Source organism: Apodemus sylvaticus, chromosome 23 (genome assembly GCF_947179515.1).
Source record: "Apodemus sylvaticus chromosome 23, mApoSyl1.1, whole genome shotgun sequence".
Lineage (NCBI taxonomy): Eukaryota > Metazoa > Chordata > Mammalia > Rodentia > Muridae > Apodemus > Apodemus sylvaticus.
In genome coordinates, this window is record NC_067494.1 from 14,045,664 (window position 1) to 14,179,238 (window position 133,575).

General features: G+C 43.7%; 3 protein-coding genes and 5 pseudogenes across 3 annotated transcripts; 3 read left to right on the plus strand and 5 right to left on the minus strand.

Moving 5' to 3' along the window:
* Positions 1-3,658: 3,658 nt before the first annotated feature.
* Positions 3,659-11,665, minus strand: LOC127673842 (histocompatibility antigen 60b-like). Its single transcript, XM_052169607.1, has 5 exons — positions 11,375-11,665; positions 8,505-8,708; positions 7,980-8,237; positions 7,114-7,310; positions 3,659-5,657 (listed from the first exon to the last, which is right to left on the minus strand). Exons 1-4 carry the CDS (start codon positions 11,448-11,450, stop codon positions 7,126-7,128), a joined length of 723 nt encoding a protein of 240 aa, XP_052025567.1. The 5' UTR covers positions 11,451-11,665; the 3' UTR covers positions 3,659-5,657; positions 7,114-7,125.
* A 20-nt stretch (positions 11,666-11,685) lies between these two features.
* On the plus strand, positions 11,686-13,028 carry LOC127673488 (spastin-like; annotated as a pseudogene).
* A 57-nt stretch (positions 13,029-13,085) lies between these two features.
* On the minus strand, positions 13,086-14,862 carry LOC127673489 (nascent polypeptide-associated complex subunit alpha-like; annotated as a pseudogene).
* Positions 14,863-22,365: 7,503 nt separating this feature from the next.
* Positions 22,366-24,542, minus strand: LOC127673490 (retinoic acid early-inducible protein 1-beta-like). Its single transcript, XM_052169182.1, has 4 exons — positions 24,323-24,542; positions 23,975-24,244; positions 23,270-23,434; positions 22,366-22,690 (listed from the first exon to the last, which is right to left on the minus strand). Exons 1-4 carry the CDS (start codon positions 24,540-24,542, stop codon positions 22,545-22,547), a joined length of 801 nt encoding a protein of 266 aa, XP_052025142.1. The 3' UTR covers positions 22,366-22,544.
* A 39,585-nt stretch (positions 24,543-64,127) lies between these two features.
* LOC127673849 (TSC22 domain family protein 1-like) lies at positions 64,128-64,565 on the minus strand (annotated as a pseudogene).
* A 4,283-nt stretch (positions 64,566-68,848) lies between these two features.
* Positions 68,849-73,632, minus strand: LOC127673492 (histocompatibility antigen 60b-like). The gene is made up of 4 exons (XM_052169184.1): positions 73,506-73,632; positions 70,210-70,470; positions 69,676-69,942; positions 68,849-69,012 (listed from the first exon to the last, which is right to left on the minus strand). Exons 1-4 carry the CDS (start codon positions 73,630-73,632, stop codon positions 68,849-68,851), a joined length of 819 nt encoding a protein of 272 aa, XP_052025144.1.
* Positions 73,633-87,883: 14,251 nt separating this feature from the next.
* Positions 87,884-93,596, plus strand: LOC127673493 (sorting nexin-6-like; annotated as a pseudogene).
* A 588-nt stretch (positions 93,597-94,184) lies between these two features.
* Positions 94,185-111,892, plus strand: LOC127673860 (low-density lipoprotein receptor-related protein 11-like; annotated as a pseudogene).
* Positions 111,893-133,575: the final 21,683 nt, after the last annotated feature.

Consider the following 133,575-nt stretch of genomic DNA (forward strand, 5'->3'; position numbering starts at 1 on the left):
AGACTTTTGACCTAAAATGAGCATAATCTGGGTACAGTACTGTTGAGGGGCTAGAGATAATGTGTATGGCCCTTATAGAGGCTAGAGGGCCCTGGACAATTAGGGAGGTCAGAGGGAGGTTCTGGCTGCTGGAGCGCCTCAGAAGGGGCCTGAGCACTTTCTTACCTTAAAGGCTTACAAAGTATACAAAGTACTAAAAGTTTACAATGTACACAAAGCTTACAAAAGGAATCCACTCCAGGGAAAGCCACTTGAATGGCAAAATAGCCAACAACTTCAATGTCTTCCTTCAAAGGGTAAGAGACACCGGATTCTGAAGACAAATGTGAATGACCATGTTCAGGCTGACACAGTGACCCCAGATTTAGCTTACCCACACTCTTATGTGGTACTACTCTGTTTATGAACTTTTTGTAAGGAAGAAACAAGGAAAGTCATGAATCAATTATCTTTCGAATAAATCTGTAGAGACACCAGGGAGATGTATTATGTCAATTTTGACGAGTCTCAACTGGAAGCCAGGTGGTATCTGATAAAATTTTTAGCTTTGGGGTTGGTGGAATTTTGAGGGTCTCTTCATGCATCTTAAGAACATATCTAATAGTAACAAAAATGTTAGATCACAAGAGGACATAGGCAATAAACAGTTCCTAAGGGAACTAAAGACAGTCTAAGGAAGTATGTCTGGGGACCTGTGTCATTCCAGCATCTCATATTACTGAGGATTGCTCAGTAAATTAGCTTTTGTGGGTGCATGTCTTTCTAGGAACTCAGGTTCACACAGGCAGGGTTTTTCTGTCTTTATGCATCCTGGCCCAGGTCGTTGCCTGTGTCTTTGATTTTATATAACTGTTCTCCACCTATAGATAGGTGTGATGTGGTATCTTTACATGATAATGTCCCTCAAATGATTTAGCAAATTGGCTGATAAGTAAGCAAGAGAATAGGTGAGCTTAATTCAAAAGTCTTTTAATTCATAAGCTACAAGCAAATATAACACACTTGATTGTTTTCAATTTGTGAGAAGGAAAGGAAAAATCAGCATTATACAACCACTATGCCACCAGGTCTTGAACCTATGTGTGAAAAAGCACAGTAAGCGATGACAACGGAACACTTGATCATATTGTGAATCTAAGCCAGATTTGTAAATTGGGACAAAACATGGGGAGGTTTGCTGTGTTCAGGGTTTTAATCCTCTAGGAAACCTAAATTACAGCAGCAACTTAATAAAGAAAGGAAGGAGTCCTCACCCCACCCCCACCCCCCAAAAAATCCTAATGTCAGGAAGCATTTCTGATGAATAGAATAGAACTTGTTGATAGGAAAGGTTTGTAGGATAAAGTAATTTCACCCTAACGGATTACTAAAGGACTGTAAAGAAGCAAAAGGTTCTGTCGGTTTGTGGCTATTAATTGAAACTGTATGGTTTAAAAAGTAAAACTTATTTAATTACATGTATGGTTTGTCAGGATTATTGCTTGTAATTACTTCTGAGTTTCTCCAGCATTCACTTCATAACAATGGAGTCTTGTCACAGTGAAGATGGATTTAGAATCTGTTTTGTCCATATTTATTCATTACAAGTGTCTAATCTGTTCATGTTGTGACACAAAGTGATCTCCTAACTCATGCTTGCAGACTATACAATCCAGTACTGCAAAATATATTTGCAAAACTGCCTCAAAATACTTTTTGGAAGTTTCTGTATTTGATTTGGCCACATTCACAGGTGTCTTGCAGTGTGACTGTGAAGGTTATGCAACAGACTAAAACCACTATTTCTTCTTCAAGACTGGTGTGTCTGAATTTCTGAGTTTTCAATAACTACAACTAAAGGCCTAAAGCAATGAGGAACAAGGGCTGGGCTGAAATCCAGGGTTTCCCCCTTCACCTCCAGGTTGGTTGTCTCAGCAGAGAGGACAGTGGCATAGCTCTAAAAGGACAGGACAGCTTCAGAGAGGATATGAAGACCCCAGCGATCCAGTTTTGGTTCATTTCACAGAGAAATAACCTTGTCCAGAATAGAATCAGTAAAGGAAAACTAAAGACAAGGATTCCCTGAAACCCTCCTACACCCCTGAAAGTAATTGCTAAGGAGATATAACTGCCAACAACACAAGGAAGCTGGTGCCATCTACATAGTCTTAAAAACCCACCCCAAAAATATAGGTACAGATAATATAAACTTAAAACCTACCAGCTGCAACCAGGATTCTTGTCAGGACCTGGTTCAACAGGGAGAACTGATGCACCTAACTCCCTCCACATTCTAATTAATTTCATCCGTGACCCTGACTGATTCCCAATTCTAAATCTACCAACCCTTCTGATGTCTATACAGCAGACTTTTCCTCCATATCCACCCCTCCCTAGATGCAGAGACCCTTGTGTGTCAGTAATGATTGAGACAGATGCTCAAGGCTGTCACTGAATACTAGGAGAAGTACAGCTCACACTCTGACTCCACAGTTGCAGGATATTCTCCAGTTATTACACCCAGGTCTTAAATTTCTCCTAAATTTCTTCCATAAGATGCAAGGCCATGGGAGATGTCTCAGCTCCTGTCAGGTCTTACTCATCCCTCCAACTGCAGTCATGATAAGGCCAGTCACTGTGGGATCTTCTGAGGGAAGAGCTCTTCACCTGCAAAGTTTTTACGGGTTCCTGGGAGTGTTGGGGAAATATTTACTCATTCTTTCAGGGACAATTCATCATTCTTGCTCACAACGTATTTCTGTATTTAAATCTGTGGTGACTCTGACTGCTCTCACTTACTCTTGCAGAATTACTTATATGCTCTAGATTAGAAGCCACTAAGATGGAGATAGCATTGTCATAGGGCTTTCTATCACTACCATCCACACCAACACCGATCTGTTGACACCAAGGAACACTTGACCTCTCAGTGATATTAAGTCTGACCTCCAACCTCATGCAACAACTCCCCTTCCCCTCTCCAAAATGAAGCCCAATCCCTTCCTATGTTTTATGGACTTATGACCCTATGAGCTCAGCATCCCCACACAGGGCTCTCAATATTCATTCTCAGCAACAGAGCCCTCCCAAGAGGAAAGCATCTGCATCATTTATCCACGACATGATCTGACCATCTCTCAGGGCAGCAATACAAACACAAAGAGTCCCTCCCTTGTGAATAAAATCAAAATATTCTCCTTTAATAACCAGAGTCTAATGCTTAGAGTCTAAATCATTTCCTCCTGATACCTCACACAATTAGAAGGCGAATCCTAACCAACCCAAGAACCAAAGGTCAATGGTTGAATGATGGTTGTTTGAAATTTATTGTCTAAGAAGACATGCCTTGTTACCTTCTTATCTATTCAAATACAAACAGAAAAATGGCCCAAAAGACAAGGCCAGGAAATATCTCATAACCAGTATTTTAAAAACCCCATTTCCTCTCAGGAACATCACCTCTGGAGAAGTCACTAGCTGTGTTTTGCTACGCAGTGTGTATCTTTTGTGTGTGTGTGCATACACATGTGTGTATATACATATACTCATACTATGGAGACTACCTTTGGGTTTCACTCCTCAGGACACCAAGTACACTGTGTTTTGAGTCAATCTATACTGAAACTCTCCAGCTCAATTACTTTGGCTGATGAAGAAGCCCCAGAGATTCACTTCTCTCTCTGCCCTGCACTGCATTGCAAGCTTGTGCCCCCACAGTGTGCATGGGTTCTGAGGAGGGAACTCAGGTCCTCAAGCTTGTGAGGGGCAAGCACTATGGCTGAGTTGGCTCCTTGTACCTTGTTCCTCACTGAAATGTCCATATCCTTTTCGGCCACTGAATGTAACATTTCTATGCCCAGGCCAGGCCCCTTGTAGTTCCCAGAAAATCAGAGCCATCAAGTCTAAGCCTGTTAGCATCATCTGTGGTGCTGTGGGTCCCTAGAGGCAACACTCAGGATTTACCTTTTCTTAGTCTGTTACTCATGTTTCTTACCAAGCTACCAATTGTCTTAGTTTCCTTTCACACACAATAATTCATAGTATACTATAATAATATAGTTATCATATATATAAATGATGTGTGATCTGAGGTTTGCTCACTTTTCCTGCTTTATGACTTAATTTTCCTAACCCACTCTCCCTGAGAGCCTGATGGAAGGCTCCCCTGTTCCTAACACCTTTGTCAGATCTCACCCTGAACAGTGTGAGGTTACACTGTGGGGTGCGGCAGGCGTTGGGTCAGCACAGCAAGCTTAGATTCTGTTGACCAGAGATCCTGGGGTCCTGCACCTCACCTCTGCAGCTCACTCGGTCCTAAACCGAGGTGAGGGTTTGGTAGGGATGCTGAATTTTCTTTCTATCATTAGACATTGTATTTGTTTGAACAAAAATGGTGTATTTCCAATTTCTTTGCCAATGGCCTGTTTATTCGCTGGATGGTTATAATACTGTGAGCGAAATCCTGAGTGAGTGAGCTATGCCAGAAAAAGAGGTGCTCACAAGTATGTCTTCATTTACCAGCTCCATCCAATTCACTGCTGTAATTGCCACATTGTCCTGATTACCTCTGACAACTGGCCAACACCTTGCCATGTTACTCCAGTCTTAAATACTAGATAAACTCTCAGATCACACATTGTACACCACACAGTTATCTTATGTACTTAAATTGCAAAATGGCATTAAAGAGTGAATGAGTTGCCATTAGAGTTCACGGAGACCAGACTGGAGGTGGAGACAGAGGATCCTAGTCCCACAGACAGGTTCCATGCAGGTGGTTAGAGAGCTGCTAAGGAAGGCAGTGGAGAGCTGCAGGGCTGCAGGGCTGCACCAGGCCTCAGGACTGAGTGAACTGCAGAGGAGAGGTGCAGGACCCCAGGATCCAGCAGGTGAGGTGCAGACCCACATTAGCATGGAGCAGCAGATGAACTGTCAGCCAGTGATTCAAACAGGAGGCATTAGCAGTGTGGATGGAGCTGAAGCCTGAAGATTTTCAGTTTTCTGCGAGCAGGCTCCTGACCACACAAATAGCCAGATGGCAAGTTTGTAGGGGCCATAACCATGGCAGGGGACTTCACCTCTTTAGTGGTCCAAGTGGGGATGAGATAAATCCTCAGACCTGCTTCTCTGAGATGATCTGAGATGCACATGTGTTCACTGCTTTCAACATACTTTGATAAATGAATAGGTGACATATTTTTACCTTTAGGATTAAGTTAATTACCAGACGTTGCATCATAGATGGTCCTGGGCCAGCACGTGTCTGTGGGAAAAGTGAAGTGTCATGTCACCCAGCCTCTGCTTTACACTCAGAAGGCAGTCAACTTCTCCTTGTGAGGTGAAGTCACCCATGACAAGGCCCTGTTTTGTACAGTGATGAATAATTCAGAGCTTGGCCCGGCTTAGTCTCCACAACACTACCACCTAAGGATAAGAAAGAAAATGGCACAAACAGCCTAGTGCACTCTGATGCCCTGGGGTGTGAGGCTCTGACACCCATCAGTCTCATGGGTTCCCACCAGCCTGGTCTGAAGTCAACAGAGTAGATTTCAGAGATGCCACCAGAAATACGTTTCCTTCCTTCCCTGAAGATGCACATGTGTCCAAGAATCACCCAACACAGCTTTTGATGAGGACTGCAGATCAGACTACAGAGGAAGAGGAGCAGCAGGGAGCACCTGTGATACAAAGAGGTTTGGATTACAGTGTGCTCCTCAGCACCCAGCTGCACACCCCACGCTACGTCCGTTCTCAGACACTCCCCCACATCACAGACCATGGACCTCAGCTGCCCAATCCTTTCCTCTTTCGTTTTTCTTTCTAGAGTTTTTTTTTTTTTACCATGACAAGCTCAGGTAAGATGTGGCTTCAGACGACTCTAGAGCTATAAGTCTAACACAACAAAAGCTGTGAATTAAAAATGAAACCAAAAAACCAGGAAACATGAAAATATCAGCAAAGACAAAAGGCCAGCAAAATATAACTGTGTTTCTGTCTTTGCTGGCCTTTTAGCTCTTGTTTTCTTTGTTTTGTTTTGTTTTGTTTTGTTTTAAAAGACAACTTTTCTTTTTATCCTCCAACCTGTCCCTAAGATTTGAATGTAATCGACAACAGGCTTGGATTCCTCTGGTAATCCTCCTGCTACAGCTTTCCACATACTGGAATTGTAGGTCTGCAAAAGTAAAGTAAATAGGTTGATTTAAAACCGTCTATGCAATAATAATTCTTAAAAATAATTATATTGACTTAAATATCGGATATATCACCTGACATTAGATGTATCAACCTGTGCTCATAGGGAAAACTTTAGAATATAGTAAACTTTGGCAATCTTTATCACAGATCTGTATTTTGACTCTAGACTCTGTAGGGCATAAGCTATCAATGACAACAGTGGGCTCCCAGGTCACTTTACCTGCATAGACACAGGTGACTCCAACTTCAGATACAGATGTCATAGTTCCACATGCTCTGAATAGTGACTACGCAGAGTGACCAAGTTAAATGAATGAATTTTGTTGTTTTCTTTGATCTTTGGACAACATGAGACTATGTAGCCCAGGCTGACCTTGAATTTGATAATCCTTCTGCATCAGCCTCCTGAGTGCTGGGATTGGAGGACTATCCCACAATGCCAACTCCTTGAATAATCTGCTCATTCTGATCATTTTGTCCTGAGGGCTGTCCTAAGCCAGTAGCTACTCATGAACAGATTTGACCTTAGGTATAAGAAGTTTTACACTGGATCATGCCATCGGCAAAATGCAAACAAGACTTTAATCACGGCCTGGGGGAAGGTTTTGTTGGTTATGAGGAGGGAACACCTCATTTCAGGCTTTTTTTTTTTTTTGTATGGTATTTGGATCCTTGGTCCTTGGATTCTCTGTCCTCTCATGAATGCTTTCCTGTTCCATCCTTCCTCTGACTACAGAGGTGTGCAGACTCTGCCTGCCTCCTGTGCCCAACAATACTCATATCCCTGTAGAGTGGGGACTCAATACTAAGAAAGGGTACCTTTCAGTGGACAAATAGACGATAGCCACTGTGATGGACAGGCTTGGAGACTTTTGGGACCAGTCGCCTTGCCCAACGAATATGACCAAGAAAAGACTGAGAGCTCAGCCTGCTCCTTACCTTTCTTTGTCTTCAGCTCTTGATACTGAATGCAAAAGTGAGTGTGATGAATGGGGATGGTACTGCTATACATAGAATCACTATGCGGGTGATACTCAGACCCTGGGAGTCAGATGTGTGTTGGTTGTTATTTGTTGAAGGTTGTTTCTGGGTGGTATATGTAGGCTGGGTGGTATTCAGCACCTTTATTGTTGATCCTTTAAAAAAATATCAGAAAAAATATGGATATAGCTAAAAACAAAAACAAAAACAAAAAAAAGACCTCCATCATCAACTCTTTCTCTCTGAGCAGCCCAAGGAATTCCTGTGGATAACTTTGTTCCCAAACCCTAGATAGATGACTAGGATGTGTGTGTAAGATGTTCTTACAGAGTTTATTTTACTCCCAAAGAAAGCACACGTCTACTGAACTATTAAAAAATATGCCGTATTTACTGTGGTTAGAACTGTATGGAAGTTGGCATCATTGGAGGTGTCTAATTGTGCCACGGAAAGGTAATGAAGCCTTCAAAGTGAGGTTGGAGTTGGTGGGAGGACAGCTCTACCTGAGGATGAGAAGGCTGGAAGTGTACAGTGATGCACACAGACTTGGGGGTCATTAGCAGGCCATGCAGTCTGCGCTAGTGGTTAATAGGGAATGAGAAAGACTGGGAGGTTAGATGAGAAAGAGAAATCCTCGTGGTCATCACTGGATCCACAGACAGGAAGGCCACCAATGAATCACTCATTCAGTCTATCAAATTTTCCATTATGCACACATGTTCACATCCATACATGGAAGTCATCAGCCTTTTCAAGAGAACTGCCATACCTTCCCCCCCCCCCCCCACCCGTGGATGTTTCCTTGTGGTAACTTAACGACTGACCTGGCATTTCTCTGGAGTATGTCATAAGGCAGTGACTGAAATCTGCCCCGGAGAGTGTCCTGAGACTCTGGACTAGTTCCCTGTCATTCTCCCAATGCCTCATGGTCCTGATGGCATCAGCATGACTCACAGTCCAGGTCATGTTTGTAGGATAAAAGTAGAAGGAGTGCTGTCCATCAGTGCTGAAGGCCCAGAGCCCATCAATGAAATCTCCTTGATTATATTGAGATTTTATTTTGACATGCAAAGTGTGATTACCTGCAAATGACGCACAGCAACATCATCTTCCACCCTTTATAGAGCCATCACCTCCTCAATGGTCCCGTCTTTCTCTGCACACTTACAGATCTATGTGCTTTCCTCCCTGACTCACGGTTTTTTACACATTGGGTACCATGAACTTCAAGGCTGGGTCACTCTTCAACTCTTTTATGCAGATACATCCACAACCCCATTCTGTCATGTGCTCTGTACTCCCTCTTTCTTACTTTTACTCTCTGTCTTTACACACCGTCTCACACTTACCCTTGGACTTAAATAGCCCTGACTCCAGGTTTGTCATCTCATCAAAAATGTCCTTCAGGCTTTGGGGCAAATCAGCACACACCTCGGGGGCATTTCCCTCCTCTTTTCCATCCTCAAAATGAAGGAGAGGCTTTCCGTTCACTGAGCACTGTCCAGGTGAGCTTCGATACTTGACAATGAAGTTGCAACTTAGAGAGTCTGTACCTGTGAGAGAAGCATGCAGGTGAGGTCCAGTGGGAGCAGGGGTCCAGAGGAGTCATGGGTCTCTAGCTCTCAGAATCCCTCTGACAGGAAAAGGGTTAGGAAGAGAAGCCTCTAAATCAACAGGTCCATCACCTTCTGGATCCTTAATTCTGCACCATCTTTAACTGTCTTAGGTTGATAGGACTCCTCAGATGCACATATGTCACCATGGAGATTTACCTTACAAGTACTTATAGTGACTAATATCAAGTACTGTAGTATAAAAGATGTCAGGCAGCATCCATGTTCCTAGGGATGAAAATCTAGCTGAACACACAGAGGAAAAGGAGGCATCATGGAGCATTCAACATGGACCTGGTGTTTGGAAAGACCCTGGAGTAATGCTGCAGCCTGGCATGGAAAGAGAGCTGCCAGCTGTGAGCTTGGCACTCATCCCTGTTCCCACTGGGCCCCTTCACACAACACTGTTGGCATCAGATCTCAGGTTCTCCCACACTAAACCACACACCTAATCTGAAAGGACTTAAAAGGGGGAGTATAGGGGTTAGGGGAGTGTGGCTAGGCGGCATGGGGGAAGGTGTCCAGGCGGCATGGGGGAAGGTGTCCAGGCGGGCCCTTGCCTGGGCACCTCTGCCCCTGAGGGACCACACACACAAAGACATGGTATAGAATAGAGTTTATTGGGAGTTAGTGAGAGAGAGAGAGAGAGAGAGAGAGAGAGAGAGAGAGAGAGAGAGAGAATAGAGAGAGAGAGAATAGAGAGAGAGAGTGGAGGCTGACCATGACCACATGGAGGGGGGAAGAGCCCCAGGGGTAGAGAGGTGAGAGAGTGCTGGAGAGCAGAGAGCAAAGAGAGAGAGGAGGAGCAAGTAGCCCCTCTTATAGTGGGTCAGATCTCTGGGGCGGGGCATACCTGGCTATTGCCAGGTAGGTGTGGGGTGGAGCTTAGACAAAACCCCAACACTTCATAGTTATAAAAATTTGAGTTAATGACCTTCACAGTACATATTGAAAGGATTAAAATGGAATTAATGTTTTATTTTAATTAGGAAGCCCAATTTGCTAAAAGTAGCAGTATCATTCGCATTAGATTTTAATTTTTTTCATACACTATGATTGCCCTTATAATGAAAAGAAAATCAGAATCATTTGGAGAAAAATTGCTCTATATAAAATGAGGGGCACAAAGGATTTTTAATAACCTACTGGATTTAGAAACATTTTGAGTTTAGAAAGGAAGCGGTGGGGGACATTCAAACACTAATAAAAGTTCTTAGTGTGAGTGTTTAAATACTTCTGCAGTTTTCCAATCCGTTTATAACAGCTTTGATTTCATAAAAGAAAATCTTGAGCACAAAAGCAGCAAAGTTCAGAATCTTTTATGTATCCCTAAGTATTAAATTATCAATTTATTATTAATTACATTTGAAGAACATTGCAAGTTTAAAAATGTTAAGTATAGAAATGTCTGATTCTTTAAACTTCCACAAATACCCAACATCCAAAAATAAGATGTAAATAAACCTCTGCTATTCAGGCAATCAATTCTCCGTGCTCCTAGATAGTACTGGAACTCTTACACCACTTCTCTGTTTCCTGATTGATATAATGATGGGCTTTAAAAAAAAATCAAACTATTCATGTAAAATAATAAACTTGCTATGACAGAAAACAATGATCATGATGACATCAAATGTCTCAGAAGGAAGCATTTACACTCAGACCTCCAGCGTTTAGTAAGGGAAACATTGTTACAGAGTCTCAGGAAAGTGCGCAGTAGTGCTGCTTAGACAGGCTCTCTAAGATGCTTGGGACTCATCAAGTAGGCTAGACATTCTTGCCAGAGGCCAGGGCTGCTGCTGCATCACACTGCCTAGTCCTGACCATGAAAGCACCAAGCACACAGCACCAAGCCCAGCTCTTTCACAGGAGGAGGACCTGGGGTCAAGTCAGTTCTCAGGGCTGTGAGCAGGTCCTTTATAACCTCAGCTTTCTCATCATGCTTTGGACACGCGGGGCTTTCGGTGGTCAGCAAACTGCCAGAATTCTCTGGGGAGAATGCACTGAAGCTGAACCTGGTGTCCCACACCTGTAATCCCAGCCCTTGGTAGCAAAGGAGAGCAGGGATTGGTTCAGATGCTATAGGGTGGGCAATGGACTGAAGCCTTGCCTTAAAAGAACCCACAAAAAGAAGGAAAAGAAAAAGGGGGCAGGGAATGGGAAGGTGGGTGGTGTGGCTGTGCTGTCCCTGGATCTGCAGAAGTTCCACAAATGGTGAACAGGAAAGTGGGAAAGAGCACAGCCTGTGTCAGGTGCAGACCTTTCTCCTGGAGGAGAGCACTGGCACTGTGCCCAGCATATGCAGTCCTGGAGACTGGGATTTAAACTTCCTCAGGACCCCAGTGGTGCTGAGGGCATCACCAAGAACTCCCTTCTGCCTGCTGTGATCTTCATCCCTGTAGCCCCTCCCCCGCCCTACCGCCATAACTTTTTGCATAACTTCTTCTATCCACTGCAGCCTGGGTGGGGTAGAGCCAGGCAGAACCAGGGTTAAGGGGAGGAGAAGCCCAAAAGTTTCCTGGTAGCCCAGGACTGCAAGAATTCCCTGACTTAGCCAGTCCTTGTTCAGTGCCCCAACCCCCTCCATGTAAACCCTAGGAACTCACCAGTTGACAGCTCGGTCCCCAAAGAATTCAGCAGAAGAAGGATAAGATAACACGTGGTGGTTGCTGTCTTTGCCATGATCCTTCCTGAGACCCAGCAGTGTGGCCAGAGCTGTGGAGAAAATGAGAATTCCTCAGTACCACCCCAGGGAGGAGAAAGAATCGGGCGGCAAGCAGCCTGTGCAGGTGCCAGGCTCCAGGGCTCCGCGGGAGCGCGAGCAACTCCGTGGCCCCGGGCTCCCCTTGATCGCCTTCTGTGGGCCGTGAGCGGGAGCGTGAGAGGATTGCCCAGCCAGAGACTGTAGGAGCTGTGAATGAGTTTTCCGGCCTTCAAAGGAAGAAGTAAAGTTCAGGCGGAGCAAGCTCCCGGCCCACAAGACCACGCCCCCTCCGAGGTCCTGCCTAGCAAGCGGAACTCACCTGCTGTTCACCGGCTTTGCCCTGCTGTGCTGCTGTGCTGCTGTGCTGCTGTGCTGCAGGCCAGCCATCTGCCGCCCTCTTCCTGTGGCTCTCACGGAGCTTCTCCAGCACACTCTTGGCCACTGAGAGGAGCTGCTAGACCTGGCCTGCATCAGCCTCGCCCTCACTCCCAGCACCAAGAGTTTCCCCGTCTTCCACAAGCAGTGCTTCCAGAACATCTCTATGGCACTACTCATCAAAGAGGAAAGAAAAGACAGAAGGAACAAGCTGTGGAGTGGTATAAGAAAGGAACCGAAGAACTAGGAAAAGGAAATGCGGATATAGTTACTGCCAAGGCGAACAGTGTAAAAGAGCTAGACGCCTTTAAGTCAAAATGATAGCTAATTTAGTTATATCCAAGGACCGTTTACAACTTCTAAAGAAGCTGCAACCAGTTTTGCCATTTTCGAAGTCCAAAACGACATCTATAATGAGAGTACTAACCTGACTTGCTGCAATGGACAAGTCCAGTCAGATAGTGGAGCAGCTCTGAAGAGGAAAGACCCTTTAACACATGCTAGTAATGCATTGTCTTGATCAAAAACCTGCCTGAAAAGTGGATCCACAGGGTTTTCTGGTGCCCACAGGGCGCCTGGTTGCAGTCTTTATCCATGGTTTCTGGAGCAGGACCAGGACCTGGACCTGCAGCTCCCACACATAAGAGTACTCCAAAACCAAACAGATCCAACACACCTTCTACACCCTGAAGTGCATTTCAGGAAAAGAAAGACTTGAAAAATTTTATGAATGTGATCAGCAATCTTGCTAACCTCCTAATGAATGAATTCGTTGACAATCGAACAGCTGTAAAATTTGATGCTCTAGCTGGTCCTCAGGAACTGGCAAAACAAGTGCTGCAAGAGATTGTGATTCTTCCTCCTCTGTCCTTCCTTCTCTGCAGGCTGAGTTGTTCACAGGGCTCAGAAACCCATGTTAAGGCTTGGTACTCTTCTGCCCTCCAGGAAGTGGAAAACAGTGCTGCCTAAAGCAGTAGCTGCAGAATCTAATGCGACCTTTTTCAATATAAGTGCTGCAAGTTTAACTTCAAAATATGTGGGAGAAGGAGAGAAATGGGTGAGAGCTCTTTTTGCTGTGGCTGGAGAACTTCAACCATCTATAATTTTTAGAGATGAAGTTGATATTCTTGTGTGAAAGAAGAGAAGGGGAGCAGGACACTAGTAGACAACTAAAAACGGAATTTTTTTCTATCCAACAAGAAGTCACAACTTTATTAGTGATAAAAACAGTACACATTTTAAACCAAGCTGTAGTTCCACTTTTCAAAAACCAAAAAGGGCGCAAAACTGGGGGAGGATGTCCTTGACAATTCTATGTCGATGACTTCCACACCAGTTTCATCACCCTTTCCTTCTTCACTCTCCTCTTGGACACTTGGAGTCTGAGTGTTTTCGTGAATGTTTGAAACAGCTTCCCCTCGAACTTTGAAATTCTCAGCAGGGCTAACTGTGCTTGCTGAGACAAATCTTCAGTCTTGGCTTCCTGACACACTGTGTAGATATCTGAAGCTGGGCTCTTGACCTAGGTGGACACAGCCTTCCTCCTCTTCTCCTCCTCTGCTTGGCTTTACCAGCAGGTTCTTCGTGGATTTCAGCTACAGCTGCCAGCTGGGCTGGTCCTGTGGCTGTCTGGGTGGAATCCTGTTCCTCAAGCTCTGGCACTGACTCTTCACTGTCAGACTCTGTCCTGACCCTGTCTCAGCCTGAGGCTGTGGCCACTCCTGCTCTGTCTGTAGCAGGGACAGTTACAGTGGCTTCACCGGGCTTTTTGTGCAGAGAACATGGTGGGCACTGTTAGATTAGAGCACAGCAAAAGCAGATTCTGGTTCATCACTGATAATAATCATCACGTATATATTAATGTGTACATTGTGTCCAGATGAAAGTATTGCAGAGACAGTGGGCTGCAGAAGACGCACAGAGCCCTCTGTTGTCTGTCTCCGAGCCTTTGCCTTGCAGCAGTCTATTTTCTGTTTCTTGTCCCTTAGCACCCTATGGTTGCAGCACCAAGGGTTGTGAGTTCTTTCCTACTTTCTTACCAACTCCAGAGTGCCAAACCGAAATCTTCCCATTTGCAGTAAGAGAGCTGTACTGAGCCTTTTGTCCACCTAGATATACAAACATTAAACACTTAATGTGTTCTTTTCACATTTTGTTTTTGTTACATTTTGAATGTAATAAAATGCACATTTTATTGCCTTGCAATAAAATAATTTAGAAAGCAACTTAATAGCAACAGCAAGAAAAAAATCTGGCACAACTGAGGTTGCAAAGTCTGAGTCTCTCTGTCTGTGTAACATCTGCATCAGTCCTCGTGAGCCCTGCAGTATATTTTTCTAATATGCCAGAAATACACGGTAGACTTAACTTACCCCATCTGGAATTCATTTTTGTTGAAGTTATTCTAATATTTTAGAGAGTGAGTTTTAACTTACAAGTTGAGTCACCAGGGTGAGGGAAGGGACATATTAGGAGGTAAGACATTTCTAATTTGAAGTTCATTGTGTGCTTTGAACCTAAGTAATTTTTCTTTAACAAATGTGGGTACCCTTACCTTTGGGTAAGAATTTAGCTGCACCGCTTTCATATAAGAGAGGACGATAGCATCCTCACTATGTATGTATTAGGATGGGCTTCAGCTCAGTGTTTACATAGAAGAACCTTTAAAACCATGGCTAATTTATGACTCTTTCAGGACAGGTATTAGGTGGTTAACACATTTTTTAAATGTCTAAAAGATACAAAATGAAGTTAACCTAAAATTCAGAGTCAAAGGTATGACTGCGTGACAGTCCATCACTGTAGAGAAGCACCTTTATTCATCAGGTTGGTGGTTCAGCTACTGTCACAGAGAGTTTTCTGTGATGCTGTGTGACCCAGGTATATTGTAGGCCATTCTGTTACTGTCTTTTCATGTGGGTTTCTAAGCAGGCCTGGAACTCAATGGGCAGACTATAACTCCCTTAAACTGACCTTCAGGCCTGTGTCTCCTGTGTGCTGGGGGTGCAGGTTCATACCTCACCAGCAGGTTTGTTCTTGTTCAGATAGAAGTTGCTTGGGTTTTCCAAATTAACATTAGATTCTGTGTTGAGCTCTGTTTACTGTTGAAGGTAATGTTTAAATAATAAGGATTGGTAGTTCTCCATGTTCATATGACGGAGTCCCTGTAAGCTCGGTGAAATGTTTTTGGAATTGCTTAAGCATACTATCATATCATCTGCAAATAGTCATAATTTGACTTCTTCCTTTCCAATTTTTATGCCTTTGACCTCCTTTTGTTCTCTAATTGCTCTGGATAGAAATTCAAGTACTTTATTGAATACTTAGGGAGCGAGTGGGCAGCTCTGTCTAGCCCCTGATCTTAGTAGAATTGCTTCAAGTTTCTCTCCATTTAGTTTAGTGTTGGCCACAAGTTTACTGTGTAAACTTATCATGTTTAGGAATGTGCCTTGAGTTCCTATTCTTCCCAAGACTTTAAACAAAAGGAGTGTTGTATTTTGTCAAAGATTTTTTTCAGCTTCTAATGAGATGATCATGTTGTTTTCTTTCTTTGAGTTGGTTTATATAGTGTATTATGTAGATAATTTTTCATACATTGAATCATCCCTGCATTCCTGGAATGGGGCCTGATTCATTGTGATAAATTATCATTTTGATATGTTCTTCGACTCAATTTGCAAAAATCTTATTGAGTATTTTTTCATCAATATTTATAAATGAAATTGGTGTGAAGTTCTCTTCCTTTGTTGGGTCTTTTTGTGTTTTAGATATCAATGAAACTGTGACTTCAAAGAATGAATTAGATAGTGTTACTTTTGGTTGTATTTTGTGGAATAGTTTGAGAAGTGTTGGTATTAGGTCTTCTTTAAAAGTCTGATAGAATTCTGCACTAAAGCCATCTGGCTCTGGACTTTTTTGGTTAGGAGAATTCTAATGAATGCTTCTATTTCCTTAGGTTTCAACTTTGGTACGTGATATCTGTCTAGAAAATCATCCATTAGATGTAGATTTTCCTGTTTTGTTGAGTATAAGCTTTTCTAGTAGGATCTGATGATATTTTCAATTTCCTCAGGTTCTGTTGTTAAATCTCCCTTTTCATTTCTGCGTTTGTTAATGTGAATACTGTCTCTGTGCCCTGTACTTAGTTTGGCTGAGGACTTATGTACTTCTGATTTTTCTCAAAGAACCAGCTCCTGGTTGTGTTAATTTGTCGTTCATCTCTTTGTTCTCTTTGTTGCTACTTGGTTGATTTCAGCCCTGAGTTTGATTATCTCCTGCAGTCTATCCCTCTTGGGTGTATTTGCTTCTTTTTGTTCAAGAGCTTTCAGATGTGCTGTTAAGCTGCTAGTGTAGGATCTCTCCAATTATTCTATGAAGGCACCCAGAGCTATGAGATTTCCATAAGTTTGGGTATGTTATACTTTAATTTTGGTTGTATTCTAACTTCTTTCTTCATCTCTTCCATGACCAAGTTATTGAGCAGGGAGTTGATCAGCTTTCATGAGTATGTGGGCTTTAGTCCATGGTGATCTAATAGAATGCATGGGATTAATTCAATATTCATCTGTCTGTTTGAAACTTGTTTTGTGTGTATATGGTCACTTTTGGAGAAGGAAGCATGAGGTGTGAGAAAAAAGTATATTCTTTGGTTTGGGGGTGAAATGTTCAGTATATATCTGTTAAATCTATTTGACTCATAACTTCTTTTCACTATGTCTCTGTTTAGTTTCTGTTTCCATGATCTGCCCATGGTGAGAATGGGTTATCTTCTTCTGTGATTTCTTTATTGTTTTTATTTTCCCTTTTAGATCCTAGATGGTTTTGTTCAATTCCTTCACCTATTTGATTGTGTTTTCCATTATTTCCTTAAGGGATTTTGTGTTTCCTCTTTAAGGGCTTCTACCTGTTTACCTGTGCTCTCCTGTATCTCTTTAAGGGAGTTACTTATGTCCTTCTTAAAGTCCTCTATCATCATAATGAGATGTGACTTTAAATCAGAGTCCTGCTTTCAGGTGTGTTAGGGTATCCAGGATTTGCTGTGGTCAGAGAACTGAGGCCTGATGTTGCCAAGTGGCACTGGTTTCTATTGCTTATCTTCTTGAGCTTGCCCCTCATCCTGTGGTTATCATTGGTGTTAACTGGCCTGGCTGTCTCTGACTGGAGCCTGTCCCTCCTATGAGCCTGGTTAGGATGGGGTTCCTTGGGTCAGGCTGTCTCGGGTCTGGGAGGCTCTGGAGCACCTGATGTTGAACCTGACTGTGGCAGACCTCCTGGGAGTCAACCTGACTCAGGTGTGGGTGTGGTGAGGGTGCTGGAACACAGGGTCTGTTTCCAGGCACATACAGACCAGAAGGATGATGTGCATCCAGCAAAGCAGGAGGTCCTGCATCCTCTGTGCCAGGAGTGGGGAGTGGTTAGGACAGGTATGGGATGGGGGAGGGGTACACACCTGCTAGTCTGATGGTGTCAGAACTTCTGGGGACCAAGATGTCTCTGGGGGTGGGTGGGGGCAGGGGTAGGGCTTGAGCACATGATCTGCTCCTGGGCACAGTTGTGAAGAGGAACGGAAGTGTGTCTCTAGCAAGGTCTTTACATTGATGTAGCTATTCACATGACTGGTTCAGTTTTTAGGCCAAGACTTGATTCATGAAATAGATAAATGCTTAAAGAGTATTTTCTCAGGCAGTGGTGCTGCCAGCCTTTACTCCCATCAATAGGGGAGCAGAGGCAGGCAAATATCTGCATTTAAGGCCAGTGTGGTCTACACCGGTTCTAGGAACACCAGGGTGCCAATATAAAACATGTCTAAAATAAAATCAGCAAAACCCGAAAAGATAATAGAAAATATTTTCTGTGCACGGAAAAGGACATCTCAGAGCTTAATGCTCTTTCCAGAGAGGGTGCCCCACCATCAGAACTGTGTATTTTTCTGTTCTGTGAAGAAAAGAAAAGAAAAGAAAAGAAAAGAAAAGAAAAGAAAAGAAAAGAAAAGAAAAGAAAAGAAAAACCAATTACCTCTGACTGACAGACAGAAGTGCACAGAAACTGAAAGGATGACTCACCTTTCCCCTGGTGGGTTATGAGAAGAAAGCCTGTTGTCACTATTGTCATCTCTTCCCTCACAGGATCTGTCACTTACAAACGTTCAGAGTGCTTCACATCTGCCTGTGGGTTGTGCTGTGTAGCTACTCTCTTGGGCCTCTGGTTGAGACACACACTTGGTAATGAGGAGGAACATACAGACAACCAGTTAGACCAACATCATTTGTTAAAGATGCTTTCTGTTTTCCATTTTTTAATTTTGGACTCTTTATCAAAGATCATGTATGCACAATTGTGTTGTTTTTCTGAGTGTTCAGTTCTATTCTAACGATCAATGTGTCTGTCTCTGGACCAGTACCATGCAGTTTTCATCACTATTGTTCTGTAGTAAAGCTTGAAGTCACAGATGGTGATTCCCCCTGAAGTTCTTTTATTGTTAAGAATTGTTTTCACTATTCTGGGTGTTTTGTCTTTCCAGATGAATTTGAGAATTGTTCTTTCCATCTCTATGAGGAATTGTAGTGGGGTTTCTATGGGGATTGCATTGAATCTATAGATTACCTTTGGTAGGATGGCCACTTTTACTATGTTAATTCTGCCAATCCATGAACATGGGAAATCCCCGCATTTTCTGAGATCTTCGATTTCTTTCTTGAGGAACTTGAAGTTATTGTCCTATGGGTCTTTCGCTTGTTTGGTTAGAGTTAACCCAACATATTTTATATTATTTGTGACAACTGTGAAGGGGCTGTTTCCCTAACTTCTTTCTCAGCCTGTTTATCATTTGTCTAAAGGAAGGCTGCTGATTATTTGAGTTAATTTTATGTCCAGCCACTTTGCTGAAGTTGTTTATCAGCTGGAGAAGTTCTCTGGTAGAATTTTTGGGCTCACTTATGTATACTATCAAATCACCTGCAAACAGTGATACCATTACTTTTTCTTTGTCAATTTGTATCCACTTGATCTCTTTTTGTTGTCTTATTGTTCTAACTAACACTTGAAGTACTATATTGAATAGATATGGAGAGAGTGCTTATCCTTGTCTTGTCTCCAATTTCAGTGGGATTGTTTCAAATATGTCTCCATTTAATTTGATATTGGCTGTTGGTTTGCAGTAAATTGCTTTTATTATGTTTAGGTATGGGCCTTGAACTCCTGATCTCTCCAATACTTTTAACACAAAGGGGTATTGTATTTTGCCAACTGCTTTTTCTGCATCTAAGGAGATGACCACGTGACTTTTTTCTTTTAGTTTGTTTGTATAATGGATTATGTTAATGAATATTCATATATGAAAGAAACCTTGCATTCCTGGGATGAAGTCAACTTGAGCGTGGTGAATGATGGATGGTTTTGATGTGTTCTTAGATTCAGTTGGCAAGAATTTTATTGATTGGGCTAGAGAGATGGCTCAGCAGTTAAGAGCACTGACTGCTTTTCCAGAGCTCCTGAGTTCAAATCCCAGCAACCACATGATGGCTCACAACCATCTGTAGTGGGATCTGATGCCATCTTCAGGGGTGTCTGAAGACACCTACAGTGCACTTATATATAATAACTAAATCTTTTAAAAAAGAATTTTATTGATTATTTTTGCATCGATATTCATAAGCAATATTGGTCTGACGTTCTCTTTTTCTGGTGGGTCCTGTCTCTTTTAGGTATCAGGACCTATTAATTGTGGCTTCATAGAATGAGTTGGGTAGTGTTCCTTCTTTTTCTGTTTTATAGAACAGTTTGAGGAAACTTGGTATCAGGTCTTCAGCCTGTTTGCCCTTTGCTCCCCTCTTCCCTTTTGTCTGCACTTTCTTGTCTGATGCTTTCTCCTTTCCAGCTGCCTTTGTAGGCTCCTCATCCCCCTGAGCAGGGCAGGCTTGTGGGACAGCCTTGCAGAGCTGCACTTGGGCTCCTCCTTCTCCACTCCATAGTGCTCACCTTACTCTTGGGCATCATGGAGGCTCCGCTTGGGGTGGGCGAGCTGTGCATCCAGCCACCTGATCTGTTACTGAGCCGCACTGCCTAGCCTCCACCACGTGAACTGCTGCGACCTGTCTTCTTCTGGCTTTCATACTCTGTTGAGCAGTGTGGTATGACTTTGATAGGTCTAGCTTGTTTGTTACTTGAACCTATTCCCTGGGAGCTTTTAATATTCTTTCCTTGTCCTGTGCATTTAGTATTTGATTATTATTTAACAAGAGGATTTTCTTTTCTTGTCTAATTTATTTAGTGTTCTAGAGACTTCTTATACCTTTGTGGCGATCTCTTTCTTTAGGTTGGGGAAGTTTTCTTCTATGATTTTGTTGAAGGCATCTTCATGTCCTTTGACCTGGGAATCTTCCTTCTCCTCTATCCTGATTATTCTTGGGCGTGGTCTTTTCATTGTGTCCTGAATTTCCTGGATGCTTTGGGTTAGGAGTTGTTATGTTTTAATGTTCTTTGACAGTTGTGTCAATCTCTTCTATAGTGTCTTCTACACTGAGATTCTCTCTTTTATCTCTTGTATTCTGTTGGTGATACTTACATCTGTAATTACTGACCTCTTTCCTAGGTTTTCCATTTCCAGGTTTGCCTCCATTTGTGTCTTCTTTAATGTTTCTACTTCCACTTTTAGGTCTTGGATCACTTTATTCAATTCCTTCACCTGTTTACCGGTGTTTACCTGTATTTCTTTCAGTAAATCATTGATATCCCCCATAAAGGACTCTATTGTCTTCATGAGATATGATTTTAGGACAGATTCCTGATTTTCAGGTATGTTGTATTCAGGGCTTGCAGTGGTGGGAGAACTGGGTTCTAATGATGACCAAGGATTTTAGATTCTGTTGCTTATGGTCCTGCACTTGCCTTTCACCATCTGGATATCCCTGGTATTTGTTGGACTGTGTGACTTTCTGGTTATCTGCCTCTTTTGAACCTGGGTTGCTTCAGATCTCCTTGTAGGCCTGAAATATTGGCTGTAGAGGCCACCTGTGGGGCCTGCCAACTGAGGCTCTTCATCTGGGCAGAAAGGCTGCGGATCTGTTGCCCTAACTGTAGTAGATCTCCTGGGAGGCCTTCAGACTGTTGGGTCTACAGTGCAGCAGTCAAGCTGTTGTCCAGTTGCTCTGAGTGCAGCTGATCCTAAACTGCTCTGAGTGCATTGGATCCTAAACTGCTTTCAATGCAGCAGGTCCTGTAGGATGGGTCAGGATATGGTGTCTTCGCAGGAGCAGACCTTCTAGGAGTCTGCCCCAGCAGAAAGTACTGGGCAGAAGGAGCAGAAGGGACAGAAAGGAAGTGGTTTTCAGGAGGGCTAGAGTTTTAGTGGGTGATGGGTCTCAAGTCCAGCGGGCTCCCAACAGAAATCTGGGACTCTGTGTGAGGAGTGGGGGGAATTCTTGCCAACTGCTGTGAGTGCAGCGGTTCCTCTAGGATGGGTCAGGATTTGGAGCCTTCACTGGAGGAGACCAGCTAAGAGTCTCCTATTGGCACATCTTCAGAGAAGCGTTGAGACCCTAGAGCTTGGAAGGAGCCTCTAGAAGGAGCGAACATGAAAATGCCTGCACCCAGCAGCTCACAACAGGCCACAATTCCTGGGAGCCAAGGCTGGTCAGTGCATCCATCATGAGAATAGTAGGAGGCTGGATGGCAAAGCCACAGTGCTCACAAAACAGTCAAGAGGCAGCTATCAAATCTTCTGACTGAGGGGACTACAGAAAGCCCACTACAAAGAGCTGCCCAGGTCAGGGCATCCTCATGATGCAGCACACAGCCTGGCCAGAGTGCAGCAGATAGGAAGCCAACCATACAAACACCACAGAGCCCAGGAAACGTTTTTGATTCTGAAACATTCAACTTTATTGTTAAATTTGCTGTAGGACTTGCCATGGGTTTAATAATATTAGGACATATTCTCTTATTAAGAGATGTGTTACAAGGTTGGAGAGATGGCTCAGTAGTAAAGAGCACTTGCTGTTCTTGGGAAGGTCCTGGGTTCAGCACCTAATACTGGAACCATCTGCAACTCCAGTTCCACAGGATCCGATTCCCTCCTCTGGCTTCTGCAAGCACCAGGTACACATGTCACATACCTACAGGAAAATTACTCATACCCATTAAGAATAGGAATTAGTAGATCTTTTAACAATGTATTTGCACATTAATTACACACATAATTGGTTTCACTCTAGTTTGGTCCTATCAACCTTTCAATCACCTCTCATGTCGCCTGCCGACTCCTGTCAGGGCGCTACTTTCCCCCAGTGACTCACTCTCTAGTTTCACGGGAACATTCATTAAATTAAAAATCCTAGCTGACCAAATGAGGTAATTTGGACTTATTTCTAGGAGTGTGTTCAAGGGATGATTTCCAAGAACACTCACTCCTTACTAGTGACCACACTGATGAATACAACCAGCATTGGTACCATTAACTGTAAAACTTTCTCAGTGACTGAGGAAACTCATGAGGCCCTTTGGCTCCATGAAGGGATGATTGACAGGCCTGCTCTTAGTGCAGGGACCATGCAAGTTCTCAAAGCTGCTGAGAGGTCAAAGGCACAGCAGTGAGTCCGTGGCTGAAATCAGCGTTCTCCAACATCCATGCTTCCCTATGCCGTGAGGTATTGAATGCATCTTGGATGGGGTGATATGGATGTTTGGTCCAGTAAATGCTTTTACCTGCACGCCTTGGGCTCTTCCTCCTTGGACAACATCTTGGTGGTCTGGTTGGGAACCTCTCCTCTTGTCTCCTTTGGCCCATCATTCCTCTGTGGTTTGTGGCAGTCGATGCAACAGACCCTGAGCAGCTGAAGATTTCTGTCTGGGAAGGGTTTGAAGTGAGAGCCTGTGATTCTGAAAGTGATTAGCCCTTGATCCCAGCAGAGAAGTCTGAAAGTCACTTCTTAGCTTGTGCCCTGACATGTCATGACTCCTGACTAACAAAGGTGATTTAGAGCTCCAGGTCCCCAAAGTCCTCTGAGACAGACCCATATCTAGAGTTGACAGCCATTATTGCATGTAGCACAGAGGGTAGTAAGAGAGAGTTAATGAGTAGTCCTAATTGGCTGTGTGAAAGAACCTTTGCAATTATTCTGGGGATGAATATAGGCTCAGTGTCCCTGCATGGGTCATGATAGGAGTATGTGCAAGAAAGGATCTCACAAGCTTGTTTCAGTCCATTCTCATGGTCTGGGCAGAAGATAGTTTATTGAACTGTTTAGAGCAGACTCTCAACAGATCCGATTTAGTTGCTAGAAAGATGCTCAGTGGGTAACTGGCACTTGCTATGCTAACATGGGGAGCAGAATTCCCATCCCTAGTACCCAGTGGGACACCTATTGCCAGTCCTCTGTAGAACAACCCTACCAAGGACCAAAAGAAACCTCAGTCTGCTCCTTACCTCCTTGGGTACAACATTTCCTCCTGACACATAGGTAAATGCAGATAATAAAGAATATGATGAGTCCCACAGTGATAAATACTTCCTTATAAGGAACGTGCCCTGTAGGTGGAAGCTGGGTGGGTGATGTAACCTGGGTGATATCAGGGGACCTTGGTGTTGACCCTTTAAAAAAAAGATAGGAATGTTTCAGGTAAATTTTAAAACACATCATCTCCCCCAGGCAGCCATGAGGGACTCAAATATAAGAATTATTTTACAAAGTACTGAGTAGAGAGAGAAGTGGGAGTTGTATTTATGATGTCTTGACATAGCTTATTTCATTACAAAGAAAAGTTAATGTCTATCAAGCCATCACCAAATTTGACAAATGTACTCTGGATATCACTTTCTGGATGTTGGGAAATTAGTGATTTTTAATTGTGTCAGAGTAAGATAACAAATCCTTTAGGAGTGATGGTGGAGCTGGTGGGAGGACAGCTCTACCTAAGGATGAGAAGGCTGGAAGTGTACAGTGATGCACACAGGCTTGGGGCTCATTAGCAGGCCATGTAGAGCCTGGACCACTGGGTTATAGGGAATGAGAGGGAAGGAGGAGTCCCTGTGATCATCACTGTCTTTCCAGATAGGAACACTACCCAGGTATGACTCACTCAGGCTACCAAATTAGATGAACTGCCTTCTGATAATTGAGGTAATACCTACTTGGCTTTTCCTTGTGCTGCTTGAAGAATTCATTGAGTTTCTGACTGCCTTCTGCTATGGAGAAATTCAGATGTTTCATTAAATCCTTATCACCTTTCCATTTATTCATGATATCCCCTGACACAGCATTAGTCGGTCTCCAGCTCATAGTCACAGTGTCCAGGGTGAAGAAGTACTTTTCATTAATGTTGAATAGCCAGCAGGCACTAAGGATTTGTCCATAGCTGTGCTGAGAAAGCATGGTGGCCTGTAAAGTGGGGTAACCTGCAAGTCACAGACAAAACCATTATTCTTCACCTCCCATCTATCCATCACCTCCTCCAAGGTCAAGTCCTTCTCTACATATACCCTGTGCCTGCAAGGTTGGGCCAGTCCTCAGCTCCTTCATACAAATACACTCACCATCACATTCCCATATGCTCTCTCCCCTTCCTCTATTGTCAGTGTCTCTGCCTCTGAACTCTATCCCACACTCACCAAGACTCTTCTCCACCTTGTTCCTTAACTCCTGGCACAAATTGTCCAGATGTTCTGTCAAACATGACCGCACTTCAGTGGCATTTGCCATCTTCCCCAGGTTATCTAAAGGTGTGGCCTTGTTTTTGTTATCAAACTTAAGGAAAGGTATTTCATCCACTGAACACTGTGCTACACACCAGAGATGTTCTTCTGTCTTGATGATCAAGTTGCAACTAAGAGAGTATGTATCTGTGAGAGAAGTATGCAGGTAAGTTCCACAGTGTGAGCAGAAAGCCATAGGACTCCTGTTTCCGTGACGCCAAGTATTCTTCTGAAGGGCATATGTCAGAGAAGCAGATTGTAGTTAAGAGCCCCGCAGCTCTTCACCCTCTTTTCGATGTAATCATTGACTGTCTCAGCTTAGGAGGACCCCTCAGATGCATACCATGATACCCCGAGAACTTATTTCAAAAGTACTTTTAGTGACTTTCATCAAGTAATGTAGTATAAAATATATCAGACAGCATCCATGTTCCTGGGATGGAAATCTAGATGAACACACAAGGGAAAGGGAGGCATCATAGGACACATGGAGCATTCAACATGGACCTGGTGTTCAGGAAAAACCCTGGAGTAATGCTGCAGCCTGGCACGGAAAGGGAGCTGCCAGCTGTGAGCTTGCCACTCATCCCTGTTCCCACTGGGCCCCTTCACACAACACTGTTGGCCTCAGATCTCAGGTTCTCTCACGTTAAACCACACTCAAGGAGAGACCTCTGCCTGTCTGTGATCTGCTTGAAGTCCCAGTCTCTCTCCCCTTCTTCAGGACCTGGTTTCCCAGCACACTTAATGCCCTAGGTTTTCCCAGACTTTCACTAACAGCTGAAGAGGACATAGTACCCTAGAGGTATCCTGTTAAGCAGCCTGCACAAGGAAGCAGGCCAGATCCAGTGAACTTGTACACATTTACTGCCACACCAATCCCAGTAGATTCTGTGTGACACATTCCACAGACTGAGGCATTAAACTTCAAGGAGGAGGTCTCCTGGGAAAGGTTGTGGAACTCTCTAGCTAGAGGATAATTCTGAGACTTAGTTCTCACCTATAAGTGATTCTGTCACAATCAGGAAGATTTATGTTATCTGTGATTGATCCTCTAAATCTGTTACATGGGAAACATTATACCTGATTGATTTTGCATTTCCTTGTGCCAAATGGTTATGACAATTGTGCCTGCTTCACTGGATACATCATTTGAAATGGTAATACCAACTCCTCCTGTATAAGAACCCTCACTACAGAGCTCCTAAATACATTCAGATTCAAACCTCTGTGTTTGTTTCTGTTTGTCATCCACCAAACCTGTGCAGGTCCTGAGAACCAAAACCCTGATTTTCCCTTGGTCGTGATATGCACCCCCACCCCGGGTCAGACCATGGCGTTCACTGTCCTGTGTTTGTGTGAGCAGTGACATCCAAGATTAAATAATATTTTATAAAAGGAACATTTAACAAGTTTGAAATATGATGACACTAAAAAAGCACAAAAGGAGTGCTAAAAATTAATAAAAACAACTTCTTTCCCTTTCCTTCCCCAAAATTCTGCTTTGAGGTAAACTGGCACAGACTTGGTGGCTGCTTTCCTGGTCCCTTCAACCAGCTTCCTCCTCCCCCCCTCTCTGCCTCTGCCTCCTGTTTCCTTCCAATCTCTGTGGATTCCCCTGCTCTGATTTCCCTATCCTAACATTCCTGAGGCTTGACCTTTTCCTGGAGAGGCTGGGATTCCTACTCACTAAGTAGATGTCACCAGAAGACTGGGTGAAGGTGAACCTGAGCTCTCTGCAGCCCAAGAACTAGCCTTGTGATTGTGAACTGAAGGCAACAACCTTGGATCAGGATGAAAAAACACAATTGTTACCTGTAAGAAAAATCCACTTAGAAGTTTGATTTTGGGAAACTGTGTTGCTTAATGAGAAACAGAGAATGATGCAGGATATTTAATGAAGCCTGACTTCAAATTTGGGCCAATAAAAAATTAATCATGCAGGTCTGGACAGGAGGTCTTGATCTCTAAGATTAAGAATTGACAAATGGGACCTCATAAAATTACAAAGTTTCTGTAAGGCAAAAGACACTGTCAAAGGGACAAAATGGCAACCAACAAATTGGGAAAAGATCTTCACCAACCCTTCATCCGACAGAGGGCTAATATCCAATATATACAAAGAACTCAAGAAGTTAGACCCCAGAGAACCAAACAACCCTATTAAAATGGGGTACAGAGCTAAACAAAGAATTTTCACCTGAAGAACTTCAGATTGCTGAGAAGCACCTTATCTACACAATGGAGTACTATTCAGCCATTAGAAACAATGAATTCGAGAACTCGGCTTCCTGCCAGTCAGGAGAGACTCACCTCCATCTTGATTCTGGGCTCCAGAGATCGGTCAGACTGAGGTACACAAACATAATCCTAGGCCCAACACCGCAGGGGTCTGAGCCTGACGGGCGTTGGCCTGCACCCAGGCCCTGGGCTGTTCGAGTGGCCATCGGGGCGCCAACCCAGCCAGGAGTTTTTTTTGCCCTGGCTGGCGCACGTGCCGCCATTTTGCCTACAGGACCCAGAGTGCTCGGGAGGGCAGAGACTGCTAACAAGCGTAGCCTGAGGCTAACAAAACGGGGGTCTAGGCCCCAAAAGGCACAGGACTGACCCCAAGAACTGGGTGGCTTGGTGGGCCATCTGTGTGTCAACCCGCCCAGGAGGTTATTAGCACAACAGACTCTCCCGGTGCTTTCGGGGAGCGCGGACGCGCATGCCCGCCATCCAGGTCACCTGGCAGACCCAATTAACAGTCATAGCCCTAGGGGAACTTTGCTCGGACCTTGGCCTCCCAGGCTTTTGCCTGGACTCAGGGCCCGGTCGACAAGGCTAACCTAGTGTGCGCCAGCCCGGTTGGGGAAATCTGCTGCCCAGCGGAGTGAGCGGAACACAGGGGAGGTCACAGCAACATACACCTTCGGAGCTCCCTGGGGGTGCACACGGGTTCCATCTGGCCCACAGACACAATCTGGGGCAAGGCCTCAGGCAGAAGCCCTCAGGTCAACTCTCTCTGCTTCAGATCAGCCTGGGTGGCCGCACCACATCTCCAGGTCCCTCAAGAGGCTAGTGGGGGCTTCCGGGCGGCGAGCTGGGAGAAGTCGGTGTGCTCCAATAAATCCTGCGGGCCCCAGCAGGAGCCTTCAGGTGCCTGCTTCGGGATCTGAACAGCCTGGACAACAGCACCCTGTCTACAGGCAGTGCAGAGTGTAAGCTGTGCACCAGAGGCCAACGGGGAAGGGGCAGCTTGCACTGGTGAGTCCAGCACTGACAAGACCAAGTAACACCAGTGAGAGCTAGATGGCAAAAGGCAAACGCAAGAACGTCACTAACAGAAATCAAGGCAATATGGCAACATCTGAACCCAATTCTCCTCTACCAGCAAGTCCTGGATACCCCATCACACCAGTAAAACAAGATTTGGATTTAAAATCACTGGTCATGATGCTGGTACAGGAACACATGAAGGACATTCAGGAGAAAATGGATCAAAAGTTAGAAGCCCTTGCAAGGGAAACACAAAAATCATTGAAAGAAATCCAGGAGAATACAAAAGCCAACAAGGAGGAAATGCAAAAAACACTTAAAGAAATACAGGAGAACTTTGGTCAACAGGCTGAGGTCATGAAAGACGAAACACAAAAATCTCTTAAAGAAATACAGGAGAACTTTGGTCAACAGGCTGAGGTCATGAAAGAAAAAACACAAAAATCTCTTAAAGAATTACAGGAAAGCACAAACAAGCAAGTGAAGGAGCTAAGCAAAACCATCCAGGATCTAAAATCAGAAGTAGAAACAACTAAGAAAACTCAAAAGGAGACAACTTTGGAGATAGAAGGCCTTGGGAAGAAATCAGGGGACAGAGATGCAAATATCAACAACAGAATACAAGAGATAGAAGAAAGAATCTCAGATGCTGAAGATTCCATAGAAACCATGGACTCAACAGTTAAAGAAAATGCAAAATGCAAAAAGCTTGTAACCCAAAATATCCAGGAAATCCAGGACACAATGAGAAGACCAAACCTAAGGATTATAGGCATAGATGAGAGTGAAGATTTACAACTTAAAGGGCCAGCAAATATCTTCAATAAAATTATGGAAGAAAACTTCCCTAACCTAAAGAGAGAGATGCCCATGAATATACAAGAAGCCTACAGAACTCCAAACAGACTGGACCAGAACAGAAATACTTCCCGTCACATAATAATCAAAACACCAAATGTTCTAAACAAAGAAAGAATATTAAAGGCAGTAAGAGAAAAAGGCCAAGTAACATATAAAGGAAGACCTATCAGAATCACAGCAGACTTTTCACCTGAGACTATGAAGGCTAGAAGGTCCTGGGCAGATCTCATGCAGACTCTAAGAGAACACAAATGCCAACCAAAACTACTATATCCAGCAAAACTCTCAATCACCATAGATGGAGAAACTAAGATATTTCACGACAAAACCAAGTTCACCCAATATCTATCCACAAACCCAGCCCTAAAAAGGATAATAGGAGGACAACACCAATACAAGGAGGGAAACTTCACCCTGAAAAAAGCAAGATAGTAACCTTTCATCAAACCCAAAAGAAGTTAAGCAATCAAATTTAAAAAATAACGTCAAAAATGATAGGAAGTAACAATCACTATTCCTTAATATCTCTTAACATCAATGGACTCAATGCCCCAATAAAAAGACACAGACTAACTGACTGGATACGTAAACAGGACCCTACATTTTGCTGCTTACAGGAAACACACCTCAGGGTCAAAGACAAACACTACCTTAGAGTAAAAGGCTGGAAGACAATTTTACAAGCAAATGGTCTCAGGAAACAAGCTGGAGTAGCCATTTTAATATCAGATAAAATTGACTTTCAACCCAAAGTCATCAAAAGAGACTCTGAGGGACACTTCTTGCTGGTCAAAGGAAAAATACAACAAGAAGAACTCTCAATCCTGAACATCTATGCTCCAAATGCAAGGGCACCCTCTTTCATAAAAGAAACTTTATTAAAACTCAAAGCACACATTGCACCTAACACAATAATTGTGGGTGACTTCAACACTGCACTTTCCTCAATGGACCGATCAGGAAAACAGAAACTAAACAAGGACACAATGAAACTAATTGAAGCTATGGACCAATTAGATTTAACAGATATATATAGAACATTCTATCCTAAAACAAAAGAATATACCTTTTTTCAGCACCTCATGGTACCTTCTCCAAAATCGACCATATAATTGGTCACAAGACAGACCTCAACAAATACAAGAAGATAGAACTAATCCCATGCCTCCTATCTGATCACTATGGAATAAAAGTGGTCTTCAATAGGAACAGAAACAACAGAAAACCCACATACACGTGGAAATTGAACAATACTCTACTCAATGATACCTTGGTCAAGGAAGAAATAAAGAAAGAAATTAAAGACTTTTTAGAACACAATGAAAATGAAAACACAACATACCCAAATCTATGGGACACAATGAAAGCAGTGCTAAGAGGAAAACTCATAGCCCTGAGTGCCTCCAAAAAGAAAATGGAGAGAGCATGCCTTACCAACTTAATGACACACCTGAAAGCCCTAGAACAAAAAGAAGCTATTTCACCCAGGAGGAGTAGAAGGCAGGAAATCATCAAACTCAGGGCCGAAATCAATCAAGTAGAAACAAAGAGAACCACACAAAAAATCAACAAAACCAGGAGCTGGTTCTTTGAGAAAATCAACAAGATAGATAAACCCTTAGCCAGACTGACCAAAGGGCACAGAGAAAGTATCCAAATTAACAAACTTAGAAATGAAAAGGGAGACATAACAACGGAAACTGAGGAAATCCAAAAAATCATCAGATCCTACTACAAGAACCTGTACTCAACACAACTGGGGAATCTGGAGGAAATGGACAATTTCCTTGACAGATACCAAATACCAAAATTAAATCAGGACCAACTAGACCATCTGAACAGTCCCATAAAGCCTAAAGAAATAGAAGGAGTCATAGAAAGTCTTCCAACCAAAAAAAGCACAGGACCAGATGGTTTCAGTGCAGAATTCTACCAGACCTTCAAAGAAGAGTTAACACCAATACTCTTCAAACTATTCCACAAAATAGAAACAGAAGGAACACTACCCAATTCCTTCTACGAAGCCACAATTACGCTGATACCAAAGCCACACAAAGATCCAACAAAGAAAGAGAACTTCAGACCAATTTCCCTTATGAACATCGATGCAAAAATACTCAATAAAATTCTTGCCAACCGAATCCAAGAACACATCAAAACGATCATCCACCATGATCAAGTAGGCTTTATCCCGGGAATGCAGGGTTGGTTCAATATACGGAAATCCATCAATACAATCCACTACATAAACAAACTCAAAGAACAAAACCACATGGTCATTTCATTGGATGCTGAAAAAGCATTTGACAAAATTCAGCATCCTTTCATGCTTAAAGTCTTGGAGAGAACAGGAATTCAAGGCCCATACCTAAACATAGTAAAAGCAATATACAGCAAACCGGTAGCCAGCATCAAACTAAATGGAGAGAAACTTGAAGCAATCCCACTGAAATCAGGGACCAGACAAGGCTGCCCCCTTTCTCCTTATCTTTTCAATATTGTACTTGAGGTACTAGCTCGGGCAATTCGACAACATAAGGAGGTCAAAGGGATACAAATTGGAAAGGAGGAAGTCAAACTATCATTATTTGCAGACGACATGATAGTCTACCTAAGTGACCCAAAAAACTCCACTAGAGAGCTCCTACAGCTGATAAACAACTTCAGCAAAGTGGCAGGTTATAAAATCAACTCAAGCAAATCAGTGGCCTTCCTATACTCAAAGGATAAGCAGGCTGAGAAAGAAATTAGGGAAATGACCCCCTTCACAATAGCCACAAACAGTATAAAGTATCTTGGGGTGACTCTTACCAAACATGCGAAAGATCTGTATGACAAGAACTTCAAGACTCTGAAGAAGGAAATGGAAGAAGACCTCAAAAAATGGGAAAACCTCCCATGCTCATGGATCGGTAGAATCAATATAGTTAAAATGTCCATTTTGCCTAAAGCACTATACAGATTCAATGCAATACCCATCAAAATCCCAACTCAATTCTTCACAGAGTTAGAAAGAGCAATTATCAAATTCATCTGGAACAACAAAAAACCCAGGATAGCTGAAACTATTCTCAGCAACAAAAGAAAATCTGGGGGAATCAGTATCCCTGACCTCAAGCAATACTACAGAGCAATAGTGTTAAAAACTGCATGGTATTGGTACAGTGACAGGCAGGAGGATCAATGGAACAGGATTGAAGATCCAGAAATGAACCCACACACCTATGGCCACTTGATCCTCGACAAAGAGGCTGAAAACATCCAATGGAAAAAAGATAGCCTTTTCAACAAATGGTGCTGGTTCAACTGGAGGTCAGCATGCAGAAGAATGCGAATTGATCCATCCTTGTCTCCTTGTACTAAGCTCAAATCCAAATGGATCAAGGACCTCCACATAAAGCCAGACACTCTGAAGCTAATAGAAAAGAAACTGGGGAAGACCCTTGAGGACATCGGTACAGGGAGAAAGTTTCTGAACAGAACACCAATAGCGTATGCTCTAAGAGCAAGAATTGACAAATGGGACCTCATAAGGTTACAGAGTTTCTGTAAGGCAAAGGACACCATCAAGAGGACAGATTGGCAACCAACAAATTGGGAAAAGATCTTCACCAATCCTACATCAGATAGAGGGCTAATATCCAATATATATAAAGAACTCAAGAAGTTAGACTCCAGAAAACCGAACAACCCTATTAAAAAAATGGGGTACAGAGTTAAACAAAGAATTCTCACCTGAAGAACTTCGGATGGCGGAGAAGCATCTTAAAAAATGCTCAACTTCATTAGTCATTGGGGAAATGCAAATCAAAACAACTCTAAGATTTCATCTTACACCAGTCAGAATGGCTAAGATTAAAAATTCAGGAGACAGCAGGTGTTGGAGAGGGTGCGGAGAAAGAGGAACACTCCTCCACTGCTGGTGGGGTTGCAAATTGGTACAACCACTCTGGAAAGCAGTCTGGCGGTTCCTCCGAAAACTGGGCACCTCACTTCCAGAAGATCCTGCTATACCACTCCTGGGCATATACCCAGAGGATTCCCCACCATGTAATAAGGATACATGCTCTACTATGTTCATAGCAGCCCTATTTATAATTGCCAGATGCTGGAAAGAACCCAGGTATCCCTCAACAGAAGAGTGGATACAAAAAATGTGGTATATCTACACAATGGAGTACTATTCAGCCATTAGAAACAATGAATTCATGAAATTCAGGCAAATGGATGGAGCTAGAGAACATCATACTAAGTGAGGTAACCCAGACTCAAAAGGTGAATCATGGTATGCACTCACTAATAAGTGGTTATTAACCTAGAAAACTGGAATACCCAAAACATAATCCACACATCAAATGAGATACAAGAAGAAAGCAGGAGTGGTCCCTGGTTCTGGAAAGACTCAGTGAAACAGTATTTGGCAAAACCAGAACGGGGAACTGGGAAGGGGTGGGAGGGAGGACGGGGGAAGAGAAGGGGGCTTAAGGGACTTTCGGGGAGTGGGGGGGGCTAGAAAAGGGGAAATCATTTGAAATGTAAATAAATTATATCGAATAAAAAAAAAAGAAACAATGAATTCATGAAATTCTTAGGCAAATGGATGGAGCTAGAGAACATCATACTAAGTGAGGTAACCCAGACTCAAAAGGTGAATCATAGTATGCACTCACTAATAAGTGTATATTAACCTAGAAAACTGGAATACCCAAAACTTAATCCACACATCAAATGAGGTACAAGAAGAAAGGAGGAGTGGCCCCTTGTTCTGGAAAGACTCAGTGAAGCAGTATTCAGCAAAACCAGAACGGGGAAGTGGGAAGGGGTGGGTGGGAGGACAGGGGGAGAGGAGGGGGCTTACGGGACTTTCGAGGAGTGGGGGCTAGAAAAGGGGAAATCATTTGAAATGAAAATAAAACAATATATCGAATAAAAAAAAAAAGAAATGTTCAACACCATTAGGGAAATGCAAATCAAAACAACCCTGAGATTTCACCACACACCAGTCAGAATGGCTAAGATTAAAAATTCAGGAGACAGCAGGAGTTGGCAAAGATGTGGAGAAAGAGGAACACTCCTCCACTGCTGGTGGGATTGCAAGCTGGTACAACCACTCTGGAAATCAGTTTGGCGGTTCCTCAGAAACCTGGGCATGACACTTCTGGAGGGTCCTACTATACCACTCCTGGGCATAAACCCAGAGGATTCCCCAGCATGTAATAAGGACACATGGCTCCACTATGTTCATAGCAGCCCTATTTATAATAGCCAGAAGCTGGAAAGATCCCAGATGTCCCTCAAAGCAGGAATTTTTTGATACAGAAAATGTGGTATATATATACACAATGGAGTACTATTCAGCCATTAAAAACAATGAATTCATGAAATTCTTAGACAAATGCATGGAGTTGGAGACCATCATCCTAAGTGAGGTAACCCAGTCTCAAAAGAACACTCATAGTATGCACTCACTGATAAGTGGATATTAGCCATAGAAGCTGGGAATACCGAAGACACAATCCACAAATCAAATGATGCCCAAGAAGAAGGAAGGAGTGGCCCCTGGTCCTGGAAAGGCTCAGTGCAGCAGTGGAGGGCAATACCAGGACAGGGAAGTGGGAAGGGGTAGATGGGGAAACAAAGGAGGGAAGAGGGCTTATGGGACTTGCAGGGAGGGGTGAAATCAAGGAAAGGAGAAATCGCTTAAATGTAAATAAAGAATATATCGAGTAAAAAAAGAAAGAAAGAAAAGAAAAAGTTGGCACAGACACCTGGTGACCAAGAAGCCATACATGTTTTAATCGCTTGGATCTACCACCATATAAGAGCTATGAACAACTAAAGGAAAAACTTCTTTTTGCAATAGAAGACACAGAGGGATTTGGACAAGAATGACTGCAACTTGTCCTGGAGGAGCTCTTGCATTTAAATACCCCAGCCAAGAAAAATTGCAGACAGTGGATATAAGCTGTTCATTCTGTACAGTTAATTTTCTGTATAAATGTATAAATGTTTTCTGTTCTTCCACAGAAATATGCAAAACATTTCATCATTTTCTACCTTATTTATTATTCCCTTTAAATGACTGACCAGGAAAAAAATCATTCTTAAATTTTGATGCAAGCAAGAGAACGTATTAAAAAGTATCTATCTATATAACCGTATATGACAGTGACTCTAGTGTTATAGAGCACCAGGTGTATTAAACATGGCAGCTGTTCATTCACAAAACTGAATTTGCTTTGCCTTGTTTCTGTTATCCAGGGGACACGTGCAAAGGTTCCATGTTCTCCCTAAGTGACACTGGATTGTGCTGAGCTGCATGGCTGTTCAGGAAGGGATTTAGGGCTTAAGCCAACTCTGACTTTAAGTGTATTTTTTAAAATGCTGCTGGTTTTTCTGAAGACAAGTACTTCAACTTACTAAGTTGTACTAAATGAATAGTTTGGGTTTTTTTTTTAATCCCGTCATTATATCAATCAGTAAACAGAGAAGTGGTGTAAGAGTTCCAGTACCATCTAGGAGCAGCTGGAATTGATGGCCTGAATAGCATAGGTTTATTTACATCTTACTTTTGGATGTTGGCTATTTGTGGAAGTTTAAAGAATCAGACATTTCTATACTTACCATTTTTAAACTTGCAATGTTCTTCAAATGTAATTAATAATAAATTGATAATTTAATACTTAGGGATACATAAAAGATTCTGAACTTTGCTGCTTTTGTGCTCAAGATTTTATTTTATGAAATCAAAGCTGTTATAAACGGATTGGAAAGCTGCAGAAGTATTTAAACACTCACACTAAGAACTTTTATTACTGTTTGAATGTCCCCCACCGCTTCCTTTCTAAATTCAAAATGTTTCTAAATCCAGTAGGTTATTAAAAATCCTTTGTGCCCCTTATTTTATATAGAGCAATTTTTCTCCAAATGATTCTGATTTTCTTTTCATTATAAGGGCAATCATAGCGTATGAAAAATATTAAAATCTAATGCGAAAAATACTGCTACTTTTAGCATATTGGGCTTCCTAATTTAAATAAAACATTAATTCCATTTTAATCCTTTCAATATGTACTGTGAAGTTCATTAACTTAATTTTTTGTAACTATGAAGTTCACTTAGAATTATAAATTCTCTCCACTAATTTAGTTTTGCTAAGATTTTATTTCTCTACTTTAGATTATGTTCTTTAGTTTTATTCAGAATTCAAAAATAAAAGCCCTAGGCGACTTAGTTGAATAAAGTATTCAAAAATATGGTTATTCTCAAGGTTAAAGATTTTTTTAATTCTAATATGATATGTTATATAGCAAATGATAGCCAGTCTTCAAAAGTCCTGCATAAATTATTCTGTAAAATAATAAACTTGCTATGACAAAAAAATGACCATGATGACATCAAATGTCTCAGAAGGAAGCATTTACACTCAGACCTCCAGCGTTTAGTAAGGGACCCATTGTTACAGCGTCTCAGGAAAGTGCGCAGTAGTGCTGCTTAGACAGACTCTCTAAGATGCTTGGGACTCATCAAGTAGGCTAGACATTCTTGCCAGAGGCCAGGGCTGCTGCTGCATCACACTGCCTAGTCCTGACCATGAAAGCACACAGCACCAAGTCCAGCTCTTTCACAGGAGGAGGTCCTGGGGTCAAGTCAGTTCTCAGGGCTGTGAGCAGGTCCTTTATAACCTCAGCTTTCTCATCATGCTTTGGACACGCGGGGCTTTCGGTGGTCAGCAAACTGCCAGAATTCTCTGGGGAGAATGCACTGAAGCTGAGCCTGGTGTCCACACCTGTAATCCCAGCCCTTGGTAGCAAAGGAGAGCAGGGATTGGTTCAGATGCTATAGGGTGGGCAATGGACTGAAGCCTTGCCTTAAAACAAAAGAACCCACAAAAAGAAGGAAAAGAAAAAGGGGGCAGGGAATGGGAAGGTGGGTGGTGTGGCTGTGCTGTCCCTGGATCTGCAGAAGTTCCACAAAATGGTGAACAGGAAAGTGGGAAAGAGCACAGCCTCCCTTGGGTGCAGCCCTTTCTCCTGGAGGAGAGCACTGGCACTGTGCCTAGCATATGCAGTCCTGGAGACTGGGATTCAAACTTCCTCAGGACCCCAGTGGTGCTGAGGGCATCACCAAGAACTCCCTTCTGCCTGCTGTGATCTTCATCCCTGTAGCCCCTCCCCCGCCCTACCGCCATAACTTTTTTCATAACTTCTTCTATCCACTGCAGCCTGGGTGGGGTAGAGCCAGGCAGAACCAGGGTTAAGGGGAGGAGAAGCCCAAAAGTTTCCTGGTAGCCCAGGACTGCAAGAATTCCCTGACTTAGCCAGTCCTTGTTCAGTGCCCCAGGCCCCTCCATGTAAACCCTAGGAACTCACTGGTTGACAGAGCGGTCCCCAGAGAATTCAGCAGAATAAGGAAAAGATAACACGTGGTGGTTGCTGCCTTTGCCATCATCCTTCCTGAGACCCAGCTGTGTGGCCAGAGCTGTGGAGAGAATGAGAATTCCTCAGTACCACCCCAGGGGGGAGAAAGAATCGGGTGGCAAGCAGCCTGTGCAGGTGCCAGGCTCTGGGGCTCCGGTGGAGCGCGAGCAACTCCGTGGCCCCGGGCTCTCCTTGATCGCCTTCTGTCGGCCGGCCGTGAGCGGGAGCGTGAGAGGATTGCCCAGCCAGAGGCAGTAGGAGCTGTGAATGAGTTTTCCCGGGGTCAAAGGAAGAAGTAAAGTTCAGGCTGAGCAAGCTCCAGGCCCACGAGGCCCCGCCCCCTCCGCGGTCCCGCCCCCGTCCCGGGCTCGCCTCCCAAGTGTAACTCACTTGCTGTTTGCAGGCTTTGCCCTGCTGTGCTGCAGGCCAGCCATCTGCCGCCCCTCTTCCTGTGGCTCTCACCGAGCTTCTCCAGCGCCCTCCTGGCCACCTAGAGGAGCTGCTAGACCTTGCCTGCATCAGCCTTGCCCTCACTCCCAGCTCCTGGCCACAGCTGTGAATGGGAAAGAAGGTTTGTCTCTAGCAAGGTCTTTACTTCAATGTAGCTATTCACATGAATGAGTGGTCCAGTTTTTAGGCCAAAACATGATTCATGAAATAGATAATGATTAAAGAGTATTTTGTGGGCAGTGGTGGTGCCAGCCTTTACTCCCAACACTAGAGAAGCAGAGGCAGCCAAATCTTTGCATTTAAGGCCAGTCTGGTCTACATGGGTTCCAGGACAACCAGGACTACCATGTAAACATGCCTGAATAATAAACAAAAACAAAAGAAAAAATATTTTCTGTGCATGGGTAAAAGGCATGTCAGAGCTTAATGCTCATTTCAGAGAGGATGCCCCACCGTCAGGACTCTGTGTTTGTCTGCTCTGTGAAAAATAAAAGAAAATAAGATAAAATAAAGTAAAATAAAATAAAAATCCATTGCCTCTAACCGACAGACAGAAGTGCAAAGAAACTGAAAAGATGACTTCACCTTTCCTCTTGTGGGTTATTAGAAGGCAACCTGTTGTCATGTGATCCCTCCCAGGATCTGTCATTCGAAAACTTTCAGAAAGCATCATGTGTTTCAGTGGGTTATGCGGTCTACCAGTGCTCCTGGGCATCTGGTTGAGATGTTCACTTGGTAACAAGGAGGATCATGGGAGGAGAATGGGCCTTGTCCGCTGAGAAGCTCCGCATTTCAGTGAACACCCTTCAGTCATGGCTCATGCTCCTGGAACTTAGTACTCAGTTTCTGCATGGAGACCACTGCTGTGTCTTCTCCCACTGGGGAACTCTGCTTGCTTCATTGTCTTTTAGTGTTCATGCAAGGGGGTGTTTTCCTGTGGTTACCTTCATCTGGTGCTCTAATCTTTTACAGTTGCTTCTCCCTCAGACATTTCAGTTTTACTCGGTGAGGACATGAATTTCCCATCTTTCCCTACAACTTAGTGTACACTTCTCCCGAGTCTCCCAGAGTCAACCCCTCAGCTTGAGATGAGTACTGAGAATAATTCTGGGCTGTATTCTCTATGATTGCCTTAACTTTACCTTTACACATTAGTGCTGCGACATTAGGAACACGACTGTCAGATTTAGAAAGTGCTCTCTGAGCTTCCACCAATGTCTCTGTGGTTGTGGATCTGTAACCCTGAATTAGAAGGGAAATGTAACGCCTCCCAGATGGTATACATGCCAGGTTGACCCAAGATAGTAGTCCAGAATAGCTTTAAACTCATAGAGACAGGCAAGCCTCTGCCTTTGCATGGGATTAAGTATGGACCAATACAGTAATATTTGCTGTGCAGAATTGTCTCTCATATTATTTTATTTTATTTTCTTCTCTTCTTAGGTCTTATATTAGTGGCCCAGTAATTGGAAAATGAAGCCCTCCAAAAACTCTTCCCAAACAAAGCACCATGATTTACAAAATACTCAGAAGAAAGTGTCTTTTGGAATAAGACTAGATAGTGTCTTTTGGATTTGGACTAGAGTAGGAAGATGTCCTCCTTAAAAACTAGCTTTCTGTGCAACATAACTCATCTCATAGTCAAACATTAACCTTCTACAGTCTGGAGCAAGGGTTCTCAAACTGCATGACCTGACCCCTTTAGGGTGTTTTGCATATCAGATATTAAATACTATCTCCTTTTTTGTTTTTTTTTTTTTTTTGACCAGCTCATTTGGTTTATTTCTTTTATAACATCATTTAAGGAAACCATCCAAATGATTTGCTAAGAGAAAGGCCTAGTCAGAATTCTACAAAGTCCCATTGGTTTATCTTTTCTATCATCTCCAACCCCACCTCTAATCCCTGCTCTGCCCTTTCTTTTCTTTTTTTTTAATTTTTTTTATTCGATGTATTCTTTATTTACATTTCAAATGATTTCCCCCTCTGGGTCCCATAAGCCCTCTTCCCTCCCCCTGTTTCTCCATCTACTCCTTCCCACTTCCCTGTTCTGGTATTCCCCTATACTGTTGCGTTGAGTCTTTCCAGAACCAGGGGCCACTCCTCCGTTCTTTTTGGACATCATTTCATATGTGTACTATGTCTTGGTTATTCCATATTTCTAGGCTAATATCCACTTATCAGTGAGTGCATACCATGAATGATCTTTTGAGACTGTGTTACCTCACTTAGTATGATGTTCTCCAGCTCCATCCATTTGTCTATGAATTTCATGAAATCATTGTTTCTAATGGCTGAATAGTACTCCATTGTATAAATTTTTTGTATCCATTCCTCCGTTGAGGGACACGTGGGTTCTTTCCAGCTTCTGGCTACTACAAATAGGGCTGCTATGAACATAATGGAGCACGTGTCCTTATTACATGCTGGGGAATCCTCTGGGTATATGCCCAGGAGTGGTATAGCAGGGTCCTCTGGAACTGCCATGCCCAGTTTTCTGAGGAACCTCCAGACTGATTTCCAAAGTGGTTGCACCATCTTACAATCCCACCAGCAGTGGAGGAGTGTTCCTCTTTCTCCACATCCTCGCCAGCACCTGCTGTCTCCTGAGTTTTTGACCTTAGCCATTCTGACTGGTGTGAGGTGAAATCTCAGGGTTGTTTGATTTGCATTTCCCTAATGATTAATGATGTTGAACATTCCTTAAGGTGTTTCTCAGCCCTCTGAAGTTCTTCATGAGAAAATTCTTTGTTTAGCTCAGTACCCCACTTTTTAATGGGGTTATTTGGTTCTCTGAGTTCTACCTTCTTGAGTTCTTTGTATATATTAGATATTAGCGCTCTGTCAGATTTAGGATTGGTGAAGATCCTTTCCCAATCTGTTGGTTGACATTTTGTCCTTTTGACGGTGTCCTTTGCCTTACAGAAACATTGTAGTTTTATGAGGTCCCATTTATCAATTCTTGATCTTAGAGCATAAGCTATTGGAAATTTTCCCGTGTGCCCATGTCCTCAAGGGTCTTCCCCACTTTCTTTTCTATTAGTTTCAGTGTGTCTGGTTTTATGTGGAGGTCCTTGATCCATTTGGAGTTGAGCTTAGTACAAGGAGATAAGATTGGATCGATTCGCATTCTTCTGCATGCTGACCTCCAATTGAACCAGCACCATGTGTTGAAAAGACTATCTTTTTTCCACTGGATGCTTTCAGCAACTTTGTGGAAGATCAAGTGACCATAGGTGTGTGGGTTTATTTCTAGGTCTTCAATCCTATTCCATTGATCTGTTTGCCTGACATTGTACCAATACCATGCAGTTTTTTTTATCACTATTCCTCTGTAGTAAAGTTTGAGGTCTGGGATACTGAATCCCCCTGAAGTTCTTTTACTTTTGAGAATAGTTTTAGCTATCCTGGGTTTTTTGTTATTCCAGATGAATTTGAGCATTGCTCTTTCTAGCTCTATGAAGAACTGGGTTGGGATTTTGATGGGGATTGCCTTGAATCTGTAGATTGCCTTTGGCAAATGGCCATTTTAACTATATTAATCCTGCCAATCCATGAGCATGGCAGATTTTTCCATTTTCTGAGATCTTCTTCGATTTCCTTCTTCAGAGATCTGAAGTCCTTGTCATATAGGTCTTTCACTTGTTTGGTTAGATTCACACCAAGATACTTTATGCTGTTTGTGGCTAATGTGAAGGGTGTCATTTCCCTAACTTCTTTCCCAGTCTGCTTATCCTTTGACTATATAAAGGCTACTGATTTGCTTGAGTTGATTTTATAACTTGCCACTTCGCTGAAGTTGTTTATCAGCTGTGGGAGTTCTCTAGTAGAGTTTTTTGGGTCACTTAAGTATACTATCATATCATCTGCAAATAATGATAGTTTGACTTCTTCCTTTCCAATTTGTATCCCTTTGACCTCCTTATGTTTTCTAATTGCTTTAGCTTGGACTTCAAGAACTACATTGAAAAGATATGGAGAGAGTGGGCAGCCTTGTCTAGTCCTTGATTTTAGTGGGATTGCTTCAAGTTTCTCTCCATTTAGTTTGATGTTGGCTACTGGTTTGCTGTATATTGCTTTTACTATGTTTAGATATGAGCCTTGAATTCCTGTCCTTTCCAAGACTTTTAGCATGAAAGGATGCTGAATTTTGTCAAATGCTTTTTCAGCATCTAATGAAATGATCATGTGGTTTTTTTCTTTGAGTTTGTTTATGTAGTGGATTGCATTGATGGACTTCCTTATATTGAACCATCACTGCATCCCTGGGATGAAGCCTACTTGATCTTGGTGGATGATCGTTTTGATGTGTTCTTGGATTTGGTGGGCAAGAATTTTATTGAATATTTTTGCATCGATATTCATAAGGGAAATTGTCCTGAAATTCTGTTTCTTAGTTGGATCTTTGTGTGGTTTTGGTATCAATGTAATTGTGGCTTCATAGAAGGAGTTGGGTAGTGTTGCTTCTGTTTCTATTTGGTGGAAGAGTTTGAAGAGTATTGGTGTTAAGTCTTCTTTGAAGGTCTGATAGAATTCTTCACTGAAACCATCTGGTCTTGTGCTTTTTTTGGTTGGAAGGCTATCTATGACCCCTTCTATTTCTTTAGGGGTTATGGGTCTGTTTAGATGTTCTATTTGATCCTGGTTTAATTTTGGTATTTGGTATCTGTCTAAGGAATTGTCCATTTCCTCCAGATTCTCCAGGTGTGTTGAGTAGAAGATCTTTGTTTCTCCATCTATAGTGGTTGAGAGTTTCGCTGGGTATAGTAGTCTTGGCTGGCATTTGTGTTCTCTTAGAGTCTGCATGAGCTCCACCCAGTATCTTCCAGCTTTCTTGGTCTCTGGTGAGAAGTCTGGTGTAATTCTGATAGGTCTTCCTTTATATGTTACTTGCCCTTTTTCTCTTACTGCCCTAAGTATTCTCTCTTTGTTTAGCACATTTGGGGTTTTGATTATTATGTGACAGGAGGTATTTCTGTTCTGGTCCAGTCTGTTTGGAGTTCTGTAGGCTTCTTGTATATTCATGGGCATCTCTCTCTTTAGGTTAGGGAAGTTTTCTTCCATAATTTTGTTGAAGATATTTGCTGGCCATTTAAGTTGTAAATCTTCACTCATCAATGCCTATAATCCTTAGATTTGGCTTTCTCATTGTGTCCTGGTTTTCCTGGGTGTTTTGGGTTACAAGCTTTTTGCATTTTGCATTTTCTTTGACTGTTGAGTCCATGGTTTCTATAGTATCTTCGGCATCTGAGATTCTTTCTTCTATCTCTTGTATTCTGTTGTTTATATTTGCATCTATGGTCCATGATTTCTTCCCAAGGTTTTCTATCTCCAAAGATGTCTCTCTTTGTGCTTTCTTGGTTGTTTCTACTTCTGTTTTCAGATCCTGGAAGTTTTTGCTCAGTTCTGTCATTTGCTTGTTTGTGTTTTCCTCTGATTCTTTGAGAGATTTTTGTGTTTCCTCTTTCATGACTTCTGCCTGTTGATCAAAGTTCTCTTGTATTTTTTTAAGTGATTTTTGCATTTCCTCCTTATTGGCTACAAACTTCTGACCCATATTGTCCTGAATTTCTCTAAGTGATTTTTGTGTTTCCCTTTAAGGGCTTCTAGCTTTTGATCATTTTTCTCCTGAATTTCTTTAAGATGTTTATTTATGTCCTCTATGTGTTCCTCTAACAGCATCCTTACCAGTGCTTTTAAATCCAACTCTTGTTTTTCTGTGTGTTGGGGTATCCAGGACTTGCTATTGTTGGAGAATTGGGTTCAGATGCTGCCATAATGCCTTGGTTTCTGTTAGTAACGTTCCTACACTTGCCTTTAGCCATCTAGTTCTCACTGGTGTTAGATGGTCTTATTGTCACTGGCTGGTGCTTCAACCTATTGTGGAACTTTAGGGCTATTTCCGCGATAGTGGGTGACTGGATTTCCTCTGGCACAGATTACTGATATGCTGCCTTCCTCTTTGATTCCTTTGGAGCCCTGCTCAGTCTTATCTCAAGAAATGTTATACTTGGGTTGTCAAGGTAAACCAGGTGTTCTAAGACTGCTCTGTTATGGAGCAAAGATGGTGAGTGGGGGGTCAGTCTCTCTGTTGATTCTCATGTAGGATACAGGCCCCGCGACCAACCGGCTTGCAGACAAACCGCCTATGTTCTCAGGTCCTGAGCGCAGGCAGACCCCTGGAGATTTGCAACCCCAGAGATCTTAAGCTCAGGATAATACAGTACCTAGTGATGCTTTTCTGCCCTGGCAAGCCACGAAGATGGCCACGAGGAGTTGCACCCTCTACTGTTCTCCACACAGGATACAGGCCCCACAACCTACCAGCTGGGAGATGAACCACCTGTGTGCTCAGGTCCTGGGCACAGGCAGACCTCTGGGGGTTTGCACCCCCAGAGATCTAAAGCTCAGGGTGATACAGTACCTAGTGATGCTCTTCTGCTCCAGCAGGCAGCGAATATGGCCACGGGGATTCTCTCCCTCTGCTGGTCTCCAGGCAGGACACAGGCCCCACACCAGGAGGTCTGGTAGATAAACTGCCTAAGTGCTCAGATCCTGTGTGCAGGCAGACCCCTGGCGGTTTGCACCCCCAGAGATCTAAAGCTGGGGGTAATACAGTACCTAGTGAAGCTCTTCTGCTCCAACAGGCTGTAAATATGGCCGCGAGGATTCTCTCCCTCTGCTGGTCTCCAGCTAAATACTATCTCCTACAGTAGAAAGTTACAGTTATGAAGTAGCAATGGAATAATTTTATGGTTGGGGGCTCACCACATGAGGATCTGTTTTTAAAGGAGACATCATTAGGATTGTTGAGAACCACTGTTCTAGAGCAGAGTGTGCTGGGTAGTGTATTCATAGCAAAGTATTAGCAAACCCTTTGCTTGCTGCCACTTTGAGCCCTAATGTAAGATCTCAGTGTATTGCAGACAAGGAAGGGGCTGGAAATCAGCTAGCCTGGGTCCTCTGCAGAGTTGCCTCTTCAGGCTTGCTTTGATCTATCTGTGGGGCAAAATTGCAATTTGCTGCTTTTATCTGCTAACCTCTGACTATGGAACTGTCTTCAGAGGATAGGGGAAAGTCCTGACTCTCATAAAATGAGGAAACTTACTGGGTCTCAGATAGAGTAACTCAGAATATTCAGATGAACCTCCCCAGCTATGGACTGAGAATGCTCTAGCCAATCTAGCTTCAGAGTAGATTCCCAATCTGTCCAGAGGCTGTAAACTGTGTGGTTTCAGCTCTCTGCAGAGGATGTGCAGAACAGAGAAGGGGATCAGAATTGTGGTCTCAGTTACTGGTTTGAAACGTCGCACTGAAAGGCTCATGTATTTGAGCACTAAGCCATCAGGCAGTGACACTACTTAGAAGATGAGGAGGTGTGTTCCTGTTGGAGTAGGAGTGGCCAAGTTGGAGGACCTGTCTCATTGGGGGTGGGCTTTGAGACTTCAAGAGCCAAATCTCTCTCTCTCTCTCTCTCTCTCTCTCTCTCTCTCTCTCTCTCTTTCTCACCTCTCCCTCTCTCCCTCTCTCTCTCTCTCCCTCTCTCCCTCTCTCCCTCTCTCCCTCCCCCTCTCTCCTTCAATCTCTCTCTCTCTCTCTCTGTCTCTCTCTCCCTCCCTCCTTCCTTCTCCTTCTTCCTCTCTCTCCCTCCTTCCCTCTCCCTCCCCCTCTCCCTCTCATTCAATCCCTCTCCCTCAACAACCACTAATTAAGAAAGTGCAGGGCTCCCCAACATCCTGTCTGCCTTCTGGATGGCCCAGCTCCCAGCTCCTTGCTGCCCTCTGCTCTCTGCCCTCAGGCTGCTGCCCCTGAGACCCACACCCCTGGCCTATGGCCAACTGGAGTGTGGATTAGCTGCTCCCATTTCAAGTGCCTTGGAAGTGGCTCCTGCTCAGCAACTTCTCATAGGATCCCCTACTCTGGGTCCCGCCTCCTGTGACTCCCACCTGTCAGATGATTTCAGTGTCAAGTTGACATGAAACAAGCCATCAAATCATGATCTGGGGCAGGTTCTTTTATCACCTGAGCCATCTTTCCCAATAGTTCTTATTAGAATTTGCTGCCTTTGGCCTCTGTTACCTATGTGGAGACACTCCTTAGTAGCCAAGACTCTCACTTTTCTTAGTTCAATGATACAATTCTCTAAGTTTGCTCCTCCTGGTCCTCTGATTTCCTATAGGACAACTTCATTTGAGAATATTTTAGGGACCTTATTTTTTCCTTCTTGGGAAGATTTTGTAGACTATTCGTAGGTTAACACTCAAATCCCTGTTTCCACTTCTATACAAAGACAAACATGGTGGTCAACAGTATCTGAGGCCTTACTTGATGGTTCCTTATTCATACTCCTCTGTCCAGGAATGTGTCCTCCCCACAAAGGCCAATCCTCCTCCCATACATGTTCTCGGACATTCACAGTCTCCCTTTGTGGTAACTTGAGAATGAATGGCTCTCATAGGCTCATATGTTTGAAGGCTTAGCCATCAGGGAGTGGAACTGTCTGAACCACACAAGCGATTGGACCATACATGGGTTGCCGTGGTCATGCAGGTTGTATGAGAAACATCGGGGCTTGTAACAGTTTCATTTTCAAAGAACTTGTTTGGACAATACAAGTGTTGGCACGGTTGTGTGTGTTCCCAGCCAAGGAATAGAGATTAAGATGTTCTTGGAGGTGATTTACAGCTCTCCCTAGGTTGACATCCCTCCATACTGCAGCAGTTTCCAGCCCAGGGTTGCATTCTCTCCTATAGCTCCTTTCCTTTAAAGAAAAATATATTTCTTTATTTGTAAGTATGTTTGCACGAGGGCATGCCCACACATGTGTTTGTATGTGGACCTACATTGGTGTGTGTGAAGTCAGAGGACAACCTGTGGAAGTCTATCCCCTCCTTCCACCATGTGGTCTCTTGTGCTAGAACTAGGTTGTGCTAGGAAGCAAGGCCAGGTCATTATTCCTCACTGCTATAAAAGCATCCAATTCCCTTCTAGAGGTATGCATCTCCAAGAATTTCATCGCTGTGTTTCAATTCACGGTGTCTGTTCTGCTAATGTTTTTCCAATTTAATACTAATTAGAGTCACGATTGAAGAGGGAACGTTGATTAAGGAATTGCTTCTATCAGATTGGCCTGTCTGATTGTTTCTTGATGGGTTTTTGGTTTGGGGGATGTTTTTTGTTTGTTTGTTTGTTTGTGTTTTTTGATGAATGATTGATATGGGAGGGAAAGACCCACTGTAAATATTACCATGTTCAGACACATGGGCCTGGACTGCCTGAGAAAGGTGGATGGCCATGAAGGGCTATCCCTTCAGCTTTGGTTTCTTTTCTGGTTGTTTATTGAGACAAGGTTCCACTATGTAGTGCTGGCTGGTCTGGACTCACTGTGTAGACCAGGCTGGCCTCCAACTCACAGAGACCTCTACTGCTGCTCAAGTGCTGAGATTACAGTTGAGAGGCACTGTACCCTGCCCTCTATTAATAGTGTCTCTTTGCCTCAGCCTTTATGATTTGAGGTTTTCATTGTTGCTGTTACTGTCTGAGCGTTTTGTGGTTTCAAGTGTTATTATGAAGATAAATACTCAATTGTTTCCTTTATACTTTTAATAGTAGTTTTTCAGTTTCAGATTTGACACTTAAACCCTCTGTCCATTTGAGGATCATTTTGAATAGCATGGACTGTAAGGTTGAGGTTTAGCCTCTCACAGGCTTCTAACCACTTTCCCCAGCAGCATCATGGAAGATTTTCTTTCCTGCACTACTTAATCCTGGCGTCTCTAGTCAAGACCCCTGTGCAGGCCTGCTTCTGGGCTCCCTGTTCTGCTCCATCATTGGTCAGTGTTTCCTGCCATGCTGTCTCAATGACTACAGCTTTGGGTAGTGTTGGAAATCAAGGAATGTGATATATGTTGCTGTGACAGAGGACCCAGATTCAAGACTCAGCAACCACGTGGTGGCTCAGAATTATGCACAACACTGCCGTGCATAGACACACATATAAGCAAAACATTTACATACATACAATAAAATAAATAAATATAGAAATTAGGATATATTTTGCTATATACAGCCGTTCATATTTCTGTGTGAAGGTGGATTTTTTTATTCTTTTTCAATGCAGACTTTAAGAGAGACCAAATAGAGTACATACATTATTTTGAACATTATACCTATTATAAACAGTGGTGACAGGTATTTTCCCGAGTATTTGTGTTCTTTTCAGTTTCTTTCATCTTACTGCAGTTCTCCATCTCTGATCTCAGCCTCCTGGTTGAGATGTTTGCTGCTGCCAACAGTGAAGCAGTTTTCTGAATTTGATTTTCACACCACAGGTGTGAGTATATGCGAAGGAGACTGATGTTTCCTTTGCCGATTGCTTTCTCCTACAACGTAGTCAGACATAAGTAGACTCCTTACCCTCCTCACGTCCCGTCGGGTGCTCATTAGTGATTTGCTCTTCTTTTCTTTCCTCTGTTTTTCTTTGTTTTACTTCCTGTCTTTCTTTCCTTCTTTGTTTTTTTTTCTTCCTCAATGAGCTAGGACTTCACATGCCATGTGGATTACAAGTTGTGACAGTGCACACCTGCCTGGTGTCAACTTCTCACTCTTAACTATGCTATTAGGTCTTTTGAATTGTAAGTCTCTGTGTGTGTGTGTGTGTGTGTGTGTGTGTGTGTGTGTGCAGATGCATGTATGTACAGATATTCTTTCCATTCCTGGTTTATTGACAGATTTCATCGGAAAGTGTGTTGAGTTGTGACCACTTTTCTGTTTCTGCATTTGTCGTGGGGTTATGAAACTTTGCCTTTCATTCTCTTCATCTGGTGGATCACACTTGCTGACTACAGTACTGGTTGAACTGTCTTCCTTACCCACTAACTGCAAAAGAGGCCAGGGTGCTCCAGAGAGAAAATGAAACTGCTCCCTCTAGACTCAGTTCTTCCTACAACAGAGACTTTCCTGTCACCTTTTCTATTTGTGAGCTGGAAGGGGAAGGATGGGGCACCATCTCAAAACTGCAGCTGCCCAGCAGCATGCTGTAGAGAGGCAGAGACGGGGACCTGGGCACTAAATTGAGACACAGTGACTAATCAGGACTCGGGGACCTGGGCACTAAATTGAGACACAGTGACTAATCAGGACTCGGGGACCCGGGCACTAAATTGAGACACAGTTGCTAATCAGGACTCGGGGCTCCTTCATGCTGGTCCCTGTGTCGAGGTCATAGACATGGAGGACAAGCATTTTGTAACAAGCAGGATGAATCATGGTGCTTGCCAGGAAAACCACAAAGCACTTACCCATTGGAGCAGAGAGTATTATTAAGGAAGGAAAATTGATGAAGGCAAGAGTGGTCTCCTGAGTCCTCCAAAATACCTGCTAAGGAGCCTCACCTGAACTCATCAGAAAAAGGTTAACTTGTGAAATCTACATGGTCTTAAACACATGGCAGGTGTGTTAGGCAGGGTGCTCTAGTTTAACAGGACATATAGAATGAATCTCTACATGTAGAAAGGTGATTTACTAGAAAGACATGCAGGCTGGGGCCCAGCTAATCCTATCATGGCTGCCTATGTGGAAAAGACCAAGAATCCCAAAGCCGCTCAGTGCACAAGGCTGGATGTCTCAGGAGGTCTTCAGTATCAGAGTCCTGAAGTGCTGGGCTCTAGTGACAATGGACGAATGGGCTTGGTAGCAAGGCGAGAGCAATCAGGGAAATAGCAAAAGCAAACTTCTTCCATGCACTTACATAAACTCTAGAAGGTGGAGCCTATATTAAACGTGGGTTTTCCCATATCAAAACATCGGGATTAAAGGTGTGTTTTCCAACATTAAATATCTTGATTAGAATTAGATTTTTCCACTTTAAATTAATCCAAAATCTCTTTCAGGTGTTCCATTTTTCGGTCCTAATTAATTCCAAGCATAATCAAGTTAACAACCATGAATAACTAACACATATGCACTATACATATACATATATACACATATACATATATGTATACACTACATATAACTATATACATGCACATATATGTATATGTATGAACATACATATAAATGTGTATATATATATATATATGTGTGTGTGTATAAGTGTGTGTTTATGTGTATACATATAGTAGGTTTACTAAAATGACTTAAAGACCATGGTGTAGCTAATGCAATATTGGTGCCCAATGTATTGAAAGTCCAAGAATCCCGTAATTCTCCAGTTTACGAGGCTGGGTGTCTCAGCTAGTTTTCAATCTATGCAAGAATTCCAAGAAAATACACTGAAAACTCTCTGAGTTCCCGTGCCAGTGACTACAGGGACCTGCTAGCAAGGGTTGAGAGCCTGTCTTCCTTCTTCCAGGGTTTGTATAGGCTTCCGTGGGTCAGAAACTAGGAACGTAATTCAGCCCTCACAGAGTCATTTCAAATAGCGAACTGTATCAGTGTCAAAGCCTTTCAGGCCCTCAAAGCTCTGAAGGGAAGGGCCCTCCACTGGGCCTCAGATAATACAGAGTGTAGCAGAAACTACACATTACAGTGACTATTGCAGACATTGTCAGACTTTATGTTGATGCTTTACAGCCAGTCTCAACCTCAAAGTCATTTGATGGAGTCAGGACACAGGCCTTTGTGGTGCATGGTCGGAGTCTCACAGAGGTCATAGAATAGGACCCCTTCTGGGTAATTCCAGATAAGACAATATGGTCAAATAACTGCCTTCATCAGAATTCTGCAGCAAGTGCAGGGATGACCATTAATATTTACACAGACTGACGCATGCTTTTCATGTGTGGGTGACCTATGTCATCCAGCCCTTTGAAAAGAGAGGCACCAAAATAATTGGTTTCATTATGACATATTCATGTATTAAAGAAATATAAATAGACAATATCAACTCTTTTATTAACCTTTCCAGTACCACTAGACCTGTCCTCTTTAAGGTACTCCTGCTTCTACCTTCACCTCTATGTTTGTGTGTGTGCGTGTGTGTGTGTGTGTGTGTGTGTGTGTGTGTGTGTGTGTTACAGACCTGACCCTGTGCAGGGGTGAAGCAAGTACTCAGAACTTCAACAGCGAGTTCATAACTTGAGAACATTGTTTCCCATCATTCCACCCTGTCTTGCCCTCCCAACCTTTCTTTCCCCTCCTGTAATGGGTTTCCTACCTCTTGGATGGGGTGATATCTATGTTTGATCCAGAAAATGCATTCACCCATGCTCTGGGCTAATCTTCCTGCAACAAACCTTTGGTGGCCTGGTTAGGAAATTCTCCTCCTGCCTTCCTCTCTTTCCTTTGTTCCCTGTGGGGGTTGTTGGAGCAGTCCTTGGGCAGCTGAAGACTTTTGTCTCAGGAGACAATGCAGGGAGATCCAGTGGCCTCCATGATGGAGTCTGGACCACCTCAATTTGTCAAGGGTCGAGGTGCATCAGGATATAAGCTAAGGACTGACTCTCAGACTTCTGTGCAAGACATATGGGGTAATTTTTTCTTAATTTGTGCCCTCTAATAGTGAAGAGAGAGAGGAACTCATTCCTAGAAGCCTGAACACACTGTGAGAAACTCCTCACCCTCTCTCTCGCCTCCCTACTTGACAGTTCTTTTTATTCTTCAGCATAGGAGAGAAAGAGTTCCTGACTGACATTTGTCTCTGCCACTTTGATCTCAGACAGACACCCTGATCAAGGGACTCTGGGTGATCAGGGGTTTGTTCTCTGCTTTACACTGAGTCCCTTTTCCTATGAGTAGGGTTCCTGATGCTATGATGAAGCACCAGGCCACAAAGAAAATTAGGGATTAAACTCTAGCTTCTGTCACCTTGACAAAAAACTGCCAGCACAACTGAACCCTAGTCACTTTGACACACAAGCACAACACATTTATTTATTTTGACAAAACCTTTTTAATCAGGAACTTTATCTATCCCAAACATGGCACATTCATATAATATCACAAAGCAAAACACAAATGATATTAAACAAAACGTTGATAGTCTTTACCACTTCATAGACTTTACAAGTTCAGTCTCTATAAAAACCTAGTATTTTTTGAAAATGAAAATTATCTTTTCAAAATTAAAGTCTCTGTGTACTTCTTCAATTATTAAAATTAAATTAAATGGGCTAGAGCGATGGCTCGGTAGTTAAGAGCACTGACTGCAGTTCTGAAGGTTGTGAGTTCAAACCTCAGCAACCGCATGGTGGTTTACAACCATCTGTAATGAGATCTGGCACCCTCTTCTGGTGTGTTTGAAGACAGCTACAGTATAGTTAACATATAAAAATAAATAAAATCTTTTGGAAAAAATTAGTTAAATATCATTTTATTTCAGGAGAGAAGAACCAGTGCACCATTGTAATACGAACAAAGCAAAACCCATCTCCAGCCATAAATACATCAGTATCCAGTGTCTGGGATTCATCACAGTCTTCTAGATCCTCCAAATGTGTCGGCCACGTCTCCAGCTCTGCCTCACAGAACACACAGCTTGTCATCGGGGCTCCAGCTGGCTCCCGTCCACCGCCGGGGCAGTCATCCCTGGTCATCCCATGGCACTGGCATCTCCAGGCGCTGGTGACTCTTGCTGCAGCTGGGCTGCACTCTCACCCACAGCCTCTCCTGGGCTCTGTCATGGCGCCTCAGCTTCTCTCCTTGACTCCTTCAACCTTGAGACTGGGACTGCTCCACAGGCTGCGTCTGCACCGATGGCCTCTCCTGTCTTTCCACAGTGCTGAGCCTCAGCTGCTCTGTGTGACCCTCCATTCCTCCAGCTACACCACCTGAGACCCTTGCAGAGTACCCGGGTCAGCCGTCAGCACAAGGTAACACCTAGGCCATGTCCAGAGCACAGCTTCCTGACTCTCGGGAGATCCTTCCTAGAAAACTTCCTCTCAATGATGTTGGTCTCTTCTTAATCACAACTGATGCTTCAGCCCCAGGTGACAGCGCTCACTGTCCCATCACAGCAAAGGTTTGCTATACTTCTCTGGTCTCTTGTTAAACGTAACACACTCTTCAGCTCTAACTGCCCAGATACCACAGATTGTTGGTACAGATGACTTAGGAGAGTCTTTGCTTCCCTCACAAGCCAGGCCTCCATCATCTGATCTGTCCCCAGAAGGCTTCTCTTCCAAGCTATTACAGAACAGCTGCTCACTGTGCTCTCAACACTCAGTGATTTTTCTGTCTCAAAGTTTCAAAATTCTTCCACCATCCTGTCCACAATGCATCCTCAGATCTTTGGCAGCAACACCCAACAGTCATTTACCTAGTTGAGGTCATTATTGCTGGGAGGAAACACCGTGGCCAAAGCAAGTTGGGAAGGCAAAGTTTTATTTGGCTTGGACTTCCACAGCATAGTCTGTCACTGCAGGAAGTCAGAAAAGGATCTCAAGCAGAAACTGAAACAGGCCAAGGTAGGAAGGAGGGGGTGCTGCTTACCTGCTTGCTCCCCTTTGCTCTCTCAGTCTGGTTCCTTATAGAAACCAGGACTACCATTCCAGGGGGGCCTGAACAACAGTGTGCTAGGCCCTTCCACATCAATTATTAAATCAGATGATGCCTTATAGGATTGCCTACAACTCAGTATTATAAAAGCATTTCCTCAGTTGGAGTTCCCTCCACTCTAACAAGTCCATCTTGTGTGCAATTGACATACAACTCACCAGTACACACTCAGAGCTGACTTGTAGTCCATTTCAGGTTACAAGTGTCCGGAGCACATGTCTGATGTCATTATGCCAATCCATCTGCTCAGTTCATCTCTGCAGTGAAGCTGAGGTGCTGTGCGTTGGTCCAGGAGGGTTCTTCTCTTAGGATGCCCAGAATGGAGACATGGTTTGTGAGCAGTGGTGGAGAGCCTGGGTGGGCACTTTCAGGCTCAGCATTGCATCTTGGAAGGGACCAACTCTGTCTGTTGGCCATAGTGCCTTCTACCTCACCAAAGGATGTAGTCTCAAAACCTGGCTAGAATGATGTTGAAGATATCCTACAGAAAACACTTCCTTTGTCACACAATTTTTCTTTTGGACCCATCCTCACACTGAGAGCACTGTCTTGTTGGTGGCACACCAGCTGTTTGCTCAGTGACACCTCTCTGTGATGATTCTATCAGGGATTCAGTGATCCTGATAGCTAAACCTTCATAGCTGTGTGACAGGATCCTCAGGTGTAAGAGACCTGCCCTGTGACCCCAGCAGACCCTACCACTAAACTCTGCTCACACTCTGGCTCCTTTTCCACCAGCCCCCCTCTGATTGACACTTCTTTCCAGTCTCCCTACCTCTGACCTCCATTGCTTTCCTCCCTCCCCTCAGCCTCAGCCTGCAGGGTCCTCTCACTCACTTCTCCCCGTGCCTAGGTGTGAGATTTCCCTCACCCTTAATGCAGAACATTGTACAGGAACTGAGGGAACAATCTGAAACTGTCCTCCCCTGCCCCCATCAAACAGTTCCTGCCAATATTAAAGGAGCTTTCTTCTTTAACCCAAGTCACCATAAGAGGCTTTCACTTTCTGACTTCCCTGGGCCTCTCTTTAAGGCCCCTCTGCATGAGCTCTGGGACCCATCTTCCACTTTGTCCCTACCAAGGGTGTGATCTGATAAAAATAAATATAAATAAATTAAATAAATAAATAAATAAAAACTTATCTTAGTGGCTGGTTTTCACATTTCCTTTTATAGAGCTGAGAGTTGCTTCCACGTGTAAAAAGGACCAACCTTCCCTCAAATGGGTAAGAGATCCCTTTATTCTTAAGACAAATATGAAAGAACCTGGCCAGGCTATCAGAGTGTCTACAAATTTAGCTTAACCATTTATGTATGTATGTATGTATGTATGCATGCATGCATGTATGTATTATGTATGCATGTGTGCATGCATGCATGTGTGTATGTATGTATGTATGCATGTATGCATGTATGCATGTATGTATGTATGTATGTATGCATGCATGCATATAATTTACTCACTTTACATCCCTATCATGCCCCCATCTGTCCATTATCACCTCCCAGACCCACCCTTGCAAACCTTTTCCCTCATTAACCCCACCCTGGGAAGGCGCCCCCCCTGCATACCACCCCACAGGAACATGCAGTTGCAGTAGGCCTAGACACATCACCTCACACTGAGGCCTAACCAAGTAGACAGTTTGGGGAAGGGGATCCAGTGGCAGGCAAAAGGGTCAGAAACAGCTTCTGTTCCAATCATCAGGGGACTCACATAAAGACCAAGCTGCTACATTATATGTAGGGGGCCTAGGTCCAGCTCCTGGGTGCTCTGTGGCTGTTGTTTCCGTCTCTGTGAGCCCCATGGACTCTGTAGGTCTTCTTGACCCCTCCACATTGCACAATTCTACCCCCACTTCTTCCATCAGGCTCGCTGAGCTCCAGATGACCTTTGACTCCGGGTCTCTGCATCTGTCTCCATGAGCTGCTGGATGAAGCTTCCTTAGCTCACCCATATTTCTACGTGGTAGCACTTTCATGAACTTTTTATAGTAAAGAAACAAGGAAAGTCATAAATCAAAAATTTTTCAAATACATCAGTAAGTATACCAGGCAAATGGGTTATATAGCAAGGCTGGAAAATCTTGACTCTGGGCCTCAGATGCTAACTGATAAAATTCTTAGCTTTTGGGACAGGGCAACCTACAGGGTCTGTTCATAAAGTCTAAGGACATGTCTAATAGTCACAGGAACGTCAGGACACACATTCCGAGTTAAGGAATAAACATCCCCTAAAGAGACTAAAGATGGTTCAAGAAAGGATGTCTTGAGAATGTGTCATTCCAGCCTCTCACATCTCTGAGCAGCTACTCAGTCAATTACGTGTTGTAGGTACACATATTTCTACAAACTCCTGTTAAACATATACAACAGCTCTAGTTTTTTTTTTTTTTTTTGCAGCCTGACCCAAGTTTGCCTGTGTCTTTGATCTGATGCATCTGTTCTACGCCTTCAGATAGATGCTATGTGGTATCTTTACATGACAATATCCCTCCCTCAGATGGTAAGCATAAATTGGCTAATAAGTTAACAAGAGGATATACAAATTTAGTTCAATTTTTTAAGTTCATGAATACAAGCAAATCTTACACACTAGATTATTTTAAATTTGTGAAGAAGACAGGAATATCACCATTATCCAAGCAATGCCACCTGGTTATTGAAGATAGGTTGGAAAAAGCATATTAACCAATAGAAATGTAACACTTTGAAATATTGTTGTACATCAAAACGCATGCTGTGTTCAGGATTTTATACCGACCTGGAAAACAAGAAGCCTCATTTACATCATGAATTTAACAAGGAAGGAAGAAGACAATGAAGAGGTGCTAGTGGGTATATGTAGGCAAAGAGATGCTTTTCTGACAGAGAGAATAACCTTACTGGAAGAAGGAGTTATACAAAAAATTAATTTCACCCAACATGATTTCTAAGAGATTGTAAAAATCAAAAGTTTTGGTATGTCACAAAGTTTATAACACTCAATATAAATTGGGATGGCTTTGATTTTTTAAAAGGTTTTTAATTACATTAATGGTTTGATGAGATAATTGCTTATAATTTCTTCTGACTCTAGACTTTCATAACAATGGAGTCTTATCAGTGCTACGATAGATTTAAAATGTGGTTTTAAAATATTTGTTCATCAGAAGTGTCTAATCTTTTGATGTTATGACACAACGTGTCATAATTCACTGTTTCCGACCTATTTTGATGAGAGTGTAGATGACATGTTTTTACTTTGGGGATTAAGTTAATTATCAACCTCTGCATCATGGATGGTCTTGAGCTGACAGTGTCTGTGTGTAGTGAGGTGTCATGCCCTCCAATGTATGTACGGCACTCAGAAGGAAGCCAACTGCTGACTGTAAAATGGAGTCACTCAGGGCACGCCCTGTTTTGCCCAGTGATGACTAATTTAAAATCATGCCCAGCTTGATCTCCACAATGCTATCATGTAAGACTGAGAAAGTAAAAGGAACAGAGCAAGAGGAAGCCCCTGATGGCAACAACCTAGTGCACTCTGATGCCCTGGGGCGTGAGGCTCTGACAGCCATCAGTCTCCTGGGCTCCCACCAGTCTGGTCCAAAGTCAACAGCACAGAGTTCCAGGATGCCTCACTTTTCCACAGAAGCTGTCCTTGAGCTTAAACTGTTGTGGCAGACCTCCTGCCTCAGCTTATCCCGTAATGAAAGTGTAGCTTTGACCAAATATACAGCTAGAGTTAAAATGTACATAATATAAGTTATTCAAAAGTAATTGTATTGACAGCGCCCAGAGCTGATCCTATACCACAGCTCTCTGTACCCAGATACTGCTGGGAGAGAGCTGGCCTCCTAGGATGCTGACACACCTGTCAGCACAGGCAAGACCACCACTTCTGCACAGAGGGACCTGCTAGGAGCCCTCAGGACACAGGAACTGAGGAGCAGCAGCCTGGGACAGGATCCTTCTTGCTTAAATCTGTACCTAGAGCTGACCCTGTGCCACAGCTCTCCATACCCTAATTCCTCCCAGAGAAAGCTGGTCTCCCAGGAGTACTTGCAGGAGGGACAAGCCACAGTCAGAGACAGCAAGACCAGCTAACACCAGAGATAACCAGATGGTGAGAGGCAAGGGCAAGAACATAAGCAACTAAGGCTTCCTGGCATGATCAGAACCCAGTTCTCCCACCACAGCAAGTTCTGCATACCCCAACACACCAGAAAAACAAGACACTGATTTAAAATCACTGCTCATAATGATGATAGAGGACTTTGAGAAGGACATAAACAAATCCCTTAAAGAAATACAGAAGAACACATGTAAACTGCTAGAAGCGCTTAAAGAGGAAACACAAAAATCACTTAAAAATGATAAGAAAAGACCTTGGGCGCGAGCTCCACAGCCAGTCCCACAACACCCAGAGGAAACTCCACTTCCAGGTGCTCTAACATGCCCAGGATCACAGGATCTCAGGATCCCAGGAGCTTGGTCACACCAGGATCTCAGGGTCCCAGAGACAGCTTGACTCTCAGGAGCTCTGACACACCCAGGATCTCAGAATCACAGGATCCTGGAATAACAGGACACAGAGACAGTTGGACTCTGAGGAGTTCTGACACAATCATGATCACAGGAAGGACAGGCTGCAGTCAGATAGAGTGAGGGCAGGTAGCACTAGAGATACTCGGATGGCCGGAGGCAAGCAGAAGAACATAAGCAACAGGAACCAAGGTTACCTGGCATCATCAGAACCCAATTCTCCCACCATGACTGGAAGAAAGTGGTGGGTGCAAAACACTGTCAAACTGGAAAAGCAAGATTCAGAAGTAAAATCACTTCTCATGATGGTGATAGAGGACTTTAAGAAGGACATAAATAACTCCCTTAAAGACATGCACAAGAATACAGGTAAACAGCTAGAAGCCCTTAAAGAGGAAACACAAAAATCCCTTAAAGAATTACAGGAAAACACAAACAATCAAGTGAAGGAACTGAACAAAACCATCCAGGATCTAAAAGTGGAAGTAGAAACAATAAAGAAATCACAAAGTGAGACATCTCTGGAGATAGAAAACTTTGGAAAGAATTCAGGAGTTATAGATGCAAGCATCAACAACAGAATACAAGAGACAGATGAAAAAAATCTCAGGTGATGAAAATATTGTAGAAAACATTGACTCAACAGTCAAAGAAAATACAAAATGCATAAAGCTTGTATCCCAGAACATCCAGGAAATCCAGGACACAATGAGAAGACCAAACCTAAGGATTATAGATATAGAAGAGAACGAAGATTTACAACGTAAAGGGCCAGTAAATATCTTTAACAAAATTATAGAAGAAAACTTCCCTAACATAAAAAAGAGAGAGAAAGAGAGAGATGCCCATGAACATACAAGCCTATAGAACTCCAAACAGACTGAGCCAGAACAGAAAGTCATCCCAGCACATAACAATCAAAACACCAAATGCACTAAACAAAGAAAGGATATTAAAAGCAGTCAGGGAAAATGGGCAAGTAACTTATAAAGGCAGACCTATCAGAATTACACCAGACTTCTCACCAGAGATAATGAAAGCCAGAAGATCCTGGAAAGGCCTCATACAGACCCTAAGAGAACACAAAGGCAAAACTCTCATTCATCATAGATGGAGAAACAAAGATATTCCATGATAAAACCGAATTTACACAATATCTGTCCACAAGTCCAGCCCTACAAAGGATAATAGATGGGAAATGCCAACACAAGGAGGGAAACTATACCCTAGAAAAGGCAAGAAAATAATCTTCTTCCAACAAACCCAAAAGAAGATACCCACACAAACATAAAAATAGCATCAAAAATAACAGGAAGCAACAATCACTAGTCCTTATTATCTCTTAACATCAATGGACTCAATTTCTCAAAAAAAAAAGACATAGACTAACAGAAATATTTTCAAGTATATCTTCAATTTTATCAGAAAAATGTTTGTAATTCCTCTTTCAATTAATTTAGTAATGATTTTTATGTACAATTATATCTGCATTATTTTTCATGATAATCTTCCATTTTAGCATGTTTTTCTATATATTTCTTCTATTTTATCAGAAATGTTTTCCATGTAAAACTCTGGTTTTATCACAAAATGTTTTTTAATTCTATCTTCAATTAATTTAGAAATGTTTTTTATATCTACAATTTTATCTGTATAATTTTCCATGAAATAGTCAATTTCAACATATTTTTCTAGATATTTCTTGAATTTTATCAAAAATATTTTCCATGTAAATCTTCAATTTTACCTGAAAATGTTTATAATTCCACTTTCAATCAACTTAGAATTATTTTTATGTCTACAATTTTATCTGTAAAATTTTCCATAATAATCTTCAATTTTAACATGTTTTTCTATATATTTCTTGAATTTTGTCAGAAATATTTTCCATGTAAATCTTCAACTTTATCATAAAATGTTTATAATTCCACTTTCAGTCAATTTAGTAACACTTTTATGCCTACCATTATTATATCTATATAAAATTTTCCATGATAATCTTCAATTTTAACATGTTTTTCTACATTTTCTATAATTTTATCAGAAATATTTTTCATGTAAATCTTCAATTCTATCATAAAATAAAATGTTTCTATTTCATTTTTAATTAATTTAGCAATGTTTTTATGTCTACCACTTTACTCTTTAATTTTGTATGAAAATTGTCAATTTTAACATGTTTTTCTATATATCTCTTCTATTTTATCAGAAATATTTTCCACATAAATCTTCAATTTAATCATAAAATGTTTGTACTTCCTTTTTCAATAAAAGAACATGCTTTTCAAGAAGAAGGAGGCGGAGGAGAAGAAAGAGGAGGAGAAGGAAGGAGAAGGAAGGAGGAGAAGGAGGAGGAGAAGAAGGAGGAGGAGGAGGAGGAGGAGGAGGAGGAGGAGGAGAAGAAGAAGAAGAAGAAGAAGAAGAAGAAGAAGAAGAAGAAGAAGAAGAAGAAGAAGAAGAAGAAGAAGAAGAAGAAGAAGAAGAAGAAGAAGAAGAAGAAGAAGAAGAAGAAGAAGAAGAAGAAGAAGAAGAAGAAGAAGAAGAAGAAGAAGAAGAAGAAGAAGAAGAAGAAGAAGAAGAAGAAGAAGAAGAAGAAGAGACGCATGTTCTGTTACTTTACAAACCCTCATACTGGCCTATGGACTGATTTTTTTTTTTTTAATTTAAAAAGAGGGGGGCGGGTCTGAAATGTCCATTTTACTTTGGCAGTGACTTATTACTTTTCTCTTTTAAAGTCACGGATGTACTGAAACAGCTAGATTTGTTTCCTCGGCTACTAATACGCGGGTCAGACCCACAGTTGGCAGGCCCCAGGTTTAGCTGGTAGAAATCCTGACTTAGTGAAGAGGAGGTACTGCAGGAGCCCACAGTGCCTGATCTTCAGACGCCCTTTCTCCACTTTGTGAAATGTCTTCTTCTGAGAGTCGGCAGTTGATGGCAGCTCCGGGCAGAGTGGAGGTGGACAGACGGGTGATGTCCACACGCGTGGTCCTCAGGTTATCCATCATTACCATGGCTCAGCAGTGGGCCATAGCCGTGCCGGTTCCCTCCTTCACAAGCAGAAGTGCTAGATCTCTGTTTGGCATAGCTGAAGAAGGCAGCCTAGGGGCTTGGGCCCTGGCTTGAATTCCCCAGGACTAGCAAAGGTCCAGATTAGCAGGGTGGGATCCTCAGAATGGGCTAAAGCATCAGCTCAAGGCCCGTGGGCCTGGAGACGCCTTCTGTTCTCGCTCACTGCCGTGGATTGAGCAGGAGGTCTGCGGGACACTGAAGTGAGATGGGTGATAATAATTCCTACTCTCAGGAGCATCTAGCAAGGATCCAAAGAACCAAAGGCCTTAACCAGGTGAAGGAGGCTAGGGACGGTTTCTGCAAGAAGATGCAGCAGCATGTAGGAGATTCTAGAAGAGAGAGAGCTTTGGACACCGTGTGAGGCCAGTGGGTGCTCAGTGTGAGTGAGCCTTGAAGAACAGGGAGTGGCTGATCTGAAAGAGCTCAGGAGTTCCCTCAGCCGGATGCAGCGCGGCCTAGTCATTCGTTCATTTGTGGAATCAACAACTGAGGACCCCACTGGTTCCCACGCTCTGTTCTAGGTGTTATGGCTGCACAAGTCCATAAGACGGCCCTCTGCTCTGGGTAATTTCATCTTGACACAGTCCAGGATCATCTGAGGGAATTTCAGTTGGGGGACTGCCCAGAATGGATCAGCCAATCAGAGAGATTGCCTAGATTGGTGTTGGGTGTGGGAGGGCCCAGGACATTGGCCCTGGATAGTGTGAGGCCAATGTGGGCTCTCCTCCACCAGTCAGAGGGGCTGTCGTATGGACAGCGTGCCTCCACTATTGCCATAATTTCTACATTAGCTCGTGCTTCATTTCCTGCCCTAACATCATCCCTCAGTGGTTCTTCCCAGGGTTGCTTTTTGGTTGTCATGGCAACAGAAACCAAACAAAAACACTGTTTGCTAACATTGACATTTCAGAGGGGTTGGTGAGGCAGTCATTGGATAAGTTGGTTCAGTGTGGTTGGGAATGGGTGTGGATTGTTAAGGGAGTAGGCAGTTTAGGACTACCATCAGGTAAGAATGGTGAGATTCTTAGACGAAGCTTGGCCCTGCTGGGTACCCTCAGGCATCCCAGAGGTGGGTGCTTAGAAGGATCCCTTTACCCTCCACGTTGATAATCCAGCAGCAATAATCTTTGCAGATTTACCTACTCTGTGTTAGAGGCCTTGAAGTATTAACAACATTCAATGTCCACAGAAACCCTGATGGTTAATCTTGACTGCGCCTGTAAAGTACAACTTCTGGAGTGTCTGCAGGTATTCCAAGAATGAGACCCTGACACCATCAGTGAATCCTTTCACAGGTTCATCACTTCCTGGCCTCCTTGGGAAGTGGTGAGGTAGGAGGTATTTAGGAGTTAGCCATCACTGCCTGGCTCATGGAAGTCAGTTCGTGGAATATTCTCGGAGGCTGTGTGCTAAAGCTCCTTTCTCTGCTTCTTGCCCACCTCTGTCCCACTATCCCTATTCCCACCCCTGTGAGGGACCCAGTCCATACTTTCAAAACAGCAAAATGAAGAATTCTTTTCTTTGCTTGTCCTATTGCCTTTGTGGTTCACAGTCCTGCAAAAGTAATAAAGGTACTGTGTGTTGGTTTTTCTGTCAAAAAAATCAGTCACAAAACAAACCTCAACAGATATAAGAAGACAAATAATCCCATGCCTCCTATCAGATCACTATGGAGTCAGAGTGGTCTTCAATAGCAACAAAAACAACAGAAATCCCACATACACATGGGAGCTGAACAACTCTCTACTCAATGATAACTTGGTCAAGGAAGAAATAAAGAAAGAAATTAAAAACTTTTTAGGATTTACTGAAAATGAAGGCACAACATTTCCAAACTTATGGGACACAATGAAAGCAGTTCTAAGAGGAAAACTCATAGCTCTGAGTGCCTCCCCCAAAAAATTTGGAGAGAGCTTACACTAGCAGCTTTGACAACACACCTGAAAGCTCTAAAACAAAAAGAAGCTAATATACCCAAGAGGAGTAGACATCAGGAAGTAATCAAACTCAAGACAGAAATCAACCAAGTAGAAACAAAAAGAACTATACAAAGAATCAACCAAACCAGGAGCTGGTTCTTTATCAACAACATAGGGAAACCCTTATCCAGATTAACCAGAGGACAGAAACAGTGTCCAAATTAACAAAATCAGAGATGAAAAGGGAAATATAACAACAGAAACTGTGGAAATTTAAAAAATCATTAGATCCTACCACAAAAGCCTATACTCAACAAAACTAAAAAATCTGGATGAAATGAACAATTTTCTAGACAGATAACAAATACCAAAGTTAACTCAGGATCAGATAAACCATCTAAACAGTCCCAAAACCCCTAGAGAAATAGAAGCATTCATTAAAATTCACCCAACCAAAAAATGCCCAGTACCAGATAGATTTAGTGCAGAATTCTATCAGACCTTCAAAGAGGACCTAATACCAACACTTTGTGTGTGTGTGTGTGTGTGTGTGTATCAATATTTGATATGCTTTATTGAAAGGTGACAAGTAGAGCAGGTAAATACACTGGGAACTGTTGAGGAGCATGCACAGAACGATTATACAGGTGAAGTGCAGAAACCCCTACTGGGAAATCCACTTCTGTAGCAACTGACCACCCAGTATTCACCAGATCAACTGACATCTCTCAAGAGGGAGTTTACTTTGCAAGACTCAGCAGCTAGATTCCGGATTACACAAAGTGACTGACTGTGCCAAATTCTTAAAGTTTCTTTAGGTGTGGTTTTTGTCACAAAGCAGTTTTAAAAGCAGGGCTCTCTAGGAAGGACAATTCACACCTTTTCAGACAGCCAATGGAACATCTAAATTTCAATCTGTACAACCTAAACAGTAGTTACGGTCCTCTATTGTACAAATTTATTACACTACATACACAAATATACGGCAAGCAAAACAACCTTCATAATAAGATAGTCTAGGTCCCAGCTACCTGTCACCATTGTGTCACTAATAGTTTTATGTCTTCTGATGTTTCAGAAAAGAGGGACAGCACTATCGTGTTTTATAAGCTTTGGGGACAGTTGTCGGTTTTGTATAAAGACTGCATCTCCCCACCCCCACCCCCACCCCCATTGAAGTCTTGTTTCTGGGCTCTCAAGTTCTTTGAAGGGAAGAAGAGCAGCCCACCTTCTGAGCCCCAGAGCTCTTGGAAGCAGGGTGGGTGGCTGGGGAGAGTTGAAAAGGCACAAGCGCTTCAGTGCCAATTAAACCATTCCTCAGACATCTGCCACATTGCACAGGATACATCCATGCTCACTCTCTGATTAACCTTTACTTCACTCAACTAGTACATTTCTTCAAGCCAAAAGCATACGAGTGCTTAATACTGGGGAGGGGAAAGCGAGAACAGCATGTAAGTCTCACATCCTTTTCATAGACAGCAATGAAATGTGTGAGTATGGGGGCAGCTTCTTGCTAGCACATCTCTTCCGGTCTGTTCAGTTCAGACATCAGCAGCCAGTTCTTCTGTTGGGGCATAGCAGGCTATGCAGTTGATCCTGAGGCCTGGGATGCTGGCTGTGCAGTGGGCTGTGTGGTCCCCTGTGGCTTCGTGGTGGCCGGAGGGGAGCCAGTCTGCAGCTGGGCCTGAAACTAGGGGAACTGCTCCGGACTGGCCAGAGTCTCCAACAGACTGTTCTCCTGCTCCAGCTGGGAGTTTTTCTCTATTAGTTCTTTGATCTGCTGCTTCAGACCCTCCACTCACTTCCTCTCTAACCGCCACAAACGGCTTTTCACCAGATCCATAGCTTGCTCTATTTTGTTGTCGATATCTACCACACTTGCACCAGAGCTATTGTCAAGTCTCACGGAAGTGTTTTCAATTCCCAGGAAAGACTACAAGAAAGCAACTGAAAAATGTCTCAGTTGGTAAACTCCTAGATCCATCGCCACTGGTCTACACCATTGGGAGTTCATGCAATTTCAGCCAAACAAAAACAAAAACAAAAACAGCCTTGTGGGGGAAAAAAATTGAGAGAAGGAAGGAAGGGGCGAGCTCCAGCAGCCTGGCTGAAACTAGATAAAGCCTCCTGGCTGTCTGAAGTTCCGGGTGTGAGAACAACAGGGCTGCCTCCAGTGACCCAGCAGCTGCAGCAGCTCAGTCTGCTCCAGTTGCCAGTTCCACTCCTCTATACCAATACTTTTTAAACTATTCCACAAAATAGAAACAGAAGCAACACTACCCAATTCATTCTAGGAAACCACAGTCACACCGATATCAAAACCTCATAAAGACCCAACAAAGAAAGAAAACTTCAGACCAATTTCCCTTATGAATACTGATGCAAAAATACTCAATAAAATTCTCACAAACAGAATCCAAAAACACATCAAAATGATCATACACCACAATCAAGCAGTCTTCATCCCAGGGATGCAGGAATGGTTCAATATATGAAAATCCATCAGCATAATCCACTATATAAACAAACTCAAAGAAAAAAAACACATGATCATTTCCTTAGATGCTGAAAAAGCATTTGGCAAAATTCAACATCACATCATGTTAAAAGTCTTGGAAAGATCAGGAATTCAAGACCCATACCTAAACATTTACAGCAAACCAGTAGGCAACATTAAACTAAATGGAGAGAAACTTGAAGCAATCCCACTAAAATCAGGGACTAGACAAGGCTACCCTCTCTCCCTATCTATTCAATATAGTATTTGAAGTTGTAGCTAGAGAAATCAGACAACAAGAGGAAGTCAAAGGGATACAAATTGGAAAGGAAGAAGTCAAAATATCACTATTTGCAGATGCTATGACAGTATACTTAAGTGCCCCCAAAGACTCCACCATAGAACTCATAAAGCTGATAAATAACTTCACCAAAGTAGCTGGATATAAATTAACTCAAACAAATCAGTAGCTTTCCTATACTCAAAAGTTAAAGAGGCTGAGGAAGAAATTAGGGAAATTACATTCTTCACTATAGTCACAAACAATATAAAATATCTTGGAGTAACTCTAACCAAACAAGTGAAAGTTCTGTATGACAGGAACTTCAAGTCTCTGAGGAAAGAAATTGAAGACTTCAGAAGATGGAAAAATCTCCCATACTCACAGATTGGCAGGATTAATATAGTAAAAATGGCCATCTTGCTGAAAGCAATCTACAGATTCAATGCAATCCCCATCAAAATTCCAACTCAATTCTTCATAGAGTTAGGATGAGAAATTTCCAAATTGATTTAGAATAACAAAAACCCCAGGATAGCGAAAACTGCTCTCAAGAATAAAAGAACTCTGGGGAATCACCATCCCTGACCTCAAGCTGTATTACGCAGCAATAATGATAAAAAAAAAAAAAAAAAAAAAAAAAAAAAGAAACTGCATGGTATTGGTACAGTAACAAGGAGGTAAAACAATGGAAAAGAACTGAAGACCCAGAAATGAATCCATAAATCTATGGTCACTTGATCTTTGACAAAAGGGTGGAAAGTTCCAGAACAGAATACCAATGCCTTATGATCAAGAATCGACAAATGGGACCTCATACAATTGCAAAGTTTCTGTAAGGCAAGACACTGCCAATAGGACAAAACGACAACCAACAGATTGCCAAAATATCTTTACCAATCCTACATCTGATAGAAGGCTAATATCAAATATATACAAAGAACTAAAGAAATTAGACTCCAGAGAACCAAATAATTCTATTAAAAAATGGGTAACAGAGATAAACAGAATTCTCAACTGAGAAAAATCGAATGGCAGAAAAGCACCTAAAGAAATGTTCAACATCCTTAATCATCAGGTAAATGCAAATCAAAACAACCCTGAGATTCTACCTCACAACAGTCAGAATGACTAAGATCAAAAACTCAGGTGACAGCAGATGCTGGCAAGGATGTGGAGAAATAGGAACACTCCTCCATTGCTGGTGTAACTGCAAACTGATACAACCCCTCTGGAAACCAGTATGGCAGTTCCTCAGAAAATTGGACACAGTATTACCTGAGGACCCAGCTATACCACTCCTAGGCATATACCCAGAAGATGCTCCAACATGTAATAAGGACACAAGCTCCACTATGCTCATAGCAGCCTTATTTATAATAGCCAGAGACTGGAAAGAACCCAAATGTCCCTCAACAGAGGAATAGATACAGAAAATATGGTGCTATTACACAATGTAATAGTACTCAGCTATTAAAATAATGACTTCATAAAATTCACAGGCTGGAATTCACAGGATGGAACTTGAAAATATCATTCTGAGTGAGGTAACGCAGACCCAAAAGTACACACATGGTATTTACTCACTGATAAGTGGATATTAGCCCAAACGTTCAGAATATACAAGATACAAGTCACAGACAACATGAAGCTCCAGAAGAAGGAAGACTAAAGTGTGGATGCTTCAGTGCTTCTTAGAAGGGGGAACAAAATACTCACAGGAGGAAATATAGAGACAGAGTGTGGAGCAGAGACTGAAGGGAAGGCCATCCAGAGACTGCCCCGCCTGGGGATCCTTCCCACAGACAGTAGCCAAACCCAGGCACTATTTTGAATATTGGCAACTGCTTGCTGAGGGAAGCCTGACATGGCTGTCCCCTGAGAGGCTCTGTCAGAGCCTGACAAATACAGAGGCAGAAGCTCGCACCCAACCATTGGACTGAGAACAGGGTCCCTGATGGAGGAGTTGGAGAAGGGACTGAAGGAACTGAGGGGGTTTGCAGCCCTATGGGTGGAGCAACAGTATCAACAGGCCACACACATCCCATCTCCCGGAGACTGGACCACCAACCAAAGAGTTCACACATGCATGGCTCCGGCCACATACATGCCAGAGGATGGCATTGTTGGACATCAGTGGGAGGAGAGGCCCTTTGGGCCTGAGGGTGTTTGATGCCCCAGTGTAGGTGAATGCCAGGGAAGGAAGACAGGAGTGGGTGGGTGGGTGGGGGAGCACCCTCATAGAGGCAGGGGGAGGAAGAATGGGATGGGGGAGTTCTGAAGGGGAGACCTGGAAAGGGGAAAGCTCTGAAATGTAAATAAAGAAAATATCCAATAAAAAATAGTTCTTCAAAAAATTAATTGTATTGACTTAAATATTTAATATGTCATATAATATTATATGTAAATCTTTTACCAGCTTATGCCTATAGAGAAACATTTTTTTAAGATTTATGTATTTATTTCATGTGTGTACACTGTTGCCGTCTTCAGACACACCAGAAGAAGGTCTCCATTACAGATGGTTGTGAGCCACCATGTGGTTGTTGGGATTTGAACTCAGGACCTCTGGAAGAGCAATCAGTGCTCTTAACCACTGAGCTGTCTCTCCAGATCCTAGAGGAGCATTTTTTGATCATATATATTAAAATAGGTAGAACACTCGCATTCTTCATCACAATTCTGTATTTCAACTTTATACTCTGTATGGCAAAAACTAACATTGGTGGGTTCTCAGCTCGCTTTACCTACATAGGGAGACAGAGGTGAGTTCAACTTCAGAGGACAGAGACATTGGCGTCATAATTCACCGATATGCACTGAATTGTGGCTACATAGAGTGATCAAGTTAAATGAATGGATTTTCTTTATTCTTTGGACAAGATGTGACTATGTACCCCAGGCAGACCTTAACCTCTGTGATCCTTCTGCATCAGTCTCCTGCGTGCTGGGATTACAGGACTGTCCCACTGTGACAACTCCTTGAATAGTCTGCTCATGCTGATCCTTCTGTCTTGAGGGCTGGCATAAGCTGGGAGCTACTGATGTACTTACTGGCTTTGCCCTAGCTATAAGAATTATTGCGTTGGATCATGTCATCCCCGGACAGAAAATGGACTTTATTCACGTTATTGGGGAGAACTTTTTGTCGGCTATGAGGAAGGAACACCTCATGTCTGTTTTCCTGGTATCGTATTTGCATCCTTGGTCCTTGGATTCTCTGTCCCCTCAGGAAGATGTTCCTGTTGCACCCTTCCTCTTGACTGCAGAGTTATGCTGACTCTGCCTGCCTCCTGTGCCCAACCATCATCATCAAATTACTGTAAATCACTGTAGAGTCAGGACGCAGGACTAAGCCAAGACATCATTCCAGTAGACAGAGGGCCACTGTGATGACAGGGCTTCAGTCAGACCTGTGGGAACTTTCTCCTATGTCCTTATCAGACTCATACTAACAGGACCAAGAGGGAGAGCCCAGGCCTTTCCATACCTTTTTTGTTCACCATCATAGCAACCACAAAGACTCCTAAGTGATAAATGTGATGAAGATGACTCCTGCTATACATAGAATCACCACCCAGGTCATGTTTTGACTCTGGTTGCCAGATGTAGGATGGGTGCTGCTCACTGTGGGTACAATCTGGGTGGCAAATGTAAGCTGGGTGACATCCCAGGTCTTTATTGTTGATCCTTTAAAAGAAAATCAGAGAAAGATATAATTAAAACTAAAAACACACCTTCACGAGCAACTTCTCTCTCAGGGCAGCCCAAGGAACTCATGTGTGATAACAACTTTTCCAGACCCCTGATAGAAAGATGAATATGATATGTGTGTGTGAAAGATGTCCTTACAGAGTTTGTTTCACTATCAAAGAAAGCAAATGTCTACTGAACCATCAAACAATGGGACACACTTACTGTGGTTAGCACTTTCTGGATGTTGGAATAATTGGTGATGTTTAATTGTACCAGAGAAAGATAATGGAGCCTTCAGAAGTGAAGCTGGAGTTGGTCAAAGAGTAGCTATAATGGAACCAAAAGAAAAGGGGGGCTGGAAGTTTACAGTGATGCACACAGACTTGGGGCTCATTAGCAACCATGTAGAGCCTGGACCACTGGTTAATAGGGAATGAGAAACATTGGGACATGAGATGGGAGAGAGAGATCCTCGTGGTCATCACTGGCTTTGCAGACAGGAAGACCACCAATGAATCCCTCACTCAGTCTATCAGATTTTCCATTATGCACACATGCTCACATCCATATTGGGAAGTCATCAGACTTTTCAGGTGAACTGCCATGACTTTCCCACCCTGTGGACACTTCCCTCTGACAATCTACCTAATGACTTACTTGGCGTTTCTCTCCAGAGTGTCCACAATTTCTTGCAGCAGTGAGTGAAGTCTCCCTTGAGCAGCTTCTTTAGACCCTGTCCTAGTTCCCTGTTTCCCTCCCATTGTTTCATGATACTGCTAGCACCAGTACCACTCCCTGTCCAGGTATTTTTAATTGGATTAAAGCTAAAGGAAAACTGTCCATCAATGGTGAAGTTGCAGGACGCATCAGTGAGTTGTCCTTGATTATACTGAGTTTCCATGGCGACCTGCAAGGTGTGATTACCTGCAAAAGACACACAACACCACCATCTTCAAGCCTTTATAGAACCATCACCCCCATAATGGTCCAGTCTTTCTCTGCATACTTCGGGATCTGTATTCTTTCCTCCCTGGCTTGCTGTTTCTTGCACATTGGGTGCCAGGTACTTCCAGGTTGGGTCAATATTCAACTGTTTGATGCAAATACTTCCACAGCTCCCTTCCTACATGTGCTCAGTTCTTCCTTTTGGCACTCAATAGGCTCTACCTTCGCATTCTGTCCCATACGTACCCGTGGTCTTGAATCGCTCTGGTTCCATGCTACGTAGCTGGTTCCTCATCACTTCTAAAATATTTTCCACACTTTGAAGCAAATCTGCATACTCCTCAGTGGCATTTTTCTCCATTGTCAGTTTATAGAAAGATGTGACCTGAATCTTGTAACCAAACTGAAAAAGAGTCTTTCCATCCACTGAGCATGATCCTTTACGCCAAGGCTCTCCAGGTTTGGTAGCAGAATTGACAATGAGGTCACAACGTACAGAATCTCTACCTATGAGGGAAACATGCAGGTGAGATCCAAAGTGGGGGCAGAGATCCTAGGAGTCATGGTTTTCTAACACTCTAAACATCTCTGGCAGGACAAATGGTCAGAAAGAGAAGTCTCTAATCAAGAGGTCTGGCAGCTTCTGGATCCTTAGTTTTGTGCCATCTTTAACTGTCTTAGGTTATCAGGACTCCTCAAGTGCACACAGAGTCACCAGGGATGTGTGTGTGTGTGTGTGTGTGTGTGTGTGTCAGACAGCATCCATGTTCCTGGGGAACACACAGGGGAAAGGGAGTCATCATAGGACACATGGAGCATTCAACATGGACCTGGTATGCAGAAAAGACCCTGGAGTAATGCTGCAGCCTGGCATGGAAAGAGAGGTGCCAACTGTGAGCTCGGCGCTCATCCCTGTTCCCACTGGGCCTCTTCACACAACACTGTTGGGCATCAGATCTCAGGTTCTCCCACGCTAAACCACAAACCTAATCCATACTCAAGGAAAGACCTCTGCCTGTCTGTGACCTGCTTGAAGTACCAGTCTCTCTCCCCTTCTTCAGGTCCTTGTTTCCCAGCACACTTATGGCCCCTGGTCACCCAGACTTTCACTAACAGCTAAAGAGGACTCAATACACTAGAGCTATCCTGTTCAACAGACTGCACAAGGAATCAGGCAAGACCTGATGAGGCGTGTGCATATTTAGTGTCCTGTGTTTCTGTGAGCACTGGAATCTAAAATTAAATAATAATTTATTAAAGGAACTTTTAACAAGTTTGCAATACAATTACACTAAAAAGGCAAAAGGGATGCTAAAAACAAACAAAAACAAACAATCCTCTTTTGCTTCTCCCCCTAAGCCGTCTGCTATGAGGTAGGCTGCTGTAGGTTTGAGAACTCCTTTCCTGCTCCCTTCCAGCCTCCTCTTCCCTTCTCTCCGCCTGCTTTTCTGTTTCCTTCCTAGTTTCATTATTCCCCCGACTCTGCATTGCCTATCCTACCACTCCAAAGGCTTGAATTTGTCCAGAGAAGCTAGGATCCATTCTCACTAAGTACACAGTATCAGAAGAGTTCAGGGATCAGGGGAGAGAAAGAACATGAACCCTCCAGAGCTGAGAATAGCTTTGTGGTCAGGAATAAAAGCTCACAAACTTGCCACTAAGATGAATCAGGATGAAGTACCCAATAGCTGTCTTTAAGAAAATCCACTTTGAAGTTTTATTAAAAGAAACTTTTCTAAATGAGGAGCAGTGAATCATGGTGAATTAAAGAAAACATTTCTGACTTCCACATATATGTGACAATAAATAATAACAATAATAATATTAACAGTGATCATAATAGCAAATGTCTTAAAAATATTTACACAAAGACCAGCAGATTTAAGTAAAAAAAATATAACCTTTTACAAGTGTGCCACAGTAGTATTGATCAGACAAGCTCTCTAAGATGCTTGGGACTCGCCAAACAGACTGGACAGCCTTGGTGACCCAGGCTTCCCCTGCCTTGGCCTTAGTCCCGACAAGGAAAGCACACAGCACCACACTTGGATCTTATACATGGATTCTAGGCACCAGCTCTGGTTCTCATTGTTGTGATGCAGGCACTTTGACCTTTCTCCTCCGGCTTTGGACACACAGAACTTTGTCAGCAAACTTTCTGGAGATAATGCCCACTTGCTACAGGAATGGCCTGAAAGAACCTGATCAGAGGCTGGACCATACTACATGAAATACAAAACCCAGAACCCCTAAAACATGCAGTGAAGGGCATGTGTAAAAAGGCTCAGAGAGATCCACATGTCAACATGAAATTAGGAGTGTGGCCCTGTTGGAGTAATCGTGCCGTATCAAAGAAAGTATCACTGGGCCTAGCCTTTGAAGTTTGAAAAACCAGTTTCCAAGCCAGAGTCTCTCTCTTCTTGCTGCCCTTAGGTAGGGATGTAGGACTCTGAGTTAGCATCTCTCCTTCCCACCCTGAGGAAAATCTCTGAAATAGTAAGCAAGCCCCAATTAAATGTTTTCTTTCATAAAAGGTACAATGGTCAGTGCCTCTTAGAATGAATAGGACACTGACCAAGATAGCAGTTGGTACCTGGGAATGGGGCATTGCTGTGACAGGCCTGGCCATGATGGTCATGGGCAGACTGTGGACTTTGGGACTTGGGATAGGAAAGCAGTTGAACATTGTAAGTGGAGGTTAACTGTGCTGGAAGACAGTGGTGCCTAGAGCAGTAGAGTTTAGGACAGCCTGGCTCAAGATTTCAGACGAGAAAATATTAAGTGGATGAAAGACCATGCTTGTGATCTTTTGGTGAAGAAATGTGGTTGCTTTTTGCTCCTGTCCAAAAACAAAACAAAAACAAAAACAAAACACAAACCAAAAACTGCCTAAGGCTAAATTGTCGAGTCTGGGATTAATGGCTTTGGTAGAGATGATTTCAAGACATCTTAGTGTCCCTGTGTCATGTGGTTGTCAGTGGTCACTCTTCTTCAGATCTATAATGAAAAGGAGCAAGCTGAGCCGGGAAATACAAAATGGACAGCTTGAGGAGTAAAAGAGCACCAGGACGTGTAGTAAAGTTCAGTGCTCAACGAGCTAAATATGCAGAGACAAGCTCAATTCTAAAAGGAATAAAAAGAGGTGTAGCCTCGGGGAAGGACTCCACTCAGCTAAGCTTCCAGTCTCTCAAGAAGAATGAAAAAGATGGCTAAGCAATGAAGGAAAGTTACAGACACAGAAAGCTGACGACACTGTACTTGAATCAGAGGAGCCAGGACCCAGACTATGCAAGCAGCAAATCTTGGCAGCTTTGGCCATGTAGTTATGGCTTTGGAGTCAAGGATACAAGAAGGGGGAGTGGAATCTCCATTCTCAGATAAGAAAAGCTGCTGAGGCCAGGTGTGTGTCATGGATGTCCCTGCATGGAGGCTCAGAAAGACCACTGTGAGAAGCTATGAAGGTGTAGCCTGGATTTCATTCCAGACCCCAAGATTACAAAGATGACTGAGTCATGGCCTACCTACCGAGGAGAGCTGCTAACAGGTGAAGACCAGCACGAAGGACAGAAGTCGGTTGCAGTCAGCAAAGCTTAAAGGATTTTGTGTTCTGAAGTGCACTTTGACATCAGACATGGAGATGCAGGGTTTGAAGTTTGACCTGCTGGTCATCCTTCTTGCTGTGGTCCAGTATTTCCTCACTGTGGTCCATTCCCTCCCTTTTGGACTGGAAATGCATATCCCCTGCTATATTATGTTGAAAGTTTGGGATCTATGTTTTAATTTTAATTTATAGTGAAGAGGTTGCCATGAGTCTCAAAAGAGACCTTGACATCTGGGTTTTTATATGAGGTTGCGACTGTGATAGATCTTAGAGACCTTTGAAATCAGACTGAATGCATATTTGCATTATGATATGGCTACAAGTCTATGGGGCCTCAGAGGACCATGTGGTGGTTTGAGTAAGAATTCCCCCAGAAGCTCAAATATTTGAATGCTTGATCATTAGAGGGATTAGAAGTGGGTCCTTTTTGGAGTAGGTGTGGCCTTATTGGAGGAAATGTGTCACTGGGGAGGACTTTGAGATTTCAAAGAACCCATTCCAAGCCCAGAGACTCTAGCTTCTGGTTGCCTTTGGATCTGGATGTAGAACTGTCAGCTACCATGTCTGGTTACCACCATGATCCTCCCCAAGAGGATAATAAAGTTAACCTTTGGAACCATAAGCCTCAATCAAATGCTTTCTTTAGTAAGAGTTGCCATAGTTGAAGTGTCATCTCTTTACAGCAACAGAACCCTGATCAAGACAACCTGTTTCCTCCTTTACTTGCTCTTGAGCAGAGTGTTTTATCACAGCAGCTAGCACAACACAGTGCCAGATCTCCTGGATCCAATGCAGCCTTCAGGGGATGGTTTCCTGAAACTGGTCAGAGAAAGGCCCTCAGTACCAGAACAGTACCAGTACCAGAGAAAACCAGGGTGGTTGAGTCCAGTAGTAGAAGAGTGCTGTTGAAAATCTCAGAGATGTTCACATGTCAAGGTGGATCGAACAGCAAAGAGTTCCAGGAAACGTGCAGAGTCCGTGTTGCTCTATGGGATGAGGGAGACGCCATATTGAGAAGGACAATGAGAATGACCACTGAGAAGGACACCAGCATTGATGGACGCTCAGGATTGATGCTGATGGCTCAAGGCTGGGGGTGGAGTTAGGAGACTGTATTCCTGGGTCCCCGCAGATATGGAACAGAAAAATCCCATCATACTGACTGTCAGGAGCAGTCATATCAAGGACAGTGGTCCACTGAGGAGGAAGGAAGACACAGCCTAGGGGTTGACTATATAAGGTGGACATGGCTAATAGAACACAAAAATCTTAAATGCAGATAGATGATCGGCCAAGCCAGATGTGACTGGACTTCAATAATTAAAGACAGAACAGATGAGTAGGAGTGTGAGAGCTGCCTTCCCAGGGCAGAAGAAAATAGCAAAGCCCACAAGAACATCAAAATTAAACACTACATTTTTAAAAACCTGTCATTTCTGTCTCTCAGCAGCTTTATTGGAGTGGTGTCGGTTTCTCTATATATCACAAGCCCATCTAAGAATCTTGGTTCTTGCTATCGGTACTTACTGACCCTGATGAGGAGACCCTAGCTCAGGGCTAGAGCACTTGGTTAGTGCCCATGGGGATCTGGAAGGAAAGAAAAGCCCCTTTTTCTCAAGCATTAGATGTAATACGTGGCATTCTTTGAGTTTATACCTAGCATTTATAAGTAGGTTTTACCTTTTTATTATTTTTAGTTTTTAAAACCATTTTAAAATTTAAATGTATTTTAATCCTATCTTCCCTCCCTGAAACTCTCCCTGATTCTCTCCCCCTCCTCCCTACACATCCATCTTTCGACTGTTTTTCAAGAACAACCCAAAAACCAAGTATAACTAAAAACCTAAAAAATAAAATTCAATATCACCCAAAAAGAAAAAAACAAAAAGAAACCACCTAACTGTAACCAAATAAAGCACGTGCACACACACACACACACACACCCCACACACACACCACACACAAACACACACATACCACACACACACACACACACACACACACACAAATTCATGGCTTATTCATTGGACAACTACTCCTGAACATGAGACCATCCCTGGAAGGCTTGACATTCCCGGTGTCATTCCACTGAAGAAAACCGATTTTCTCTCTCCCAGCAGGTAGACCCAGGAAGAGAAAGGATTATTGCAAATTATATAGTTTAGGAAATAGTGTGAAATACTGTCTTAAAGCAAAACAACAAGAATGAAGGGGTAAAACATGTGAAAACATGAACGGTCGGGACTGCCCTGTTCCTGGATCCTATTACGATCTGCTGGAGAAATACCGTGAAATGGAGGAAAGAAGGTTTGAGGGCAAAGAGGTCCCAGAACGACTGAGGGCTTGCAAGGAACACCAGGGGGAGGCAGTCTTCAGAGCAAAGTCCAAGAAGCTCTGAAGCTGTCTGAGCTGGCTGAGCGCCTCACCAGGGATTCCCTCTGCCATCTTGCCCTCCTTATTTTTCTACTGGCCAGGCCCTCCTGGAGTAGCGATTGATGTTCCTCTGTGATGCTGGAAGTGAGGGGAGACAGGTACAAGCCTGCTGCTCTGAGAGAGCTGTCAGGGGAGGACGCTACCCTGTGACTCAACAGGCTTGCCTCCCTCCTGCCGCCCCCACACACCCACTCCTTCAGTTTCAACATTGAAACTCACCTGCACACAGTGTGGAGCTCAGAAGAACCAAAAGGTGTGGAACCCCAGGGCAAAGATTTAGCTTGTTGGCTGCATTCTTTGCCATACCCTCCCTGAGCAGCAGCTGTAATCCGAGAGAGGAGAGGAGAAGCGGTGAGGATTCCCTGCCACCCTGGAGAGGATCCAGCAGAGGATTCACAAAAATGCCAGGCGCCAGGGCTGGGAACTCCAGCAATTGTCGGAGTCTCTGTAGCTTGCCTGTCTCTCCTTGAGGATCGCTGAGAGGATATGCACAAGTGCTGTACAGAGAAACTGGAAGGCCTGCCCCTGTCAGCCCCTCCCGGGAGTTGACTCAGTTCCAGCACTGGCCCGGGTGATGTTACTGGCCCGCTAAGTCCTGGCTTTCAGGAAGCGGCACGGCAGACTTGTGGGTGAGACTTGCACAACCTAAGGCCAGTCCCAGCCCCAGGCAGAGAGTTAATGCCCAAGGCAATTGGGTCGCCCCTGAAAACTATTTATCGTGATTTCATCAGCCCCATCACCAGTCTCCCTCTCAGTAGCCTGCCCTTCCTGGGTTCCCCTCTGTGGTGATTTCAGCTAGCTTCACCAATGAGAAGTACTGCTATTAAGAACTGGGGCTTTTTTGGAGTCTGTGTGGCCTTGTTGGAGAAAGTGAGTCACTGTGCAGATGGGCTTTGGAGGCTCCACCCAGCCTGGAGAGACCCTGCTCCTCGCTGCCTGCGGAGAGGAGTTTTCTCCTGGCTGCCTCTGGATCACAGTGTAGAACTTCTGGCTCTTCTGGCCCCCACATCTACCTGGATGCTGCGGTGCTTTCTGCCATGATGATAATGGACTGAACCTCTGAAACTGTGAATCAGTCCCAATTAACTGTTTTGCTTTATAAGAATTGGCTTGGTCATGGTGTCTCTTCACAGCAAGGGAAGCCCTAAGACACCCTCTGATCTCCTCCAGCCGTGCTGCACTTCCCACAGGGCTGCCTCTTCCTGCAGCTGTATCCCAAATTCATTTGTTCCTCCAGGTCCCTTCCCATCATGCTGCCCTCCCCTGTCCTGTTTCTTGTTGTCCCAATTCTTGCCCCCTTCACCCAGCCCCCTCCACATCTCTCCCTGGTCATTCTCCACCCTCCTTCAGCTCCTTCCTTTACCCCCACCTCCCAGTTGAAGACAATGGCTTTATCTTCTGACCATGGCTGTATGACCATGACCATTTTCTCCTTAGCTCTGTGACACTGGAACCTAAGACCTTCAGGAAAGGTCTACAACCATAAAATTATGCCAATCAAAAGCAGGCTCTGTGGCCTGGATCTGACCCAGGGGTGAAGAGCACTGACTGCTCTTCTTGAGGGACCACATTGGAATTCCATCCCGTCTTCCACAGTGTTCCCTGAGGCTTAGGTATGGCAGAGTTATGAAGAGGCACCCCTTGGGACTGGGCTCCACAACTCTGCATATCGATTGGTTGTGGTTTTATGTAGTGGCCTCCATCAGTTTCATTGAGATGCTTCCTTGATGGGGGTGAAGGACACACTCACCTGTGGGTTTCAGGACAAATGGGTATGGATGCTTGTTAGGGATTATGCTGGCCCTGTAAGATAGTGGTTGTAGATTCTCCTAGACTAACATGACCTCAGCACTGATTAGCCGGGTTTCCTGAATCAGGCATGGAATCCCTGTTTCTGAGCATGTTCAATGAGAGAGCTGCTGTCTACTACCAAGGTCTGTGCCACCACTGCACATACAAGGGAAGGGACTTGAGGTCAGTCCCAGCTCAGGGGCCTCTGGGCCCAGTTTCTAAAGCACACAGTGTCTTTAGCAATAAGGACTTATCTTCCAACTCTGGTGGTAACCAAGGGCAACAGAATTAGACTATATGTCTTGGGATTCTCTTAGATAGCCCTGAACACAAACTCAAAAGATGGCGTCTATTGTCTGGAATTGGGGTATTGTTAAATCGTCTCTTAGTGGGAGTGTCATCAGTCCACATGGAAAAAGGCTCATTAACGCTATATATATAGTTATGCATGGAATTACATTTGTTATATGCAACATGGTACTGGGCCCTGGGAGAGAATGGTCTCTGGTCCTGGGCTATTCAGAAGGCTCATCAGGCCTCAGGGAGACATCATGAAGTGAGTGAGCGCTTTCCTTCAGGTGAATAGGTCTCACAGTAAGATAAGATATCCAGAAGTGAGACATTGCTGCAGGGACTTAACAAGTCACTGTGTGTCAAGGGCTGAGTAGCAGGGAGAGAGGAGTAATATTGTCTGACAGAGCACCTCCTGCTCCCCAGATGGTGGTAAATCTCATCTCATCTAGAGGAGTGACCCAAGTTGGTTCCCAGTAACCTGCCACCTCCCTTTCTCTATTTACCCCGTTGTCCCCCACTTCTCCCAACATTAGTAGGACAGAAAGAATAGAAAAAAGAAAAAGAAAGAGAAAAAGAAATCCCTGAATCTAACCTCTCTATGTTCATGCCTACCTGACCAATGCCAGGAACAGTATGTAACCAGTCTACATAAACCGACATCAAACATTCATCACCCACGGAATGACCAAAACTCATCCACCCGACCTCTTGGGAATGGGGCATCATTCTCTTAGAATTGTTTCCTGCTGATATGGGGCATTGACCTTTTTGGGAGAGGGGCAATAAAACTGGGAAAATGATTAGTCTTCAGAAAGCTAGCTGTAACAGTAGTCCAGTTTGTATGGGCTAGGACAATGTAGTCTTAAATGAAGGCTTAAATTAGATCCACATCATAAGAGGGAACCCATGACTGACACTGTGTGGTTGGCCAGAAACAAGAGGCTAGGTAGCCAAGAGACCCAGGATAGAAGCAAATATGACTGGCATTTTAAAAAGTCAATGGTTTCCAAGCCACACCTCTACCTGCAGCCCGAATCAAAACTCCACTGTCTGGACCACAGTCTGCCTCCCTGGAGACCTGCTGCTCTTAGGGACCGCCAACTCTACCTGCCATCCCTGAGGCCTGCTACCACTACAGACTACCAGTCCAGCCAAGAACAGAGACAACCAGATGCCTAAAGGCCAACACAAGAACAGAATCAGTGAAAGCCAGGGCAATATGGCTGGTGTGGGGTTATTTGTTTTCTGTATTTTCTAGGATGTAGTTGGCCTCGTTGGGTTGGAGTTTTCCTTCTCATACCCTCCGTAGGGCTGGGTGAGTGAAAATATATTCAGTTTTGTCATCAAATATCTTAATTTCTCCATCTACAGTGATTAAATATTTGCTAGGTATAGTAAGTCATTTGGACTGACATCTGTGGTGTCTTAGGGTCTGATCTGCCCAGGCCCTTCTAGCTTTTTAGAGTCTCTCTTGAGATGTTAGGTGTAATTTTGATAGGTCTGCCTTTATATGTTACTTGGCCTTTTTCCCTTGAGGTTTTTACTATTCTTTGTTCTGTACATGTAGTGTTTTGATTACTATGTGGAGGGAGGATTTTCTTGTCTGGTTCAATCTATTTGGTGTTCTATAAGCTTCTTGTACTTTTATAGGCACCTCTTTCTTTAGGTTAAGAAAATTTTCTTCTATGATTTTGTTGAAAAGGGTTTCTGGGCCTTTGATCTTGGAATCTTCTCCTTCTTCTATTCCTATTATTCTTAGGTTTGGTCTTTTAACAGTGTCCCAAATTACCTGGATATTTTACAATAGAAACTTTTTAGGTTTTATATTTTCTTTGATATATTAATGTCTTCTATTATATCTTCTATGCCTAAGATTTTCTCTTCTAACTCCTGTATTCTGTTAGTGATGCTTATGTCTGTAGTTCCTGTTTTCTTTCCTAGGATTTTTATCTTAAGGGTTGCCTCATTTTGTGTTTCCTTCGTTGTTTCTATTTCCACTTTCAGACCTTGGGAAGTTTTATTCATATCCTTCACTTGTTCAATTGTATTTTCCTGTTCTCTTATATTTATTTGCTTCCTCTTTTCATGCCTCTGTTTGAATGTATCTTTCTGTATTTATTTAAGGAATTTCTTCATTTCCTCTTTAAAGGCCTACATCATCCTTATAAAATTGGATTTAAGATCCTTTTCTTGTGTTTCAGTTTTGATATGATGTCCAGGGCTTACTGTACCAGGATAGCTGGGCTCTGGTGGTGCCATATTGTCCTGGTTCTTGTTGATTGTGTTCTTAAGATGTCCTTTAGGCATCTGGCTTTCCCTGGTGTTGGCTGGATGGTCCTGTTGATAGCAGGACTTCTCAGGAAGGCAAGTGGAATCATAGACTAGGCAACACAGGTCAGACAATCCATCTCTGCTGGCTGTGCCACCGGCAGACAACATTGGCAAGAGATTGGTGGGGCAATGTTTTGAGCTGGTAGTTCTTGGGATCCCTGCAGGCCTCCCCAGAGATGCAGGATGCTCTTAGAGCCCCACCGGACTCCACCAGACTGATGGCAAGCCCAGAGCCAGACAATGGATGCCAGGGGAACCTGTGCAATTCCCCTTTGCCAACTCCTCCATACAGACCAAACTGGGAAGGGATTAGTGGGGCACGGCTCCAAGCTGGTTATTCCTGGGGCCCCAGAGGCCTCTGCAAGGAAGCAGAACATTTGTGGAATCCTGCAGGGCTCCTTGGAACCAAAGAACAAGCCCAGAGCCAGACAATGAAGGTCATGGGACCATACACCACTTACCTCTGCAGGCTCTGCTCCGGGCAGATCAGACTGGAAAACCTGAGTTCCCTTCTTACCTCATCCCGGTCATATTCCTGGCAGCAGCAGAGCTTGCAGGGACCCCCACCATCCTAAGCATTTAATGCACTTAATCCAACATCAACAGTCCCTGTGGTTTTTCACAGTCTCAAGACTGCTTCAAAGCACAGTCCCTTCTGAAGCTCAAGGCAATTTATTAATTGTAAACCCCTATCAACACCAAACGACCATTTACATACTTCCAACAACATAGAATGTACAGTACCACTCCACTATGAAGGAGAAATGGGGGCATGATGAAGAAATACTAGAACAAAGCAAGACTGAAACCCAGCAGGAATATCTCCAAATCGATTAGTGCCATGTCTGATGCAAGAGGCTCTGTCCTCATGGCTTTACAGCGTGCCATAGCCTCCCTCCCCCTCTGTCTCTCTTGGTAAGTTTCCTGGTGTACTCTCTTTTCTGTAGCTCTCTTGGGTACATATCTCATGGCTCAGGCATCTCTAACATGTTGGCATCGCCAGTACAATCCAGGCCTTAATTTCACAGTTGTGTGAAGTGATCTACCAAGAGACTCCCTACCCTGTAAAACACTTGGCTTCAACAACTCTCTTTAATCTCAAGGAAGATCCTGTGACCCCCTTCTGCGCTCATCATGACTCTAGAGCCAGCACCACATAGAGGGCACTTGCCGGGGGCCTGCCTGGCCTTAGGACAGATGCTGAAGGGAGACACAGCATTACACATAGGCCAAAGACTGAGGGTCTCTGGCCGTGTAGGAAATTTAACTCTTTCTTACTGTTCTGTGCTTCATTAAGTGCTGGAGAATTTAACTATCTTTCTTATTATTTACTTTATAATTTCTGGCAATTAACATAGGCTATATAGCAACAAAGAATTCAATAAAGAAGATTTATTGCTAAGGCTCCTTTCACTCTTGCCCAAAGCCCAGACTCTCACTGGCCAGGCAAGGGGGAGGCATGGAACAATTGATTTTAGTGAACCAGGAAAAAACAGTCATGCTCACAGAAAGAAACTTTTATATAAGCAAATATCCATAGACACATTGATATTCATACACAGACATGTTGGGCCTGACCACCTGTCTCATCACCTCCACAAGTATTCATGCAAAATTACACACACACACACACACACACACACACACACACACACACACACACACACACACGAACAATAGCCCCTCCATGAGGAGGTTTCATTTAGCAAATAGCAGCACAGAAAGAACTCACTCAGTTTTGATGAAAAATAAGATCCAAGTTCATTGCTCAGAGAAAGAAAAGGCTCCTACCTTTGTATTTCTGTTAGTAAAAAAGCCCTTAAAGAAAAAGCTCCTAAGTAAAGAGTAGTCTCATGGTAAGAAAAAGACCTGCCTGCTCTCTCTGCTCGCCTCCGTTCTGCTCTCTTATTGGCATAGTTTCTAGCTCTTGTACTTTTTTTGGATACATGGTCATATGCTATTCTTGCATCTTTATTCAAAAGTTCACAAGTTCAAATGGGGGGGGAAATAAAATACGTTTTATTGATAGCTATAAAACAAGGGTTTGGGAAAATAGACATGAGGCTGGGTGGTCAGAGTAAACAGGCCTAGTTGAGACTAGCCAAAACAAACATAACCGATCTTGAGAAAAATATCCCTAGCACCCCCCCCCCTTGATAAGTTCTAAGGAGGAAATATGCCAACATAATTTTCCTGGCCACCCAGTTCTTCCCCCCTTAAGGAACTTATCAGCCTGGCTCTCTTTCAAAGACTTTCCAAGGCTAGGTTAAGAGTGGGAGGAGGGAAATTGATTGACTTGGCCAAGAACACCCCTTGAACGAACTGGCCAATGCCTAAAGAGATCCTTTGTCTTGTATCTCACCAATTGCCCAGTCTGTTGCTGGACTACCCTCTGTAAAGTATAAAAAGTGTATACTTTCTTTGTTCGTAGTTGTTGCTTTCCCTGCGAGGCGCAACCCCACGCGCATGGATCAATCTTCAATCAATCAATAAACCTCATGCTTTTGCAGCAATCTTTCATCAAGCTGTGGTGTGTGGGGCTGCGCACCTGAGCTGAGACCCTGGAGGGTCTCCTGAGTTACAACAAAACAAACTCAAATCACAAACTGAATAAGAAGTTACAACAGAGATGTTTACATTTATTTCCGCTAAAACTAGTTATCTAATTAAACATGTGTCATCTCTCGCTAGCTTCGCAAATTCATTAAAAGTTTCAAACACAATTATTCTGTTTAAGTTAACATGGTTTTGTCAAGAGGAAAATCATCTGCTTAGTGTCTCATTGGTTTTGAGGGTTTGTATAGATGAATACAGTCAATATTTTATCTTCTATCTTTGCACCTACAAGAAACTGCTCATTCCCTTTTTTGACCTTTAGTTATCAGATAATGGTTCCACAAACAGTTCTGAAAGCCTATTTATCTGATCATAAATCTGTTTTACTTCTGCTTTCTACCTTAGTGCAGTTCACTCATGACACATGAAGTTTTAGAGATCCCTAATTGCAGCCTATATTATAGAGGGCTCAAATTTTACTTGTATAAATTAAGGAATTCTATAGAATCATCATTAGGAATTATGAAACCATCAATTTATCTATAAAGCATTGCTATAAGAGAGTGCATCTTTGTAGATCTGCAGAACACCTACCCAATAGAGTGGGCTAATGCCCCGGAACTATTATATTAATTTAATAATGGCAGGAAAGCCATATCAGCTGCAAGAATAAATCTTGAGGTTTCTGAAAGCCTTGCAAATCAGAATTATGCATTGAAGACCAAGCAAAGCCATGTGTCATCTCCAAAACATAACTTGAATGCTTTTATCTATTTGTAGACGGCTGCTGACAGGCACTGCCAAGTGTGGCTACCAAATTAAGCTGCACCCTGGCCCTCTTCAATTACATTCACAATTCTGGGACTGAAGTTTCACATGCTGTGCCTGGCATCTTCTTCTCTTTTTACAAGCCACTAAGTCCAGTTGCTGCTGGACATGTTTGTGTGGGTGGTCAAATATTTCTTTCCTTCCTTTCTTCTTTCCTTTTTCTTTCTTTCTTTCTTTCTTTCTTTCTTTCTTTCTTTCTTTCTTTCTTTCTTTCTTTCTTTCTTTCTTTCTTTCTTTCTTTCTTTCTTTCTTTCCTTTTTCTATTCCCTGAGACAGGGTTTCTCTGTGAAGCCCTGGCTGTCCTGGAACTTACCGTAGACTAGGGTGGTATCAAACTCAGAGATCTACCTGCCTCTGACTCCCGAGTGCTGGGATTAAACATGTGTTGTCATCATCTGGTTCAGTGGTCATATCTTAAACAAAGGATCATCCTCCCCCTCACCCAGCTGCTACCAGCTAACCGCTGTTGGTTCCTCAATATGCAGAGGATCTTGGAGATCATCTGTGCTGGGATTTTGCTAGTTTGATTTTGTGCAAACAACCATATTGTTCATCAGTAAAAATATCCAAGTTATGTCCAGAACACACCATTTTACAGCTCTCTCCCCATCCTTTAGTGCTTACATTTTTTCCAGTTCCTAGTCTCTGGTGATGTTCCCAGGACCCTTGTGGTGGTGATCAGGAAGGAGGTATGTCATTATAGAAGACCTTTGTAGAGCCAAGCATTTAGTCTCCTATTCCTTAGGACTCTGACTCATTATATGTCAGCTCCTGGTCGCTCCCCGTTGCAGAAAGACACTCTCTGGCAAACACTGAGAGCATCCCAGGTCTATGGCTATACATTGTCAGCACTGGAAACTGGTCAGAAGGCCTAGTGGTCAGCATCTAGGGAATTTTACCTGTTAGCACTGGGAGCTGGCCCTTGAGTACCTCTTGTATGCCTTTTCGTATTTGTTGGTAGTATTTATTTTTGTTTTGCTATGATTGAGCACATACCACTAAATTATACTTCCAATGCTGTATTTCTTAGCAGTCTGGGCAACAGGATATCCTTGGCATCCTGTTCTGGATAGGTTCTTTTGCTCCTGGAAGACTCTGCTTGGTAAGTATCCTGGAATCACAAGACTTGACAGAACTTTGGCAGAGCAAAGGGGGTGGGGTGGGAGTGTGGAGGTTGGATTTCACAGAAATTGCATATAACTTCTCTCTCTCTCTCTCTCTCTCTCTCTCTCTCTCTCTCTCTCTCTCTCTCTCTCCCACCCCCTTAAGGCTACAGTGAGACTGTGATTTAATTATAGATGTTCCCAGAGTCCCAAAGCTTAGTTCATGGGCAGCCTTGCAGAAGACACTAGACCAGACACCTTGATCTGCTCGCAAGCAGCAGCTCCTCCAGTGCGTTACCAAGCTCCACCTTCTGCTCCAGGAAGACATCCGAGATTTGTTATATGCCCTGCTATTCCTAGACCCAGGAGATCCACTAACTACCAAAAGAGATACAGAGACAGAGAGTGCTAGAGGGCCATATAGCTAGAGCTATAGAGAGTGCTATAATAGAGATCAACGTATTCAAATACAGGATTGAGAAAATAGAATAGAAGCTACCTGAATCAAAGAAAAACAATCCCCCCCCCCTTTTGTGAATGGAGAAAAGCCTCCCCGGATAGCAGTTATAGGATGGCTATGGAAGGCTCCTGGTAGACTTGGCCAAATTCTTTCCTTAGACTTGAATTTCTTTGAAGGATTTGTAGAAAGAGACTTACTCTAAAATCAACTTTAAGCTCAAACTCCAGCATTCCTAATTATGCAATCTATACTGCACTAATTATGCGAATCAGAAAAAGTGACAGTAGATACCAGACTTCAGTCCCCAGCCTTTCCAGAAAGACAGGAAAAGAGTAAAGTTGACAGATTAGGAAAAAGGTGTATCCCGAGCACCTCTCCCTAGGATTTACAGTTCCATGAGAGAGGAATAGGTTTTTATAAAGTAGACAAAATGGAAGAAAGTTGGCCCGGGGAGACAGCTTAGCTGCTAAAGTGCATGATTTACCAAGTACAAAGTACTAGCATAAAGACTCAAATTCCACCCCTCGGAATCCATGTAAGGATTCTAGTACTGCTGCAGGTGTCTGTAGGCCCAGTGCTGGGCTCATGGAGGTAGGAGACTCCCTGGTGCTGGCTGGCCAGCCAGTCTAGGCAAATCAGTGGGTTCTATGTTCAGTGAGACTCTTTCACGATAGAGAGCAATTGAGTAACATGCCTAACGCTTCTGACCCCACACTCCCACACATACAGACACACATGCATACTGACCCACATACCTGGACTTACACACAAAATATGCAAACACTGACTAGATAAATAATTAAAATAAAACAAATTTAAAAGGAGAAAGTTGGAGTAAACAAGGTATTGTTCAAGGTATGTGCACCAAAGTGAAGGCTATTTCCTCCTGGCAAAGTGTGTCTTTTGTTTTTTTAATAGGTATTTTTTCATATGGTGTTAAACACACATACATGATGATGCATGACTATAATATCAACAATAGGAACTTTAAGACAAGGTCATCTTTGGCTATATAACAAATCTAAGGCCAGCTTATTGATGAGAGCACGTCTAAAGAACACGGTTTGGCAAGGGTATGTGCAATGAACAATGCTACTAAAAAGCATTGAAAGTTGTACATTAGTAGTTATGGTTCAGGACAGCCCTTAAGACAGACATAGAGTGGTCAGTATCAATGCTGCATGCAGACTTGCAATGCCAACCCTCAAGAGGCTGAGGCAGAAGGAACACCAAGTTCAAGACCAACCTGAACTACATATAGACAGATAGTCTATTAAGTAAACAAACCAGTTGATTTGGTGACTATATGTGACTATACTTCTGTGAATATATATTCAAATACATTTGTCCTTTGAAAATGAAATTACTTGAGCAGGTGAGAATTCTCAGGGGGTAAAGTCACCTGCCACCAAAACTAATAAACAAAGTTCAGTTCCTGGTATCTACATGGTAAGAGAGAACCAACTCCAATCTAAACACACACACACACACACACACACACACACACACACACGCACACACACATTATGGCACTAATGCACCAACAAACATACACATAAACACAAAATAAATTAAAATGCAATAAAAAATTTTAAAAGAAAACTGCCCTTTGTTTATTTGGTTGGTTGCCTGGTTTGGTATAGAGTCCAGCTCCCACGTTCTAACGGCGAGTTCCCTGGAAGGAGAGATGGGTATGGGAACGGGTGGCAAGAGAAAACACGTGGAGAGAGACAAAACATGGCTTCTGATTCAGCTCTCCATCTTTAATGCGTCTCTCCCAAGAAACAAAGACAGGCCAAGCCCCTCCCCTGAAGGCTGGAAACCGATTCTTCTTGTTCTTCAATGAGTGATCACGTTGCTGGCTGCTATTCTTTTAGAACGGTGGGCTGGGGGAGGTCGCAGTTTGGTTTGTTTTTCTAGCCAGGGTTTCTCTGTGTAGCCTGGCTGCCCTGAAACTCACTCTGTATACCAGGCTGTCCTCGAACTCAGGGATCTGTCTGCTTCTGCCTCTTGAGTATTGAGATCAAAGGCGTGAGTACCACACCAGGAAATTGCCTTGTTTGATTGTTTGTGTTTGTGTCTTGTTTTTCTGAGTCAAAGTTTCTCTCTGTAGCCCTAGCTGTGCTGGAACTCACTCTGTAGACCAGGCTGGCCCTGAACTCAGCCTCTCGGGTTCGCATTGCCCATCTCTATGTGAGTAAAGCAAATACCTTTATCAACACCGTTGTTGTTACTTTTTTCACATACAATCTGGGGCAAAATTTCAAAACTGTGATGAAGACTGCCAAGATTCTAATTTTTTATTGTGATCTTAAGAAGTTCTTCCATAAAGATTCCCTGGCAAGAAGACTTGGGTCTGTTGGGCATGGTAGTAACACATCCTTTCCTGACCCCATAGAAGAAAGACAGCTGAACTTGTCATAGAGATTGCATACGGACCTGTCATCTTACCACTCAGTGTGTATATCCAGAAACCAATGGGTAAAGAATTCCCGGCGAGCCCTGGATTCTGCAGCAGTCATAATGGTATGCCTGGATGATGGCCCCGACTTCCTCTCTGAGGAAGACGTTGGACTTAAAGCAATAATTGTAGATCTCCAAAGTGATGCTGCTCTTCAAGTGGACATTTCGGATGCTCTCAGTGAAAGGGATAAAGTCAAATCCACTGTTCACACAAAGAGTGCATTGCCAAATTTTAAGCAAAATGAATTATCAGTTATTCAGCAACATGAGGAATTTGTCTGACTTCGTGATTCCTTTGTCGGAAATGAAGACTATGCAGGTTACATTATCCCACTAGCAACACCAAGACTGATCTTGATGCTTCACGGGGAAAAACTGCAGAAGCTTGGAGAAAAAGCCAGGGCCAGTGACAAGGGAAGAAGAATTCACAAAGACGAAACAGGAACTGGAAAGCTTCCACATCTTCTTGGAATATGATCAAGATTTGAGTGTCAAGCATGGTTAAGTCAGTGGATTGAGTAACTGTTTCAGGAGTCAAGGGTGTAGATGACGTCTCTGAGCATGGGCGAGTATTCATTTCAGAATAGCACAGCTGAGCGAAAGATGCATCTGCTAAGTCTGACAGAATGACAAGATCTCACGAAAGTGCTGCTGCCGATTGCATAGAATTGGGTCTTCATTACATGCTTCAGGAACTCAGGACTCCACAGTTATGTGCAAGTTTTTCCTCAAAGTTTCATAATTGTTTGATAAAACAAGAAAAATAGGTGCTCAGTATAGCACCACTCAAAATGCCCCCCACCCCCCACCCACCCACCCCCGCCCCATCAATCATTAATTTTTTAAAAAAACTCCCCAGAGCTGGATCTTATGGAAACATTGTCTCTATCAAGTTTCCTTCCTCTCAAATGATTCTTAGTTTGTGACAGGTTGACATAAAAGCAGCCAGGACCTGGCCCCTTACCCACACTCTACCTCTAACTGAGCCTTTCTGTAACCTTGCCTCCTCCCCACTTTATCCTTCACCCAACATGCGATTCCTGATGAAGTCCAGCCCTTAATGGGCCCTTAAGGGTCCATTCTTTCAGTTGTCTGATGACTCAGGTGGCTCTCCTTAAAACACATGTTCCTTTCCAACATGGTTACAGCCCTGATGGTCCTCTATCTCACTCTGAGAGAGAATATGCATCTGGGGACCATTAGGCAGTTGTGAGTTACCCAACATGGATGCTGGGAAATGAACTCAGGTCCTCTGTCAAAGCAATATTCCCTCAGCTGCTGAGCCATCTCTGCAGCCCCCAAATAGAGAAGTTAAAAACACAGTCAAGCATCTCCCTCCAATTAGTTGAGCTCCAAAAAAGATGCCAATGAGAGAACTTCCTCAGCACTTAAAGTAAATGTGTTACCACCTATAAACCACACTTCAGTGACATTGACCTTAAGAAGGAAAAAAAAAGAGCCCAACAACACAAAAAATCCAACCCAAACAAACAGAAGGATGGCTTTCTTAACAGACCTTTGCTGTGTGCCTTCAGAAGCCACTGTTGGCTCTTACAGAAGCACTGCAAATTCCATTCAGACAGCAGATGGCACCAACAAGCGAGGCTTAGCCCTCAGGGAAGTTGCTGTAACTTACCCTGCCTAAGTTAGTCTGGCTGGCCCCAGCATTTCATCAGTGGCTTGGAGAGACACATAGACTGGTGCTCACTAAATGATGGAGAGGCTGAAGTGAAATCAGCTGGGTGGCCCGGTACCCAGAAGACGTTCAATGAATAGTCCCTGTCCTCGGTGTGATGAAGGGGGTAGAAGCAGGGATTTAAACTCCTCTGTAGAACCTCCTCCAATGAGTGTCCAACCTAAGTACAATCAATTCAAATGTGGATTGTTAAAGGTGTGTTAAAAACCTGTATCCCAGGTTGTCCTCTGGCTTGTACATACACACACAAGTACACACTCATGTATACCTACGCATACATTAGTATAATTTTTGGAGTTGGGTGTTGTTTGCTTGTCAAGAGAGGGTTTCTCTGTGTAGCCCTGGTTGGCCTGGAACTTGCGATATAGACAATGCTGACCTTGAACTTATGGAGATCTGCCTGCCTCTCAAGTGCCTGGAACACCACTGCCCAGATATATTAGTGTGTGTGTGTGTGTGTGTGTGTGCGTATGTTGGTTTCCCAACTAGAAGTCATAAGTATGTGGTCAAGGGAGCCCCTGGTGATAAGTAGGGTCAGGAAGTTCCTGTCTCCCCTTCTTCTCCTCTCAGTGCTCCATTACTAAGTGTGGGTCTGTGAAAGGTAGCATGGTCCCGGGATGAACTAAGGCTAAAAGCCCGGGTGACACTGAAGGGATAGTGGAAGCTTTACCTGTTCCCAGGCACCAGCCCCTGCCACTAGCTGCAGCTCCCCAGAGGTTCGTGTCCCTCAGCATGTAAGGGCAATGCCACAAGCCCTCCATAGGCTCAAGACAGATCTCCATTTTAATGAGGTACCTAAAGGCCTGGAGGGCTTAGTCAACTAAGCTTTCCTTCTTAGACATTGCTCCCTGGAAAAGGTATTTAGCTTCAGGCCTGCCCTGAGAAGTGGGCACAGTTTTACACAGAGAAATGTAGAGGGGATGTGGGGGGCGGGGGAGAAAAGGCTGGCCATGAGCACAGGAACATGTGGAGAGCGAGGGGCAGGGGAATGGGGAAAGAGGGGGACAAGAGGACAGAGGGAGAGCAAGAAGGCAGGCGAGAGAGTAAGAGAGAGTGGAGCCAGTGAGCGAGCGAACAAGCGGCCCTTTCTAGTGAGTCAGGTGTACTTGGCTATAACTCCTCCTCTGTCTGCATTTCCCTCCCTCTGCTGGGCAGCTCCTCTGTCTCCCTACAGTAGCCCCGCCCAGCCTACCTGACCCCTCAGCAATTCCTCCCACACTGACTTAGCTTGTGTCTCTCTGTTCCCCATCTTATATCCTAGAAGAAAACTTCTGAGTGGTTCATCTAGGCCAGGTGTTCACAACTGCTTCCAACACAGGGTGGGGATAGAGTCACCTGCGAGCTAAATCTGTCCCAGCAGGCAGAGAAGACTCCATGAAAGGGGTACAGATGAAGATATGGAGGGCAGGTCTAAGTATACTGACCACTTCATTAGCATGTTCAGAGAAAAGTTAGACCCACCTGGTTGCAGGAAATATAATCTTTCAGTTTTGTGCATCTTGTTTCTTATCTGTAAAATTAAGGGATGGGCAGTTCAGGCAGGATTGGGGCAGTTCAGGCAGGTTTGGAGCAGTTCAGGCAGGACTGCGGCAGTTCAGGCAGGATTGAAGCAGTTCAGGCAGGATTGGGGCAGTTTGTGATGCTAGGAAGTCTGGGGCTGGTTGCTTTGGAGCTGTCTAGAATGTAGATTCTGAGGGAACATCTGGGGCTGGCAAGTTGCTGGAGCAGTTTTTAGTTGATTTGAAATCTGCTAGGACAGATAAACTAAATACTGAAGGAGTTTACGGGAAATTTTTTATCTTGGCTGTACATTTGAAACTTTTAGGCTCGTGGTCCTGGTACTTGAGGAGGGGGAAGAAGACCAGGGAGAGGGGGAGGGGAGAGATCCCAACCCCCCAGGAATAGACAGGTGGAGGAATTCAAGGTGCTGGGGAGCAAGGTTCCCACAACAAAGGATCTTGCACCTGAGAATTCGCTCACTGGGAACAACCAGATCTTGGTGTTCAGAATTTGGGATTTGTATACACAGCACCAGACCAACCCCCAACAAGCAAGTGAATGGTGGGGTGTGAGGGGTTTGGAATACTGGGTGTATATTCTGACTGTGGGTGAGGGAAAGGGGTGAGTGGGGAAGAGTGAGCAGTGTGCGGTTAGGCAGGTCAGTCAATATCGTCAGAGATCTGAGGATGGATTATAGGAGGAGGTATAATCTAATGGCCTCAATCAGTTAAAACAGCAGAGATTTTTCACGACCTAGACAATAGCCCTAGACTCCCCTGGTCTTGATGGCCGGGCAGCAATGGTCGGCCTTCAGCTTTCACACAGGGCAGTAGCCTTACGCTGTCAGATTCAGATCTTAGAGATTTTTGTTTCTTTGTTTTTGTACTTGGAAAAATTGACATCACTTTGACTAGGCAGAGCAGAGCAATTATCCCAAAAATGTTTCCAATTGGCGCCAAGCCATCCAGTGAGGCGTGGGCAGCTTTCCCAGTGGTTAGTGTTACCACAATCCAGATGAAGTCACTATCATCACTGCGCCCTATCTGTCTTCTTTGGTGACCACAAGATCTGGGTTAGGCATCACTGTGTTTGAAAGGGCCTCGAAGTTGGCACAAGACACCTCAAAACAAAGATTTATTTGCCCCTGTGGGACAACGGATAGAGAGGAGAAAAACACACCTATAAGAAAATGACAGTTTGTAAACTGAAAAAGGAAATCCTGCTAGGATGAGCTGGCTAATTTTAACTGGGCATGTTAATGAGGTCAGCCAAAAGAGGGAGGGCTTCTGACTGCTGGCCCTTGGTTGGCAGCCTCAGAGGGAGCAAGTGGCCAGAGGAGGGGCTCGACCTGGGTGGCTTTAGGAATGTAATCTAACAGTTTAGCAAGGCAGAGGGAAGGGGGGAAGGGCAAGGCTGTCAGAGCCATGTTTACCATGCCCAGGCCTGCTAGGAAGCCCTTCAATGTCTCTCTAATTATTAAATTATTAACTTCAATGTCTCTCTAATTATTAAACACTTGAAATGTCATATTCAGAGATCTCTGAAGAGTATGAGGACCACCTGCTATCTAGTATGTTTGATTTCAGGCTTAACTTTGAAATGTACACACACACACACACACACACACACATTAGGTGTGTGTAGTCCAAGGAGGGACAGAGGAGAGTGGAAAATGAAACTATGTTGAAGGGAAGTGGAGATAAGAAACTTTTGGTGGTGTAGAACAGTGTGAGATATGAGAGATTTGGGGATCCTGTAATTGTGTGAACGACAGGAGTTTTGATACAGGAAAAGACCAAGCAAGCAGTTGAGGGCAGGAGAGGGTTGAGACTGTGGCTTCCTAGGCGGGAGGAGAGGGACACAGGGAGGGGAAATGACGGGCCATAACTATATTACATCTCCAGGGTGGAGGTGAGAGGGGAACTTGGAGAATGATGAGAGAGAAAGGAAACAGGGAACCAACAGGAGAGCAGGTGGCTTCAGGAAGGGAGGACAGAGCAGCTGCAGGTAGAGAGTTTACCTTAGGCTGGCACAGGAGTGAGTGTGGCTGGTTTCTCATCTGTAAAATTAAAATACGAGATGAGAACAGAGGTGGTGCGACCCTGTGATCTCAGCACTCAGGAGAAGGCCGGAGTAGATGAGTTCAAGGCCAGCCTGTGTGTGCTACATAGTGAGATACCGTGTGTGTGTGTGTGTGTTGCTAGGGATTGAACTTGGGATCTTGTATATATACAGGCATTCTACGATTGAGATGGTGACTTAGAATATAAGGATGAGGGGTCTTGAGTGGGATTAGGGAACCCTAGGAGGCGCCTTCTACTCTGTGAGGACAATGAGACCATCTATGATTTTAGAAATGAATACGATGATATCTTGATCTTAAAGCTGCACACTGAAGAGTGTTGTGTCCTATCAGTCAAACTAAGTCAGGTGTCCTCCGTTCCAACACCCAGTAAACTGATGCGGGATCATCAATCTGCTCCACCCTCCTTCCCATACCACCTGGCTTTTGCCTCCCTACAAGTTCAGCTCTCCATTGCTGAACATCTGGTGTTTAAGTTCTCTAAACGAAACTGAAAGGCGAATTAGAACCTGAATGTAAATGTTCTGTTTCCTTTATTACCGACCGTAGTCCAAATCTCTTCAATAATACATAATGCAACGAAGCTGCAAGCCAAAACCCTGGCAAAGTTGTCTGTGGTTGCCTGGCTGTGCTGGTCGCTCTCTGGAGTAGCCCCGGACTTTAGACTGATGGATTTACTGACTCTCCCCTCAAACCCTGAGCGCTCTACCCTGTGAGCTATGGCCTTGCGCTGGTCTGCTTGCTTAATGATGCCTGCTAGGCCCAAACACCCACGCTGCCTAGGGTGTGATCACGATGCAGGGCAGCCAGGCAACTCCGGGGAGTCCCCTCCTCCTCCCCGCTGCGCGCCTGCGGAAGTCCCGCCCCGAGCCGCCCCAGCACGCCAGGCTCCGCCCCGCCGCAGCCGCTGTCCGCACGCCGGTGCTGATCCACGCAGAGGCCGCGCGTTGCCCCGGTGCGCTTCAGCGGCCGAAGCGAAGATCGAGGCACCGAAAGCCCGTAGCCTGGTAGAAGGGCCAGGGCGGCTCCAAGTCCGGCCGAGTACGGCCCGCGATGCCTCTCGAAGCCAGCACGCCCGCCGCCTCCGTGAAGCAGCCAGGCCCCGGGGCCGCCGAGCTCTGAGGCCGCGCTCGTGCCATGGCCGCCCGGGGAGCACCGGGCCCTGGCTCCCGGCACCGCGCGCTCTGCGGGCTGCTGCTGCTCTGCCTCTGGCTGCCCGGCGGCCGGCCCGGGGAGCCCGCCGCTCCATCGTCCGGGGTGGATAGGCTGCTTCAGGACTTTCGCCGGCAGCTACAGCGGCACGGCCTCGCGAGGAGCTGGAACCGGAGCTGCTGGGCGGCCCGCGGGAGGATTGCCCGGGTGCGGGCGGTACAGCGGTCTACCGGGCGGTGCCCGACACCATCATCCGCCCGCAGGACTCCATCGCGGCGTGAGCCAGCTTCCTGCGCGCGCCCGGGACCGTGCGCGGCTGGCGGCAGTGCGTGGCAGCCTGCTGCTCCGAGCCGAGCTGCTCGGTGGCGGTGGTGCAGCTGCCCCGGGGGCCCAGCGTGCCCGCACCCATGCCCACGCCCCGCTGCTACTTGTTCAACTGCGTGGCGCGCGGCCACAGCGTCTGCAAGTTCGCGCCGCTCCACGGGTTCCGCACTTACACCCTCAGTCGCGCTGGGGATGCCGCCGGGTTCTCTGCCAGGCCAGGTAAGCACCACCAGGAGGGTCCCGCCTGCCATCAAGCAAGCAAACTCCTCTGCTTCCAGAGGATAAAAGCTGCAGGTAACAGGGAAAGTGGCACACATTTTTTTTCAGACTTTGGGCTGGTGCTAAGAAAGTGCGGTAAATGGGTAGTTCATTGGGCTACCTTTGAAAGATAGGAGGGCAGATCCGAGAGGACTCACGGATCGATTTAAGAGGATATCTCAGAACCACCTTTATCCCAGTCAAGATCATTTTAGTTTTATTTCGTCTCATAGGTTTTATGAAGCGTGTTTTACAGCAGGAAATAGCAAGGACAAGATTTGATTAGATACAAAGTTGCTCCTAACACCCACTCCTGCTTCCTGCTTTGGCTCTCTGCCTGCACATACTTAATTCAGATAAAAAAAAATGTAAAGGAAAACTTGTCACTCGGTTTTCATTCTTTTCTTCCACCCCTTGCCCAAAAATTTCTTCACTTGTTGGTTTTGTGTCCCGCTCAATTTAAGGAGGGCCAGCTGTGTGCGGAGGGGGTCGGAACTCTGTACTGGAGTCTGCTGGGCTAAGGACACAGTGTATAAAGTTTGTCTCTCTTTAAAAGGCCTAAACAGCTTGCCCTGTGGCTTTTATATCAGTTGCTCTAGAAAAACCAAGGCACAAAGCAGGGGCAAAGTAGCACAGAAACAAAGTTTATCCTCCCCACCCCCACCCCCAGGTTCGCCGAGCTCTTCTGTCACAAATTTGCATTGCTACCGGAGCTTTCCTTAAACCCTGGGTGCGGAAAGTAAACAGGATTAAGAGTAAGGCCCCAAACAAAAGCCATCTAAGTGGTTTTTTATCCTCCCTCCCACTCCGTCCTTCCTGTCTCTACCGGGAGTTTGCCAAGTGACCACTGGCATGGCCTCCTCTCTGGGGAGCACTCACTGCCCACTCTCCGGGAAGCGCTGATGTGCCCAGATTTCTTCGGGTCCTCAGTGACCTCTGGTGCTGCCTTGGCTCGCCGGCTGCATTGATTGGCCCTGTATGGAGGCAAAGGGCATTTTACAGACTCCGGGGATTCCCGGTCCAAATGCTTACCTGTTTGAGTTCTTTGTTTGTAAGACCATGTCGGCTTTCCTTTCAGGATTATTATGCTTTCTTGTGAATCTTGTGAGTATGTGGAACTTGAGGCTAAATGAGACAGTGATTTAGCAATGCTCCTTGCAGGGAATTGTAACCAGTCTTTAAGGAAGAAACGGGGCGGGATGGGGGTGAGGATGATTGCTGGATGGGACCGGATAGATTTAGAATGGTATACCCATCTGCCAGTATATTGGTCACTCTGGGTGAATTCGACATTAGAAGCTATTTTAAGCTATTTGCTATTTCTCACAACAGCTCAAAGGTCAAATCCTGTTGTATGGAAGGCTGGCCTGGAAAGCAACTTGCCTGAGGGCCACTCAGAGAGCTTTCCCTCACAGCCCTGGGCCTGTCACTCTCAAGCACTTAGTGATAGTGAGAGGATTGAAGATAGAGTAGGAAGGTATCTTGATGTGACAGCCTACCTGCTAGAACATCTGAAGTGCCAGAGATCCTCAGCCCTCCAGATTGAGTCTAGGCTCCTCCCTCACCAATCATCTTGGACTTGGCTCTGTTCTAGCTCAAGTTGCATAATGGGTGAGCGTGGATGTTTCTTGTGATTTTTCTGGGCAGTATAGGTGTAGTCTGCCAGCAGCTACATGTGAACCGGGTTACCTGTTAAGAGAATTTTGAGGTTACAGGGACAGAGGAGGCGACAAGAGAAATGAGTCAAGGCGGGAATTCCGGTCAAGACTCGTTTTAATAATTTTTAAGGCAGGTTATATAGTATTTTGGGGGATCGACCCCCCGCCCCCAGAAGTTGGTTGCTTCAAAGGCGTTCCTGTGAATTCTCTGGCTTCAGGTCTCAGCTGGTCGCCTGCCTTCAGACTGGCGAGTCAGGTAAACACCGGCTTGGGGGCGGTGTCCATAGTCGAGGTGCGGAGCCTATTGTTCACAGGAACAAAGGCCGGAGGTAGCCATCAGAAGAGTTTGAGAGCCAGCCAGCTTAGTTGCAGGGGGAGGAGACAATTCCCCCTTAATTATTAATTTTAAACAACTCAGTGGAAATAATTAAGTTCATCCAATGGATGACGGGCATTCATCAGTGAGTGAAAGCAGAGGCCCTAGCCCCCTTAAGCGTTACGGACATCTTTTTCAGGGGGGGGGATTAGACCGCCTTTTTTTTTAAGAACAGTCTTTCGATGTCAAACCCCCATGCAGCTGGGCGTGCTTTTCAGGGAAACTCGGAGCCAGGATTTTTTTCCCTTTCCCTTGCAGTGCCTCGCCTCGCACCTCAACTGATGCACATGTTTGTTGTAATAACAAACATGCATAGTTCTGAGTACCATGCAGCCTCCTCTCTGAGGAATTGCACTGGCAGAGTAAATTCTCTGCGGATAAGCGCTGGCTGGCTGTAAAGACTACCCATCCTCAACCTGGGGCCATGCTGAAGGAATTTCGTCTTCTGAGTGTTATCTGCTCGAAATATAAAAGGAGATTAAGAGAACAACCTGTTTGGTTAGTCCTGGAAGCTCAAACTGGTTTTAGTTTAATTGAAATTCAGTGGCCTCAGGCAAGAGGCCTGGCTTGCAACTTAATTTGCAAGAACACAAAGGAACTATACCTTCCCATGTAAATGGGAAGTGGCTTGAAAAACAGCCTTTTGAATTAATTATACTTACCAACAGTTTTGGGGGTGGAATTTACCTGTCTTACCAATCTCTCTGGTAACCAACGCGCTCCTTCTTCTTCCTGGGAGAAAACGCAAACAGACCCTCTTCCCCAAATCAACAGGGGGTCTGGGCCTTTCCATGAATTATTTAAGGGATCCCGCCACTTAACCATGGCGTAGGAATTGGAAGTAGCTGGATGCCAGTGTCTGTCTGCAGCAGACTGGCCTTTAGCATCCGTTTGGAGAAAATTTAAAACGAATAAAACAAAGGCAAGATGTGATTTTGGAGACCGAGGAGGATATAAATTCCCCTTCTTAGTTTTAATAAGCCAATTTTTAAGTGTGCGATGGGCACGCTCCACGATTCCTTGCCCCATTGGATTATAAGGAATTCCAGTTTTAAGTTTTATATTAAATTCCTTACAAAATGAGATAAAGTTCTTACCAGTGTAGGGTGGTCCATTGTCTGTCTTAATGACCTTGGGTACTCCCATGGTATTAAAGGCTTGTAAACAATGATCAATTACATTTCTAGAGGCTTCTCCCGTATGCAGGGAAGCAAAAATAAGTCCCGAGCCGTATCAATGCAAACATGTATAAATTTTAATTTCCCAAATTCTGCATAGTGAGTTACATCCATTTGCCAAATTTGATTTGGCATAAGGCCACGTGGATTAACCCCTAAGTGGGGCACTGGTGCTAAAGTGAGACAATTAGGGCATTGCTTTACGATCATTCTAGCTTGCTCCTTTGTGATCTTATGACGGAGTCTCAACGTATGACTAGAAAGATGAAATTTATCATGATCACGTTTTGCCAATTCTACGGGTGTGAGTGCCAAGGCTTGACCTATTAGCGCCTTGTCAATGCACTCATTGCCCTGAGCCAGAGGTCCAGGAAGACCCGAGTGGGCTCTAATGTGCCCTATATAAAAAGGATTTTTCCTAGTAAGAATGATACCTTGCAATTGTGAAAACAAGGATCCAGCTGGCGTATTAAAATTAAACGTGCCACAGGTTTCTAATTGCGGTATAGAAAATGCAACATAAGCACTGTTAGTAAAGAGATTAAACGTACTATTTACAGTTTGAAAAACACACAGCAGTGCTGTAAGCTCTGATAACTGAGCGGATAACCCAGGCGTTTCTACGACCACCTGTTGATTGTTAACACGATATCCGGCTTTTCCTTTTGACGAGCCATCTGTGAAAATTAGGAGTGCGTTCTGCAACGGCCGTAGAGATGTCATTTTAGGAAATACAACCTCATGCATATTAAAAAACTTTATTAACTTGTCTTGAGGGTAATGATTGTCTATACACCCTTTAAAACCAATCTGAGCTAGCAGCCAATCGGTGCTATGCTGTTTTAGCCATTCATCCTGATTTACACTGTAAGGTTGTATAATAACATCCGGCTCCTTGCCAAAATAAGTTAGCGCCTGCTTTCTACCAAGCATAATTACTTGGGCCACTGCCTCAAAATATGGCAAAATATTACGCCTTGAAGACACCCTCAAATGAATCCACATCAGAGGAGCCTTTTGCCATAATAAACCTGTAGGCGAGTGAGTAGTATTAAAAATTAGCAGATGCAGAGGTAAAGAATTATCTATATAGGTAACAAATTGATTTTCAATAGCTTTCTCCACTGTCTGTAAGGCCAAAAGTCCTTCTGAAGTTAATAACCTAGGAGACGTCGGATCAGCATCCCCTTTAAGAATATCAAATAAAGGTTGCAATTCTCCTGTTGTAAGCTTTAAATACGGCCGAAGCCAATTAATGTCACCCAATAACTTCTGAAAATCATTTAAAGTTTTCAAATTGTCCCTGCGGATAATCATCTTCTGGGAAAAAATTGCCTGGTCTGTAAGTTTAAAACCCAGATAATTATATGGCTCCTGGATCTGAACCTTTTCCGGCGCTATCTGTAACCCTTTGGCGACCAAGGCTTGCTGTAAATCTTTAAAGCATAAAAGCAAAGTCTGAGGATTTTTTCCTGCAATTAGAAAATCATCTGTGAAATGGATAAAGTAAATATCTGGCCATTTCTGTCTCACAGGTTGAATGGCCTGTGCTACAAATTTCTGGCATAAAGCCGGGCTGTTAGCCATACCCTGGGGAAGCACTGTCCACTCAAACCTTTTCATAGGCTCTGTAAAGTTAATAGAAGGAACGCTGAATGCGAACCTTTTGCAATCCTCAGGGTGCAACGGAATGGTAAAGAAACAATCTTTTAAATCTATGACTATTTTATGAAACCCTTTAGGGATAGCCACGGGGGATGGAAGACCCGCTTGTAAGGTTCCCATGGGCAACATTGTTTCATTTACCTTTCTTAAATCCTGTAACAATCTCCATTTGCCGGATTTTTTTTAAATTACGAATATTGGCGTGTTCCATGGAGATAATGACTCTATTAAATGTCCCGCCTGTAATTGTTCCTGCACTAGCAAAGAGGCGGCCTCCAATTTCTCCTTAGATAAAGGCCACTGATCAACCCACACAGGATTGTCACTAAGCCATTGAATTTTATCGGCGTGGGGTGCAGGCAAGATAGTGGCCATTACTGAAAATGCCCCAGACTTTTAGAGTTAGGGTTTGCCTGGGGGTTTTTAAACTTTCTAGTGCCTTGTCCTTCATTTCCAAGCCCCTCAGCAGGTACGGATTCCTCCGACACTGTCTTTTGCTTAGAGGCGATTTCATTTGGATTACACAAGATTAAATTCATCTGAGATAGGAGGTCTCTACCCCAGAGGGTAGTAGGCAAGTTCTGCATCACAAAAGGCCGAATTTGTCCTGAATTTCCTTCTGCATCTTTCCAAGTTAAAAGTCTCGCGCTCTGTTTGGGGTTGTTTGCGTAACCTATACCTTGCAGATGCATTAGGGTCTCAGTCAATGGCCAATTACACGGCCAATCCTGTCCCTTAATAATTGTAACATCAGCTCCTGTATCTATTAATCCTTCAAAACTCTTTCCTTCAATAGTCAATTAAAGTTAGGTCTTTTATTTGTGATAGATTGAACCCAAAACACCCTGGAGGAGCCAAAGCCCTCCTCCCCTCTTTTATCCTTAATGAATTTGGAAGGCAGTGGATGTAAAGGAACCAAAACTAGCTGAGCAATTCTTTGATTAGCCGGTATAGTTATGACACCATGAGGCGAAGCAGCCATAATTTTTATTTCTCCCTCATAGTCACTGTCTATGACCCCTGGATAAATCTGCAGTCCCTTTACAGTAGAACTGCTTCGTCCTAACAGCAATCCCCAAGTGCCTTCAGGTAATGGTCCGAAAACTCCCGTGGGCAAAACCTGAACACCCATCTCTGGTGTTAGTACGGCATGGAATACACTGCAGAGGTCCAATCCTGCACTTCCTGGTGTAGCTCTGGCGAGTCTAAAGATGGATTTCCTTGGCTCGGCAGCAGCTGTGCCCCACAGACAGTTTGTCCTAGATGCATCGGGGCCTGGGGCTGGCCCCTCCCCCCATTTCCCGACACGGGTCTACCTTGGAAATTATTTTTGGACTTGCATCCTTTTACCCAATGATTTCCTTTTCTACACTTATGACATGTTCCTGGTGGACCACCTGATTGCCTGTTTATAATAGGCTTATTATCAGGGCAATCACTTTTAAAATGGCCCAGACTACCACATTTAAAACACCTTCTATTTCCTCGTCTCTGCGAAAGAATCCCCTGGATTGTGGTTCCCTGCAGCGCTGCCGCCATAGCTAAACCGTCTATTATAGGAGGGACCGATTTCAGAACAAAGACGGATGTAACCAGCTAGGTCCGTCTTTCCCCTCTGGGGTCTAATCGCCTCCTGGCAGGCCGCATTAGCATTCTCATAGGCTAGTTGAGTAACCAGTGGATTCTCTGCCTGAGAATTTCCAAAAATACGATTAGCCGTTTTTAGCAATCGGTCTATGAAATCCTGAAAGAGTTCGTCGGGAGCCTGTTTCACAGCTGTTAGATTTCCACTAAGATCTCCCTTAGATGGTAAAAGATTCCATGCACGGCGGGCGGCCACCGCAATCTGCACATACACTGCGATGGGAAACCCCATCTGGTTATTATTTCCTTCATATAGTCCTTTCCCCAGTAACATCTCAGCATTCCATTCTGGATGGCCTGCCTGAGTGTTAGTGGCAGTGGTTCTTTTGCTAGCCTCACGCCATTCAGAACTCCAAAGCAAGAAATCTCCCCCCCCCCCCCCCCCCAACAACGTGGCTTTGCACAGCGTTTTCCAATCCTGTGGAGTTAAATTCGACTCTATCACAGTATCCAATAACGCCTGTGTAAAGGGAGCTGTCGGGCCGTTCTGGGCTACGGCTAGCTTTAATTCTTTTATCACTTTAAATTCCAAGGTCTGATATTGTCTAATCACATTGTCCTGGTCTTCTATCTCAAGGACTGGAAAAGCTAAGATTTCTGACGTATCCTGCCCCTCCCCGCGGGCCTGGTTTATAACTCTTTCTAATGGCGACTGGCAGGTCTCCGAGTTATTGTTCTCTCTAGTATTAGAGACCCTTTTTAGCTCCTGTAACTCATTAGTCAATTTCTGCAATTTAATTTCAAACTCTAACTTTTGTAATTGCATGTCCTTCTGGATCTCGGCCTCTGCCATCAAGGTCATAGGCGGAGCAGATGGCGCTACAGGGGGCCAATCTTCTCCATGAACTTCAGTCGCTCCTTTCTCGGGATGAGCTATTTTTTTTTCTTACAATAGACTCATCAGAACTGTCTCTGTGTTTACGAGACTTAGGTTGTGGAGAATCTTCTCTTACAGGGATCCTTTCTATAAGGCTTTCTACTTGAGACTCCTCAATTTCTTGAATGACACCTAATTCTTCCAAACCTCCTTCATGTATGATATCTTTAATAAGCGTCCAAAGGCAGAGGGTGATATTGTCTGCCTTGACTGCCTTTAGGGAATTACCAATTCTCACCCAAGTTCTCTCATTTAACGTTCGTTTTTCTTGGAACCAAGGACAACAAGAATATATCTGCTCCAAGAAATCCTCCAATCTTTCTTCTTCAAACCCTGTCCCTTTCGCTTGAAGCAACTCTTGAATGTTGCGTGCGCAAATTTCGCGCGAACTTTCTTGTCCCATTTTTCCCTATCGTTTCAACACAAGCGGCCACTGTGCCGGGTCAACACAGTTCGCTTGCAAAACCCGTATCTCTCTGCACTCACAACGATAGAAACAATTTTCCACTAGCGCTAGTTTTGACCTCTATGTTGCTTACCGTGCGGATACCATTCCTTTTCACCTTTTCTGCGAAGCTTCGCTTGATAGGGTTACCTCAGGAAATTCTCCTGTACCAGGTTGCCCCACGTTGGGCGCCAATTATGTAGTTTGCCAGCAGCTACATGTGAACCGGGTTACCTGTTAAGAGAATTTTGAGGTTACAGGGACAGAGGAGGCGACAAGAGACATGAGTCAAGGCGGGAATTCTGGTCAAGACTCGTTTTAATAATTTTTAAGGCAGGTTATATAGTATTTTGGGGGATCGACCACCCCCCCCCAGAAGTCGGTTGCTTCAAAGGCGTTTCTGTGAATTCTCTGGCTCCAGGTCTCAGCGGGTCGCCTGCCTTCAGACTGGCGAGTCAGGTAAACACCGGCTTGGGGGCGGTGTCGATAGTCGAGGTGCGGAGCCTATTGTTCACAGGAACAAAGGCCGGAGGTAGCCATCAGAAGAGTTTGAGAGCCAGCCAGCTTAGTTGCGGGGGAGGAGACATATAGGTGTCTATGGTATCATTACAGAACCGTGTGGCTGGCTGGTGTGACTGATTGGACAGACCCGTGGTAGGCCTTGAGTAAAGAGGGCTGTGGGGTGGAGGCCCACGTCCTTGGGATCCTGTAGGAGCTGAGAATATAATATCTCAGCGTTCAGGGACCAGAACCTGTGTGCTGTTTTAACTAAGCTAGCCTGAAGTCCAGTGTCTCTGCGTAGCGCTTGAAAAGAACCCTTTGCAAGTCAAACCAAAGCCTCGGGTGAAATTCAGCCTTCTCCCAAGCAGACCTCCTTCTGCTGTCAGTCTTCAAGTAGGTATAGAGTACCGACCTTCCTGTTCAGGGCTGATCCCCTGCAGTAGGCTGACTCATCTCCACTAACCTGGCTAAATAAATAATACTCAGATTACTTGTTGGCAGTGTTGGAGAAAAGGTATTGAGACAACTCTGACCACACACACACACACACACACACACACACACACGTCCCAGATGGACATTTACTTTTGTTTGTTTGTTTTGGGTTTTGATTTTTGAGACAGTCTTTCTGTGTAACAGAGGCCTGGCCATCCTGGACTCTTTTCATAGACCAGGCTGGCCTCAGACTAGCAGAGGTCCGCCTGCCTCTGCCTCCCGAGTGCTAGGATTAACAGAAGCATTCACACCCTTTACTTACTCAGTGTGTGTATGGACGTGGCTGCCACGGCCTTTGTATGGGGGACAGGCAAACTTGCAGGAGGTTGGTTTTTCTTCCATCTTGTGGATCTTGGAGGTAGAATTCAAGTTGTTAAATTTACTGAGCCATCTCAGTGGCCCTATATAGACAAGTATTTTAAAATTAAGCTACAGTCTACTCTATAATTAGAAAAACCAGAAGCACTACATGGTACAAATAACTTACCAGTAACGGGCAGTAGAGGTGCACTCATTTCATCCCAGCACTCAGGAGGCAGGGGCAGGGGCAGGGGCAGAGGCAGGGGCAAGGGCAGAGGCAGAAACAGGTGGATCTCTGAGTTTTAGGCCATCCAGGTCTATGAAGAGTCCAGGACAAGTGAGGGCTCTGTTACACAGAGAAACTCTTTCTCAAAAATAAATAGAGTATAAATTATATAACATATAGCATATAATATTTTATTATATATTATAAATATCGTATAATTGTTGCACAATTGTTTTACTTATTTTATTTCAAAATTAATTTTATTAATTAAATTAATTAATAATACATTTCATTGTTGTTGTTGTATTTGATCATCAGTATCCTATGGGAAAGACTGATGGGACTTCACATACTTAAAATAATGAGAGCCATACTGGAATTATGGATTTTTTTTTCTTCAGTGATGCAGTTTAAAAAATAAATAAATGATTGATTCTCCAGCCTGGAAAGGAGAGACAAACAATCCCAGAAAGCTTTCGTCTCTGCATCTGTAGGCCTGCCTTCCCCTCTCTGGCCCCACCTTGTTTTTGGATTGCCCAGCCTGTCTGTAGCCTTTGCACCACTTGGCACAGATTCAGGTCTGTCAGGGAAGCTCCAGTCGCAGCAGGTGTGGGAAGAGGCCACTAGCTCCTTCTGTGCAGTAAGCCCCGCCTGGCAGCCCTCAGTCTCAGCTGTGTGAGTCGCACTTCACCTCCCTAGGTCTGACCCACTGTGGTTAGTTCCCAAAATAAATCAATGTTCCCACAGTACTTAACATGCTCAATTACATTTTTATTTATAATGAAAATTCGAAATTACATTTATCTCACTCTTGGAGGGTTGTGCTTTGTTTGCTTCCAGAACTGTTTCTGTGTAGATAAGCTCTGGTATAATTAGCCTGACTGGAACTGAGGAGAAATTGTCTTCTTAGAGGTCATCAGAGGTCAAGTTAGACTGTGAGCGTTTCCCTGGGCTCAGAAGTCATATCTATGATGCACTTAAACAAAAGTCAGTGATGGTTATGACGTTTCTTCATGAGAAGCAAGATTAATTTGTTTCCTGACAAGCAAGATATTTCAGTGCTTTCTCCATTCTTCCATGTAAAACCTTTGAAGGTTTTAAAAAAATACATTATTGGGAGCCGTAGAGATGGCTCAGTGGTTAAAAATACTGGCTGGTCCTCCTCAGGGCCTGAGTTCAATTCCCGGCATCCACATAGCCATCCACACCTGTCTGTAACTCCAGTTCCAGGATCTCTGACAACATCACATAGACACACATGCTGGAAAAACACCAATGCACATAACTTAAAAGTAAATCATTAAAAAAAAATGTTTTAAATGGGGCTGGAGAGATGGCTCTGTGGTTAAGAGCACTGGGTGCTCTTCCAGAGGACCTCGGTCCAATTTCCAGCAACAACATGGTGGCTCACAACCATCTGTAAGATGGGATCCAATGCCCTCTAAATAGCTACAGTGTACTCATATATACACATAAATATATGTGTATGTGTGTGTGTGTGTGTATATGTACAGATGTATGTATATGTATATATATGAGTATATATGTATGTATGTATATATACACACATATATGTATGTGTATACTCATATATATACATATATACGTATATACATATATATAATTAGTTTTCTATAGCACGCCATACTTCCTCTTCCACATGCAGCATTGCTGAAAGTCCATGTCAGAATAGGATGGAAGTTATTCTCTTTGAGGTTTTTTGGATGGACTGATCTGCAGACAAGATCGGCTGGGGAATCAGAGAGCACGCCTCTCACGTCTCTTCTCTCTCACAGGTGAGGACGAGCCTCCAGTCAGCAAGGCTGGAAGGATGTGGTTTTACAGCTGCCCACAGACGGGGTAGTTCTAGACGGCCGAGAAAGCACAGATGACCACGCCATTATCCTTTATGAGTGGACGCTGCAGCAGGGTGACCCGTTGTCAGTGGACATGAAGGTGACTCTTGTTGATCTTGCTATCAAAACTGATGTTTCTGGGAAGTGGTTTTCTGTAATGTCCTTCGATGTCAGTCCCTAAATGCACGTAAGCAAGCAGAGTGGACTTACGATGGACAGATCATAAAATCGATTATCCTAAAAATGATTTATTCTGTAAACTCCCTTTGGTGCTCAGTAAACGGCCTTGATTGTTTGCTTGAGAGCTTGCCAGGGTCCTGCTCCTTCAGCTCAGAGGAAAAGACTTAGGCTGTGTTTCAGTAATTCTGGTTCCTTTTTAAAAAGGTTTTCCCTTTTCTTAGTATAAGATTTAGGTCATGGCCAAGTATGATGGCACGTGCCTGTAATTCTAGTACTCAGTGGGTTGAGGCAGGAGAATCTTGTGATTCAAGGCCAATCTAGACTAGGTCACCAATGCCTGGCTACCCTGGACTAAAAGTTTAGAAAGTGCCGGGCAGTGTTGGTGCACACCTTTAATCCTGGCACTCAGGAGGCAGAGGCAGGCAGATTTCTGAGTTCAAGACCAGCCTGGTCTACAGAGTGAGTTCCAGGACAGCCAGGACTACACAGAGAAACCCTGTCTCGGAAAAAAAAAAACAACAACAACAAAAAGTCTGAAAGGAAGGAATATAAAGAGGGAGTCAATAATAATGGAATGAATTCTTTCTTTACGTGATCTGGAAGCATTGTAATCCTCCTCGTGGACACTGTGCTAAGAAGTGAGATGGGCACAGCATAAGGCCGTCATGCTCCCTGCTCCCTGGGGTGGAGGTGCTACATATCCCAGCCATGAGACAGAGCCATTTCCAACGAGGAACACTTACAGACGATGTCTCACACACTTCATCCAGACCACACCCTTTAGAGAAGTGGTTCTCAGCTCCTTTTACAGGGTTGCCTCAGACCATTAGAAAACATGGATACTTACATTACTATTCATAACAGGAGCAAAATTACAGTTACAAAGTAGCAACAAAATAATTATATTGGGGGGGGGTCATCACAACATAAGGAACTGTGTTAAAGTGTTGCAGCTTCAGGAAAGCAGAGAACCACACTGCCTGGGAGGGTGAGGTGGTGAATAAAAAGCCAGTTTGTACCAGACTGGAATCACAACAAAAGCAACAATCAGCTGTTGCCACTGCACTAATCTCAGATCGTGCTGCTTTTGCTCAGTGATTAAATGACTTTAGCATTGGACCTTTTCAGAATTGTCCCCAGCCTGTCACTCAGAGTCCTTCCTCAAGTACACCACCCAAGAGTCCTCGTTCTCTGCCCAACTTTTCATGAAGCAGAAACTCCTTTTATAGGTCATGTCCTAAGCTGGTGGTTCTCAGCCTTCCTAGTGCTGTCGCAACCCTTTAATACAGTTCCTCATGTTGTGGTGACCCCCAGCCATAAAATTATCTTTGTTGCTGCTTCATAACTGTACATTTTGCTACTATTATGAATCATATTGTAAATATCTGATAGTTAAGGTTTTACTGCTGTGAACAGACACCATGACCAAGGTAGCTCTTATAAGGACAATATTTAATTGGGGCTGACTTACAGGTTCAGAGGTTCAGTCCATTATCATCAAGGTGGGAGCATGGCAGCATCCAGGTAGGCATGGTGCAGGAGGAGCTGAGAGTTCCGCACCTTCATCTGAAGGTTGCTAGCAGAATATTCACTTCCAGGCAGCTAGGATGAGGGTCTTAAAGCCCGAGCCCACAGTGACACACCTCCAAATAGTGTCACTCCCTGGGCCAAACACATTCAAACCACTAGAACAGGGTATCTGATATGTGACCCCAATAGGGTCATGTCCCACAGGCTGAGAACCTCTGTCCTAGCTTACTGTTAACCAGCTCTACTACTTAACCAAACGGTCTGAACTTGGCCATATGTACTGTACTAGACTTCCCTTTGGAAAATGCTGAATGCATCCTTTTATTCTGTATAAAAATCCTGGTAATGATTTCCAGACCATGTACCTTCTAGCCTAATCTAGATTTTCTTAGCTGTGTATTCTCCATAAAATCTGAAGCCCCTGATTGAATTCCTCATATACACTGTGGTTCCTTCTGAACCTGTTAACACCCTCCTGTGATCTGCACATTGGTCCTGATGCCTGCTAACAAAGCCAGTTGCATGAACTGTGTTAGTAGCTGTGTCATAGGATAGGTTCACGCTGAGTCTTCCGACCACCCGCTTCATCTTTCCACGTGACCGCCGCCATCATGGCTTCCCCTTTCCTGTGTCTGTGTGCCTGACTGCCCGCCCCTTCCAGGACCTCCTTCCTGTCTGTCTTCTTTACATTTCAACGTTTTGGTTTACTTTGTACATCAGAAGTCATTTCTACCTTGGAGCATCACCCATCATTTGTTATTGTTTCTGTTTCAAAGTTATTTATTTATCACTTCTAAGGAGAAAAGAGGAGCGGATGGCTCGTCTCGGGGAAGGGGCAGGGTGCTTGTCCCTGTGTGCTCCTGGTGCTCTGCACTAAGCTCTCTTCCCTAACCTGTTTGTCTGGCAGGTGCCTCAGCCAGGAACCCTGAGGCTGTCCCGCCTGAAGGAAGGAGCGTACATCTTCCAGCTGACTGTGACTGACTCTGTGGGTCAGAGAAGCTCTGACAACGTGTCTGTGACTGTGCTTCCCCGGCTCTACTCCACGGGAGATGAGGGTAAAGTCCTTCCATTGTGTCCCCACGGCAAGCCAAACCCAGCTGGTCGTGGAAGGAACATGTCAGTGGGATGCACATCCTGGGGTCACAGTTCACGGGCTCCTCCGTCTTATTTTCAGTGCTTGAAGTGTTTGCTAAAAATGTAACAGAAAATATGGGCTCTATGTTTAGGACCATTAGGATCCCACTGGTGAGAGTGCAGAGAGCATTGTCAGGGCATAGACCATGAGCCAGGGTCCTGAGTGCTGACCTTCTGCCTTTCCTCATTGACCTTGTTAAAGACAGCACCCCGCTTTCCTAGAAGAGGGTTTAATGTAAAGACAGAGGGCCCTTCTGATATGCATGTTTGAAGTATTTAACTGAATTCTACAGTTTAAACAGTTCAGCCAATGGAATCACAGGGTGAAATCACAGGTAGAATGGTGGCTAAAAGCTGAGGTCATTATGTAGGAAATACTTGTAAATAATCCAAATAAAGCTGGGCTGTGGTGACGCACGCCTGTAATCCCAGCACTCTCAGAGGCAGAGGCAGGTGGATTTTTGAGTTCGAGGCCAGCCTGGTCTACAGAGTGAGTTCCAGGACAGCCAGGACTATACAGAGAAACCCTGTGGGGAAAAAAAAATCCAAAAGAAACAAACAAACAAACAAAAAAAACCCCAAAAATCCAAATAAATAGAATGAGTCAAAAGACTAAGTTTAAATATTCTTACCACAAAAAAATTGAGTAGAAAACGTGATATAGATTGTTTACTGACTTGATCTAGTTAGTACTAAATATGTACATACAAATAGTATATACATATATGCATGTATGTGTATTATATGCATATCAACACATACCCTTGGGTACCATATATCTATATACTATTGCCCATAAATTAAAAATAAAATATGGGGTACAGGGAGGAAAGGCATATGATAGGCTAGGAAGCAGAATTGGCTATATCAGTAGTTTATATGATAAACCACTTAAAAAATATTAGAAAGAAAAACATGTGGTTAATGACTACAGTTGGACTGAAATAGGCAAAGTAAAAAAGCTCTGCTCAAAAGTTTCATAGAAACCAAGTGGTGCTAGTGCACATTCTTAATTCCTGCACTCAGGAGGCAGAGGCAGGCAAATCTGTGAGTTTGAGGCCAGCCTGGTTTACAGAGTGAGTTCCAGAAGAGCCAGAGCTGCACAGAGAAACCCTGTCTCAACATAAAAAGACAAAAACAAAACAACCAAAAAGGAGTCATGGAGGTGCTCTTCCTAATTACAGAACGTGCTATGAAGTCACCGATGAAATGCCTCTTGTAAACGTGGTAAACAGGTGAGGACATTAGACAGGAATTTCTGTCTCCATTAACATACACACATACACACATACACACATGCATACACACACATACACACATACATACATACACACACATACACACATGCATACACACACATACATACACATACATATACACACACACATACACACACATACATACACACACATACACACACATACATACACACACATACACACACATACACACACACATACACACACATACATACACACACATACATACACACACATACACACACATACACACACACACATACACACACATACATACACACACATATACACATGCACACACAAACTCATGCACACACATTGAATGCATGCGAGGAGCCATCTCTGCAGAGAGCAGGCTGGAGAGAGAGCACTGTACCATGAGCTAGCAGAGTGGTTCAAATAGGGACAACCTTCACACCTTCACCTAGGGCTTCACACCTTCCCTTTTTAGGGCAGGGAAACAAAACACTTGAACATTTAATTTTACTCATTTTCAATCTTTTGACATTTTTTCAGTGTGTTTAATAAGGTGTGTGGTGTTTTTTTATTCAGTGTGTGCACACTCAGTGTGTGTGCCTGCACATGCATACGCGTGTGTAAAGGTCAGAGGAGAGCTTGCGGGGAGTTGTTGCTCTCTTTCCAGCATTGTGGGTTCCTGGAATTGACCGCATGTTTTCAGGCTTGGTGACAGCACCTTTACCCACTGAGTCATCCTGCAGTCCCCCTTGGGTGCGGTGTCTCAGAACACCAGCACATGCAATTTATGAGTCAATTTGAGGTGTGTGTTTATTATGATGCTTAAAACGTTTAGAGACACAGACAAACATATATCTAAATTAAAATAAATAAGTGTAATTCTATATTTAATGTGTGTCATGGAGAAACCTTTTACCTACTTCCTGCCATTTTTAATGTCCCTTTAACATATCTGTTTACTTTCCATAGACAGTAATTCCTCAGGAAAGAACCAAGAAGAAGGAAATTACTTTCTCAAGTCCAAGAGTGGCAAAGCGCGAGCGGAGCACCCTGCCCTGGAAGCAGGTCAGTGTGAACCGTGCAGACACTACAGAGTTGACCCGAGCACTACAGGGGCGCAGGACTGACCGCTGCATCCTGGCTGGAGGTCAGCTGCCACCGTGAGTGTTGGCAGACGAGGACTGTTTTTCCTCCCGGCCCCAAGCTCCCGGAGTAATGATTCAGTTTCAAAATATAATTGAAAAGACCTAGGCCATATAGCTAGGCTTGTTCCCTGACTACCACTAGTTTAAAATAACCCATTTATACTAATTGATACATTCTGCCACCTGGCTGGTTACCTCTGCTACGGGACCATGTGGCTGTCTCCTCACATCTCCAGGGACTCCTCCCACTCCTAGCTCTGTCCTAGAATTCTTTCTGCCTTTTGGATGTCCCACTTTCTATTCTATCCTTTCCTACAGTTCTTCTCTCTGTATCCCAGGGACTTTAGGGGGAAGGTGACAGCAGTGACTATTCCTGCCTCAGGGTTGTATGGGAGGTGAACACAACACAGTGTTTAGCAGGTACTCCATACATGGTTGGGATGGAATGGTGGCTGTTAAGACTGCAGTATGTGTGAGGGAGGGGCAGAGGAAGAGGCTGTGCTCTTCATGACAGAACATGCCAGGAAAGCACTGGCGGCAGGGAGAACACTGAACCTGTGAGGACAGCTCCATCACTGGGCTGTTTTTAATTGGAATGGAAGCACACTAACAGTCCCATAGAGAGACCCATGAATCCCTTGTGCCAAATCAGCAAAAAGACTAGCGGAACAGAACAGATTTCCTAAATTATCTGTCTAACCATGGGCAAAGCTGCCTTTTCCCCCTAAAGTGTTCTTTGAAGTATTTGTACAACGTTGTTCCTCTCCATTTCTTAGGTAGACAACACCAAAATACAAATTATAAACAACTGATGTCTGAGCACAGATACAGCTGTCAGGCACCTGTCTGCATGCCCTGCAGCCTGCTGGCCTATTGCACTGGGCTTGTCTCAGAGTGTTAGATAAGACTCCCTGTCACCCGTCAACTGTGGAGCTGTGGCCACGTATCTCTGGAGACTCAGTTCTTTTTTTTAGAAATTATTATTATTACTATTATTGATTTGTTTTATGTATATGAGTACACTGTTGCTGTCTCCAGACACACCAGAAGTTGGCATCGGATTCCATTCCAGATGGTTCTAGAAAAGCCTACTCTCTCATTCCTTCCAGTTTCTGGGGCTCGAGGGGTTTCTGGGCTCATGGTGGCTGTAACTTTAACCTTTGTACATCTCTGCTTCCATGGTGCCTTTCAGAGTTCTCTTGTTTTCCTGTAAGTGCACCAGTCGGAGTTGAAAATGACTGGGTACTGAGGTCTTTAAGTTATAGCCACAAAGATCCCGTTTCCTAATATTGTATTAAGGGCCATGGGTGACCTCGGTGTGCAGAGCCCTAATCATCAACCAATCCACTGCTGCGCTGACAGAGTTGGCACTTTTCCAGAAATAGGGTGGAAACTGGATCAATGAGCCACCCACCTCACACACATTCATTAAAACTAGCAGGGCCTTTCAAGAGCTGTGTTGACTCAGGAAGTGGGACAGGGTAACTTTATTAAAAACCACAGCTTAACAGGTGTGCCTTTTCCTGTGTGTGGTTTGATTCACTGTGTCGATGCTACAGAGGGCTGCGGACAACAGTGACTCTTTCTGCCAGTGACCTGGAGGAAGGTCTGCACCCACAGAACTCCTAACTCCTACCCACTCGGTAACCACCACTTTCAGAAAGAACATCCTTTCTGCGATTCTTTGTTCAGATGTTTGTAACTAAGAAATGTATGTGAAGGAGACTATTAGTACTAGGTAAAATAGAGATAGAATCTGTTTAGTGTGAGATTTATCTTCCTTGGTTTTATGTAAATATTTAAATTATAAAAGATTAGATGTATATTAAAATTGTAATATTTTGACATAAATAAATATTTATAAATATTTAAATCTATGTATATAATATATTTATGATATTTTATATATATAAATATTTGATGCAATATATAAAAATAAGACAGGAAACTTTAATTTTCTGAATTTCATGCATTTTTCTAAAAGCATGTACTGTTTCTTTCTCTATTAAGACATGTTTGTCCTATGGGGATGGGGCATCTGGGAAAGGGGAAATCATTTGGAATGTAAACAAAGAATATAGAAAATAAAAATATTTATAAAAATAAAAGACATGTTTGTCCTTTGTTGCAACTTTCCTTCTGAGGTAGGGAGAATGTGAAATGGCGCATTGCCTTAGTTAAAGTTTGTACCATGGTGACAGGACACAAAGCAGAAGAATGTAGAAGAGGAAGGTTTGTTTTGGATGACGATTTTTTTTGGAGGGTTTCCGTTTATGTAATGAGAGGGGTTGGAGGTGGGAGCTGCTCTGCCTGTAGAGGGGTAAAGGTGGCCTCTCTCTCCTTGGCATAGACCAGGAAGCAGAAACAGTAGGCCAGAAGCAGGGGCAGTAAAGGCCACCCCCAGTGACCTACTTCTGCTAGCCAAGCCCACTCCCTAAGCAGACAGCCTTTAGGACAGGCCTACAGACTGGGGAGGAGCAGTCAAGACATGAGCCTTCCGGGGACAGTTCAGATCCAAAGTGCCACATGATTGCATTCAGATACAAATACATATGTTTACATTGAGTCCTTCCTGTAGGAGGCTCACCTTGCTCTCTGACTAGATCAGATGTCCTGTTCTGTGTTTCTGTTGACCTTTACTCTCAGTTCTGGCATTTGCACCCTCATATTTCTGTCTTTCTCTGGAGACCACATGGAGAAAGAGTCTTTTGCTTGTCAGTCAGGAGTTTCGAAGACTTATGTGTGTAAATGAATGACACTGAAAAAATGAATGAAAAGCCACAAAGAAAAATTATTTAAAAATCACACTGAGCGAGGATGTGTTTAACAATTTTGAGAACACAAAGTGGCTGTATAAAACACTAAGTTCATGTTGTGTAATCTGACCACCTCAAATTCCTCACCCCTGTGTACATGAAATTCTATTTTGCACTTAACGTCTATGAACTATTGAGTGCAGAGGTACAGCAGTCTCAGGAGCGAGCATCTCAGATGCAGGGCACACCATCATCTGTGCTGGGAGTGCAATGTGGTCTCCTGTGTGCTTCTGCTGTGGGAAACAGGGCAGAAACCCTCACATCTGCTCCCAACCTTCTCAGTGCCTCATTGTTCCCAGCCGGACACTTCTGCAGGATTCCTTCAGTAGTGGACGAGGACTACGGAAGATGTTCAAGAGGAGAATCTGCAGTTGGGAAGCCACCCCCTTTTTTCACCACATAAGCCATCTTGCTGTCTGTGGATAGATCTCGGGGTGCATGGTAGATGTTGAGAGTGGAATTGTACTTGCCAAGAAAAGTAACTGAGACTCTGACACTCCCCCATCCCCAGCCAGTAACTCAAAACCTGCCCTTAGTTGGAAACAGAACCTTTCCAGTCAATAGGCTGGGTTGAAATTCTTGCAAAAACAGAAAACTTGAACACAAAGACAGACAGGCTCTTCCGAGAAGACCATGTGAAGGGACACAGAGATGTGGCCACTTGCAGGGGAGATCAGACAAGGCAGTGATTGGGGCAGGTCTGGGAACAGGTGACACTGTCAGCAACTGAACTCCCCTTTCCCCCTCCCCCCAGTACTTAGGAAGAGTGAGCCAGCACCTGGCCCCTGGACTTCCAGTTTCCACAGCCCTGAGCAATAAAGCTATGAGTTTTGAAGCCACACAGCTTGTGGTACGTTGTTATGACTGCTTTAAAATAGTTGATGTGGTTATATATTTTCTTGTTCATTTAAGAGAATTCTGTAAGAACTAACAGATTAATTGGAAGGAAGAACAAGGAGGCAGATGTAGGGAGAACAGTTAGAAAGTAGGGAAGGGGGAAATTGAACTGGTGAAAACATGGAAACCAATAAGCTGATTGTACCCATTGCTGACAGAACCTTTTAGTTGTTTAGTTGAGTGGGAGGAGACTGACTCTCCATCTGCAGAGGGAGCTGGAGGGCATTCCCATGAGGAAAGGAAGTGGGACTGGGCGAAGTCTGGGCAACAGGGAGGCATTCCAGTCCTCTGAGCTACAAGCAGAATTGGCTTCGGATCAGCTAGTGGGTAGAGTGGTGAGCCACCATCTTGGTGGCTCAAGATGGGATGTGATAACCTCTCTTGAAAAGCAGGAAGAACTCTATGCGAGTGCCTTGGTTGTACTAACACCTCACTATCACAGATATCAGGGATTCTAGAGAGAACAGTAAAATCATACTTTTTTCCTCTGTAGCTCAAAGAGGCAAGCAGGACGTCACCCCTGCTAGACTGGAGAAAGTGTACTATTGTGAAATCCTGAATCTGGCCAGAATTTGTCTTTCAGAAGACAAACTAGATAAAAGAGGGCCCTTGTATGTCATAGAAATGATGGCTGAGGGAAGGAGAGTCTGGCCAGGTTTCACATGTAATAAGGTAACCACCTCATCAAGCTCTGCATGGAATCAGCCCAAGAGGTCACAAGACCATTGGGAGACACCATGAAAATAACATGGAGAAAGGGGGCGTGGCACGATGCCTCCCAGGAAACTGTGAAGGGAGGCTGAGAAAGAGGCTGAAGTATGGTAGCCGCCTCCTGCATTGGAACACGTGCTTCTTATCCTGTCGACCTTTCAGCTCAAGATAAACACAGAGAATGGATGAGAACAACAAGGAGCAAGTGTGGAGCTGTCTATGGAAGGACTTTTTTAGTAGTGGGCGGGGCATCTTGCCTGTCTGGGTAGTGAGTTTCCTGTGAGACTTGCTCTAACAGGGGACAGGTTGTTAATTACCCCCTGATGTTGCAGGGGTAATTCAAAGAAGCAGCAGTTGGATAGGGGGACCAGTTAAGTACTATGAAGTCTGGCTTTCCACTTAGGGGAAGACACATTGAGGTGAAATGCTGACTCAGCAGAGGTTAGCCATGATCGATGACAGAGCACCCTTCTATCAGAGGGAACTGCAAATATGGATACTGGGACATTTGGATCCTTGCTCTGGGAATTGGGAAAAGACAAGAAGGGGAGTAATTAAAGTAAGGCTGTAGAGAGAGAGAGGGAGGAGGAGGAGGAGGAGGAGGAGGAGGAGGAAGAAGAAGAAGAAGAAGAAGAAGAAGAAGAAGAAGAAGAAGAAGAAGAAGAAGAAGAAGAAGAAGAAATTGGCTCACAATCATGATAGCTAAATCTAAACTGCAGGAAGAAAGAGAGAGGGGAGGAGACAGAGCAGAGAGAGAGAGAGAGAGAGAGAGAGAGAGAGAGAGAGAGAGAGAGAGAGAGAAAGAGAGATGGGGGCATAGAAAATTCCAGGATTTAGAAAATTCCAAAGCCAGGAAGTCTTTGTGGGGTTGACCAGGGCCATACTGTCTGAGGAATTCATTGTTTCCCACTCCTTTAGATTTAAAATGTCTGTTTATGTGATGTTGATCATGGCTCCTCATCCTTGTGGAGATACAGAAATGACACACAGACGTGAAGATGCAGGAATGATCTATAGGATCGAGGTTAATAGGCCATAGGGATGAATCTGGTAAACCCTTTGCCCAGAGAGGGAGGAGAGTCACTGGCAGTGTTACACACCCCTCAGGGAACAGCAGGGACATTCAAAATTCCTGTAGTTGTTTACCTTAAATGAAACATCAAAATGTGTATCAAATGTTGATGCTACATAGGATGTTATTTCTCTTTGGATGTTCTGGGATAATACAGCCTGATCCTATCAACACTATCTTGTATAGCTTTGAATTTCGTGCAGAAAAGTCCCAAAGTTAAAGTAGTATCTACTCCTAAGTGGTAATGTCATACAATTCTTAAAAGTCCCCATTCGTGCAGAAGTGAGGATTATCCATGGGTTCAGTTATTAAGTGTAGGAATGGGATCCAAGCACCTAATGTACCTTCTAACTGGCTTTCCTAGTATTTGTGAGAGTGTCTGTGGAGGTCAGTCCCATGCTACATGCTGGGTCTCATAGATCAACAGCCCTCTGGTGTGTGTGTGTGTGTGTGTGTGTGTGTCATCCCCCTTGATTACTGTACTTTAATCTCTGTCTAAACCTTTTATAATAAACTTCAACTGTCCTTTAAAAACAAAAAGCCAAATTCAAATCAGGGATATTTGAATAAGCCTCTTCACATTTGGCTTATCTTGGATTATTAAACTATAATCATACATTTGCATAAATTTAGAAATTAGAAAATAAACTTTTTTTTTCCCGTGTAGACTCTACTGCTCAGAAGCCGCTCCAAGGCCAGCGTACATGCTTCTTGCCTCTGAGAACGTAATGAGCTCTGTGGTATTTTCTCTGCTTGCAGTCTCACTAACTTTCTTTCCCCATTCGCTTGTTCTTTCCAGGCTAAAGGACACAGGCAGGTGCCTGAATCAATTTTATAAAATTACAAATGATATTTTTGGAAGTATTGTGGCTGTTGTATTTAATTAAAATCTTGAGATATCTTGCTGAGAGTATGTTTTTAAATGACCCCCCCCCCAAAAAAAGAAAGAAAGAAAAAGAAAAGAAAGAAAAAGAACCTTTTTATTCCCTTATTCTGTGACTCAGTCAGGCTTTCTGAATTCCAGCAGTTAAGGTTTAAACTTTAAATCAACAGAGAAAAATCGCTTCAGTGCTTTTGTCTTAGTATTTTATGCTTTGTTATTTCTCAGAATCACATATATGTACCTGTCAGGATTGCCAGGAGAAAGGATGTGGTTTACCCCTTTGGGGCTGATTTGGCTTTTCCAAACTCTGATCTTGGACCTGCAGAGGTTTTAGTGCTATCCCTCCCCCCTCGCCTTCAGGATCACCAGTCTCCAGGGACAAGCTTTGGGCCACTCAGGAGGGCTGACCCTGTACCCCCACCCCAGCTCGGATCTGGCAAGCTGGAGCCAGGAGTGAACCCTTTCAGACTCCTGCCAGGTAGCCCTGTGCCCCATGGGAGCAACTCTCCTACCTGCGGGTCCCGAGGAGGCAAACAGCAGAAGCAGTGTGTGCAGCAGCAGCAGAGGCAGCGGGGCCGGGTGGCCGGGCACGGGGTCCTGAGACCCTGCATGGGCGGTCAGCTCGGGTCACATCTGGGGAACGCGGCGTGACCTCCCCAGGGCTCCTCTCCAAGCTCGAGACCCGCGACAGTTGGAGCCCAGAGTCCACTGAGCTCAACCCGCTTCCCCCGCAGGGGTCCCCGCCAGGGAGGCTGTCTGGGTTTCAGTTCCCAGTCCACAGGCTTCAAGGGGCGATGGAGGTCAGCATGGATAAGGACTCAGCCCAGCACAGCAGAGTCTTCTCAGCCGCTTGAAATGTCAGGTTTCATCCTGGAAGAGGAAGAAGCTGGAAGGCTGAAAAAGGTACCTATTTCTCAACATACTGTTGGGCATGCTGCCTTACCTTGGTCGCGATTTCCTCCCCACACCCCTAAGTCAGGTGTCTGCATTTAAAGAAGAGCAGAGACAACCTCAAAACAAAATAGAAATCTCCCAAACCAGAGAGGGCCATCCCCCAATGAAGAGAGAAAGGAAACGCCTGGAAACACTGAGACAAAGATCTGCAAACAGATCTCAGGGCTCGTCCTTTCTAGGTAGTTGTAAATATTAAGCACAACGAGAAAATAAACAAATTAACCATTTGCTTCAGGCATGTTCTCTCTTTCCTTCATAAACTTCGGTTGCAGATGCACAAAAAACGAGAAATAACTGAAATTGGAACAACAGATATTAAGAAGAAAGGTGTTTCAGTAACTAAAAGAAAACAAAACAGACAAACAAACGGATCGTTTTGTGGTGGAGGCCGTTAGAGATGCAACCATTTTTAGAGTGCCTTACACTCCTGTGTTCTTCTGTCTGGAAGAGAAGTCTTGGGTTGGGGATGAAGGCTTCTAGAAGGAGGGTCAGAGCAAGTCCTGCTTCTCAGTTGCGCTTCTAGTTCTCACCGCTAGGGGGCACTGGAGGGGAGGGACAGGACCTGCTTGCTGCTTACTTGCTGTTCTCTTAGTAATTCCTGGACTCATCCCATCTTAGTTCTAGCAGCCTTTGGTCCTAGTTTCTAGCGTCTTCGTCTATGCGAAGGGTTTGTCCCTTGGCCGAACCCAATTCTCAGGGGTCCGAATCGCCATTTAGTGAACTTCCTTTACCGTCTATGTAGTCAGGGCTCACTTTTGTTTCTCCAGCCCTAAGAGTGGGAATTGCAGTCAGTATATACTAGTTTCCACCTTCGGCTTCTTTTTCAGCCATCAGTTCTCTGACATCTGCCTGCTAAGATACCTGTTACGTTTCTTGACTTTCCTGCGCAAACTAGACTCTTACTGATTCATATGTAATTCCTGAAAACTGTAAGAAGACAGTGTGATAGCAATATATTCTTTTTATATCAGTGTTAGGACTTGTGTGCATGTCTGTTTAAATATGACTCGTTCATAGCTCAGTGAATTAAAGGGGCTAGCTCCAGCAGACATATACCTGGATTTCTCAACTTAAACACATATTGATTGGGAGAGTGTCTACAGCCTGTTCTCTTAGGCTAGCGATTGGGAGAGAGCCATATCCTCCCCTCTCTGGGGGCCAATCCAGAATTCCCTTGGAAGGACTGATCTTTCTTCAGTACCAGACTCCTCCTGTCCTCAGGAAGGCTGAGTCATAGACCTCAGACTCACTATGTTCAAACTCTCCTCTCCAATGTATGGGAAACATCGCAGTTTACCATGCACCAGAGAGGAGAGTTTCACGTCTTGTATTAAACCTGTCACCCAGAGCTCATCTTAGGGCACTTGTTTAGCGTCTTTTAGTATTTTTGTGGTCTTTGCCCTTTGTACTCATACGTTCTAACTTCCAAGAGTTATTCAGTGTGAGAAACCATCCATCCGAGGTGAAATAAACTCCAGTGTATCCTCCAAAGATCTGAGAATCAACAGAATCACATAGGTATTTTCTTCAACTTAACCATAATACAAACAGGGTGTTACCATTTATCACCGTGAAATCTTATGAGATGAATGGACTAAGTGTTTCTGGGTTTTCTATAAAACAAAACAAAAAACAAAAAGAGCCTCATGACCTAGTTAGCATCACCCCAAAATCCCACTTCCATCACTACCACCACACACACACACACACACACACACACACAGAGAGAGAGAGAGAGAGAGGGAGAGAGAGAGAGAGAGAGAGAGAGAGAGAGAGAGAGAGAGAGAGAGAGAGAGAGAGAGAGAGAGAGACACTAACAAAATATACATTTTCCTATTCCATTTTAAATACTAAGTAGTTTCCAGGCATGGCTTTGCTTTGTCAACTTGACAAATTGGGAAGAGAGTCTCAAATCAGGAATTGTCTGCATTGGGTTGATCTGTGGGCATATCTGTATGGGACTGTGTTAAGATAATTGATGTAGTAGATCCAATCCACTATGGGCAGTACCATTCCCTATGCAGTGTGTTCAGCGCTGTGTAATAGCAGAGAACTTCAGTTGATACAAGCAAGTATGCATATACACATTGTTTACTGTCATCTTTCTGTTGTGGATGTGGTGAAACTTGCATTAAAAGTTTCTACCTTGACTTCCCCATGGTGATGGATCTTAACTTTGAATTGTGTGCTGAAATAAATCCCACAACCAAGCTGCTTGTTGCCAGGGTATTTTATCACAGCCACTGAAGTGAAACTAGAGAACCTGGTATGGTATATAATATTGATACTAGGAAGTTAGTGATTGCTTCATTTGAGTCAGATATTAAGTAAGGAGTTGACATGTGCTAACTCCTTTAAAGCCAAGAATCCCATGAAGTAGTTTTATTCCCCGAGTTTCAAGGAAAGCAGACAGGCTTGAACATGTTCCTTCTTTAAGAGCAAGAGGAGTGGAACTGGATGGAGTTCTCCTTACTCTAATATCAAAGTCTGTTTCTTTAACAGTTTTCTTCTTTGCTGCTTACATTTAAGAAAATGAAATGAATAACCTTGGAGTTTGAACCATGTAGAGGAACAAGTCAATTGAAATGCCTATAGTTGTTAATTTATGGTTTTAGATTGTTCACTGCATAGTGAATGGGAGAAAAATGCTCATTCCTGAAAATCAAGTATAGCCAGAGGCAGGTCTGTATGAATGTGACTACTTTTAAAGTCAACTTGCATGGGCAAGTTGTTACAGGAGAAACTTGGTGAGATTGAGTTATTTGTAACAGGTGGAGGGCAGGTTACAAATGCAGAGGAGAGAGTCTTAGGGAGGTGGTCAATAAGCACCCAGGCCAGATGTGGTCCCTGGGGTCTTTTCAGGGTCTTATCATCTGTTATGTGTGGAATCCAGAGAGTCCTTGCAATGTTTCTGCATTATACCATCAACCTAAATACAAATTTAATCTAATACCTAAAGTTATATAAGTCCTTTCCCTCCAACTCTTTCAGAAAACCAATGTATTTAATCACTTCTCTTTTGGGGAATAGGCTATGCTTTTCTTAATAGAGTAATTCTTGGATATGCTCAGTGGTAGAGCACTTGATTAGCTTTTCCCCCCCTTTTTTTTAAAAAATGAATATCGTTTTCATTTATATTGTCAATGAGAAAACTTTTCCCAAGTTCCCTTCTCCCAAAAGACCCAAAACCCCTCCTGCCACCCCCTGCCTCCACATATATGCCCCTCTGCCCGACACACTCCCACCTATCCCCCTTGGTTTGCCTTTGTTGGGGCATCTATTGAGCCTTTACCTGACCAAGGATCACTCCTCCTACTGATGCCCAACAAGGCCTTCCTCTGCCACATTTTTGGGTGGAACCATGTGCATCCCTTGGTTGATGGTTCAGTCCCTGGGAGTCTTGGTGCATCTGGGTGGCCGAAATCAATATTCTTCCCATGGGTCTGTAAACCCCTTCAGCTCCTTAGGACCACCCTCCAGTTCCTCCATTGGGTACCCCACACCCAGTCCAATAGTTGGTTGCTAGCTTCTGCCTCTGTATTTGTAAGGCTCTGTCAGGGCCCCTCCTGAGACATCCATGGCATGCTCCTTTTGGTATATGCTTCTTCTTGTTGTATTGGGGTTTGGTGACTTTATAGGATGAATGCCTAGGTAGCTCAGTCTCTAGGTGGCCCTTACTTCAGCCTCTGTCTCCCTTATTGCTCCTGGGAGCATTTTGTTCCCTTTCTCAGAGGAACCAAAGCACCCTCACTTAAGTCCTCCTCCTTCTTGAGCTTCCGGTGCTGGGTGAATTGTAATGTGCTTATTTTGTAACATTCTCTTTTCGGAGGCACTCAGAGCTATGAGTTTTCCTCTTAGTACTGCTTCCATTGTGTTCCATAAATTTTGGTATGATGTGCCTTCATTTTCATTAAATTCTAAAAAGTTTTTAATTTCTTTCTTTGTTTCTTCCTTGACCAAGGTATCGCTGAGAAGAGTCTTATTCAAAGTCCATGTGTATGTGTGTTTTCCATTGCTTATGTTTGAGCTTAAGATCAGACTTAGACCGTGGTGATCTGATAAGATACATGAAATAATTTCACTATTTCTCTATCTGTTAAGGCCTGATATGGTCAGTTTAGGAGAAGGTACCATGAGGTGATGAGAAGAAGTTATATTCTTTTGCTTTAGGGTGGAATGTTTTATAAATATCAGTTATATCCATTCGGTCCATAACTTCAGTTAGTTTTACTGTATCTCTGTTTATTTTGCGATACCATGATTTGTCCGTTTTTGACAGTTGGGTGTTAAAGTCTCCCACTATTACTGTGTGGGGTGCGATGTGTGCTTTGAGCTTTAGTAAAGTTTAGTTTATGAATGTGAATGCCCTTGCATTCAGAGCATAGATGTTCAGAATTGAGAGTTCATCTTGGTAGACTTTTCCTTTGACAAGTTATGAAGTGTCCCCCCTTATTTCCCCTTATCTTTTTTAACAACTTTTGGTTGAATGTTTATTTTATCTGATATAAGAATGGTCACTCCAGCTTATTTCTTGAGAACATTTGCTTAGAAAATTTTTTTCCAACCTTTGATTCTTAAATAGTGACTGTCTTTGTCATTGAAGTGGGTTTCTTGCATGCAGCAAAACATTGGGTCCTGTTTATGTGTCCAGTCTGTTAGTCTGTCTTTTTATAGGGGAATTGAGACTGTTGTTATTAAGAGATATTAAGGAAAAGTGATTGTTGCTTACTGTTATCTTCTTAGTTAAAGGTGAAATTCTGGTTGTATAGCTATCTTCTATTGGGTTTGTTGAAACATTACCTTATTGATTTTTCTATGGTGTGGTTTGCTGCCTTGTATTAGTGTTTTCCAACAATTATCCTTTGAAGAACTGGATTTGTGGAAAGATACTGTGTAAATTTGCTTATGTCCTGGAATGTCTCCATGTATGGTAATTGAAAATTTTGTTGGGGATAGTAGTCTGGGCTGACATTTATGTTCTCTTAGGGTCTGTATGACCTCTGTCCATGGCTCTTCTGGCTTTCATAGTCTCTGGTGAAAAGTCTGGTGTAATTCTGATAGGTCTGCCTTTATATGTGACTTGACCTTTTCTCTCACTGCTTTTAATATTCTTTTTTCTTTAGTGCATTTGGTGTTTTGATTATTATGTGACAGAGGGAATTTCTGCTCTGATCCAATCTGGAGTTCTGTAAGCTTCTTGTATGTTCATGGGCATCTCTTTCTCTAGGTTAGGGAAGTTTTCTTCTATAATATTGTTGAAGATATTTACTGGCCCTTTGAGATGTAAATCCTCGCTTTCTTCTATACCTATAATCATTAGATTTGGTCTCTCATTGTGTCCTGGATTTCCTGGATATTTTGTGTTAAAAACATTTTGCATTTTGCATTTTCTTTGACTGTTGAGTCAATGTTTTCTATGGAATCTTCAGCATCTGAGATTCTTTCTTCTATCTCTTGTATTGTGTTGCTGATGCTTGCATCTATGACTCCTGAATTCTTTCCAAGGTTTTCTATCTTCAGAGATGTCTCACTTTGTAATTTCTTTATTGATTCTATTTCCAATTTTAGATTCTGGATAGTTTTGTTCATTTCCTTCACTTGTTTGTTTGTTTTTTCCTGAAAATCTTTAAGGAATTTTTGTGTTTCCTCCTTAAGTGTTTCTACCTGTTGACCCATGTTCTCCTGTGTTTCTTTTAGGGATTTTTGTGATTCCTTTTTGAGATTCTGGATAGTTTTGTTCATTTCCTTCACTTGTTTGTTTGTTTGTTTTTTCCTAAAAATCTTTAAGGAATTTTTGTGTTTCCTCCTTAAGTGTTTCGACCTGTTGACCCATGTTCTCCTGTGTTTCTTTTAGGGATTTTTGTGATTCCTTTTTAAGGACTTCTGCATGTTGACCCATGGTCTCCCATAATTCCCTATGGGATTTTTGTATTGCCTCTTTAAGGGCTTCTACCGATTCACCCATGTTCTTGCATATTTCTTTAAGAGATTTTTGTGTTTCCTCTTTAAGGGTTTCTTCCTTTTGTTCCATATTCCCTTGTATTTCGTTAAGGGATTGTTGTGCTTTTACCTGTTGACCTATGTTCTCCTGCATTTCTTTAAGGGAGTTATTTATGTCCTTCTTGATGTCCTCCATCAGCGATATGAGATGTGATTTTAAATCTATTTCTTGCTTTTCTAATGTGATTTAGTATGGAGGATTTCCTGTTGTGGGAGAACTGGCTTCTGATGGTGCCATGTTGCCTTGGTTTCTGTTGGTAATGATGTTGTGTTTGCCTTTGTCCCTCTAGTTATCTCTGCTGCTAGCTGGTCTTGCTGTCTCTATCTTCTCTGTTCTGCAGGCCTGTGCTTCTGCACTCCTGGGATTCTCTTTCTGTCCAGTACCCCGCAAACAGCTGATTCTCCAGGAAGAATCAGGTGATGGGATCTCCCCTCTGACTGACTTGGCTAAGGTCAAATGCGTTAAAGGCTGCTAGTTCTCTAATGATCTTCTGCTAATGGAACTTGGATGTCCTGTTGATGTTGGTTCTCGAATGCCCCACTTCGGCCTGTTCGAATGACCTGCTGCTGCCAGTTCTCAAGTGACCTGCTCCTGCCAATATTCAAATGCCTTGCTCCTGTCAGTTCTCCAATGCCCTGCTCCTGTCAGTGCTCGAATGCCCTGCTCCTGTTGATTCTCGAGAGTATCAGGAAGTAGGGCCCTCTCTGTGCCAGATGTGGCCCAGGTCTACCATATCTGATGGAAATGAACAGTGACTGGGGAGGAGGGAAGGGTAGAAGGGGTGTAGGGGAGTTGTGATCTGGAGGTTGCTGGGTAGTAAGTCCCCAGAGCAGAGCGGCTCTTCGGGTCTAGGGGGTGGGCAGTGATTCTTACCTAATGCCATGCTCCTGTTGGTTCTCGAGAGAGTATAAGCTTTTTTTGCCCTCTCCATGCCAGATGTGGTACAGGTCTGTCACATCCCTCAGAAAAGCTTGATTAGGTTTTATAAAGCCTTCTGCTCAATCCCAGCCCTGAAAGAGAGTTGTAACTTGAAGCATAACATACAAAGAGAAAAAAGAGCAAAGTAGTTGTAGTTCTCCAAATCCTCACAAAGTGAACTTGCTGCTAAGCATTGTAGAAGGCCATGCAGAGCCAAAATAATGTTTCCACAGCAAATATCCAGTTAACAGTGCTCATCTTTGAATAATTCAGCGGATTCTCTCACATCTGGCTTCTTTCATTTAACTTTACTCTTACAAAGGTATGGTGTTCTGAATAAGAATGACCCTATAGGCCCCAGGGAGTGGTACTATTAGGAGGTGTGGCCTTGTTGGAGTAGGTGTGGCGTTATTGGAGGAAGTGTGTCACTGGGGGAGGACTTTGAGGTTTCCAAGGCTCAAGCCAGGCCTAGTAGCTCACTGTCTCTTCTTGCTGTCTGCTGGTCCAGGTGTAGAACTATCAGCTCCTTTTTCAGCAACATATCTGCCTGAATCCCACCATGCTTCTTGCCATGATGATAATCAACAGAACTTCTGAATGGTAAGCCAGCCCCAAGGACATGTTTTCCTTTGTAAGAATTGCATTAGTCATGATGTCTCTTTACAATAACAATATCCCAAGTAAGACAAAATGTTACTCACAGGGCTCTAGAGATGTCCCTCTGGTTAAGAACCCTTGCTGCTTCTATCAGCTTTGGTTCCTGGCACCAGCACGGCAGCTCACTATTATCTCTGATTCTTGGGGTTCTGGCACCATCTTACAGCCTTCATGGGCACCAAGTATACATCTGGTATAATACATTCAGGCATGCATGCATTCAGATGCATAAAATTAAAATAAATAGCATTGCAATTTTTTGACAAACTACAAACTTCCTGTGAAGCATCACGGAGGTTACATATATGAGTTCTATATTGAGGCTAATGATTTATATAATTAGGAGATGCTTGAGCTGTTCCCTTGCATGAACAATAACTGAATACTCAGAAAGACAGAAACCATGGAGATAGTAAAAATAAAAGCTTGGTTCATATAGTATAGGTGATACCTAAGGCTAGAATTCCTCTAAAAGGCTTCTGGTTTAGGCATTTTATAGGGCCACTGTGTCCTCCCTTCCCTTATAGTTTCAGCTCCCACACTGAGTCTCATGTCTTCTGGGAATAAGAAGGCTTATGTCAGGAAGCCTGTTGTCACTTTTCTAGTCCACCTGTGTCCATCTAAACTGCCTTCATGCCCCATCTCAGAGACTGACACTGTTGTCAGGAAAGGGGGTGATGATCATGTTAGCTGCTTCATGCTGTGAGGGGGCATAGTCCATGGGAGTGTCAGTCCAAGGGAGGGGGGACTCCCATAAGGTGTTCTGGAACTGGTCCTATTTTGACACACAGTATATATCTGAGGCTCCATTTAAAGGGCCATCTGTAGAAGTAGAAGGGCTGAAGGGGGTGGGGGGGAGAGGAGAAAACTAGAGGACACTGCATAACAAACAAAATAGGTGACTGTTTCCTGAAGTGTTGCCTGTAGTAGCAACTGATCCAAGGCTGGTCTGAAGAGTTATGAACCCAGGATCTGCTTTCAGACACTTTGGTAGCTCTTGGGATGACCAGACACACACTGAGGTCTTTTTCACATGGCTTCTAAAGAGGGAGAAAGAAAATCAATTTAACCTAAGAATCAAATGACAGTTAAAACCAGGGGGATTATCTCTCTTGGTTGCAGGTAGATAATGCAGTGCTGAGTTGTGCCAAGGTCATGACATTCTATATCTGGGCAGCATTTTTCTTATCAAGAAGAAAATCACTAATGAGAAATGGTTGTCTGAACAACATCTCATGTGTTCTTAAACCTAATGTCTAGGGAGTATGGTCTTTTAAACTGTTCAAGAAATACACCAATCATTTTATTTTTTGGTTATACTTTTCTGCTGGATGTTTGAGACAATTCAGGTGAAGAAAATTAACTATATTTATGTGTTTTGAATATCAAGGCTGGTAGAAGATATGGTCCTTGGGGGTTATTTGAGCTTGAGAGCATCTAAGCTTCTTTTACAACTGTCCTCATTCTATGTGAGGATAATTCTAAGTCCATGCTTAGCTATGTCCTTCCTTTGGAGGAAAGATCCATGGAGGGTCCTGTATGGACTGTCCTCTTGTTGAGTGGACAGTGGTTAGAAAATACCAGGTGGAGTCTCATGGCCTCCCTGAACAACAGAAACGGTGATTCCTCCCACACAAATAACACTTTATAAGAGATACCTGTCAATCCTACTTGACCTTGGAGGCTAAGGAGGAATATATTGTTCTTTTTAATCAAAGTTGATTTGATTTGAATTGATTCAATGGTTTTCTGGTTCTATACTTCTGGACTAAGAAAGTATTGCACTTGTGTTTAATTGTATGAGAGTCCACATCCGAAACTATCTAGACATAACTAGATATAAGTCAGTGTACTTTAAGAACGTAATCATGAACTGTCTATATCCAAAACATTAGTAAAAATAACTAGATAAAGCAAATATAAAAATGTACCTGAAACATGCCTTGTCCTTCTTGTCATCTTAGGGTTGTCCTCATGCTTTTGGGGAAATACCTTCCTCCGACTGCTTGTGTCAGTGAAATGCAGCAACACATGGCCCGGATGCATGCTGAAATTCTCTTCTTCCATTTCTCAGAGCACCTTGGCTGTGCGGATCTTGGAAGTAAAGGTCTCCTTCTTTCTGGGTCACTTGAGGCCTTTTCGGCCTGAAAGATAATGCAAAAGCTGTTATCTAGTACCTCTATCACTTCTACCACAGTGTGAGTTCCTAAACAAACACAAGGGGCTGTCATTGATCTTTGGTAACGGCTCCCCTAGGGGGGCACCTTCGTGGGTGGAAGAGGGACATTTGTCTCCCCACTTTGTTTTAGACGATGTTTTCCTGTAGATGAGACTAATATCTTAAGGAAAGGTTTCCTGGCCCTTCTTCTGGGAGGCAGAGGGAAAATGTTATGATCTGCTGTTCAAGGGAAAGGTGTCACTCCTGGATTAATTAAATTTGTTTGGATATAGTTGCCATAGTCCTGACATGCCTAGGTTTTCATGAGGTAGTAGGTAGCCATAGTTTCATTAAACTATGTTTTAATGATTCTCATATTTCCTGTGAATGAAACCCACTACTTTCCATGGCCCCTCTTATGTCAGGTTCTGTGAAGGTAGTGTCTCTGTTGTAATGAAATGTGAAAGTCTTGAAACCATGGATGGCTTAGGAGGTCTTGTACCTTTGTCCACTGCGTTGCATTGATAGTTAATAAGAGGCTTATCATGCTCCTTAAGTCTTTAGAGAGATTGCAAGGTATTTGGTATTTTCCTTGCATTACTTTAGTGCTCAATCCAGACAGGGTTCCTGCTCTAAATGGAAGAAATCCAGTAGTCATGTAGTATAAAATGATGTCCTGAGAATTGTCCTGACATGCCTGGGTTTTTAATAGGTGGTAGGTAACCAGAGTTTCATTGAACTATTTCTGTTTAATGATTCTCTGATGTCCTGCGAATGAAACCCAATGTTTTCCATGGACTCCATTATGTCAGGGTCTGGGAAGCTGGTACCTCTGTTGGAATGTAATGTGAAAGACTTGCTTCATGCTCCTTAAGTCTTTAGAGAGATTGTAAGGTATTTGGTATTTCCCTTGCATTACTTTAATGCTCAATTCAGACAAGGTTCTTGTTCCAAATGGAAGAAATCCAGTCATTGTGTAGTATAAAATGACACCCTAGGCCTACATGTCTACTTTTGGGGACATCATAGGCTATGCCTCCAAAGATCTCTGGAGCAATGAACTGGAAAGCTCCACACAGCCTTTCCAGTTTTTGCTCAGGCGTGAATCTGGCATCTAAGTTGAAGTCAATAATTGTAGCATTTCCATGCTCATCCACTATGACACTGTCAGGCTTTAAGTCTCTGTGAACCACACCTTCACCGTGACAATAGCCTATGGCACTGAGGAACTGAACAGATATGCTCCTAGCTTCATCTTCCTTCAGACATCCAGCGTCCCAGACTCCTTTAAGTAGCTCTTCTCCTCTGGCTACTTCCATTATTAAATAAATCGTGTGTTCTGTCTCTGTAACTTGTACAAGGGAAACAATATTTGGGTGTCTTAGCATTTTCATGATTTAGACTTCCAGCATTGTTGGCTCCAACCACTTCTCCCTCTTCAGGAGAGCCTTGAAAGCAACTGGGGTACCTTTTAGGGTGTGGGAGCATAGCCTCATGTCGGAAGTGTCACTCTCTCCCAAGGTCTCCAACATTGTGTACTACATCATGAACACATCCTCATTGAACATGCTGACCACAGTGTCGGGCTCTGATAACTCTGACTCATTGTCTGAATACATGGTTGGTAGCAATGCAACTGCCCAAGGCATTGATGCCTGGGTAAAAAGGAAATGATTTTTGAAGAAAATTACTGAGACATGAGGGATGAGAGTAAAAAAATCACTGGGATCCAAAGTAAAAAGAAAGGACAAAGTGAAAACCACTGAAACAAGAAGCTTTAACCTATGTGCAGAACCTTCTTGGGGTGCTGTGCTGCCTGGAAGGAACTTGACATTGACCAGGGACATGGGCTTCAGGCAGGAATCTGACATTTGGGCATTAGAGGGACGTAGGTTATGGGAGGAATGTTCAACTTAGAGTGGAACAAGAGAAGCAAGCTTCAGGCAAGATTCTGGGCTTGGACAAGGAAGCAGGCTCAGGTGTTTTGGTCATTCTGACAAAGGGAAACAAGTGTCACAGAAGTTTGCTTATTGCCTTGACAATTTTGTGTTTACTGTCTTGCTTGTTCTTCATTGTACTACTATTGATCTTAATTCCTGCATGTAATTAAATTGGTACAAAAATGGATTGAGAATTATTAAACCTGCCTTCAGTCTCAGAATTGACTGAGGTCATACTGCAGTTTTGTCTAATTGTCTCTTTCTTTTCAATCCTCACTCCTGCACTGGAGAACCTGTTGACTGAGTGAGCGGGCTTGGTCAGGTTACATCTTGTGAGAACCCTGTCAGAAACAGCAGGCCAGCTCCCCAAAACCCAGAATGGGGGCTCAAAGCTGGACTGAAACTTTGCATTCTGCCCAGGACTGCCTGGGGGAGGATAAGGCCTATACAGAAGCAGCCTGCCTAGGTTGAGGCCAGAGAGGGAAGTGAATCAACAAAAAGACAAAGCCAGGAAACACCACAACTGCTTCAAGGTGGGCAGGACAGGGCCAGATTGCAGAGACAACCTCCCTTCTCGAGGTGACCAATAATTTTAAATGTTGCTTAGGGTAACCAGTCACAGTTGTCCAACTTATGGGACCCCTGAACTCCCTGCCAAAATGTTCATAAAAAGGGTAGTCTTAGTGAGCTCAGGATCTCCTGCCTGTGTGCTGAGGGAGCCCCGTGTACACTGGAACAATAAACCTCTTGCAGATTGTAGTGATTCTGGTTTCTGTGGCCTTATTGAGTGTGGCGGTGTCTTCCGACAGACTCTTACATATGATTCATTGCCCGGGAAGTTTCCCTCCTCAAGCCCCAGACGCAGTGTATGGGGAGGTTTACTCAAGCAAGGTAATGTGGGATACGTGTCTGTCATTTTTGTCTGTGTGTTTGTGTTGTGTGCCTCTTTCTTTTTTTCTCCTAATGGCCACATTCGGTCTGTAGTTTTGGTTTTGATATGTAGTTGCCAGAATGGCAGTCAGACTTGCCAGAATGCTGTGGCAATATTGGGGGACTGAGAGGACCCTCGGGTCTCCCGCTGGGAGAAAGAATCCAATAGGGTTCTTCTCAGTCTGGGCAAAGGGGCATTCTGCCTTTGGCCATCTGAGTCTGTTTTTGTAGTTGCCAGAATGGCAGGCAGAGGTGATGGAATGCTGTGGGGACTTTGGGGGACTGGGAGGATGTTCTGGTTTCCCACTTGGAGAAAGAATCTGATAGGGTTCATCTCCATCTGGGCAAAGGGGGATTCTGCCCTCAGCCATCTGAGTCTGTTTTTCTTTTGTGGTGGTTGCTGGGCAGTTGTTTTTTACTGTCTTAGTGTCCTCTGTTTTGTTTTTGGACTTGGACTTATGACTGTTTGAATCCATGAGACAGGCTACTTCTACTCTGACTCTGACAAATTTTTAGGACTGGGTCTGCAAGTCACTCAGACCAAGGCCCACATATCATTGTCTGGGAGGACTTAGCCACCTTTCTGCCCTCCTGGGCCCATTGCTTCTTTTCCTCCACATGACCTCTGCTGTTGGGGGGCTTATGCTCTCCAGGAGACCCCCAAGGGACAATCTTATCAGATCCTGATGCCGATCTCCTCCTTTTAGACCCTTCTCCCTACCCTCCTTCTTTGGATTCACAGAGGACACCACCCGCCCCTTCAGCCCCATCTTCTGAGGCTGGTTCTGGACCAGCTATGGGGACTGGAGTTGACAAGTTGCCCCCACCTCTGGCCCCTGCAGAGACATTTCCCCTCTGAGCATAGATATGCCTCACAGCAAGAATGGCAACCAAGCTCTTATGGATTCCCTCTCTGCCACCCTGAGTGGAGCTGCAACTCCCCTGAAGGTAACTGGATCCTTGTAACTGTAAGCACTTACATATTTATACAAGTGTGCTTACTGCTCTGTGTATTGTCTGGCTTTGGTGCACCAATTTGCCAATTTGTGTCAGTCTCTCTTTCGTTCTTTGAATGTTTTATGTTTCATGTTTAAAAAAAAAATGGTAAAACGTCATCTGCTGGTGACCCATTCAGTCTCAGTTTACACAGCAGGGGTTGATTTAAAGTGCCTCACTTTAAACTTGGAGTAAAAAGCTGCTTTTAAAAGAGCCAGCAGCATCTCAAATTCTAGGGCAAATTGGTTGATGGTTATTTTTCCTAGAGAAATCTCTACAATTGTGATTATGGGTTCAAAGTACTTTTTTCTCTTGAAATTATAGCTAGAAAAAAATTGGTTTAATTTTATATGATTCCTGTCGTCACTTTATTTTTATGTCTAATTGGTCGTAAAGGTATAAGTTTTTGCATGTCTTGACTATAAAGTATTGCCTTATAAGTTATTGGGCATGATTTAAAAGGTATAATGTGGGTAACAAAAAGTTAGTTTAAAACTGGTAACTCAGGGTTGGAGCCAGCAGGAGTGACCAAGACTGACAGGAATGCCAGCAGACGCTCTCTGCCACACCTCTCTCACTGAAGGGACAATCATGGAAGTCTCGAGACCAAAAAGCACTGTAAAGGCCCTGCCACTGTCCATTCAGTCCTATTTCTATTCCCTCAGAACATCATATGTCCTCCAGGGGCCTTGCCTCAGCACATTGAGTCTGGCTTAGCAACACTCCCTGTAAGTCTGAATCAGCTGACGTCACTCTGCCAATTGGCCCAAGTCTGAGGAAGTGGCAAGAAGCCACCTGAACACCACCAGAAAGTTTTTGGTGCATTTCTCTCTATGGAGTCATGACAAATGGAGCTCAGCTAGGTAATGTAAGGGGAACCAATACATGGATGTGTTTAGAGAAGAATCCTCTCTCATGCATCTTTTCATATGCTTGATTTAGCAAAGCTTCCTTTCACCTGTGTCTGCTTCAGACAACACTCCTTCCATGTCTGTTCCAGCAAAACACTGTCTACCACAACTGACTTTCCAAAGAAACCATGACTTCCCACTACATTTGTATATGGGGGCTTTCTAGGTGCAGTTCATTTGACATGATTCACTAAATACCTTGTGGCTGGCTGCAGAGGAAAATGTTGGGTGTGGTCTGCTTCTGGGATGGTACCATGTGCTGGATATGGCTTCTGAACTATCAGTCTTCTGCAATAACCAATTTGATTGTGGTTTGAAACAAGGAACAAATATTTCATCAGGTCCTTAAAACATTCCTTTTAGCATATTTTTATGATTTTGTCTTACAATAGGTTATTAACACACCAGTATATTTATTGGAGAATGTTAAAACTTTTCGTGGAGATGAGA

Bases quoted from the DNA above. Each gene is read 5' to 3' on its own strand.
- LOC127673492 (XM_052169184.1), bottom strand. From the start codon at position 73,632: ATGACCAGCAGGTCAAACTTCAAACCCTGCATCTCCATGTCTGATGTC. The intron at 70,471-73,505 runs GTTAGCAGCTCT...TTTCCCTCATAG, and splicing joins CTTCGTGCTGGTCTTCACCT to GTAGAGATTCTGTACGTTGT. The intron at 69,943-70,209 runs GTACGTATGGGA...TGTCTTTTGCAG, and splicing joins AGAGCGATTCAAGACCACGG to GTAATCACACCTTGCAGGTC.
- LOC127673842 (XM_052169607.1), bottom strand. From the start codon at position 11,450: ATGGCAAAGACAGCAACCACCACGTGTTATCTTATCCTTCTTCTGCTG. The intron at 8,238-8,504 runs GTAAGTGTGAGA...CGTCATTTGCAG, and splicing joins AGGGCTATTTAAGTCCAAGG to GTAATCACACTTTGCATGTC. The intron at 7,311-7,979 runs GTCAGTCGTTAA...ATTTTTTTAAAG, and splicing joins ATACTCCAGAGAAATGCCAG to GATCAACAATAAAGGTGCTG.
- LOC127673490 (XM_052169182.1), bottom strand. From the start codon at position 24,542: ATGGCAAATGCCACTGAAGTGCGGTCATGTTTGACAGAACATCTGGAC. The intron at 24,245-24,322 runs GTATATGTAGAG...TTTGTCTGTGAC, and splicing joins CCCAACCTTGCAGGCACAGG to TTGCAGGTTACCCCACTTTA. The intron at 22,691-23,269 runs GTAAGGAGCAGA...AACCCTTCCCAG, and splicing joins GAAATGTTGTACCCAAGGAG to ACAGAAATCTTCAGCTGCTC.